At 38.1% G+C, this 122703-nt stretch overlaps 15 protein-coding genes, 3 long non-coding RNA genes and 1 other non-coding gene across 25 annotated transcripts; 5 read left to right on the top strand and 14 right to left on the bottom strand.

The window, feature by feature from the left end:
• Positions 1–4618: 4618 nt before the first annotated feature.
• On the bottom strand, positions 4619–43924 carry LOC145903292 (peripheral myelin protein 22-like). Of its 2 annotated transcripts, XM_082991366.1 has the most exons (5): positions 8376–8594; positions 7766–7912; positions 6674–7573; positions 5544–5690; positions 4619–5201 (listed from the first exon to the last, which is right to left on the bottom strand). In XM_082991366.1, exons 3-5 carry the CDS (start codon positions 6852–6854, stop codon positions 5029–5031), a joined length of 501 nt encoding a protein of 166 aa, XP_082847492.1. In that variant the 5' UTR covers positions 6855–7573; positions 7766–7912; positions 8376–8594; the 3' UTR covers positions 4619–5028. The 2 variants fall into 2 exon arrangements, with proteins under 2 accessions (XP_082847492.1, XP_082847493.1); XM_082991367.1 differs by lacking the exons at positions 4619–5201; positions 5544–5690 and adding an exon at positions 43914–43924 and having other exon boundaries at positions 6868–7573; positions 8376–8590.
• LOC145902399 (uncharacterized) lies at positions 10310–19130 on the bottom strand. Of its 2 annotated transcripts, none has more exons than XM_082990347.1 (15): positions 18613–19130; positions 18222–18324; positions 16042–16212; positions 15722–15834; positions 15428–15558; positions 15211–15321; positions 14892–14988; positions 14744–14823; positions 13975–14067; positions 13813–13913; positions 13605–13750; positions 12906–13042; positions 11646–11728; positions 11335–11483; positions 10310–10847 (listed from the first exon to the last, which is right to left on the bottom strand). In XM_082990347.1, the coding sequence occupies exons 1-15, from the start codon at positions 19005–19007 to the stop codon at positions 10631–10633; spliced, it is 2127 nt and encodes a 708-aa protein (XP_082846473.1). In that variant the 5' UTR covers positions 19008–19130; the 3' UTR covers positions 10310–10630. The 2 variants fall into 2 exon arrangements, with proteins under 2 accessions (XP_082846473.1, XP_082846474.1); XM_082990348.1 differs by having other exon boundaries at positions 13978–14067.
• On the top strand, positions 22065–26074 carry LOC145902492 (uncharacterized). Its single transcript, XM_082990483.1, has 12 exons — positions 22065–22128; positions 22378–22442; positions 22510–22659; positions 22728–22901; positions 23051–23158; positions 23217–23363; positions 23523–23684; positions 23822–24001; positions 24207–24362; positions 24625–24798; positions 25255–25401; positions 25585–26074. The coding sequence occupies exons 1-12, from the start codon at positions 22094–22096 to the stop codon at positions 25662–25664; spliced, it is 1578 nt and encodes a 525-aa protein (XP_082846609.1). The 5' UTR covers positions 22065–22093; the 3' UTR covers positions 25665–26074.
• LOC145902493 (uncharacterized) lies at positions 29433–38629 on the top strand. 2 transcript variants are annotated; one of them, XM_082990485.1, is made up of 11 exons: positions 29433–29522; positions 29591–29740; positions 29809–29982; positions 30345–30452; positions 30511–30657; positions 30924–31085; positions 31251–31430; positions 31577–31732; positions 31882–32055; positions 32301–32447; positions 38533–38629. In XM_082990485.1, exons 1-11 carry the CDS (start codon positions 29471–29473, stop codon positions 38610–38612), a joined length of 1530 nt encoding a protein of 509 aa, XP_082846611.1. In that variant the 5' UTR covers positions 29433–29470; the 3' UTR covers positions 38613–38629. The 2 variants fall into 2 exon arrangements, with proteins under 2 accessions (XP_082846611.1, XP_082846610.1); XM_082990484.1 differs by lacking the exon at positions 38533–38629 and adding an exon at positions 32601–32964.
• Positions 34122–36073, bottom strand: LOC145903477 (uncharacterized). 2 transcript variants are annotated; one of them, XM_082991558.1, is made up of 5 exons: positions 35934–36073; positions 35361–35533; positions 34916–35032; positions 34806–34841; positions 34122–34676 (listed from the first exon to the last, which is right to left on the bottom strand). In XM_082991558.1, the coding sequence occupies exons 2-5, from the start codon at positions 35464–35466 to the stop codon at positions 34540–34542; spliced, it is 396 nt and encodes a 131-aa protein (XP_082847684.1). In that variant the 5' UTR covers positions 35467–35533; positions 35934–36073; the 3' UTR covers positions 34122–34539. The 2 variants fall into 2 exon arrangements, with proteins under 2 accessions (XP_082847684.1, XP_082847683.1); XM_082991557.1 differs by lacking the exon at positions 35934–36073 and having other exon boundaries at positions 35361–35919.
• LOC145903291 (uncharacterized) lies at positions 40057–46717 on the bottom strand. Of its 2 annotated transcripts, none has more exons than XM_082991365.1 (4): positions 45471–46717; positions 40848–40964; positions 40738–40773; positions 40057–40606 (listed from the first exon to the last, which is right to left on the bottom strand). In XM_082991365.1, exons 1-4 carry the CDS (start codon positions 45886–45888, stop codon positions 40470–40472), a joined length of 708 nt encoding a protein of 235 aa, XP_082847491.1. In that variant the 5' UTR covers positions 45889–46717; the 3' UTR covers positions 40057–40469. The 2 variants fall into 2 exon arrangements, with proteins under 2 accessions (XP_082847491.1, XP_082847490.1); XM_082991364.1 differs by lacking the exon at positions 45471–46717 and adding an exon at positions 41290–41741.
• Positions 43922–48265, bottom strand: LOC145901649 (uncharacterized). The gene is made up of 6 exons (XM_082989405.1): positions 47814–48265; positions 47267–47383; positions 47171–47206; positions 44924–45040; positions 44829–44864; positions 43922–44370 (listed from the first exon to the last, which is right to left on the bottom strand). Exons 1-6 carry the CDS (start codon positions 48229–48231, stop codon positions 44351–44353), a joined length of 744 nt encoding a protein of 247 aa, XP_082845531.1. The 5' UTR covers positions 48232–48265; the 3' UTR covers positions 43922–44350.
• A 2599-nt stretch (positions 48266–50864) lies between these two features.
• On the bottom strand, positions 50865–51951 carry LOC145903716 (uncharacterized). The gene is made up of 4 exons (XR_014402685.1): positions 51786–51951; positions 51340–51456; positions 51230–51265; positions 50865–51098 (listed from the first exon to the last, which is right to left on the bottom strand). It is a non-coding gene; the product is annotated as an uncharacterized LOC145903716 (long non-coding RNA).
• Positions 51952–54541: 2590 nt separating this feature from the next.
• LOC145903536 (uncharacterized) lies at positions 54542–56196 on the bottom strand. Of its 2 annotated transcripts, none has more exons than XM_082991622.1 (4): positions 55746–56196; positions 55301–55417; positions 55191–55226; positions 54542–55065 (listed from the first exon to the last, which is right to left on the bottom strand). In XM_082991622.1, the coding sequence occupies exons 1-4, from the start codon at positions 56161–56163 to the stop codon at positions 54923–54925; spliced, it is 714 nt and encodes a 237-aa protein (XP_082847748.1). In that variant the 5' UTR covers positions 56164–56196; the 3' UTR covers positions 54542–54922. The 2 variants fall into 2 exon arrangements, with proteins under 2 accessions (XP_082847748.1, XP_082847749.1); XM_082991623.1 differs by having other exon boundaries at positions 54542–55059.
• Positions 56197–60492: 4296 nt separating this feature from the next.
• On the bottom strand, positions 60493–62123 carry LOC145903596 (uncharacterized). The gene is made up of 4 exons (XM_082991692.1): positions 61669–62123; positions 61219–61335; positions 61109–61144; positions 60493–60979 (listed from the first exon to the last, which is right to left on the bottom strand). Exons 1-4 carry the CDS (start codon positions 62084–62086, stop codon positions 60843–60845), a joined length of 708 nt encoding a protein of 235 aa, XP_082847818.1. The 5' UTR covers positions 62087–62123; the 3' UTR covers positions 60493–60842.
• A 3562-nt stretch (positions 62124–65685) lies between these two features.
• Trnat-ggu (transfer RNA threonine (anticodon GGU)) lies at positions 65686–65759 on the bottom strand. The gene has a single exon. It is a non-coding gene; the product is annotated as a tRNA-Thr (tRNA).
• Positions 65760–71644: 5885 nt separating this feature from the next.
• LOC145903550 (uncharacterized) lies at positions 71645–75143 on the top strand. The gene is made up of 11 exons (XM_082991638.1): positions 71645–71734; positions 71803–71952; positions 72021–72194; positions 72558–72665; positions 72719–72865; positions 73032–73193; positions 73359–73538; positions 73685–73840; positions 74034–74207; positions 74453–74599; positions 74760–75143. Exons 1-11 carry the CDS (start codon positions 71683–71685, stop codon positions 74837–74839), a joined length of 1530 nt encoding a protein of 509 aa, XP_082847764.1. The 5' UTR covers positions 71645–71682; the 3' UTR covers positions 74840–75143.
• A 1140-nt stretch (positions 75144–76283) lies between these two features.
• Positions 76284–77979, bottom strand: LOC145903523 (uncharacterized). The gene is made up of 4 exons (XM_082991607.1): positions 77529–77979; positions 77078–77194; positions 76968–77003; positions 76284–76836 (listed from the first exon to the last, which is right to left on the bottom strand). The coding sequence occupies exons 1-4, from the start codon at positions 77944–77946 to the stop codon at positions 76700–76702; spliced, it is 708 nt and encodes a 235-aa protein (XP_082847733.1). The 5' UTR covers positions 77947–77979; the 3' UTR covers positions 76284–76699.
• Positions 77980–79129: 1150 nt separating this feature from the next.
• On the top strand, positions 79130–80414 carry LOC145903577 (uncharacterized). Its single transcript, XM_082991670.1, has 4 exons — positions 79130–79235; positions 79337–79510; positions 79756–79902; positions 80062–80414. Exons 2-4 carry the CDS (start codon positions 79388–79390, stop codon positions 80098–80100), a joined length of 309 nt encoding a protein of 102 aa, XP_082847796.1. The 5' UTR covers positions 79130–79235; positions 79337–79387; the 3' UTR covers positions 80101–80414.
• A 1178-nt stretch (positions 80415–81592) lies between these two features.
• On the bottom strand, positions 81593–83274 carry LOC145903541 (uncharacterized). The gene is made up of 4 exons (XM_082991626.1): positions 82823–83274; positions 82372–82488; positions 82262–82297; positions 81593–82132 (listed from the first exon to the last, which is right to left on the bottom strand). Exons 1-4 carry the CDS (start codon positions 83238–83240, stop codon positions 81996–81998), a joined length of 708 nt encoding a protein of 235 aa, XP_082847752.1. The 5' UTR covers positions 83241–83274; the 3' UTR covers positions 81593–81995.
• Positions 83275–85547: 2273 nt separating this feature from the next.
• Positions 85548–88391, bottom strand: LOC145903361 (uncharacterized). The gene is made up of 6 exons (XR_014402640.1): positions 88295–88391; positions 87946–88079; positions 87620–87753; positions 87403–87534; positions 87090–87163; positions 85548–85854 (listed from the first exon to the last, which is right to left on the bottom strand). It is a non-coding gene; the product is annotated as an uncharacterized LOC145903361 (long non-coding RNA).
• A 384-nt stretch (positions 88392–88775) lies between these two features.
• On the top strand, positions 88776–92293 carry LOC145902991 (uncharacterized). Its single transcript, XM_082991082.1, has 10 exons — positions 88776–88839; positions 88974–89149; positions 89235–89384; positions 90104–90203; positions 90277–90438; positions 90559–90738; positions 90885–91040; positions 91236–91409; positions 91655–91801; positions 91941–92293. Exons 1-10 carry the CDS (start codon positions 88776–88778, stop codon positions 92018–92020), a joined length of 1389 nt encoding a protein of 462 aa, XP_082847208.1. The 3' UTR covers positions 92021–92293.
• A 1171-nt stretch (positions 92294–93464) lies between these two features.
• LOC145903548 (uncharacterized) lies at positions 93465–95161 on the bottom strand. The gene is made up of 4 exons (XM_082991636.1): positions 94710–95161; positions 94259–94375; positions 94149–94184; positions 93465–94017 (listed from the first exon to the last, which is right to left on the bottom strand). The coding sequence occupies exons 1-4, from the start codon at positions 95125–95127 to the stop codon at positions 93881–93883; spliced, it is 708 nt and encodes a 235-aa protein (XP_082847762.1). The 5' UTR covers positions 95128–95161; the 3' UTR covers positions 93465–93880.
• Positions 95162–103690: 8529 nt separating this feature from the next.
• LOC145903972 (uncharacterized) lies at positions 103691–104349 on the bottom strand. The gene is made up of 3 exons (XR_014402704.1): positions 104301–104349; positions 104157–104206; positions 103691–103824 (listed from the first exon to the last, which is right to left on the bottom strand). It is a non-coding gene; the product is annotated as an uncharacterized LOC145903972 (long non-coding RNA).
• Between the last annotated feature and the right edge of the window lie 18354 nt (positions 104350–122703).

Raw genomic sequence — 122703 nt, 5'->3', positions numbered from 1 at the left:
GTTAAGATTGCAAGGTTAGGATGTCATTATATTTGACAAGCAAATAGTGAGAGTGGCCTAAAATTATAACAAATTGTAGCAATGCAAGAGTCGAGCACCCAACAGACAACACAAACGACAACAACTAGCAATACTAAGACAGAAACGGCTGGAAAGGCATTGAACATTGTGACGCACTTGGACAGTTTCAGGTTTGATTAGTTTGCGATTTTTTTCTTTTTGCAAAATACCTTATTCTGTGTTGAAAAACACGAAATTGCTGTTATTTTCACAGTAAATAAACATAATTTCTTCGAAATTGTGCTGACAGATTCTACTTTTTACTTTTTGCAAGAGACGGTCCAAACAAAACCAAAAAAGTTTAACGACTTCCCGCATTCATTAGTAAAATTTCTTTCAACACAAAAGTTTGGTAAATGTAAATTCAGTTTGGAACCAATACGCGGGTTTGTTAGATATTAGTAATTTCCTCGCAACCTAATCTATGTTCTGAGTATAAAGAGACTGGCCCATATTGTTATTAACACCGTCATGTTATTAACACCGTCGTCATGTTAAAATAAAACGTTTCGACAAAAACTTATGTCATCATCAATTTGACTGACGCGATTGGTGTAGCTCCATCATTCTAAGGAGCTGACCAGACCGACGTCACAGATGGAGCTACACCAATCGCGTCAGTCAAATTGATGATGACATAAGTTTTTGTCGAAACGTCTTATTTTAACATGACAGTGTTAATAACAATATTGGACAGTCTCTTTATACTCAGAATTATGAGAAAACCCGTGAGTTGTGTTCCTAATCTATGTTCATTACATACATTTCAGTCATCCGCTTGTTATCTCCTTTTTCGTTTTGGTCGGCGGACTTCTGGTGTATGTGGCCATGGCAACCGTTTGTTGCGTAACAATGCGCATGAACACGATCTCCCCGCGACCTCTAGTGGCTGAGGATAACCGTGCCGGGGCAGCGTAAAGGCAAAATAAAATGCTTTTTTTATATTTTTATACATTGTGTATTGTGTAAGTGTGTAGCCTAAGTGTTTATTTGTAGATCAAGTGCACATCTTTGTTACCCTTTTTACATACAACACATTCCTGCCACATGTAACACCTTTAAAATACCAATGCATGTAACACCTTTAAAAATACGTCTTCGATTTACATAATTTAAAAAAAAAATATTTTTTACCCCCAAAATAATCGGGATTCTTATGATCCCGAACACCCTTGTCCAAAAAAGTTACATATTCTTTAAGAGAGCTTGTTGTTCAAGCAATTGACCGCTTTTGTGCGATGACCTTTTCTTGGCTTTTCTTACAAGTGCAGTTTTTGCTCATGATACGATACGTTTAATTATTTTGTCTATAAATCATCAGGAAAATATGTTCGGTTTCTCTATGGCTGGGCGTTGTACCGAATGAATAATTCATTTATTGTTAAACAGAAGGAATGCTCCGCAATGCAAAAGTACGTATGGTTCATGTCGCACAAACCAGTCTTTTAAAATATTCTTTGAAAAACAAAATGTAAATTTTCGTTCGTTTAACTGCTAGCCATTTGCAATAGATTTTGTCAATTCATTGAGCATAAGACAAAAGGATTTTTTCTTATATGACTTGCTGGATTCATTATGAAATGTGGTGCATGTTTATTTGTAGCATTATGTTTTTTTTGTTGTTTTGCAAAGTTCTTTATTACGCGCTGAAAATAAATATATGGACGATTTTACCAAATGTGATCTCGCTTAAACCAAAGCGACTCAAACATGGTAAAAAAACACGAAAATATCCAACAACCTGTAGCATAAATTAAACTTATGGCTCTTACCCAGAACTAAGCAATCCTTCACCTTTTTATTGTTGTTGAATACCGTTCAACTGCGCAGCTGTTTGTTTTTGCTCAAAATACACATAATTTGATTTTGATTGATTTTGTAAATTTATTAAATGTAGAACAATCAGGGCCATCGTATATTCATTGAGGGTATGTTACGGTCAACATCGACCCGTTAAGCATTCGGATAAGGTGAAAAACAACAGAGACGAACCACTATAGTCAAACAACTTCAAAATTTTGCAAATAAACTTCCAACTTTCAACAAAGTCTTTTGTATTTTTGAGCAAACAACAAGAAGAAATAAATTCCTTTACTGCTAAGCAATAGTTAAAGCACCTAATCCGCTTGGTGTGAAACAACAATTAACCAGGGAAAATTGCATAGCACTTACTAAAATTCGTTTACGATGAATATTTTCTTGCTGAAACAAATAATTGTACAAACATCGATAAATTTTCGCCACATTGTGTTCAAGGGATGTTTGCCAGGAAAGATTGTTTTTATTTGATCTCGCAAATAGTTAAAACTACCATGTATCATTCACCTGTAACCACTGAAGACAAAATGCGGGGCAAGGGATTTAAAGTGATTTGCCACCACAAGGACTATTCGGTTATGTCAGTTGGGACTTACAGTTAAACATATTACTTACATTGCACCAAGCGATTCCAATCCAAGGTTTTCCCAACAACTCTTTACTCGCAGTTGGCCCTTAGTATTTGTTATTGTAAACAAAAATTTAATCAAAAATATGTGGACATGCAGACCAAACAAAAAAAGACAATTTTACAGCAAAAAAATGTTCCTGCTCACAAAGAAATCGCATGTTCGGTGTGCAGCGATTTATGCAATTACTTGTACAAACAAGTTCGAAGTTAAAAAATTGTTAAAGTTTAACAATATTCAATTCTGCACAACATGTAGTAACGACACTTGCGTGACACCAATCCAAATTACCGAATATTCAGACACATCTTTAAAAGAATTGCGTGTGTCACGATTTGGTAACGTTTTTTTTATGTATATTCGCTTTAAAACTGTTGAAGAGCGATACCTTGCTGCAAGGAGTGATGGGATGCTTTTGTGTTTGTCTTTGAGGCGGCTGTGCAAGACGGCGATAAGTTTGTATTGTTCATATTCAAGGAAATGGCTCTTTGGTGTTCCACTTCCCTCTCCGCGACAATGGGAGAAATGTGTTCCGGATGTTTATCCGTGAACGGAAAGAGTCTCGCCCGAAAATCCGAGAAGGAGGATACAATGCACAGATGGTTGAATGAGAGGTTGGCGGCGAAGAGAGGAGGTACCACGTCGACCGTCGCCCAGTCGTAGAAGTAGCTGAGGATCATTGCAAGGGCTAGGGTGATATCAGTGATGAGATACACAACTGTGACTGCGATAATGCGTCGAATAACGAAGCGTACAAGACTATTAGGGTTGTTCTTGACGTGGTGGCGCAGTGGTATGATTGTAAGCAATATCAGGACCAGGTACAGAATAATGTCCAGGACAACATTGACAACCGAAAGTGTGAGAGATTGTGCGAGTGTGAGAACACACCTCCGTGGACCTTTTGATGAGAAGTTGGTCGCGTTGGACAACTGAACCACAATTTCAGCAATCATAATAGCAGCACTCAGGACACTGGTCGCCCTACTGAAGAGACCCTGCATGTCGACGACACCTCCGCGTATGCGTCGTTGCCGGAGCCAGAGCACAATAAAGTTGATACTTCTCGAAAGACAACCCAAAAAAATTATTATGAAGCGGTTCATAAAACAAACCGTGTCACAGTAGAGCGGGGTATACGCGTCGACCAGAAACCAGGCGGACACGAGTAAGACAGTCAGTGAGTTTGTGGATAACAAAGTGTTGGTGGCACGTAGTACGGACTTGCTGTAACGTAGCTGGTAGCAAATGGTGCAAGACGCCACCATCAAGTTGAGTGCTGTCAAAACCGGGAAGGTGACTTTCTGTGCTCTATCTGTTAAAAGTTCAGCGCCTGTTCTTGCTCCCGGTGTAGTGTAGTTGCACATATTTTTACTAACCATTGCCTCGTAACCTTTACCTGCCTGCAAACAAAAAAACGCTGGTTAATGCAAGCTTTTCGACGACAACAACATCTGCATCTAACTTTTTAACATTAGGTATTGTCGTTCGAGAAAATAGGAAAAATTCCAAAATGCATTCCGTTTGAACATTTCCAAATTATTTATATAGTACGACACAACAAATGCATGAAAAACGTTGGGTCATTAATTATTAAAATGAATTTACGTAAGGTTTGTCGTCTTTGATCATGTTTTGTAATTCATCAACGACAGAAAATCATGTACGCATTCCCTTTCGCACGATTGAACCCAGACATACGTACTTGACTTATACAATATGGACAATTGTTTAATTAAATTACTGCTGACGCAAGATGGGATGACCTGTGGGAAATAAGACTGCTTTGCTACAACAGGTAGCAACAACTAAAATGCTCGACTTCATTAGGAAAAATTAAATGATATTATTATAAAAAATCAACTATAAGCAACATTATAAAAACCTAGAATTGAGCAGCAGGTTTTAAGAAAATTTCTTTAACTCTGAGGGGTGTATGAGTAAGACATGCTCTTTTAAACTAAACGTTATTGCAACGTTTTTGTTTTGCCAGATCCTTTTTCACAAATCGTGGAATCCTGTAAGTCAGGGTCTACAACTGGGGGTTCATGGACCCCTAAAGGTCAACAGCTACGTATCGATTTCCAAAACAATAAAACAATCAGCGGTGTACGTATTTTATTTATTTGTTTATTAGGTTAATTAGTCAGCAAATATATTATAAGTACGGTTGAATCAGTTCAGTAACTTTATCCAATAACATGCAAGGCAGCATAACATAAAATGTAGCGGGCACTAATAAGTAAAATAACACGTACTCCGCATATCGAACGATACATTTTTAACTTGGGAGTGAGGGTGAATTGGTTTCTTTTACTGTACGGAAGTAATTATAAAACAACGGATAAAATATAAAGTGGACATAATTGCTTGAAAATACTGATCGGCAGTTCTGCATAGTGCGTTATTCAGCACAATACCATTGGGAAACCGTGTCACTGCAAAACTCAAAATCGTAGTCAAATGTAAAGTTGAATGGTAGGTAAGGGCATTCACGGAGCATGAAAATGGACATGTTGCTTCAAACGAAAGTCTTTCCTTCCTTGGTCAAGAAACCAACCGGTGTGGAAAGGATGCTTATGATCACAGACGCCCAAGCTAGCCAGAGGGAAAATCCAAACGTCTCGTTGTTTGCTGCCAAGTTTGGACGATTAATGACCGTGTACACGGCAGTTCCAGTCAACAGAAAGAGCCCTGGAAATAGTTTATAGTTTGTTAACATACTGCTGTTGCTGATTTTCCCAGGCGTGTTACGCCTGAAATAATTATTATGTATAATGTTTTTAGATTTGCTTATTTCATCGTTGAATTCTTAAACACGTTTTAACGAATCACCATACAGTTAATCTGACATCACATAAACTATGGCGATTTTTAATCATTATTTCTCTTTTGCAAGAATGAAAGTTAATGATCCACAAAACTCGATAATCTGAAAAGGGTAGAAAAAGGGCGCCTAACTCGTTTATTATGTTTTTTGGGTACTTTTTTCGTCGTTTTCGCATCATCACAAACTCCGGAGTTTAACAAACTGACCTCCAATAAGGAAAAGAGCTCCCGGTGCTTTATCGGCACGTGGCACCCCGTTTTTGAAAATGACCAGCAAGAGAAGAATGAGATTGACGAAAAGTATGAAAATCCCCATGATCATAAAGGCTCTGGTGGCATGAAGCCAAGATGGGTCTGAAGAAGTTAGAAAAAAATCATAATTGTATTTCTGAGTGAAGCCGAAACAACGATCATATACAGACAAGTCAGTTGATATTTGATCAGATATTTCGCCTTACAAGGTATCATCAGTTCTGACGGCCGAATGCATAAAACAGAACCGAAGACGTTTTAAGTACGTAAGGCAAAAGTCTATATAAGTACTTAAAAACAAATAATACACCGTATATTGTACCGAAAAAAAGTAGCATTGCTAGTTTGGGTGCTCAAAGCTGAATGAAACCATTGAAACAAATTTCAACATAATTTCTTGTTCATATTTTGTCCCGCACGAAGAAAGTTGACACTCTTGTATACAAAATATCGCCAGACAAACAGCGATGTAACTTGGCCTCTGTGGACACCACGCCCTGTTATCTTCAGCCTCTCAATGGACCAGTAATGCCTTCTTTGAGTTCAAACCTTATCAGGTTTTTCATACCTCATATCTTGACCCGACTTATCAGGCAAAATAGGTTTTGACTGGGATGCCATTGGTGATCTTATTTAAATAAACTAATAATATAAATCACGTTGGAGATCTGCAGACAGGGTGTACACGCACTGTTTCGACCTGTGAGGTCTCATCAGTGCAGCTGTTGACAGTGGCGCTGTGCTAGCTTTTACACTAGCGGGCACACTAATTTCCACTTTGTGGTACCTTTAAGACCTTACAGGTGGAAGCAGGGCGTGGACACACCCTGTCTGTAGCTTTCCAATATTATGGCTTTTTTGCACATATAAATCACGTTATTGTTGCTTTAATTTCTAGCGTAATGGTTTAATGTTATAGCGTAATTGTTTATTGTTACAGCGTAATTGTTTATTGTTATAGCGTAATTGTTTATTGTTATATCGTAATTGTTTATTGTTATAGCGTAATTGTTTATTGTTATAGCCTAAATGAAAAAAAATCGATGTAATTCGGTGGGTCTATGCATCAAAATCGGTTTCGTTACCGTTGGATGAGATACCGCTGGTGACGCACACGTTAGCATTGCAACTCTCGAACAATCCAAAGTGTGACGAATCCGCAAAGCTCTCACGCCACCTAACGGTTCCCAGGGCAATGGCAGCGAGGGAAACGCAGCATACCCCAAGCAGGAAGGACAACAAAGCATAGAATCGGACTGATTTCATATTGGGTGGTGAAACAGAAAATTTACAGCAAATAGTTCCCTATCTTATTAACAGGTCCTGCGAAGAAAAAAAAAAGAGTGTTAAAAAAGTACAATCAGCATAAAGCGGTAAACGACACTTTTTACTGGACTCGATTTATACCGTTTCTATATTGCTTGAAAAATAAGGGTGCCAATCATAAAATATAAGCGTTAACGGTGCAAACGCAGGTTTTTGATGCACAAACACAGTGACATTCACGTCGTTTAATAAGAGAATGAACTTGGTGAAAAAATGAGCAAAAAAAGTGAAATGAAATCGAATCATCTTTTTCTGTTAACGGACGTAATAGCAAAGAGTTATTTTAAGCATTGTCAAGCTAAGAATAACACTATGTGTAGATATAATAGCGGCATATGTATTTGATACAGCAAGTGGCACTGGAATAAACTATGCTGGTGATGCCTGCAAGCATTGGCGAAATATATGTATATATATATCAACTGCCTTGAAACATACGATTTCGTATTTGCTACAGAAGTTTTCAATACAAGAAAATTTAATTTGGTCGGTGAAAAAGGGGGACGCTCAGGCAAGAAAAGCCAAAGGCGTTGCCAAAATAGCTATGATTGTTGCCGACCAAGCTAACCAGAAAGAGTAACCAAATATCAGATTGGAGTTAAAAAGCGTCGGTCGTGTAGAACCGGTGTAGACTGAGCTCGCTATCAGAAAGAATCCGCCTAAAAAAATACGATAATATATAAAGTGATCTGGCAGATTTAACAATATATATATATACAGGGTTGTCAAAGCCCAGAGCTAAAACATAGTTAATGACACCTGAAATAACCAAACTAGGTGAATATTTTTATGAAAAGGCCTTTTCAGTTTTGCTGTATTTTAAATTGGAGCAATTTGTTTATGGAGCTCACCAGCTACAAGACACAATATGCAAGATAACTTTGAAAAGTCTTCGTCTTCCCTTTTTGCAGCAATAAGACTGAGAACGATGATGTTTGCGACCAGAACAAAACAACCTCCGATCATAAAAGCCCGGGTAGCACCGAGAAAATCTTCATCTGAAACAAATGGTAACAAGTGTATGCACATTGTTTGAAACTGTAAACCTAGTATAATGTTTTTGTTGCTGCCAGGCATATTGTAACTTAATAATCTGTTCTTCTGGCACATATAAAAAAAACGTAACTTTTTTCCGACGTTTATCCCGGAATAAAGTTACGTTTTTTATATGTGCCAGAAGAATAGATTATTAAGTTGTAAACCTAGTATTCTCGATATGATAGCTGTGATTGCTATGCAAAGACCTACGCAGTGTAGCGATTCTATCAATCATGCGATTGCATGAAACACTACTCGTTGTTTCAAACTTGAATGGATTTGGTTTTAAAATAATATTTACTACATAACTATATACCGGTGCAGTGCACGATACTATGTGCTCTATTTAAAGATAAATCCTTTTTTTGCAATTTTTAGCGCGTGTTAGAAACAAACAAATTTATCAAAAAACACACACTGTACCTTCCACAGGAACGCCGTCGACACAAACTCTACTGTCACACACTTTAAACAGACCGTAGCGGTCTGTGTTTTTAGTGTTGACGCGCCACCATGTGGTGGTAGTTGCAATGATTCCGAGTGAAAGGGAAGCCGCACACAGGAGAGCTGAGAATGTTGCGAAATATCTCCTGCGCTGCTCCGACGACATTATTAACACCACTTTACATTCATGCTAACTGTTTTGCTAAAAGCATCATAATCAGCAGGATGTAACAAGACGTAAAAAAAACGTTTCGGTTTTCGCGTAACAACCTACTGTTTTTGTCAAAAACTGCAATGCCACGAGATTTAAGAAACTATTTACGGCGCTGTTTTGTAAAACTGACAGACTCCTGTAATAAACTATACTGGTGACTCGAAGTTCAAAGCTCTTAAGAAACAGCGGGCATTGAGCACAAACATGACATGTATTATGAACATAGAACTGCACGGTAATTTGTTGGATAGATCCACGAAACGTTTGCGCAAATAGATCATCTAAGAGAAACCAGCCGCCAATCAACCGACAAAACTGTTCTTCAACAAATACAAGCACTGGGCTCACGCTCATTATGACGTCAAAGACCTGTCTCGCATGGATGAGCATTAAACGTGCGGGATGCTGCCTTTCTATTGTTAGTCACCGTCAAAGCTTACTTTCAATTGTTACAAGCAGACCCTTCTTCTACCTAAGGTTCTTTCGCCAATTCAACTGGTTACTAGATAAACCACTTATTGTACTTACATATTTCATAAATGTTTCTGCGTCGTTGCGACAAAACAAATAGCCTGTGTTTTAAAGCCATGTTTCATTTTCTGGAAGAAGACCAGTATCACGTATTGTATCAAAACACGAAGTAGCCAATCGATGAAAGTTTATGCCAACATGAAATCCTTTTGGCTTTATAAACTACAAACACTCGGTAACACAAATTGTAACAGCTTTTTGTGAAACATATCACAAATGTCACAAAGTCTTTGTTGTTTACAAATGTTTGCCTTTCTCTATGCATCAACAGTATCGCTTATTTCAAGTTTTATGTAAATGCTGAAGTCGCTACTATACATTTTGCTTGACCTACGTCGTGTCAGAACAGATATGCGATGTACCACAACTGATGTTCCTACAGACCAGCATCACGCCTACGCCCATGCTAAGTTCGCCACGGGCTAAAGAAGGGGCCTGTTACAAGCCCCACAGAAAATTGCTGGAGCGAAACGTTCAGCGATTCTTGTGCAGTTGGGCGCGAACTACGCTCTAACCTGTGATGTAAGGGGATGGCCCGCACCTGCGGAGTGTCTTCCCTTTGAAGTTAAAACAGCTAAATGAGTCATCACACTTGACAGCCCTGTATCAGATAATTGTGTGTTAAAACACCTTTCTTACTGTGTCAAGTATTATTATTTACTTAACTTATTGTTAAACGATTTTATTTGCGAGATCAAGTAGCACAAACGGTTTAACAACAAGAGCAACTACAGGACTTGTCCAAAGATTATCAACCTTCAGCTCGCCAAGTGCCAATCAAACTGAAACAATCTTAGCGTAACAAAACCAAAGTTAAAGGGTTGGGATTCTTTATTCCAGGTGAAAAAAATTAGCTATTATTTCGTCACAGTAAGCTTGTAGAACCTACAGGTACTGTTAAAAATCTTAACATGTGTTTCGTTTAATAGCAACATGGTTATTTTCTGCACTGACTTTGCGCTCTCATGGATATAAGAGGGTAAAAAAGCAACCCGGCTCCAAAGCTATTGGTTGGCGATTTTTGGCCTAGTCTATTGTTTTATTGTGACGGTCTTGATTCAAAGAAGGAATTTCTCGACTTAAGCTTAAACTAGAATTGGGGCAAGTATGTTTTATATCACAGCTTAAAGGTTATACATGTCCTGAAACACGAGATCGTCTTGTAAAGTTCTCTTTTATTCAGATGCCACAAGTCGAAGAGATGTATATACGAAATTCGGAACTTATCCAAACCGCCACCAACAACATTTACTGGAACAACCAAAATATTTTAACCCAGGGAATTTAAAACGTAGACAAATGCAATTAACCTCGCAAATAACCTAGACAACGTTACCAAAAAAATAGTTAGGCTGATGTAAATGAAACATACAAACGAAAAGTAGGGTTAATAAATTATAGTCGCTCAGAATTGCACCAAACACAGTCGCAAACACGCCGAAACGATGCGTTCAGTTCAGTATAAACAAATACACGTATCATGGTGTTGTCAAGTGGCCTGAACCTCGAAATTGTTTATTTCTGTTTTCACAATTTTCCGCAATTCGCTTAACCAGAACGACTGCTCGTTGCGCTTTTCTAGGAATTGATGCAGTTTCCATAAAACCAGCGGATGTCTGTGGTCCCGCGCTACACCTGGTATTCCCTCGACGAAAATGTTGGAACAGGAATGAAGGAGACAAACGCACTGGGACAGGAGGCGGTCTCTGGTAATGAAAGGTCCGGTTAACGAACTGAGGTTTCTTGTAGTTTATGTTAAAAAGTGTTTGAAACAATAATAATATTACTTTAAACATTACAAATTAATCTTGTTTGATGAAAACGCTTTAATCAAAGGAGAGTGTCAATGTAAAAATATCCATTTTTTATAGTGAGCTGTGGAAACAGGGCCACTGTTTCGACCAAATAGGTCTCATCAGTACAGCTATGACGTGTCTTACAGCGACCTTGTCAGCAAAACAGCAGACAAGACTTCCACTTTGTGGTGGCTATGCAGGCACTAACAATTGGGTACCAAACTAGGTATAACCCGCCGGAAACCAATTAAGGTGAAAAAATCTGTGGTCAAACAAAAGCCAAACTGTCTGCAGCTCACAGTAAAAACATTATTGTCTCTATTGCTTATACATAAAAATATCCATTTGGGTATTTGTATATTACAACGCCAATCACGGTCACCCATGAAACACTTACCTGGGCAGGGACTGGGTATTTTCTTCTTGCCATGCGAGCAGTTGGTGATATAAAATCACATTCAAAGTGTGGTAGATCTCAGCGAAACAACCTTGCTTGGTGAGAATGTCTTCATGTTTGCAAGTTAATTCGGACAGGAAAGCTACAACCTGAAAAACGATGACAAGGAAGGTGTAATGTTGTTTATGATTCCATGGTTGTTTGACATCACAAGCAGCATGGAAACGTATGTTTCTGTAGGCTAAAATTATTTAGCTTCCTTTAATTTACTGATATTTGTAACCAAAGTGTGTAACAAAAAATCATCAAACCTTTGTTAAAAATGCGATGGAACAATCGATATTCGAAGATTCTTCCGCTGTCGTTGCGCAGAGTTTTAACAAAAAGCTCTCACCTAAAAAATAAGAGCGTGAATAACAAACATATACTTTTGGAATAGAATTGGCGTAAACGGAAACGTGAAAACAGAAACATTAGGAGCTAAGGAATACAACCTTTCTGAACTGACGACACCCCTGCGGAATTTATGAAGATATTACGGCACACATTGGAGGCAAACCAACAAGCAAACCCCACGAATGATGAAATCGGTTTTCGATCTGACTCTATGAAAGGGGTTTAATGTCTTGACAAATTACCAGGAAACCGTTTGGTGTAAAATTATCAGAAAAATTAGACTCAAGTTGGCAGCACCGCTGAAGGTTGCAATTGGTACCACAGTTGGGAACAACGACAAATGAGCTGGCAACGCCTATGTTCGTGGTAAACAAGTAATGGTTCTGAAGTTAAAAGCCTATATGTTGGCACTGTTGATCTTATGGAGGCTTGTTTTTCTAAAAGCCCATGACCTTATGATAAGACCTATTAATAGGAATACCTACGAAGTTTGTAACAGACATGGAGAAATGGGTGACACACCCAACCTCAACCGTATCTCCCGAAAATTTCACAATGTTGTTCAAGCGTGACCAACAAATGTCAGGGAGAATTTTTTTAAGCTGACTTTAGTGTGAGTGTTGGGGGCGTGGTCATGAGTCACCTGCATTACTTTTTAGCAATACCAGTACTTCGTTTTAATGTAACAGTTAACCTACGTTTAGAAGCATTACTTTACACATACAGCATTCCCAGTCAAATAAAGCAACAACTTGTAACTTCTAAGCAGAAAGTCGTTGTGCTGTATTTTATTAAACTTTGTGCTGTATTTTATTAAACTTTGTGCTGTATTTTATTTTGTGTAACCCCGTATGATGGTTCTTTGATGTGTGGCATTTTTTGTATTGTGTACGTTATGTTAATATAAAAGCCTTAATTTGTAAAGCACTGTGTGCAATGCACATGTATTGATGGAAAAAGTTCTATTTCTAAGGCGGAAAAAAAATTTCAAGCATTTTTGCAGTCAATAACTTTTATGTGTAAATAAAAACAGATAAAAAATATTATAAAAATAAAAAATGTCCAAGGACTTTTAAAACTAACACTGACATAGAATAACAACAAACTGATTCAGTAAATACAAATAAGAACATGTAAAATGGTACTTCAGCACCAAGCATTTTGATTCATGTTACCTTGCCCCTCTGTGGAAGATGCCAGCTTTTCAATTATATCAACAGATCCAATAAAGTTCATAGCGATATTTAGCACCGTATACTTGATATTTGGTTCTTCAATGTATTGAGGGAATATTTCCACCATCTTGAGAAACCTGCAGTTATACAAAGCATGCAATGAAACAATATGGTGTACTTATCTTTTCGATAAAGTAAGATGATAATATAAAAATTCTGTTGAACATATATACATAAAAACAATATAAAAAACAGTTATTTTTGAAATGTCGCTATTTTGGTGCGAAGCTATACAACAGTGGTTCTTAACCAGTGGGAAATTTCTAATCAGTGGGCACCGAAATACACAAAAGTAGTTGGAAAACAAATATTATGTTCTGTATTCACTATGTGTTGTACACAATACGCATAGTGGCAATTGGACATGCTATGCGACCAAAAGAGTTAACAGTATAACAAGTATAGCGCGAATGCAATCATTTAATTTTCAAGTCAAAAAATTTAAATGTCAGTGCAAAATAAGGATTAAATTGAAAGAGGAAATTGAGAGCAAAAATGGTTAAGACGCAATTGGCTTGCACACAAAAAGGGATGATTTGACAGTTGTTTTCACATTACAGGTTTGTTGCATAAGAAAACACCCTTACATAAACACAACTATATATACCACTTGGAGAGCAGTTTGATCAAAAACATTACCTGTTAAGCAACTGTTTTGAAAATGGTTCGATTCCAGGCTTGGAAAGGTGCAACAAAAGTTCAAATAATTTTACAACGGGATTGCTGGAACAAGGATGTGGGTTTGTGGACAAATATGTTGTTGCAGAAATTATAATGTCCATGTCCTAAAAATAGCACAACATATCACCTTTTTGAAATTAGAATGACAATTTGCAACTTATCATACCTGTTCATGTAAATTGCTTTTCAAGTTCTCATGTGTTTTCATTAAACTGACCAAAGCATTCAATGCAACATCGATGTCAATCTTTTTGACAGCTTGTTGTGCTGTAACAACCACATTTACACTCAGTTTTGCATTACGTTTTTCCAAATTAACATCAATTACCACATGTGATGGCATTGACTTTTTCATGTGTCGAAAGATGGTGGTTTATTGTTGATACCAGCAATGGTAAAATCTGGGTGACTTGTTCATTACCTAAATATGCAAACAGGTCAGACAGGCATGCAGATTTTATGTATGTGGTTTCATCTGTCCAATCCCTTAGTAAAAGCATTTTCTTGGTGATCAAGCTGCTGTACCAATAACAAACGTCATGTAGTGCTGTCAAAGCATTTTTTCCTTGCAAGTTATTTGACAAGAAATTAAAATTCATATTACTGGTGTGATTTGAAATTGCGACTTCGGGAAATCCTGGCCACAGTTCCATTGAAGGCATCAGGGCCACATATATAACCTATGTTCACTCAACCAGTGATCTCCTAAATTTCAGTAACAGTTGCTAGGAATGCACACAGTTATGGTTTATATTGCCCTAAATAGTTTGCTTGTTTCAAATTAAAGGGGGTTTGTGTCTGCCTATGGCAATGTTGCTACTAAGTTATGTGGAGCAAGGCATTTTTTGACAATAAAACTTTTAAATTTATTTTGGATTTTACCTCATAACAAATAATCTCAGGAAATATTTAAATATAAAAACAACCAGTTTTGCTGATACAAAAAAGGTGTGATCATATACGTTATCATTAAATAAACGTTTAAATTTCCAAAACTTTTCTCTACTGATTTGAGCTTAACTGTAAATTAACACTATAATTACATTTACATCGAGCAAAAAAACTTTCACAATGTAAAGTAATATGGTGGCACTTACAGGTTTTTTCCTCTATATGTGATATTATGTTCTCTGTTGCTTCAATCGCATCAGTGATCAATTGTTTTTCTTGAAAGCTTCTGCAAAAATGTGAACAAGATTACAAACAAACGAATCACATGGTAAATGATTGGAAAACTCTACTCACTTTACACAAAACATATTGATGCGCTTGCATTCCATCAATAAGTTGTGAAGGGCATCCAAAACTTGTGGGTAATGATTGGCACTGTTGTTAGAAGATTCTACATAAATACATAATGTACATAAATAGTAGACTATTTGCAATTACCAACAATTCAATTCTGAGTGTGTTACGTTCAAAATATGTACATACTTAAAAGTTACATGATGAACAAAAGCTATATAGTATGTAAAAAAAAGTTTCATCAAGTAATTTTATATTTAGACAACAACATACATTGAATACAAATAATTTATATCATTGAAAATCAATAATAGCCCACTTTTTTGGGGTAGCAGTCGACAAAACCTCCTTTTCGTGCTCGAGGACGGTGGCTTTGTTTCTTGAGAGGAACTGGGTGACTTTGATGTTACAACTTTAACACTCTGTTCATCTATAAAGCAGCAAACAAAACAGTTATGCACAATCAACACAAATTCTCTAATCTTTTGAATATTCAAACACCCCAAAACTGGATCAATTCACAAAAATAGTCATACTTTTTATTTTGTGTTTGTGGGATGCAATACGAGGGCTTTCCGGTTTCACAAATTTGATCTTCTTGTGAGAGAACTCATCACTTTGGCTTAGTCGCTGGGTTGAAAACAATCCTTCTTTCTTCCCAGGATTTCTAAAGTATTGTTTTTTGTCAAATATTTTCCTTTTAATTTTTCTCTTGCAAACACCTTAGTTTGCAATTAATACTTTGTACGCGCCAAGTAGGTGTATAAATTTGGCAATCAATTAAGGTATACAATAAGCAAACTGTATACAAGCTATATTTTTTCATTTACGATTGTGTTTCTTCAACCAGCATCTTATTTTTGGCTTCCAAGTTTCTGATCAGTTCTTGGGCTTCATGAAGTTCGGCTTGCTTAAATTCCATCTGATCTTTAAACACTTCCACCTGAAGAAATCAACAAAATTAACAATATTTTGGAAAATTTCTTTCCAGTGACATCTATGTTGACACAAGTATGTTGGATATAATAATTATGAGCAATATATTGCAATAGTGTAGTCTAGTATATGTAGTTAAGCAAAAATACTTTTGAATATCTTTTAAGATCAATATTAATTCATGCCACAAAAGCACATTTCTATTTAGCTGCACCTTTTTTGCCAATTCAATTTCTTTTTTGCTCTTTTCATCCTTCTGTCGACTTGCTTCATCAGATTTTAGCTGTCTTTCCTCAAGCAGCATGTGTTCAGCTTTACGAAGTTTATCTCGAAGCAAACTTGCTTCACCACTGCTCTGCATACTTTGCTCTTCAAGTTTCTGCAACTAATAACAAAAGAATATCAGTCATGACGTCACATGCATTAACCTGAACATTTCGCAAGAAGGGCCTATTGATGACTGGGGCCTTTAAAGTCTCCACGTAAAAGCGATTTAAATTTATTGATTTCAAATTTCAGTGTTAAAGAAGATACAAGAAAAATAATAAAAGTCTCTAGCATGTAATGTGCAGAAAAAAACTGAAAATTATGTGGTAATGCAGTGTGTAAACAAATTTTTTTGTTCAAAGGGATAAGTCTGGGGAGCCATATGAACAGGCCTTATGGGCACAATCTGGCTTACAGTCTGTAGTTTGGTGACCCCTGGCCTTAAACAAAAAACTATCATGAATGCGGTAGATTTTTATTTTGTTTCTGTTATTTTGAAAGCATTAGGATTATGACCTTTTCTACAAAGAATTTATTTTTATATATATACATGGGCGTATCCAGGGGGGGGTCCGAGGGGTCCGGACCCCCCCCTTTTGTAAAATATTTTGGTCTTTTTTGATAACTAAACAAACGCCACTGTATTTTTTTTGTCAAAATCCGCGTGAAAACCAGAAATTTTCTTTGACGTTGACCTAAAAACCGCATCGTGCTTGCATTCGCCATTGTTTCCAAACAGGGAGAATTGTTACCGAACACTTGGCATTGTTACCAAACATGTTGCATTGTTACGAAACAAGTGTCATTTTTCGTCAGTTCATGGACGAAACATCGTTTTTTAGTGGCCACGTTGTAATGACAAGCGGTTTACTTGCGTGAAAGTCAATTAGTTTAGTTGTTAAACTTTCCATAGCGTTACACAATTGCGCAAGCCAGAAAGCCACCGTTTATATGACGATTGGCGCGAACACCGGCGTTCGTATTTTGCGATTCTCGCCCACAATAGTTTATTCCTGAAAATCGGGGAATTCCCTAAAAAAATTTGGACTCCCCCCTTTAGAAATTCCTGGATACGCCCCTGTATATATATATATATGTTTATTTGCCAAAGTAAGATGCTTATAAGAAAAAAAAACTAAGCAATTATTCAAACATAAGAACGAATCTTAGAAAAAGGCATGGTATGACACATAGGCGTATCCAGGATTTTTTAAGGAAGGGGTCCAAATTTTTTTTGGAATTTTCCAATTTTCTGGTGTAAACTAAGGTTAATTGTGGTCGAGCATTGCAAAATATAAACGCCAGTGTTGGTGCAAATCGTCACATAAACGGTGGCTTTCTGGCTTGCGCAATTGCTTAACACTATGGAACACTAGATGCGAGTTTTTGCGGTAGTGCTTGCACCATACTTTTATTACTCCTACTTTGAAAGAAAGGCTTGAATATATTTGTAATCAAAAGGGATCAAATGTGTGCTTACGCTATCATGAAAACATACAAATAAAAACTATTTTCCAAGCAGTGGCCTTATATTCCTCTTTGCACCTATGCCAGCGCTAACAGTTGTTTTCAACATGCGTAATATTAACAACATGTTTAACAACTAAACTAATCGACTTTAAACACAAGACAACCGCTTGCCAAATTGGCATTATAACAATGTGACCACTAAAAAACGACATTTCGTCCATAAACTGATGAAAAATGACACTTGTTTTGTAACAATGCCAAATGTTCAGTAACAATGCTCCCTGTTCAGAAACAATGGCGAATGTAAGCACGATACTGTTTTCTGCTCAACGTTTGAGAAATTTTCTGGTTTTCACGGGTATTTTAACAAAAAAAATTACAGTTGCATTTGTTTAGCTATAAAAACAGACCAAAATATTTTATAAAAGGGGGGGTCCAGACCCCTTGGACCCCCATCCCTGGATATGCCCATGGTATGACAACCTTGGGTATAGCACTTCCAGAAAATTATCTCATAGATTCACATCAAACTAAATATTAGAAGGTGGGAAAACTGGATAGGAAAATACAAAGCTTTTCCTCGTGAAATTTACAGTCCACTGATTGTATGACTGCACAATAAAGCGATTTTCTGAAAAGCATAGTTATGTATCATACCTTGGATTCATACTGTGTGCATTGTTGCTGTAGTTCAAGGAGTTCCTTAGTTAGATCTTTGGAATGGTTCGTATTGGTTTTGATAGATGCCTTTCTTTGTACACTGCAAAAGTTGAAAATAGGTTTTCATTTTGAATATCATGTCAGAAATATGGTAAATTGCCAGGATATCTGACAGTCAGTGGGCTAGCCAACACTATTTATCTTGTATTATAGTGTATTCTGTGTGGATTGCCAATATATGCTCCATTTTTTTTCAATCTGAGTATCTCATGTGCAATTTTAAACATTTTCTTCGATAACACAAAGAAAATTATACCGGATTGTTTAACCATTGATTTTATTTTTATATATTATACAGTTGCAAAAACAGAATCAAATAATAGCATACTTGTTAGGGCGTCTAAATGCATCAGAGTTGGTATGTTTAAATGAGTCATCCTTGATATGTGACAACCCATTTTGCTTTAATTCCAAACTTTTCTGTCTTGCATTATTCTCAGCCTGTGATGCAACCATTTCTAGTTCAGCAAGTGTGTCACCGGTAAAAATGTCATCATCACAAAACAAATCGTCATTATTATTTTGAGACGATGTTGTGTTGACCCCACTGTCGTAACCGGAGCCTAGACGATATCCTTTTGAAGTTCCTTGTTTGTTATTTGCTGGTGAAGATCCTACCCTTGGCCTTTTGTTTGCAGGATAACCGCCAGCAATGCTCGAACCAGAATTTCCGTGTTTGCGAATTTGTTGCTGCCGTGAGTTCATTGTTACGGTAAAAACCATAGCACTGTATACAAGTCGTGTGGCGAATTGCCGTAATGATATTGTTTTTGCCTAAACCTGCATGACCAGTTGTCCACACAAACACTTGCTTACCAGACACTTTTTGATGTAAACAGTGAAAATAGTTGAATGTCGCGGCAATATTTTTAGGTCGCGTGGCGCAGCAATATTTGTCGCGTGTTGTTGGGACGACAAAGTGAAATATGTTAATTAAACCCACTGATCCCCATAGAACAGTGATTCCCAACCTATAGAACATGAAATCAGTGGTTAAACCTGAGAAATATAACATACTTGTGTCAATGCATACACATTTATTCATTTTCTCTGGCTAACCCGTTTTTGTAAAAAAAAACACAACCCAACTACATGACCAAACACATGCGATTTACGGATTTGATTAGCATGTGTCAATTCGTCTCACTTCCGGCCAATTCGATTCGCTTCCGGTCAAACATGTAAACGGGTTTAGTATCAAGTTTACTATATCATACGCAGTATCACCGTGGGACACTGTACAAGGGACAATACATTTATTCAAGGATGAAATACAGGGATCTAATTATATAGCCAGGACATGTATTTCCTGTGCACTCCTGGTATAACCGATTTTTAGTGAAGTTATGTTGTAAAACTTGTTATAACGCGTGAGATTTCAAACAAGAACTTTGCTTCCAGCATTTTTCATTACTTTAGTAAAGCATTTTTGTGTTTTTGCTAACTTTAATCATATACACAGATACTAATGATGCTTTATATGCGACATCGATATTTTCCAATAAATAAACCATAAAACCAAAGCTCGTTGCTGTATTGAAATACAATTTTATCGCTCCTCATAAAAAGACTATAAGTTTCTCATATGTAAAAAGGATATTAAAGGTACAATTACAAAAATGCTCCAAGTTCTCCCCTCCTGCGAGCGCCCATGTAATACAATTGCAACATGAAGCTTGTAACGTAATCTCAACGTTCAATTTCAATTAAAACGTCAATTATGATACCGGACTCGTGCCATATTTCAATACAACCAAAAATTATAAAAAGCAGAACTATAATGTGACACATTTTACTTAAGTCATTAATCATGTTTTGTGTCCAAGCGAGTCTGACCAAAAACGACCCAATTCTATTCCATTCCATTCCATACCAAAAAAGAATATTTACGTTGTTTTTTTTTTGCTGCAAGTCAAATTCATAAAGGTCGGGAGTTATTCACATCCATAGAAAGAGGTTTACACAACATAGAGTCACGTCTTACACATTTACGTTCGAAATGATAGATATAGTCGAAATTGGAGATACTTATAGCGTTTTTGAAAATAAACAGAAAATTTATTGTCATACTATTGGTTTACAAAACATTCATTGTATGAAGCTAAAGTTTTTTTTAATTTCGTATAGTCTACATCGGCGCACAAGCATATAACAGTTCGACGGAAAAAAACTTGTTTCCCTTCTTCTTTCATGCTTGAATAACATTAGAAAACACTGCAGGTGCGCGACACATCGTGTGTGACCATCGTTGCCTTGCAAATATTTGAAGCGATGTGTTACTCGTACTTGCTGATGTACCTGTTGAATTTGGGGAGTTTACGTTGTCAATACGAAAGCTTGAAAATAGGTTTTGTTCATTTCTGTCAGGTTATCCGAAAAGAATGTTTTGTAGCAGTATGTGGCAATGCAAATTATATTTAAATGATGAAGGGAAATTGCGGTTTGCTGCCACTTTTTAACATCACAATCATTTATGGAGAGCTTGTGTGCGAACACGAATATTTTGACGATTATTTTAGTGGAGCTTGTTAATTAGCAAAGGGTTCGAATATGTTTACTTGGGAGATGAATTTTTTGAGGGGGTTCACGTTGCAATTTGCCTTTACAATATATCTACCAATACGGATAAACGACGCCAAGTACCGGAAAATACTACTACACCGGGTCACAAAGGTTTTTCCAAACAACATATAAGCTTATGTAACATAGAAATCTGAACGAATTTTAATGGTTAGGTGTGAACAGGGCAAACCGCCTGTTGTTTTTGGTCATATATTTGAGCTGAAATACTACCGGAATTCGTAACTTTAATATTCGCACAGATTTCTAAGTTACATAGGCTTATATGTGGATCAAGTTTGGAAAAAAACTTTGTGACCCGGTGTTAAAGTACCTTTCCCAAGTACCAGGTGTGCCAATGCCATTTGCCAAAGTGACAAGTTTTATCTTAAATTGATGCTCATCACTGAATGAGGTCATGTTTTTACTCAATTATTGTTATAAAGGCCCATCCAGTGTGCCAAGCCTTCGTTCTCAGCCACTCAAGTTCGTTTTTGATAGTTAACACACGATTCAATAAATAGCAATGTACTATAGAGAGGAATTCTACGCCAATTTTCCCAGTTCGCAATTGTGATCTTGTACGGCGAGAGGATGCGCTTGGTTGCTGGTATGTGACCTTTCCTTATGGTTGATCAAACACGCGTGGAGTACATTCAGTTTAATTTAATTTAATTGGTTGTTACATAGAGTCAGTTTTTAAATTCACAAGATTAACTGACGCAGTACATGGGCATGATGGTTCAATAGAACAGTGTTTCCGCAACTTGTAGGGCGCGGTCCAACGTTGGGTCACCTGAAAGTTTTTTAGGTCGCTTGTTGCAAGTAAAGCGAAAAATCACGCATCAAGATTTCAAATATCTGTCTTGTGTTGTTCTTTTATTGTTGGCTACGTGAAAGTCACTGCATGATATATGCTTGAGTCGCGAGAATTCTGTAAGATATTTTTTTGAAAATTAGAATCGCCTCAAAAAAGTTTGCGGTCAGTTGCCATTGAACAGTGTTTCCCAACCGGTGGTACGCGTACCACTGGTGGTACGCAATGACATTCCAGGTGGTACGCGAGCACCTTTCGGTATTTTGCGGAAATAGTTCGAATTGAAAGAAACGTAAATGATTCCAAAGTGTTCGTTACTTCATCCCCTAGGTTACTTTGTCACACTTAACTAGGTGGTACGCGCCGAAATTGTTTACCTCCAAGTGGTACGCAACCACAAAAGGTTGGGCATCACTGCCATAGAACAAGGAACATGGCTACCAGCAGGTTTCTATATTCGTCTATTTTGTAAGTGGTGGACTTCTTCAGCCGATTGTTTTAACGACAAGAGAATCACAAAATTTGTTGATGGAAGAAAAGAAAGGGAAACAAAGTCATATTAATAACATTCTGAGAATAAAAAGCCTGTTAACCCATGTTGTTATTAGCAATGTAATTTAATGTTAATAACAATATGGGCCAGTCTTTTTATTCTCAGAATTATGAGTAAATCCGTGATTTGTGTTCCTAAATAACATTCTGTTTTACTATTTTAAGACTAAGAACAATAATGCAATTTCTTTATGTTTTGGTGGCCATTGGAGGTCTTGCAATTGCAAATGGTAAGTTCTTTGTCATGAAAGTTTAAACTACTTTTTCACATATATAATGGCATGCCTTCTATTTCAGCTCAAGTGACCTGCTACAGTTGTTCGGGCAACCGATTTCAGGGAAACCCAATAAATTACAATGATTGCTACGACAATGTTACGTTAGTCAGCAGTTTCTCTTCAACTGGGGCTAACAGTTATTGCCTGGTTACAATGGATTTTTCCGATGGTAAACCTACACTACACAAAGTTCACTAAACGAACCGTGGCACATATGATATGGGATTGAATCTGCAGGAATCTCGACATCGGTACGTCGAAGCTTGGTAAGAGGAAGTTCATTAGCTTCCGATTTTGATTCAACCACTTCCGGTATTCCAACCACCTCTGCATGTACTGTCAACATTCCGGGAGGATTTACTACGTGTTACTATCCATGTAATGGGAATAATTGCAATACGATCACAACGAGTAAGTTTGACTTAAGAAATCTGCCCTTTAGCAAACTACAAAAGTAAAACAAAGTGTTTGCTTAAAAAATAAAATGATTGCAGCAAACCAATATGAAATAAAGCTAGAAAACAAGTAGAAACACACATATTTCAATCGGTTTCGTACAGGAACTTTGGTGAACTGTCCCTCTACCTGTGGAAACGGATATTGTAACTACCTGAGAGGTACGTGTACATGCTACACAGGATACAGTGGAGCCACTTGCGCAGCTAAAGGTATAACACTGGATCATGGTTGATTAATTATTGCAAGACTAATAAAAACGTGTCACAGATCCTGTTACTTACCGCTCGTGCGTTCAATGCAATGAGGAAATTGATTCCAGCTGTGCGACCAAAACCACAGGCAGACAGTGTCCATTATCCAACCCAGCAAGTGAAGTGTTTTGCACAACGACCAAAACCAACATGTATGATGCAAGTAAGTATAGTTTTTCTAGCCATCGTAAAAACAACTTTCATATTTTACTTTCACAAACAGCCGTCAACATTCCGTTAATAAAAGAAAACACCTGTTGTATCTAAAAGTTGCAAAACAAGTTGTTTCTTTGATCATTTAAAAAGTATTTTTTTTCACAAGGTGGAACCTTCTTTAGAAGCCGTATTAGCAGAGGATGCACAACTACCAGCATATTTCAGAATCAATGTTCATTTTCTGATCCCGCCGACCCGATTTTTGCCGGTTTTTCCGAGGAGACTTGCATCAGTACCTGCCATGCTGACAACTGCAACACTGGAGAACGTAATCAAACTATTTTGTGTCATAGCAACCGTATTATGTTTATTTTGCATTTAACGTTTTTGTCAATAAAACTTACGTCGAACCGTAATTCTTTTATAATACATTTATTTGAAACTCAGGACATTGACTTTTTATAGCGAATGGAATACTGGCGAATGGTCAAACCAAGTCACTTTACTGCGTTCAATGCAGTGGAACGGGGACATCCAGCACATGTTATACCGCTACAAGCCGCACTCTTTGTCCCAACACAGCTAACCAGTGCTATTCCAAGGTGGTCTACTACCAATCTGATAGGGACGATCTCAGACACAAAGGTAATGAAAGGCTTGGGTTACAAGCATATAAGAGTTCATGCCATATTCTACATTCTTTGATTTATATAATCGAGATAGTATCGCAATGGCAGATCATATCATATGAAGCAAATCACAAAAAATGTTTTTGGTGTGAGTTGGCAAAAAGACTTTTACGCCAAGATATCAAAAAATCAGTTGTCCTGTAACGTCCCATGGTCTTTAGCCGATCCGAACATCAGACTTGCATCAGTCGAGAGAGGTTGTCGCCAATCAAGCACTTCTGTGAAATCCTGCACCAACACAACACTGGGAAGCACCAACGCAAAGAAAGTGACTTGTGAAGAGAGCTGTACCACCGACGGATGCAATGACCACTGGCGTAAGTGGATTTTACTCATAATAAAACTAATTTGCTGGAAAGCAATTTATGAACTCAAGACTTGTGTAATCATACGCAGTGGGAAGAAGATAAATGCTAGCTCCATGGGTTTAATAAAACTTTTAGGCAGAAACTTAAGCTATTATCGTTACAGTAAGTGACCAAGTGGCAGGCCTATATTTGCAGTATGTGGCGTGGGCACGCATAGACATTAGATAAAGGCTCTTGTGTATTGCAAAAAATACCCAAATATTTGTTGCAGCTGTTCGCAGCAAATGTATCCAGTGCAGCACAAACCAAGTAGACAAGAGATATGGTTACGACAGTTGCCTTTTTAACCCGCCTCGTGCAACCAAGTGCGAATCTCCAGCTCATGAATTTTGCTACACATCTGAATATGGCAGGGATGAAGATTTGCTTTCCTCAAACAAATCAGGTATAAGAACATAAACTGAAGTACTGCTCAGTCTTTTAGCACTGGACTGGCGGGAGAAATCACCGGCATATAATTTTGATATTATTGCGCAAGGGAAACCATATGAAAACTATACACGTTATACATCCGACGGCTTCGATTATAAATAGTTAAGTTATTGTTTTGACCAAACATACAAATAAACTGTGCATAAATTCGATGAACTGAAGCACTGCTCTGGCTTTTAAACGGAAAAATTCTTTGGTATTGTACATTTGCCTATTTATTGGGCGCAACAGATAAGCGAATGAGAAGATGAACATTGCTTCTGTATTATTTGTTTATTGTATGGTTTTTAGTTTTGCCTTTATATACCCTAACGATGCACAGTTTTAGAATGTTGGTCTTTCTGAATAATTTTAAGGTTCTTTTTAAATCTTATTAGTGTTGTTCTACAACTGTTGTCATTCTTCCAAGGTTCGCAACTACGAACTGGATATACTCACGAGGTTACACGAGGTTGCTCTTACTATGACCGCGGAAACGGCTGCAGCACAACTACCGTCAACGACGTCAAATACAACCTATGCAACCAAACCTGCAACAGCGATGAATGCAACCAAGGTAGTATAAAAGTAATGAGATGTACAGTGTAAGGACAAAAGATTAGCGTTTTAAAACACCTTGCGACCCACAAAATCAATAAAACTGTATGAAATTATTGTGTAAAAATAAAGTACTTCTAGTTGATATCACAAAACATTTTGAATATTCGCATGCAATAACTTTCCTATTGTTGTAATTCAGGAAGCGGATCGACATCCCCAACTGCTGCCACCACTCTGATTCTCCTGCTTCCGGCTTTGCTGCTCCACCTAATCAGTTAACTTTTAATAGAGAGTCGTGGTCTTCGCATACATTCATGTGTTGTTCCCACCATGTATTTCAGTAGTGATCACTAAACCAAACTATTTTCATTCCACGAAATTTCCTTACACCTGTACAAAACTACTGAATAATTTTTTTCACCTTCAGCATCCAAATGTTGAGCTTACTGCTGCTTTACTGTCGGTGATTGTAAATTGCTTAAAACTGTATGTCACAAACTGTACATAATTGATTCTTATAGTGAATAAACTTGGCATGTTAAAATGACCCAAATCAGGGGAGTTTAACGTATTTGGATAACGGGTAATATGCTTTTTCAAATGACTTCGCGGTAACCTGATTAGGAACTTATGTTCTTATTTTACCACACGTGTTACTCAAAACCTTTTTGCGGGCCACGGATTCGACACCCCTGGCCTATACTACCATTCTATGGCATAAATACGAATTTATACTGTTGCAACTTACACGCACAGTGATTTAGTGTTCATCAAATAACAACTGATTTTTGGTGAATTTCGAAAAGCTTTTTGGTCGAAACCAAGTCAAATTGTCTGCAGCACATGTGCTTCTCTAGAAGTCCAGCTATTGTTTATAGCAGAAAACCAAGACTGTTGTGTTAATATAACAGACCCCAAGACCTGAGTTTCACTGGTATCGCACCAAAAGCATGTAGCCATCAAGCTCGATCAAGGTCACTACTTCCTGACCAGTCGAACGTACGAAAAATAATTTTCCCGATGAACACACAGCCATGGGCCCACTGCACTGTTGTTTGAGCTACGGGAACTAAGCGTTTAGTATGGTATATTATGGTCGAGGTACACTGGTGCCAAATACACAACTCGCAGACGGCCTTCACGTTTATGCAGAAGTGATTTATTCACTTTGATGAGTAGACAAAATCGCCCCCACTGCAGACGTCTTACTTCGGCGATTTCAGCAATCACACATCAAACATGTTTATTGCAATTGTCAAAACATTTCGAAACGCTATGTTATGATGTCACTGACTACGAGATAATTTTCGTTTGGAGGTAGGTAGTGGGAAACGCCGGTTGTGGACGCTGTGCGCGTGTGCACTTTGATGTTTGTGATATCTTACGGCAGTGATTCTCAACCTTTTTGCAGCTGCGTACCACTTGAAGGTAAAGCAATTATGACGCGTATCACCTAGTTGAGTGTTACAAAGTAACCTAGGGAATGAAATAACGAACATTTTGGAATCACTAACGATTTTTAAATGCGAGTCATATCCGCACATTACGGAAACGTGCCACCTGGAATTCCGTCGCGTACCATTAGTGGTATACGCGTAACATCGGTTGGGACACTCTCTCTTACGGCACTACCACATTCTGTTGGTTTGGTCCTCAACACAAATCCTAAACAAGTTTCGATTTCACAGCAACTCTATAATGTGGGATTTCCTTTGTTGTTGATACACATCAGCAAAACAACCAGACAAGCCTATTTACCGGAACAGAAGTAGGAGGTGCTGATCAACACGTACACCATGCTGCATGCAAGTGGGCTACTATCAATGTGCCATAGGACGGAAGATCTATAGCTAATGGCTGACAACGCCGCTATACCAATCACAGGTCCAGGAACATAAAGTCTTGCTTAAGTGTGCGGCGCTATTGACGATAGTTACCAGTTTGCACAAGACTCTGTTTGTTTGTAACCTGATATCGATAGGAAGCGTGACAGCAATCTTAAACGAACAACTGTTACCTACAAAACGGATTTCAGTACTCCACCCATATTTTACAATGGGCAGTCACAATTTAAGATTCGGATCATTCAAGTCCTGATGGCCATAAGAAGATAAAAGTAGGCAATATACAACACTACATGCCACCCACCTACACACAGAGCCTTATACGTCTCTGTAGTTGTGATTGTACGCAATTTTTCCACGGTATACAAACACGTTCGCATGTATTTAATCCAAATAAAGTTTTTACGGAAATGTTGATTGACACCGTCGGGGTCACCATAGCATACGTTGGGCATAGTCTTATAACAGGTTAACCGATTTATAAAACTACAAAGCGGGCAGAAAAAAGGCTAAAAGTTATACCCTTTGAGACCAAGCTTTATAAAGAACATGTATTTCGTCAGTCACCGCTATATGGTATGTGTCAGTGATGCCAGCCGTCGCTAAAATGTCACAAATGTTTTATCATCGTGGAACTGCTGTGCTTTGTTGCGGTATTACTGGGCACGTATCTTTTGATTTTAGCGAAACAGGTATTTGACTCTACCCGGCACAGTAGGTTAATCGTTGCTGCCATGCGTATACGTATTTTTGTACATAGGAGGCCTTACCGACTCTATTGAAGAGCGTGCCGCTATGAAGACCAATTTTTCATAGAATTGTGGCCCAGCCAATTAGTATTGATTAAAGTTATAATCGTCACTTGCAGCTAATTAAATGCCAGAACCTCATGATGGGCGCATCTATAAGCAAATCTTCTGCAATAAAGCGAACCACAATGCTATATTTCCTGTTATTTTAAGCGTAGGTACTGCACACATATTTTACAGTGAGCAGTCACAATTTATGATTCGGATCATTTAAGTCCTGATGGCCATAAAGAAGATTAAAACAGGTACTTGATCCCACCCGGCACAGTAGGTTAATCGTTGCTGCCATGCGTTCATATATTTTTGTACACAGGAGGCCTTACCGATTCTGTTGAAGCGCGTACCGCTATTAAGCCAATTTTTCATAGAATTGCGGCTCAGCCAATTAGTATTGATTAAAGTTATAATCGTCACTTGCAGCTAATTAAATGCCAGAAACCTCATGATGGGCGCATCTATAAGCAAGACTTCTGCAATAAAGCGAACTGCGATAAATCAAGCATCGCCACAGCACTATATTTCCTGTTATTTTAAGCGTGGGTGTTTCCACAGACTACGTGTTTCAGTATATAGGAGATGGCTTGCATTAAGTTTTGGTCTCTTTGATATGTGGCGACAAGTTTGTGAATGTAGGGTATAGTGGAGTAAATACGCAATTCGACAAGAGAGGGTGCCATTATGTGTGTGTTGTGTACGTTCTTGCTTTGGGATTCTGTTCATAGGGCTAAAGTTTTGGTATCCTTTAGTCGTATAAACCATTGCTATCCTTGACACATTCTTAGATGTTTTTGTGAGCTTTGCCTGATCTGACCATTTACCTGTTTCTTTTTCTCCGTTGTTATCTTTCTGCATGAGGACACTTTTCTTCTTTCTGGTGGTTGGCGTCCCGAAAGCCATTCCAGTTTTGATGAATATTTAATCAGGATGATTAATGTGTTTCTTGTTTGGGAAAATATTCAAGAGAGGAGAAAAACAACCAACTGGTTGTCGTGTGCAGTGCACTACACGCATATGGGTTAAAGCTTAGATATATTACAGTTTAGTGCAAAAATAGTGGAACTATAGCTCTGTGCTTGCTAATGGTTAGTCTTTGCCGAGAATGTGCGCCCGTGGTGCCCAGAATTATGTGTTTCAACCAACAAATTGTCTTATGTGCCGTTTTGTTTCCATGTAAGTAAGCGATTCGCGCCGTCGGATGTCAAACGACTGCCTACGTTGGGACTAAATATAGAGTGGCTTACAAAGAAAAAAGAGGTGGTACAGGGCCAATGTTTTTTGTCTGTGAGTAGCAGGCAGTACTTTATTGCTTGCGATGCTGAATTAAATACTAAATTTGTGGATGTTAAGAAAGTACGACATACCAAGTTCAACAACAAAAATATGTTTTATATTTCAGTAACAATTTTAAGCAAAGTTTGTAGTAAACAAAACTATGCAATTTCTTTGGTTCTTGGTGGCCATTGGAGGTCTTGCAATTGTAAATGGTAAGTTCTTTGTCACACAAGTTTAAACTATTTTTTTCGTATATGTAATGGCATGCCTTCTATTTCAGCTCAAGTGACCTGTTACAGTTGTTCGGACAGCCGATTTCAGGGAAACCCAATAAATTCCAATGATTGCTACGACAATGTTACGTTGGTCAGCAGTGTCTTTTTAAATGAGACGAACAGTTATTGCCTGGTTACAATGGATTTTTCCGATGGTAACCCCACACTACACAAAGTTTACTAAACGAACCGTGGCACATATAATGTAGGATTGAATCTGCAGGAATCTCGACATCGGTTGATCGACGCTTGGTAAGAGGAAGTTTATTAGCTTCCGATTTTGATTCAACCACTTCCAGTATTCCAACCACCTCTGCATGTACTGTCGACATTTCGAGAGGAGTTACTACGTGTTACTATCCATGTAATGGAAATAATTGCAATACGATCACTACGAGTAAGTTTGACCTATAAAAAATCTGCCACTTGGAAAACTACACAAGTGAAAGAAATAGGAACACAACTCACGGGTTTTCTCATAATTCTGTGTATAAATAGACTGGCCCATATTGTTATTAACACTGTCATGTTTAAAAGAAGACGTTTCGGCAAAATTTATGCCATCATCATCACGCGATGGTTGTTGCTCCATCATTATAAGGAACTGAACAGACCGACGTTACAGAGAAATACTAAAAGAAATACTTTGCTTAAAAAAAAGATTGCAGTAAATCAATATTTTCCTGCTAGTAGTAAAATAAAGCTAGAAACAAGAAGAAACAAATAAGATACACAACTGTTTTAATCGGTTTCGTACAGGAACTTTGGTGAACTGTCCCTCTACCTGCGTAAACGGATATTGTAACTACTTCAGAGGTACGTGTACATGCCACACAGGATACAGTGGAGCCACTTGCATAGCTAAAGGTATAACTCTGGATCATGGTTGATTAATTTTTGCAAGACTAATAAAAACGTGTCACAGATCCTGTTACTTACCGCTCGTGCATTCAATGCAATGAGGAAGTTGATTCCAGCTGTGCGACCAAAACCACAGGCAGACAGTGTCCATTACCCAACCCAGCAAGTGAAGTGTTTTGCACAACGACCAAAACCAACATGTATGATGCAAGTAAGTGTAGTTTTTCTAGCCACCGTAAAAAAAAACTTTTAAATTTTACTTTCACAAACAGCCGTCAAGTTATTAAAAGAAAACACCTGTTGCATCCAAAATTTACGAAAAAGTTGTTTCATGTTTTAATCGCAAAACTTGCAATTTTCGGTTCATGTAATGCACTTGTTGATTTTCGTTTCAATACAAATGCACAACTTCGCTCTTACGTGCGTGATTACCCAACTAAACAAACATTTATCATTTTAAAAGTAATTTTTTTTTAGGTGGAACCATCGTTAGAAGCCGTATTAGCAAAGGATGCACAACTAACAACGAATTTCAGAATCAATGTTCATTTTCCGATCCTGCCGACCCGATTTTTTCCGGTTTTTCCGAGGAGACTTGCATCAGTACCTGTCATACTGACAACTGCAACACTGGAACACGTAATGATTTTATTTTGTGTCATAGCAACAGTGTTATTACATTTATTGATGAAGTTTTAGTAATATTTATCAACGTATTGATTTGAAATAGATGTTAATATCGTCAAAAAAGTTTCCCAAATGAACTAAGGCTACGTGTTGCGTTAATCATGACATGCTTTATAGCGAATGGAATACTGGCGAGTGCTGAAACCAAGTCGCTTTACTGCGTTCAATGCAGTGGGACGGGGCCATCCAGCACATGCTATACCGCTACGAGCCGCACTCTTTGTCCCAACACAGCTAACCAGTGCTATTCCAAGGTGGTCTACTACCAATCTGATAGGGACGATCTCAGACACAAAGGTAATGAAAGGCTTGGGTTATAAATATCACCTTCAAAGACTTATTCAGTAATAAAGCCATTTGAATCAGAAGGGTTTTGATAAAGTAACCACATTTGTGACATAACATAACTTTGTTGGTATCGCAATGGCAACATTTATCTTCAGCCGATCCGAACGTCAGACGTGCATCAGTCGAGAGAGGTTGTCGCCAATCAAGCACTTCTGTGAAATCCTGCACCAGCACAACACTGGGAAGTACTAACGCAAAGAAAGTGACTTGTGAAGAGAGCTGCAACACCGACGGATGCAATGACCACTGGCGTAAGTGGATGTTATTCACATGATGTAAGTTTAGGAAGAAGCGGTATGTTAGTCTAATACGATTCGTTCACTTATGAAATATGTGAAGTGAAAGCATTTTTGACACATTTTGTGCAACATCACACAAAGATCATAAATATTTGTTTCAGCTGTTCGCAGCAAATGTATCCAGTGCAACACAATCCAAGCAGACAAGAAATATGGTTACGACAGTTGCCTTTTTAACCCGCCTCGTGCAACCAAGTGCGAATCTCCAGCTCATGAGTTTTGTTACACATCTGAATACGGCAGGGAAGGAGATTTGCTTTCTTCAAACAAATCAGGTAAGAACATAAACTGAAGCATTGGTCAGGGTTTTAAACGGAAAAAATCATTGGTATTGTGCATTTGCTTGTTTATTGGGCGCAACAGATAAGTAAATGAGAAGAGGCTCATTGCTTTTGTCTAGTTTTGTCCGTATATACCTTAACTACGCACAGTTTTAGAATGTTGGTCTTTCTGAATAATTTTAATGTTCATTTAAATCTTATTAGGAATTATTTTCTACAACTATTGTCAATATTCTAAGGTTCACAGCAACGAACTGGATACACTCATGAGGTTACAAGAGGTTGTTCCTATTACAACCGCGGAAACAGCTGCAGCACAACTACCGTCAACGACGTCACGTACAACCTATGCAACCAAACGTGCAACAGCGATGGATGCAATCAAGGTACCACGTAATGGGCATTGTCAAGCTGTGGTAAACAATTGCTAGCTTAATGCACACTCAAACGACTCCGAATGTAATATATACCAAAAATTTAGATCACAAAACATTTCGAGCATCTAAGGGTTAAATTATCTTTCTGTTGTTGTTGTTTAGGAAGCGGATCTACATCCCCAACTATTGCTACTACTCTGATACTCCTGCTTCCGGCTTTGCTGCTCCACCTAATCAACTAACTTTAAATGACATTAGTCATGGTCCTTGCAGACACTCTCGCAATTCCGGGTTAAAATATTCAAATATTTCCTTATTCCTCCCTTGTCATATTTTTGTGAAATGCGGGTTTTTTAAAAATTGCACATCACGTACAAGGTTTTTTCTGTAATGTTAAAATGAAATATTGCGCCCAATATTACTCGCTGTTTTCGCTTTCATGTGTTATCATTACTGTACATACAACTGCAGTCTGATTTGTACATACAACACTTTAACTGAGCATGACAACTTAATGGATCGACAAATACATATAACCAAGCTGTATCATTTGTGGTTTTAATAGTTGCCCTGAAACGTGCTTCATTGCCTGTTCTGGTTAGAATATTGGGATAAATGTGTCTAATGGTTCTCCTTATTTTCAACTCCCACAACATCACCCGATTGAGCACCAATGCTTTGGCAGTTGCTAGTGTCACTATTTGGTAAACTTGTCGTGTCATTTCAGGTTATTTGAACCAGTTATTGGTGATAACTTGTGATTTGTCCGATTCTACCCAATATCCGATACGGCCCATACAAACATTGGATATATGTCGCCACCTAGTGATCATTATTATACTATTATACATCCGCTCAAAGTGACACCAGCTTGCGATCGCGATTAAGTGCACGAACATCAGCATAAATCATGATTTTGTACAACGGAATACACTAAGCAGTATTAATTACTGTGAACACCTGTTTATATGTTGACTTGTTGGCAGCAAAAATGCACTAGTTTCAGGAAATATTGTTTGCCTTTTAAGAATATAAAACGAAAATAGTGTCCTGTAATAATATCATTAAATTTTTTAACGTCATATATACTATTTGAGCATAGCTTTTGCATTTCAAGAAATCTCACGGAGGTAGGTTTACATTAACATACCTCTGGGAGACCCAGGATGTGTTCCAACTCGTGATAGTAGGTCATCACATTGATGCTGTCTTGTTGTGTCCACTTCCTTCCTCCAGTAGCCCGCCTTTCACCGTTGCTCCCTGAATTTCCAGAGCAAGGCACAGACCTTGTTGATCGGGGCGAATTGGATGGAATTTTGCTTCTGTTTCAGCATCGTACATTGGGTTGTGTTTTTTCTTCGAATCCGGGATACTTTTCTTCATTTCAATTGCTTTTAACCAAAAAAGGGCTATGTTTGCTATAAATTGTGGTTTCAAGCTATTAAATCGTGTTATTGTTGTCGAGTTGAAGTAATCGTCAACGTTGCTTACTGATTATTCGTTTATTCACGAGCTTTTTGCAACCCACATCATAAATGAGGTACAACAACTTAGTTTTCGAATATCGACTTACTTTGGAGCCTAGAATTATAACATTTTCCATGCATGGATAGTGTTTTTTTTAACTTTTTTTTCACAACATGCTCCGATGGCCCTTTCCTAAATCAGCATTGAATAAAGTGATGCAATATCTTGTTTTATTACCAATCCACAAAAGATCAAATTACACAAACACATTTTTGCAGGCTTAAGTGAGAAGCATTAAAGGTATATTGGAAATTGTGTAGATGTTAAAGATATACTACAGCTATAGTTAACGCCCGAACCCTTTAAAAATACTGTACTCGGTATACTGCGCAGTAATATGCCTTTCTGGGTAAAGTAACATTTTATGTCCATGATATATGTAAAAATATGTAATAATAGCACAATTATACGTTCAAAATCAAGACAACTCTGTAGATTGTTTATGACCACTGTACAAGCTCGATTTCATTTTTTAGACTTATGCATGTTGATATATACAATAATATTAATGAAAATTGCCGGGTTTTCGGTGGTTACACAAGATTGTTATTGTATCGATCGCGAAAAGCACTTTTCAACCAGACTCTTTCTTGGGCTCTTTTTGTTCACTTGTTGCTGTAGGTGCCCGGAAAGTCACTTCTTTCAATTGACCGACGGCGACTACGCCTCCCTTGATTTCTGCACCTCTCAAGTTGATATATCCGGATGTGTCTGATAGTTCACAACAAGAAAAACAGAAAAACTTGCCTTAATTTAGTGCATTTATCGATAATTTAAATTGCAAATGTAGCAGATTGTTTACGCATGTCAGGAAGTGATGATACAAAAGTCTATACTCACTTTTTCCTGACGATGAACCAGCTGCTGCCATAAGTTCTGCAAACAAGAGCACTCATAAGAAAAAGAAGTTAAAGACTAATTTACACTGCCTTCAATAATTGATTGTGTACCTGGGTTTACTTGAGCTCCACTTTCGATTTCAATTTTCGAAAAACTATTGATCGCCACTTTGCCATCGGAAATTTTTGCATTTTCCAAATTGTGCGTCATGCGTGCGTTTTGATCTCCTTCAAAAAAAAGGTTGGTGGTAATCGACTGATTAGAGCAGTCACCAGTTTCAATATTTCTGTGTTTTTCATTCTGAATAAACATCGCACTGACGCTGGTTGTTAGCATTCGTTGTGTGTAAATACGAGCAGATCGTCCATAAATAGCCCTGTCATAGTTGTTTTAACAAAAAAATTGCATTTTAACCTTTTTCTTGACAAAGCATTTGGGTATCAATTAAACAAAATGTGCTGTGTATATTAATTTACTTTTAATAAACCTTTATTTAAATACATGGAGCCAAATATTCTCTACGTCAAGATGGTTTGCGAATATGTGTCTACTTACTTAAGTTTACTGTGTTGAGATGGGGAATATTTAACTCTTTGCACACCTCCACATATTCTTCACAAATACATTTATGATATTCCCCCGATTCAACCTTTTTCACCATTCGTGGTTTTTCGTCCGGGGAAAATTCAAGTGTGAAAGCTAGACTTCCCGGTCTGAAGTTGTAGGCCCTACAACCAAGACGGAAAATTGCATAACAGACTGCAGCCACTGTCCCCCCAACTGTAACAAGCTTCTTGGGGTCAAACTTTGTAAACAAATCGGTAGACAAAGGCCACAGTTGACCCTCAATATACACAGAGTATTGGCCATTTTGGATTTCAAGCTTCGCTTTGGCATCAGGAAATTTCAAAGGAATTTCAATTTTCATAGAATCGTTCGTGGCTGGAACTATTTGCATTGCATTTTCACCCATTTTGTAGCAAGAGATTTTAAACAATTTTAGCTTAAATCTGTTTTCAATAACAAATTCATTTTGTACGAAATGTTTTTCTGCAATGAGCACAATCGTATTGACCCTACTCATTTTTCACTAAACATTTACGCACAAACGATAAGAACTTTTGTCACCTTTCTAGTAAAGGCAATTGTGAATTATTTTATCACTGGCAACCTTGATTTGCAGCTACAGCAACTATACCGGAAGCGTCTGGTTTTTTGAAAACTGAAATTATAATAAATCCTCACTGGTTTTCAAATGACAGTTTCCTCCAACGTGTGAATTTTAATCTGTCTTACAAGTGTAACCGTCCAGCTATAAGTGCTTTCTGCATTGCCCAAGTAAGGCTTGCATGAGGAACTTTGTACGTAATAAGTGGGATTGATATGTTACGTTGGTTTTTCAGTTCGCGCAACCCCCGCTTTGCATCACTTGTTGTAAATGACGCTGTTGTGTGGACGATGACTCAGGATGCTTTATGATGTGATGACTGTGGCAAAAACTAGTACTGTTACTTCTATGTGGAGTTTTGAAATCGCATTATGCACAAAGTAGTCATTTGTTAGTGGTGCTGTTAACAACACAAACATATTAGCATTAAGCCGGGAGAGAAACTTTTTGTTTTAGTCTTACAAGCAAAAACAAAACACAGCGCCAACCCATCAATGCACGTTTCGGGGAAGACAAAATCCATTCCACTAACAAATGTCGATGACAACTTGTGACGACCGAACTGTAGTGTTTCGCCTGTGCAACAAACCGTGCCATTGCCATTTTCTTCGACATTCTTGTTGCAAGTCTGACACATGCAGCTCCCTGGAGCATCTTAAACAGCTTTTTCAACGACTTTCGGACCACGGTTTAATCGTCAACCTGCATAAGTGGGAGTTTGGATACAGTTTGTTTACCATTGTCATACATGTCTTGCACTTTGTGGCGACTTTTCATTTACCGTCAACCCTTGGGTACTTTTACTGGGTGCAACCCGTTTAATTTGTCCTTCAAGTGTACTAGCCGTTTTGCCTAAAATGCTTTCTGCATTTCCCAAGTATAGCTCGTATAAGGAACTTTAGACGTAGTCAGTGGGATTGATGTGTTATGTTGGTTTCTCTGTTCGCACAACCTCCGCTTTACATCACTTGTTGCAAATGACGCTCCTGATGGGTGGGCGATGACTCAGGATATTTTTGATGCGACGACTGTTGCAAAAACTTATACTGTTATCTTTGGTCTCTTAGAAAGAGACGCACAAAGTCAACTGTTATTAGTTGTACAATGATTGTATTATACGATATTTTTCCTAGCAAATTTTTTTATAAAGAGTGGCAGACAATGATTGCCAGTTCAAATGTTTGTTGTGTAATGACGCAGAAATACCAGTTTCGCGTAAATGGCATCCTTCACTGAAATGAATAAATCATGCCACATACATAGTGACTCCATGGTAAAGCAGAAGTAATGCCATGCTTTCGCATAGCAAGGCAAGATCGCCTGTTTACGGTGGTGGAGATCCTCTACGTATGTGAAGGCCCCCTGACAAGTTGTGCGCTTGGTAAAGCAGTCAACCTGGGCCACAATATACCCCGTGAAACCACTGTGCTCGTGTAGCTCAGTTGGTAGAGCGTTGGGCCTGGTTAGCCCAGGGTCGTGAGTTCAAACCTCACCGAGAGCTTGATTTTTCAGATCTCGCTCCGACTTGTCGAGAAAAGTGGCTGATCCAGCTTGGCTGCAGCAATGCCTTGGCTGCAAAGCCTGTGAATCCTTGGTAAAGTTTTCATTGTAGCGCTTACTTTCTCCAAATACCATACAAAGAAGTTAAAAAGGTGAAACAACTCTAACAAGCTCTAAAACCAGCAGCAGACTGAAGCTAATTGATAGGCTACTTCCGACCGTTAGCTCGGTAAACACACGCGATTCGTTCACTTATGAAATATATGAAGTGAAAGCATTTTTGACACATTTTGTGCAACATCACACAAAGATCATAAATATTTGTTTCAGCTGTTCGCAGCAAATGTATCCAGTGCAGCACTAGTCAATCAGACAAGAGATATGGTTACGACAGTTGCCTTTTCAACCCGCCTCGTGCAACCAAGTGCGAATCTCCAGCTCATGAGTTTTGTTACGCATCTGAATATGGCAGGGAAGGAGATTTGCTTTCTTCAAACAAATCAGGTAAGAACATAAACTGAAGCATTGGTCAGGGTTTTAAACGGAAAAAATCATTGGTATTGTGCATTTGCCCGTTTATTAGGCGCAACAGATAAGCAAATGAGAAGAGGCTCATTGCTTTCGTCTAGTTTTGTCCGTATATACCTTAACTACGCACAGTTTTAGAATGTTGGTCTTTCTAAATAATTTTAATGTTCTTTTTAAATCTTATTAGAACTTATTTTCTACAACTGTTGTCAATATTCTAAGGTTCACAGCAACGAACTGGATACACTCATGAGGTTACACGAGGTTGTTCCTATTATAACCGCGGAAACGGCTGCAGCACAACTACCGTCAACGACGTCAAATACAACCTATGCAACCATACCTGCAACAGCGATGGATGCAACCAAGGTACCACGAAATGGGCATTGTCAAGCTGTGGTAAACAATTGCTAGCTTAATGCACACTCAAACGACTCCGAATGTAATATATTCCAAAAATTTAGATCACAAAACAATTTGAGCATCTAACGGTTAAATTACCTTTCTGTTGTTGCTGTTGTTGTTGTTTAGGAAGCGGATCGACATCCCCAACTGCTGCCACTACTCTGATTCTCCTGCTTCCGGCTTTGTTGCTCCACCTAATCAGTTAACTTTAAAGGACATTAGTCTTGGTCCTTGCAGACACTCTCGCAATTCCGGGTTAAAATATTCGAATATTTCCTTATTCCTCCCTTGTCATATTTTTGTAAAATGCGGGTTTTTTAAAAATTGCACATCACGTATAAGGTTTTTCTGTAATGTTAAAATGAGATATTGCGTCCAATATTACTCGCTGTTGTCACTTTCATGTGTTCTCATTACTGTACATACAACTGCAGTCTGATTTGTAAATACACTTTAACTGAGCCTGACCACTTAATGGGTCGACAAATACATCTAACCAAGCTCTATCATTTGTGGTTTTAATAGTTGCCCTGAAACTTGCGTGATTAATTACCTGTTCTGGTTAGAATATTGGGATAAATGCGTCTAATGGTTCTCCTTATTTTCAACTCCCACAACATCACCCGATTGAGCACCAATGCTTTGGCAGTTGCTAGTGTCACTATTTGGTAAACTTGTCGTGTCATTTAAGGTTATTTGAACCAGTTATTGGTGATGACTTGTGATTTGTCCGATTCTACCAAACACCCAATACTGCCCATACAAACATTGGATATATGTCGCCACCTAGTGATCATTATTATTATATTATACATCCGCTCAAAGTGACACCACCTTGCGATCGCGATTAAGTGCACGAACATCAGCATAAATCATGATTTTGTACAACGGAATACACTAAGCAGTATTAATTACTGTGAACACCTGTTTATATGTTGACTTGCTGGCAGCAAAAATGCACTAGTTTCAGGAAATTGTTTGCGTTTTAAGAATATAAAACGAAAATACTGTCCTGTAATAATATCATTAAATTTTTTAACGTCATATATGCTGTTTGAGCATAGCTTTTGCATTTCAAGAAATCTCACGGAGGTAGGTTTACATTAACATACCTCTGGGAGACCCAGGATGTGTTCCGACTCGTGATAGTAGGTCATCACATTGATGCTGTCTTGTTGTGTCCACTTCCTTCCTCCAGTAGCCCGCCTTTCACCGTTGCTCCCTGAACTTCCAGAGCAAGGCACAGACCTTGTTGATCGGGGCGAATTGGATGGAATTTTGCTTCTGTTTCAGCATCGTACATTGGGTTGTGTTTTTTCTTCGAATCCGGGATGCTTTTCTTCATTTCAATTGCTTTTAACTAAAAAAGGGCTATGTTTGCTAAAAATTGTGGTTTCAAGCTATTAAATCGTGTTATTGTTGTCGAGTTGAAGTAATCGTCAACGTTGCTTACTGATTATTCGTTTATTCACGAGCTTTTTGCAACCCACATCATAAATGAGGTACAACAACTTAGTTTTCGAATATCGACTTATTTTGGAGCCTAGAATTATAACATTTTCCATGCTTGGATAGTGTTTTTTTTAACTTTTTTTTCACAACATGCTCCGATGGCCCTTTCCTAAATCAGCATTGAATAAAGTGATGCAATATCTTGTTTTATTACCAATCCACAAAAGATCAAATTACACAAACACATTTTTGCAGGCTTAAGTGAGAAGCATTAAAGGTATATTGGAAATTGTGTAGATGTTAAAGATGTACTACAGCTATAGTTAACGCCCGAACCCTTTAAAAATACTGTACTCGGTATACTGCGCAGTAATATGCCTTTCTGGGTAAAGTAACATTTTATGTCCGTGATATATGTAAAAATATGTAATAATAGCACAATTATACGTTCAAAATCAAGACAACTCTGTAGATTGTTTATGACCACTGTACAAGCTCGATTTCATTTTTTAGACTTATGCATGTTGATATATACAATAATATTAATAAAAATTGCCGGGTTTTCGGTGGTTACACAGGATTGTTATTATATTAATCGCGAAAAGCACTTTTCAACCAGACTCTTTCTTGGGCTCTTTTTGTTCACTTGTTGCTGTAGGTCCCCGGAAAGTCACTTCATTCAATTTACCGACGGCAACTACGCCTCCCTTGATTTCTGCACCTCTCAAGTTGAAAGATGCGGATGTGTCTGGCAGTTAACAACAAGAAAAACAGATAAACCTGCCTTAAATTAGTGCATTTATCGATAATTTAAATTGCAAATGTAGCAGATTGTTCTGCGTAGTATCAGCAAATGAAGGTACAAACGTCTGTACTCACTTTTTCCTGACGATGAACCAGCTGCTGCCATAAGTTCTGCAAACAAGAGCACTTATAAGGAAAGGAAGTTAAAGACTAATTTACATTGCCTTCAATAATTGATTGTGTACCTGGATTTACTTGAGCTCCACTTTCGACTTCAATTTTCGAAAAACTATTGATCGCCACTTTGCCATCGAAAATTTTTGCATTTTCCAAATTGTGCGTCATGCGTGCGTTTTGACCTCCTTCAAAAAAAGGTTGGTGGTAATCGACTGATTAGAGCAGTCACCAGTTTCAATATTTCTGTGTTTTTCATTCTGAATAAACATCGCACTGACGCTGGTTGTTAGCATTTGTTGTGTGTAAATACGAGCAGATCGTCCATAAATAGCCCTGTCTTAGTTATTTTAACAAAAAATTTGCATTTTAACCCTTTTCTTGACAAAGCATGTGGGTATCAATTAAACAAAATGGGCTATGTAAATTAATATTTTTAATAAACCTTTATTTAAATACATGGAGCCAAATATTCTCTACGTCAAGATGGTTTGCGAATATGTGTCTACTTACTTAAGTTTACTGTGTTGAGATGGGGAATATTTAACTCTTTGCACACCTCCACATATTCTTCACAAATCCATTTATAATATTCCCCCGATTCAACCTTTTTTACCATTTGTGGTCGTTCGGCCGGGGAAAATTCAAGAGTAAAAGCTAGACTTCCCGGTCTGAAGTTGTAGGCCCTAGAACCTAGCCGGAAAATTGCATAACAGACTGCAGCCACAGTCCCCCCAACTATAATAAGCTTCTTGGGGTCAAACTTTCCAAACAAATCGGTAGACAAAGGCCACAGTTGACCCTCCATATACACAGAGTATTGGCCATTTTGGATTTCAAGCTTCGCTTTGGCATCAGAAAATTTCGAAGGAATTTCAATTTTCATAGAAACGTTCGTGGCTGGAACTATTTGCATTGCATTTTCACCCATTTTGTAGCAGGAGATTTTTAAACAATTTTAGCTTAAATCTGCTTTCAATAACAAATTCATTTTGTACGAAATGTTTTTCTGCAATGAGCACAATCGTATTGACCCTACTCATTTTTCACTAAACATTTGCGCACAAACGATAAGAACGTTTGTCACCTTTCTAGTAAAGGCGATTGTGAATTATTTTATCACTGGAAACCTTGATTTGCAGCTACAGCAACTATACCGGAAGCGTCTGGTTTTAAAAACTGAAATTATAATAAATCCTCACTGGTTTTCAAATGACAGTTTCCTCCAACGTGTGAATTTTAATCTGTCTTACAAGTGTAACCGTCTAGCTATAAGTGCTTTCTGCATTGCCCAAGTAAAGCTTGCATGAGGAACTTTGTACGTAATAAGTGGGATTGATATGTTACATTGGTTTTTCAATTCGCGCAACCCCCGCTTTGCATCACTTGTTGTAAATGACGCTCTTGTGTGGACGATGACTCAGGATGCTTTATGATGTGATGACTGTGGCAAAAACTAGTACTGTTATTTCTATGTGGAGTTTTGAAATTGCATTATGCACAAAATAGTCATTTGTTAGTGGTGCTGTTAACAACACAAACATATTAGCATTAAGCCGGGATAGAAACTTTTTGTTTTAGTCTTATAAGCAAAAAAAAAACGCAGCGCCTACCCATCAATGTATGTTTCGGGGAACATAAAATCCATTCCACTAACAAATGTCGGTGACAACTTGTGGCGACCGAACTGTAGTGTTTCGCCTGTGCAACAAACCGTGCCATTGCCATTTTCTTCGACATTCTTGTTGCAAGTCTGACACATGCAGCTCCCTGGAGCATCTTAAACAGCTTTTCCAACGACTTTCGGACCACAGTTCAATCGTCAACCTGAATAAGTGGGAGTTTGGATACAGTTTGTTTACCATTGTCATACATGTCTTGTACTTTGTGGCGACTTTTCCTTTACCGTCAACCCTTGGGTACTTTTACTGGGTGCAACCCGTGTAATTTGTCCTTCAAGTGTACTAGCCGTTTTGCCTATAATGCTTTCTGCATCGCCCAAGTATAGCTGGTATGAGGAACTTTAGACGTAGTCAGTGGGATTGATGTGTTATGTTGGTTTTTCTGGTCGCACAACCTCCGCTTTACATCACTTGTTGTAACTGACGCTCCTGATGGGTGGGCGATGACTCAGGATATTTTTGATGCGACGACTGTTGCAAAAACTTATACTGTTATCTTTGGTCTCTTAGAAAGAGACGCACAAAGTCAATTGTTATTAGTTGTACAATGATTGTATTATAAGAACTTTTTCCTAGCAAAATTTTTTATAAAGAGTGGCAGACAATGATTGCCAGTTTAAATGTTTGTTATGTAATGACGCAGAAATACCAGTTTCGCGTAAATGGCATCCTTCACTGAAATGAATAAATCATGCCATCACATACATAGTGAATCCTTGGTAAAGCAGAAGTAATGCCATGCTTTCGCATAGCAAAGCAGGATCGCCTGTTTACGGTGGTGGAGATCCTCTACGTATGTGAAGGTCGCCTGACAAGTTGTGCGCTTGTGCACCAATCTACCTTGGCCACAATATACCCCGTGAAACCACTAAGCTTCTGTAGTTCAGTTGGTAGAGCGTTGGGCCTGGTTAGCCCAGGGTCGTGAGGAAAAGTGGCTGATACAGCTTGGCTGCAATGCCTTGGCTGCGAAGCCTGTGAATCCTTGGTAAAGTTTAAATTGTAGCGCTCACTTTCTCCAAATACCATATAAAGAAGTTAAAAAGGTAAAACAACACTTAACAAGCTCTAAAACCAGCAGCAGACTGAAGCTAATTGATATGCTACTTCCGACCGTTGTGATTTGAAAACTGCGTGCCATATGTAAGGTTTTCTGAACTGTAATGGAAACAGCACACTAACCAAATCCACTACAATCCTTTTGCATGTCAGTCGAAGCATTAACCGGTGCACTATCCACAATTATTTTTATCACATTAATTCTTTTTGTTTGCGAGACGGATAGATAGCTATTAATACGCGAGTCAATGCACGCTGGTGATGAACGAAAACATATCCTCTTTGTCTTTCACTGCAGTTTTGAGCTTTTTTCAATGTTATAACGTATATTAGAGGACTATTTGCTCCAATGGTCCCTTCCTAAATCCGCCCCATCAATGAATAATGTGATGCAATATCATGTTTTACTTCCAATCCATAAAAGATCCAATTACACAAACACACAACGAGCTTAGACAAGAAGCATTGAAAGTATATTGGAAATTGTGTAGATGTTAAAGTAAGACCACAGCTATAGTTACTGGCCGTATATTTTGTGACACAGAACGTCTGACCATACAATAATATGCGTTTCTGGGTAAAATAACAATTTACGTCCAAGATATATATATAAATATGTAATAATAGCACATGTATACGTTCAAAATCAACACAACTCTGTAGATTGTATATGACTACTTTACAAGCTCGATTTAATATTTTGGACTTATGCTATTAATATATACAATAATAATAATAAAAATTGCCGGGTTTTCAGTGGTTACACAGGATTGTTATAATATCGATCGCGTAAAAACACTTTTAAACCAGACTCGTTCTCGGGCTGCTCTTTTTGTTCACTTGCTGCTTTGGGTCCCTGGAAAGTAACTTATTATAATTTACCGACGGCGACTATACTTCCCTTGATATCTGCACCTCTCAAGTTAAAATATCCGGATGTATTTGACAGTTAACAAGAAACAAGTAAAGCAGGTAAGCTTGCCATAAATTAGTGCATTTATCGATGATTTTAATTGCTAATATTGCAAATTGTTCTACGCTGTGTGAGCTCAGTTATGGTACAGAATAGGGACATTAACAACATAACACAGAAATTTATATAATATTTAAATTTTGTATTATGATAAATTAAATTACTTCAGACCTTCACGAACCGCTGGTGCATTGGAGTTAAAAATAAAATATTACATACAAACATTGCCTAAAATTTGTTAATTGAGATTATTTAATACGTTTGTGTTTGATTGTAGTATGATTTTTCCTAAACATTGTTAGCATTGTGAAAGCTGGTAATATACAAAAGTATACACTCACCTTTTCGTGAATGCGAGTCAGCTGCTACCACAAGTTCTACAAACAAGAGAACGTTAAAGCCTTATTTACATTGCCTTCAATAATTGATTGTGTACCTAGATTTACTTGAGCTCCACTTTGGACTACAATTTTCGAATAACTATTGATCACAACTTTGCCATCTACATTTTTTGCATTCTCCAAATCGTACGTCCTGCGTGCGCTTTGATCTCCTTCAAAGAACATTTCAACAAATTTTAAATTATAAAACTGTTTGTTGTTATCAACTTGATCTGAAGCTTTATAAGTAGATGGGGGAAGTATGTGATAAAGAACAATGGAATGATCTTGTTCTGGTATATCTGTGATTTTCATTCAGAATAAACATGGTACTGACGCTGGTTGTTTGCCTTTTTGTAGGCAAAGCATGGGGATGTATATTCTACAAAGTATATTTATTAAACTTAGGATCATAACTGACGGTTTTGTACATCTTTATTATCAACAAGATAGCCAAATGATTGTGGAAAACAATCGAAACGTCTGTATGAAGTTCTCTACCATTGTCTTGTATATTTATTTACTTTTAATAAACCTTTATTTAAATATATTGAGCCAAATATTCTTTACGACAAGATGGTTTGCAAATATGTGTTTTCTTACGTAAGTTTACTGTGTTGAGATGGGGAATATTTAACTCTTTGGTCACCTCCTCATATTCTTCACAAATCAGTTTATAATATTCCCCCGATTCAACCTTTTTCACCATTTGTGGTCCTTCGTCCGGGGAAAATTCAAGAGTAAAAGCTAGACTTCCCGGTCTGAAGTTGTAGGCCCCAGAACCAAGCCGGAAAATTGCATAACAGACTGCAGCCACAGTCCCCCCAACTATAACAAGCTTCTTGGGGTCAAACTTTCTAAACAAATCGGTAGACAAAGGCCACAGTTGACCCTCCATATACACAGAGTATTGGCCATTTTGGATTTCAAGCTTCGTTTTGGCATCAAGAAACTTGACAGGAATTTCAATTTTCATAGAAACGTTCGTGGCTGGAACTATTTGCATTGCATTTTCATCCATTTTGTAGCAAGAGATTTTTAAACAATTTTTGTGGAGATCCTCTACGTATGTGAAGGTCGCCTGACAAGTTGTGCGCTTGGAAAAGCAGTCTACCTTGGCCACAATATGCCCAGTGTAACCAATGAGCTCGTGTAGCGCAGTTGGTAGAGCGTCGGGCCTGGTTAGCCCAGGGTCGTGAGTTCAAACCTCACCGAGAGCTTAATTTTTCAGATCTCGCTCCGACTTGTCGAGAAAAGTGGCTGATCCAGCTTGGCTGCAGCAATGCCTTGGCTGCAAAGCCTGTGAATCCTTGGTAAAGTTTACATTGTAGCGCTCACTTTCTCCAAATACCATATAAAGAATTTAAAAAGGTGAAACAACTCTAACAAGCTCTAAAACCAGCAGCAGACTGAAGCTAATTAATATGCTACTTCCGACCGTTGAGTATTGAAAACTGCGTGCCATATGTAAGGTTTTCTGAATTGTAATGGAAACAGCACAATAACAAAATCCACTTCAATCCTTTTGCATGTCAGTCGGAGCATTAACCGATGCACTATCCACAATTATTTTTATCACATTAATTCTTTTTGTTTGCGAGACGGATAGATAGCTATTAATACGCGAGTCAATGCACGCTGGTGATGAACGAAAACATATCCCCTTTGTCTTTCACTGCAGTTTTGAGCTTTTTTCAATGTTATAACGTATTTTAAAAGACCAATTGCTCCAATAGCCACTTCCTAAATCCGCCCCAGCAATGAATAATGTGATGCAATATCAGGTTTTACTTCCAATCCATAAAAGATCCAAATACACAAACACACACCTTGCAGGCTTAAATAAGAAGCATTGAAAGTATATTGGAAATTGTGTAGATGTTAAAGTAAGACCATATCTGCACCTCTCAAGTTGAAATATCCGGATGTATTTGACAGTTAACAAGAAACAAGTAAAACAGGTAAGCTTGCCATAAATTGGTGCATTTATCGATGATTTTAATTGCTAATATAGCAAATTGTTCTACGCTGTGTGAGCTCAGTTATGGTACAGAATAGGGACATTAACAACATAACACAGAAATTTATATGATATTTAAATTTTGTATTATGATAAATTAAATTACTTCAGACCTTCACGAACCGCTGGTGCATTGGAGTTAAAAATAAAATATTACATACAAACATTGCCTAAAATTTGTTAATTGAGATTATTTAATACGTTTGTGTTTGATTGTAGAATGATTTTTCCTAAACATTGTTAGCATTGTGAAAGCTGGTAATATTCAAAAGTATACACTCACCTTTTCGTGAATACGAGTCAGCTGCTACCACAAGTTCTACAAACAAGAGAACGTTAAAGCCTTATTTACATTGCCCTTCAATATTTGACTGTGTACCTAGATTTACTTCAGCTCCACTTTCGACTACAATTTTCGAATAACTATTGATCACAACTTTGTCATCTACACTTTTTGCATTCTCCAAATCGTACGTCCTGCGTGCGCTTTGATCTCCTTCAAAGAACATTTCAACAAATTTTAAATTATAAAACTGTTTGTTGTTAACAACTTGATCTGAAGCTTTATAAGTAGATGGGGGAAGTATGTGATAAAGAACAATGGAATGATCTTGTTCTGGTATATCTGTGATTTTCATTCAGAATAAACTTGGTACTGACGCTGGTTGTTTGCCTTTTTGTAGGCAAAGCATGGGGATGTATATTCAACAAAGTATATTTATTAAACTTAGGATCATAACTGACGGTTTTGTACATCTTTAATATAAACAAGATAGCCCAATGATTGTGGAAAACAATCGAAACGTCTGTATGAAGTTCTCTACCATTGTCTTGTATATTTATTTACTTTTAATAAACCTTTATTTAAATATATGGAGCCAAATATTCTCTACGTCAAGATGGTTTGCAAATATGTGTCTACTTACTTAAGTTTACTGTGTTGAGATGGGGAATATTTAACTCTTTGCACACCTCCTCATATTCTTCACAAATCAGTTTATGATAATCCCCTGATACAACCCTTTTCACCATTCGTGGTACTTCGTCCGGAGAAAATTCAAGAGTAAAAGCTAGACTTCCCGGTCTGAAGTTGTAGGCCCTAGAACCAAGCCGGAAAATTGCATAACAGACTGCAGCCACAGTCCCCCCAACTATAACAAGCTTCTTGGGGTCAAACTTTGTAAACAAATCGGTGGACAAAGGCCACAGTTGACCCTCCATATACACAGAGTATTGGCCATTTTGGATTTCAAGCTTCGCTTTGGCATCAGGAAATTTCAAAGGAATTTCAATTTTCATAGAAACGTTCGTGGCTGTAACTATTTTCATTGCATTTTCACCCATTTTGTAGCAAGAGATTTTTAAACAATTTTAGCTTAAATCTGTTTTCAATAACAAATTCATTTTGTACGAAATGTTTTTCTGCAATGGGCACAATCGTATTGACCCTACTCATTTTTCACTAAACATTTTCGCACAAACGATTTTTGCACAAACGATAAGAACTTTTGTCACCTTTCTAGTAAAGGCGATTGTGAATTATTTCATCACTGGAAACCTTAATTTGCAGCTACAGCAAATATACCGGAAGCGTCTGGTTTTAAAAACTGAAATTATAATAAATCCTCACTGGTTTTCAAATGACAGTTTCCTCCAACGTGTGAATTTTAATCTGTCTTACAAGTGTAACCGTCTACCTATAAGTGCTTTCTGCATTGCCCAAGTAAGGCTTGCATGAGGAACTTTGTACGTAATAAGTGGGATTGATATGTTACGTTGGTTTTTCAGTTCGCGCAACCCCCGCTTTGCATCACTTGTTGTAAATGACGCTCCTGTGTGGACGATGACTCAGGATGCTTTATGATGTGATGACTGTGGCAAAAACCAGTACTGTTATTTCTATGTGGAGTTTTGAAACCACATTATGCACAAAATAGTCATTTGTTAGTGGTGCTGTTAACAACACCAACATATTAGCATTAAGCCGGGATAGAAACTTTTTGTTTTAATCTGATAAGCAAAAAAAAAACACAGCGCCAACCCATCAATGCACGTTTCGGGGAACATAAAATCCATTCCACTAACAAATGTCGGTGACAACTTGTGGCGACCGAACTGCAGTGTTTCGCCTGTGCAACAAACCGTGCCATTGCCATTTTCTTCGACATTCTTGTTGCAAGTCTGACACATGCAGCTCCCTGGAGCACCATAAACAGCTTTTCCAACGACTTTCGGACCACGGTTTAATCGTCAACCTGCAGAAGTGGGAGTTTGGATACGGTTTGTTTACCATTGTCATACATGTCTTGCACTTTGTGGTGACTATACATTTACCGTCAACCCTTGGGTACTTTTACTGGGTGCAACCCGTGCAATTTGTCCCACAAGTGTATTAGCCGTTTTGCCTAAAATGCTTTCGACATTACCCAAGTATAGCTGGTATGAGGAACTTTAGACGTAGTCAGTGGGATTGATGTGTTATGTTGGTTTCTCTGTTCGCACAACCTCCGCTTTACATCACTTGTTGCAACTGACGCTCCTGATGGGTGGGCGATGACTCAGGATATTTTTGATGCGACGACTGTTGCAAAAACTTATACTGTTATCTTTGGTCTCGTAGAAAGAGACGCACAAAGTCAACTGTTATTAGTTGTACAATGATTGTATTATAAGATATATTTCCTAGCAAAATTTGTTATATAGACAATGATTGCCAGTTTAAATGTTTGTTATGTAATGACGCAGAAATACCAGTTTCGCGTAAACGGCATCCTTCACTGAAATAAATAAATCATGCCACATACATAGTGAATCCTTGGTAAAGCAGAAGTAATTCCATGCTTTCGCATAGCAAAGCAGAATCGCCTGTTTACGGTGGTGGAGATCATCTACGTATGTGAAGGTCGCCTGGCAAGTTGTGCGCTTGCGCACCAGTCTTCCTTGACCACAATATACCCCGTAAAACCACTGAGCTCGTGTAGCTCAGTTGGTGGAGCGTTGGGCCTGGTTAGCCCAGGGTCGTGAGTTCAAACCTCACCGGAAGCTTGATTTTTCAGATCTCGCTCCGACTTGCCGGGACAAGTGGCTGATCCAGCTTGGCTGCAATGCCTTAGCTGCGAAACCTGTGAATCCTTGGTAAAGTTTACATTGTAGCGCTTACTTTCTCCAAATACCATACAAAGAAGTTAAAAAGGTGAAACAACTCTAACAAGCTCTAAAACCAGCAGCAGACTGAAGCTAATTGATAGGCTACTTCCGACCGTTGTGTATTGAAAACTGCGTGCCATATGTAAGGTTTTCTGAATTGTAATGGAAACAGCACAATAACCAAATCCACTACAATCCCCTTGCATGTCAGTCGGAGCATTAACCGATGCACTATCCACAATTATTTTTATCACATTAATTCTTTTTGTTTGCGAGACGGATAGATAGCTATTAATACGCGAGTCAATGCACGCTGGTGATGAACGAAAACATATCTCCTTTGTCTTTCACTGCAGTTTTGAGCTTTTTTCAATGTTATAACGTATTTTCAAAGATCAAGTGCTCCAATAGCCACTTCCTAAATCCGCCCCAGCAATGAATTATGTTATGCAATATCATGTTTTATTACCAATCCATAAAAGATCCAATTACTCAAACACACACCTTGCAGGCTTAAATAAGAAGCATTGAAAGTATATTGGAAATTGTGTAGATGTGAAAGTAATATCACAGCTATAGTTACTGGCCGGACCCTTTAAAAATACTGTACTCGGTAAAATCGGATAGAAAATTGGGCAATCAGGGCGTTTTTCGTATATTTTGTGACACAGAACGTCTAATAACCATACAATAATATGCGTTTCTGGGTAAAATAACAATTTACGTCCAAGATATATATAAAAATATGTAATAATAGCACATGTATACGTTCAAAATCAACACAACTCTGTAGATTGTATATGACTTCTTTACAAGCTCGATTTAATTTTTTGGACTTATGCTATTAATATATACAATAATAATAATAAAAATTGCCGGGTTTTCAGTGGTTACACAGGATTATTATAATATCGATCGCGAAAAGCACTTTTCAACCAGACTCTTTCTTGGGCTCTTTTTGTTCACTTGTTGCTGTAGGTCCCCGGAAAGTCACTTCATTCAATTGACCGACGGCAACTACGCCTCCCCTGATTTCTGCACCAAGTTGAAAGATGCGGATGTATCTGGCAGTTAACAACAAGAAAAACAGATAAACCTGCCTTAAATTAGTGCATTTATCGATAATTTAAATTGCAAATGTAGCAGATTGTTCTGCGTAGTATCAGCAAGTGATGATACAAAAGTCTATACTCACTTTTTCCTGACGATGAACCAGCTGCTGCCATAAGTTCTGCAAACAAGAGCACTTATAAGGAAAGGAAGTTAAAGCCTAATTTACATTGCCTTCAATATTTGATTGTGTACATGGATTTACTTGAGCTCCACTTTCGACTACAATTTTCGAAATACTTTTGATCGCAGCTTTGCCATCGAAAATTTTTGCATTTTCCAAATTGTACGTCATGCGTGCGTTTTGATCTCCTTCAAAAAATAAGGTTGGTGGTAATCGACTGATTAGAGCAGTCACCAGTTTCAATATTTCTGTGTTTTTCATTCTGAATAAACATCGCACTGACGCTGGTTGTTAGCATTCGTTGTGTGTAAATACGAGCAGATCGTCCATAAATAGCCCTGTCATAGTTGTTTTAACAAAAAAATTGCATTTTAACCCTTTTCTTGACAAAGCATGTGGGTATCAATTAAACAAAATGTGCTGTGTATATTAATTTACTTTTAATGCACCTTTATTTAAATACATGGAGCCAAATATTCTCTACGTCAAGATGGTTTGCGAATATGTGTCTACTTACTTAAGTTTACTGTGTTGAGATGGGGAATATTTAACTCTTTGCACACCTCCACATATTCTTCACAAATCCATTTACGATATTCCCCCGATTCAACCTTTTTCACCATTTGTGGTTTTTCGTCTGGGGAAAATTCAAGTGTGAAAGCTATACTTCCCGGTCTGAAGTTGTAGGCCCTAGAACCAAGACGGAAAATTGCATAACAGACTGCAGCCACAGTCCCCCCAACTGTTGGGGTCAAACTTTGTAAACAAATCGGTAGACAAAGGCCACAGTTGACCCTCAATATGCACAGAGTATTGGCCATTTTGGATTTCAAGCTTCGCTTTGGCATCAGGAAATTTCGAAAGAATTTCAATTTTCATAGAATCGTTCGTGGCTGGAACTATTTGCATTGCATTTTCACCCATTTTGTAGCAAGAGATTTTAAACAATTTTAGCTTAAATCTGTTTTCAATAACAAATTTATTTTGTACGAAATGTTTTTCTGCAATGAGCACAATCGTATTGACCCTACTCATTTTTCACTAAACATTTGCGCACAAACGATAAGAACTTTTGTCACCTTTCTAGTAAAGGCAATTGTGAATTATTTTATCACTGGCAACCTTGATTTGCAGCTACAGCAACTATACCGGAAGCGTCTGGTTTTAAAAACTGAAATTATAATAAATCCTCACTGGTTTTCAAATGATAGTTTCCTCCAACGTGTGAATTTTAATCTGTCTTACAAGTGTAACTGTCTAGCTATAAGTGCTTTCTGCATTGCCCAAGTAAGGCTTGCATGAGGAACTTTGTACGTAATAAGTGGGATTGATATGTTACGTTGGTTTTTCAGTTCGCGCAACCCCGAACTTTGCATCACTTGTTGTAAATGACGCTGTTGTGTGGACGATGACTCAGGATGCTTTATGATGTGATGACTGTGGCAAAAACTAGTACTGTTATTTCTATGTGGAGTTTTGAAATTGCATTATGCACAAAATAGTCATTTGTTAGTGGTGCTGTTAACAACACAAACATATTAGCATTAAGCCGGGAGAGAAACTTTTTGTTTTAGTCTTACAAGCAAAAACAAAACACAGCGCCAACCCATCAATGCACGTTTCGGGGAAGACAAAATCCATTCCACTAACAAATGTCGGCGACAACTTGTGGCGACCGAACTGTAGTGTTTCGCCTGTGCAACAAACCGTGCCATTGCCATTTTCTTCGACATTCTTGTTGCAAGTCTGACACATGCAGCTCCCTGGAGCATCTTAAACAGCTTTTCCAATGACTTTCGGACCACGGTTTAATCGTCAACCTGCATAAGTGAGAGTTTGGAAAAAGTTTGTTGACTATTGCTATACATGTCTTGCACTTTGTGGCGACTTTTCATTTACCGTCAACCCTTGGGTACTTTTACTGGGTGCAACCCGTGCAATTTGTCCCACAAGTGTACTAGCCGTTTTGCCTAAAATGCTTTCTGCATTACTCAAGTATAGCTGGTTTGAGGAACTTTAGACGTAGTCAGTGGGATTGATGTGTCATGTTGGTTTCTCTGTTCGCACAACCTCCGCTTTACATCATTTGTTGTAACTGACGCTCCTGGTGGGTGGGCGATGACTCAGGATATTTTTAATGCGACGACTGTTGCAAAAACTTGTACTGTTATCTTTGGTCTCGTAGAAAAAGACGCACAAATTCAACTGTTATCAGTTGTACAATGATTGTATTATTCGATATTTTTCCTAGCAAATTTTTTTATAAAGAGTGGCAGACAATTATTGCCAGTTCAAATGTTTGTTATATAATGACGCAGAAATACCAGTTTCGCGTAAATGGCATCCTTCACTGAAATGAATAAATCATGCCACATACATAGTGAATCCTTGGTAAAGCAGAAGTGATGCCAAGCTTTCGCATAGCAAGGCAGGATCGCCTGTATACGGTGGTGGAGATCCTCTACGTATGTGAAGGTCGCCTGACAAGTTGTGCACTTGCGCACTAGTGTACCTTGGCCACAATATACCCCGTGAAACCACTGTAGCTCAGTTGGTAGAGCGTTGGGCCTGGTTAGCCCAGGGTCGTGAGTTCAAATCTCACCGGGAGCTTGATTTTTCAGATCTCGCTCTGACTTGTCGGGAAAAGTGGCTGATCCGGTGTGGCTGAGCTGGGCTGCAATGCCTTGCCTGCGAAGCCTGTGAATCCTTGGTAAAGTTTACATTGTAGCGCTCTCTTTCTCCAAATACCATATAAAGAAGTTAAAAAGGTGAAGCAACTCTAACAAGCTCTAAAACCAGCAGCAGACTGAAGCTAATTGATATGCTACTTCCGACCGTTGTGTATTGAAAACTGCGTGCCATATGTAAGGTTTTCTGAATTGTAATGGAAACAGCACAATAACCAAATCCACTACAATCCTCGTGCATGTCAGTCAGAGCATTAACCGATGCACTATCCACAATTATTTTTATCACAATAATTCATTTTGTTTGCGAGACGGATAGATAGCTATTAATACGCGAGTAAATGCACGCTGGTGATGAACGAAAACATATCCCCTTTGTCTTTCACTGCGGTTTTGAGCTTTTTTCAATGTTATAACGTATTTTAGAGGAGTAATTGCTCCAATGGCCCCTTCCTAAATCCGCCCCAGCATTAAATTAAGTGATGCAATATCATGGTTTATTACCAATCCGTAAAACATCCAATTACTCAAACACACACCTTGCAGGCTTAAATAAGAAGCATTGAAAGTATATTGGAAATTGTGTAGATGTGAAAGTAATATCACAGCTATAGTTACTGGCCGGACCCTTTAAAAATACTGTACTCGGTAAAATCGGATTGAAAATTGGGCAATCAGGGTGTTTTTCGTATATTTTGTGACACAGAACGTCCAACCATATACAATAATATGCGTTTCTGGGTAAAGTAAGAATTTACGTCCAAGACATATACAAAAATATGTAATAATAGCACATGTATACGTTCAAAATCAACACAACTCTGTAGATTGTATATGACCACTTTACAAGCTCGATTTAATTTTTTTGAACTTATGCATGTTAATATATACAATAATATCAATAAAAATTGCCGGGTTTTCGGTGGTTACACAAGATTGTTATTATATCAATCGCGAAAAGCACTTTTCAACCAGACTCTTTCTTGGGCTCTTTTTGTTCACTTGTTGCTGTAGGTCCCCGGAAAGTCACTTCTTTCAATTGACCGACGGCAACTATGCCTCCCTTGATTTCTGCACCTCTCAAGTTGATATATCCGGATGTGTCTGATACTTCACAACAAGAAAAACAGAAAAACTTGCTTTAATTTAGTGCATTTATATATAATTTAAATTGCAAATGTAGTAGATTGTTCTGCGTAGTGTCAGCAAGTGATGATACAAACGTCTACACTCACTTTTTCCTGACGATGAACCAGCTGCTGCCATAAGTTCTGCAAACAAGAGCACTTATAAGGAAAGGAAGTTAAAGCCTAATTAACATTGCCTTCAATAATTGATTGTGTACCTGGATTTACTTGAGCTCCACTTTCGACTTCAATTTTCGAAAAACTATTGATCGCCACTTTGCCATCAAAAATTTTTGCATTTTCCAAATTGTGCGTCATGCGTGCGTTTTGATCTCCTTCAAAAAAAAGATTGGTGGTAATCGACTGATTAGAGCAGTCACCAGTTTTTATATTTCTGTGTTTTTCATTCTGAATAAACATCGCACTGACGCTGGTTGTTAGCATTCGTTGTGTGTAAATACGAGCAGATCGTCCATAAATAGCCCTGTCATAGTTATTTTAACAAAAAAATTGCATTTTAACCCTTTTCTAGACAAAGCATGTGGGTATCAATTAAACAAAATGGGCTATGTATATTAATTGACTTTTAATAAACCTTTATTTAAATACATGGAGCCGAATATTCTCTACGACAAGATGGTTTGCGAATATGTGTCTACTTACTTAAGTTTACTGTGTTGAGATGGGGAATATTTAACTCTTTGCACACCTCCACATATTCTTCACAAATCCATTTATAATATTCCCCCGATTCAACCTTTTTCACCATTTGTGGTTCTTCGTCCGGGGAAAATTCAAGTGTAAAAGCTAGACTTCCGGGTCTGAAGTTGTAGGCCGTAGAACCAAGCCGGAAAATTGCATAACAGACTGCAGCCACAGTCCCACCAGCCAAAACAAGCTTCTTGTGGTCAAACTTTCTAAACAAATCGGTAGACAAAGGCCACAGTTGACCCTCCATATACACAGAGTATTGGCCATTTTGGATTTCAAGCTTCGCTTTGGCATCAGAAAATTTCAAAGAAATTTCAATTTTCATAGAAACGTTTGTGGCTGGAACTACTTGCATTGCATTTTCACCCATTTTGTAGCAAGAGATTTTAAACAATTTTAGCTTAAATCTGTTTTCAATGACAAATTCATTTGGTACGAAATGTTTTTTCTACAATGAGCACAATCGTATTGACCCTACTCATTTTTCACTAAACATTTGCGCACAAACGATAAGAACTTTTGTCACCTTTCTAGTAAAGGCAATTGTGAATTATTTTATCACTGGCAACCTTAATTTGCAGCTACAGCAACTATACCGGAAGCGTCTGGTTTTAAAAACTGAAATTATAATAAATCCTCACTGGTTTTCAAATGACAGTTTCCTCCAACATGTGAATTTTAATCTGTCTTACAAGTGTAACCGTCTACCTATAAGTGCTTTCTGCATTGCCCAAGTAAGGCTTGTATGAGGAACTTTGTACGTAATAAGTGGGATTGATATGCTACGTTGGTTTTTCAGTTCGCGCAACCCCCCGCTTTGCATCACTTGTTGTAAATGACGCTGTTGTGTGGACGATGACTCAGGATGCTTTATGATGTAATGACTGTGGCAAAAACCAGTACTGTTGCTTCTATGTGGAGTTTTGAAATCGCATTATGCACAAAATAGTCATGTGTTAGTAGTGCTGTTAACAACACAAACATATTAGCATTAAGCCGGGATAGAAACTTTTTGTTTTAGTCTTACAAGCAAAAACAAAACACAGCGCCAACCCATCAATGCACGTTTCGGAGAAGATAAAATCCATTCCACTAACAAATGTCGGTGACAACTTGTGACGACCGAACTGTAGTGTTTCGCCTGTGCAACAAACCGTGCCATTGCCATTTTCTTCGACATTCTTGTTGCAAGTCTGACACATGCAGCTCCCTGGAGCATCTGAAACAGCTTTTTCAACGACTTTCGGACCACGGTTTAATCGTCAACCTGCATAAGTGGGAGTTTGGATACAGTTTGTTTACCATTGTCATACATGTCTTGCACTTTGTGGCGACTTTTCATTTACCGTCAACCCTTGGGTACTTTTACTGGGTGCAACCCGTGTAATTTGTCCTTCAAGTGTACTAGCCGTTTTGCCTAAAATGCTTTCTGCATTTCCCAAGTATAGCTCGTATAAGGAACTTTAGACGTAGTCAGTGGGATTGATGTGTTATGTTGGTTTCTCTGTTCGCACAACCTCCGCTTTACATCACTTGTTGCAACTGACGCTCCTGATGGGTGGGCGATGACTCAGGATATTTTTGATGCGACGACTGTTGCAAAAACTTATACTGTTATCTTTGGTCTCTTAGAAAGAGACGCACAAAGTCAACTGTTATTAGTTGTACAATGATTGTATTATACGATATTTTTCCTAGCAAATTTTTTTATAAAGAGTGGCAGACAATGATTGCCAGTTCAAATGTTTGTTGTGTAATGACGCAGAAATACCAGTTTCGCGTAAATGGCATCCTTCACTGAAATGAATAAATCATGCCACATACATAGTGACTCCATGGTAAAGCAGAAGTAATGCCATGCTTTCGCATAGCAAGGCAAGATCGCCTGTTTACGGTGGTGGAGATCCTCTACGTATGTGAAGGCCCCCTGACAAGTTGTGCGCTTGGTAAAGCAGTCTACCTGGGCCACAATATACCCCGTGAAACCACTGTGCTCGTGTAGCTCAGTTGGTAGAGCGTTGGGCCTGGTTAGCCCAGGGTCGTGAGTTCAAACCTCACCGAGAGCTTGATTTTTCAGATCTCGCTCCGACTTGTCGAGAAAAGTGGCTGATCCAGCTGGCTGCAGCAATGCCTTGGCTGCAAAGCCTGTGAATCCTTGGTAAAGTTTTCATTGTAGCGCTTACTTTCTCCAAATGCCATACAAAGAAGTTAAAAAGGTGAAACAACTCTAACAAGCTCTAAAACCAGCAGCAGACTGAAGCTAATTGATAGGCTACTTCCGACCGTTAGCTCGGTAAACACACGCGATTCGTTCACTTATGAAAGATATGAAGTGAAAGCATTTTTGACACATTTTGTGCAACATCACACAAAGATCATAAATATTTGTTTCAGCTGTTCGCAGCAAATGTATCCAGTGCAGCACAAGTCAATCAGACAAGAGATATGGTTACGACAGTTGCCTTTTCAACCCGCCTCGTGCAACCAAGTGCGAATCTCCAGCTCATGAATTTTGTTACACATCTGAATATGGCAGGGAAGGAGATTTGCTTTCTTCAAACAAATCAGGTAAGAACATAAACTGAAGCATTGGTCAGGGTTTTAAACGGAAAAAATCATTGGTATTGTACATTTGCCCGTTTATTAGGCGCAACAGATAAGCAAATGAGAAGAGGCTCATTGCTTTCGTCTAGTTTTGTCCGTATATACCTTAACTACGCACAGTTTTAGAATGTTGGTCTTTCTAAATAATTTTAATGTTCTTTTTAAATCTTATTAGAACTTATTTTCTACAACTGTTGTCAATATTCTAAGGTTCACAGCAACGAACTGGATACACTCATGAGGTTACACGAGGTTGTTCCTATTATAACCGCGGAAACGGCTGCAGCACAACTACCGTCAACAACGTCACGTACAACCTATGCAACCAAACCTGCAACAGCGATGGATGCAATCAAGGTACCACGAAATGGGCATTGTCAAGCTGTGGTAAACAATTGCTAGCTTAATGCACACTCAAACGACTCCGAAAGTAATATATTCCAAAAATTGAGATCACAAAACATTTTGAGCATCTAAGGGTTAAATTATCTTTCTGTTGTTGTTGTTTAGGAAGCGGATCGACATCCCCAACTGCTGCCACTACTCTGATTCTCCTGCTTCCGGCTTTGCTGCTCCACCTAATCAGTTAACTTTAAAGGACATTAGTCATGGTCCTTGCAGACACTCTCGCAATTCCGGGTTAAAATATTCAAATATTTCCTTATTCCTCCCTTGTCATATTTTTGTAAAATGCGGGTTTTTTAAAATTGCACATCACGTACAAGGTTTTTTCTGTAAAGTTAAAATGAAATATTGCGTCCAATATTACTCGCTGTTTTCGCTTTCATGTGTTATCATTACTGTACATACAACTGCAGTCTGATTTGTAAATACACTTTAACTGAGCATGACAACTTAATGGATCGACAAATACATATAACCAAGCTGTATCATTTGTGGTTTTAATAGTTGCCCTGAAACGTGCTTCATTGCCTGTTCTGGTTAAAATATTGGGATAAATGTGTCTGATGGTTCTCCTTATTTTCAACTCCCACAACATCACCCGATTGAGCACCAATGCTTTGGCAGTTGCTAGTGTCACTATTTGGTAAACTTGTCGTGTCATTTCAGGTTATTTGAACCAGTTATTGGTGATAACTTGTGGTTTGTCCGATTCTACCAAATATCCGATACGGCCCATACAAACATTGGATATATGTCGCCACCTAGTGATCATTATGATACTATTATACATCCGCTCAAAGTGACACCAGCTTGCGATCGCGATTAAGTGCACGAACATCAGCATAAATCATGATTTTGTACAACGGAATACACTAAGCAGTATTAATTACTGTGAACACCTGTTAATATGTTGACTTGTTGACAGCAAAAATGCACTAGTTTCAGGAAATATTGTTTGCCTTTTAAGAATATAAAACGAAAATAGTGTCCTGTAATAATATCATTAAATTTTTTAACGTCATATATACTATTTGAGCATAGCTTTTGCATTTCAAGAAATCTCACGGAGGTAGGTTTACATTAACATACCTCTGGGAGACCCAGGATGTGTTCCAACTCGTGATAGTAGGTCATCACATTGATGCTGTCTTGTTGTGTCCACTTCCTTCCTCCAGTAGCCCGCCTTTCACCGTTGCTCCCTGAACTTCCAGAGCAAGGCACAGACCTTGTTGATCGGGGCGAATTGGATGGAATTTTGCTTCTGTTTCAGCATCGTACATTGGGTTGTGTTTTTTCTTCGAATCCGGGATACTTTTCTTCATTTCAATTGCTTTTAACCAAAAAAGGGCTATGTTTGCTATAAATTGTGGTTTCAAGCTATTAAATCGTGTTATTGTTGTCGAGTTGAAGTAATCGTCAACGTTGCTTACTGATTATTCGTTTATTCACGAGCTTTTTGCAACCCACATCATAAATGAGGTACAACAACTTAGTTTTCGAATATCGACTTATTTTGGAGCCTAGAATTATAACATTTTCCATGCTTGGATAATGTTTTTTTTAACTTTTTTTTCACAACATGCTCCGATGGCCCTTTCCTAAATCAGCATTGAATAAAGTGATGCAATATCTTGTTTTATTACCAATCCACAAAAGATCAAATTACACAAACACATTTTTGTAGGCTTAAGTGAGAAGCATTAAAGGTATATTGGAAATTGTGTAGATGTTAAAGATATACTACAGCTATAGTTAACGCCCGAACCCTTTAAAAATACTGTACTCGGTATACTGCGCAGTAATATGCCTTTCTGGGTAAAGTAACATTTTATGTCCATGATATATGTAAAAATATGTAATAATAGCACAATTATACGTTCAAAATCAAGACAACTCTGTAGATTGTTTATGACCACTGTACAAGCTCGATTTCATTTTTTAGACTTATGCATGTTGATATATACAATAATATTAATAAAAATTGCCGGGTTTTCGGTGGTTACACAAGATTGTTATTGTATCGATCGCGAAAAGCACTTTTCAACCAGACTCTTTCTTGGGCTCTTTTTGTTCACTTGTTGCTGTAGGTCCCCGGAAAGTCACTTCTTTCAATTGACCGACGGCAACTACGCCTCCCTTGATTTCTGCACCTCTCAAGTTGATATATCCGGATGTGTCTGATAGTTAACAACAAGAAAAACAGAAAAACTTGCCTTAATTTAGTGCATTTATCGATAATTTAAATTGCAAATGTAGCAGATTGTTTACGCATGTCAGGAAGTGATGATACAAAAGTCTATACTCACTTTTTCCTGACGATGAACCAGCTGCTGCCATAAGTTCTGCAAACAAGAGCACTCATAAGAAAAAGAAGTTAAAGACTAATTTACACTGCCTTCAACAATTGATTGTGTACCTGGGTTTACTTGAGCTCCACTTTCGATTTCAATTTTCGAAAAACTATTGATCGCCACTTTGCCATCGGAAATTTTTGCATTTTCCAAATTGTGCGTCATGCGTGCGTTTTGATCTCCTTCAAAAAAAAGGTTGGTGGTAATCGACTGATTAGAGCAGTCACCAGTTTCAATATTTCTGTGTTTTTCATTCTGAATAAACATCGCACTGACACTGGTTGTTAGCATTCGTTGTGTGTAATTTTAAATTCGAGCAGATCGTCCATAAATAGCCCTGTCATAGTTATTTTAACAAAAAATTTGCATTTTAACCCTTTTCTTGACAAAGCATTTGGGTATCAATTAAACAAAATGGGCTATGTATATTAATTGACTTTTAATAAACATTATTTAAATACATGGAGCCAAATATTCTTTACGTCAAGATGGTTTGCGAATATGTGTCTACTTACTCAAGTTTACTGTGTTGAGATGGGGAATATTTAACTCTTTGCACACCTCCTCATATTCTTCACCAATTAGTTTATAATATTTCCCTGATTCAACCTTTTTTACCATTTGTGGTTCTTCGTCCGGGGAAAATTCAAGTGTGAAAACTAGACTTCCGGGTCTGAAGTTGTAGGCCTTAGAACCAAGCCGGAAAATTGCATAACAGACTGCAGCCACAGTCCCCCCAACTATAACAAGCTTCTTGGGGTCAAACTTTCTAAACAAATCGGTAGACAAAGGCCACAGTTGACCCTCCATATACACAGAGTATTGGCCATTTTGGATTTCAAGCTTCGCTTTGGCATCAGGAAATTTCAAAGGAAATTCAATTTTCATAGAAACGTTTGTGGCTGGAACTATTTGCATTGCATTTTCATCCATTTTGTAGCAAGAAATCTTACAACAATTGCAGCTCAAATCTGTTTTCAACAAGAATTATGAATTAGTACATTTTTTGTCACACCCGTGTTTTTGTGAGTCACTTGTGCAGTATGAGGAACTTTAGACGTAGTCAGTGGGATTGATGTGTCATGTTGGTTTTTCTGTTCGCACAACCTCCGCTTTACATCACTTGTTGTAACTGATGCTCCTGATGGGTGGGCGATGACTCAGGATATTTTTGATGTGACGACTGTTTTTTTTGATGTGAAGACAATTATTGCCAGTTCAATTCTTTATTATGTAATGACGCAGAAATGCCAGCTTCGCGTAAATAACATCGTCTGTGTCTTCACTGAAATAAATAAATCAAACCACATTGGCCTACATAGTGACTCCTTGAAAAGCCATTGTATGCTTGCACTAGGATACAATTAGGTTTATTGATGTCAATATGGCAAATGCGCGTCATAAGGCTACCGTAGAATGTTCAAAACGATCGCGCTTTCCATGTCGTGTAGAGTCAAACAATTTACTTTGGTCAAACTAAAATTAGCTTTAGTACGACCTGTGATGGTCCACATTTCACATGGCGGGTAGGATATTTATCTGATACCGGAGGTGGCAAGATGTCCCCGGGTGAAGCATTATAAAATCAAAAATCCTTTCCATTTTTAGAGACAAGTCGGACATTTTCGGAGAAATTTTTATTTTCTTCGTATGTAAATTATACACAAGATTTCAAAAATGGGAGCAGAATTTCGGTGATTCGGTTTAGGCAAAAATAATATCTCAGTGATATGTCAATAAAATATCGCATTGACACTGATCGTCTGCGACTCTTATAAGTAATTCGTATTGCTACTTAGTACCGTTAAAAATCAAAATGTTTTTTAGAGCTATTAAAAGCCAAGAACCCCATGGATAATAACCTCAAGCAAAATATGAGAGATCGGTGCCGTTTATAGTTTATTTTTATATACATTTTTTAATTACATACTTTGCGTTTGTGGTTTAGCATCACTTATACAAAATTAAACAAAAAAAAAATAAAAAATACACAAATCAAGCATGTTAAAAACACTAAAACGATCATCTGCAGCATTGATTGTTTGAAAATGCAATTGTTTTTTAAACTAAACAAATTCTTTTATTTTATTTTGCCAAACTTGCAAGGCGAAACAAACATGACAGACGTTGATATAAACACGCCATGTCTAGGTTTTGAAAAATAGTCTCAGACCATCAATCCGCACTGTTTGCTCTTCGTCGACCAGGGGTTGACTTTCGTCGTTACTCTCATTAGTTTTCCAGTTTGGATCTTGAAATTGGTCATCATCGTTTTCTTCAAAATCGGGAGGTTCTTCACTATCGTTAAATGGGAATATTTTGGTCACGATTCCTGAAATACTACCGGCCGCTAAACCTCCTGTAGCACTCATCGCAGCTGATCCACCTGTAACAACCGCCAGTGTCGAAATCTCAACGGCTGTTGCAAAGGCGAGGAATGCAGGTAGTGCGGCCAACGAAGCCCCACCAGCAATCCCAACACATGCTGCTGCAATACAAGCTGCAATGCGTTTATTTTTCTTGCGCCGTTGCCTTTCTGCCACATAGCGTTCTGCTAGGGCCTTTTTAAACTCTTCTAGGATTGTATCTCGCGAAGTTTTGTTGGTAATATTTTCGGTAATTGTTTTCTGTAACGCTTTCCTTCCGTCAAAAATAACTTTTTGACTTCAGCATTTTTGAAATGCCCTATCTTAAAAAATAAGGAAAATTTATTATTTACTAAAATGATTTGATGAAAAGCATATTTTAAGGTTACCGTTTTCATTGTTTCGTTCCAATCTGCTATGCATTGTTTTGTAATCTGACGGCCTTTAATAATCTGCGAATAAACTCCTTTCATCAATTTTGTTCTTGAAAGCAATTATTGTTTATATTTTAATTCCGAAAAGAGTTGTAACATGCTGCCACGAATAAACATCCTTTAATGCAAATAGTATATTTACCTCAAAACATTTTGCAATTTCACATTTTAGCTGATTTTGGAGCGATAAATTTTTTCCAAAATAATCCCTTTCGAGCATTTTTACAGCTTCCATTTGTGCACATTCGTGCCGTAATTGCAGTGACTTGCCTTGCCGATCTTCAAACTAGTGTTAGTTACAAATATGTGTTAATGCAGCATTTAATTAATGCAATCCAAAGCGTTTTTGTTAATATTGTACAATGACTGGATTTTGTGTTTTTAAAGTTTTTGTTACTAGGCCTATATCGTATTTTTTACATACCGGATTTATCTTTTTTTTTTCTTTTTTTTTTTTCTTTTATGTTATCCCAGTCTCTGATCAACAGGAACAGTCTTTGGGTTGGTGGTGCGCACTAAGTACATGTTTTGTTGCAATTCATAGGAATTTGAAACATTTTTATAAGTTGTTGTAATGAAATATGTTTGTAATCCACAAGGTTTTGCAACTTTTAAGAAAACGCCTGGGTATAAAATGGACTCAAGGAAACACCGACGAAAAAAGCGCTTTGTCTCTGAAAATAACTGATCACTAAAGAACGAGGAAACTCTATATATCTGTACATCGCATCTTACAAAATTCTCGCTTTAGCTGGAGTGTATCAATATATTCTTTGACAAAAAATAGTTTAGTTGTTACAAGCCTGCGTGTATTAGCTTGCAAACATGGCTACTTACTTGGTAATGCAAAGATTTCTTCAAAGAGTTTACAAATAAAGTAAGAGCCTGTAATCAAGAAGCATAAACAATCAACAATGAACACACAATCTTAAAAATGGAGCTTACAGCATAATAGTCGCATAGATCATAACCAAGACGATGCTTAACGTTAACTATTTGCATAAAACTTAGAGTAGAACTGATGGCAAAGAATCCGTGCTCTTTGCATTCAACTTTGTCTCCTTCGCCAATTTCCTGTGTATCCATTAAAAAAACTGCAATCTGATAAAAAATGTTTTTTTAGTTAGTTGATTGTTCATTTCTGGTTCGCGTATGCATTTGTTACCACTAATTACAATTCTTAGAATCACTTTTATGACATAGTCAACATATAGACCCACATGATTAGCATTTCCCGAAAAATAATTTGAAATTATTACATGATATCATAAAATTGCATGTATGTTTTGATACCTGTTTTCCAAATTCTGTCTCAATGATTATACTGGTTTTGAGGTTATAGAAATTCCCACTGTTTCGGATGCAGATTGGCATGAAGATTTAAACATTTCCTGTATTTCAAATTGGTCATCCTCAAGCTGTAAAGAAATACTATTTCAAGTGTGATGAATAGTCTTAATTTACCATTTGACCTTTAGATTAACAATAAAAAAGTCTTCCAACACAAAAACACCATAAAAATTTAAACAAGTAGCAATGGTTTTGTTAAGACGCAGTAATATTTCATGCAATGGCAGGATAGGCAGGATCGCCCCACTGCGCAGGTCCTTGCTTGGCGATCACAGCTAACGTATCGCGATCATGAGGTTTTCAGGCTTGGCAGCCCAGGCAATGCAGCCCAGATGGATCAGCCACTTTTTCCTGACAAGTCGGAACAAGATTTGAAAAATCAAGCTCCCGGTGAGGTTTGAACTCACGACCCTGGGCTAACCAGGCCCAACGCTCTACCAACTGAGCTACAGGAGCTCAGTGGTTTCACGGGGTATATTGTGGCCAAGGTACACTGGTGCGCAAGCGCACAACTTGCCAGGCAACCTTCACATATACGTAGGGGATCTCACGTGAGTTCAAACCTCACCGGGAGCTTGATTATTCAAATCTTGTTCCGACTTGTCAGGAAAAAGTGGCTGATCCAGCTGGGCTGCATCGCCTGGGCTGCCAAGCCTGAAAACCTCATGATGGTTTTGTTAAGTTTACAAAAATTTCAAATTAAAACAAAAAGTTTGTGGTCACAAAATTATCCGATTTGGGTGTTTTATATCTTACCAAGTCTTCTGTGGTGTGCCGATTATCCAACAAGTAATACAGAATGTTAAGAAGAAACGACTTTCCCGATCTGGTTGGTCCAGCAATTGACAATATGACAATCGGTGTGTCCAGTAAATTCGATTTGGTAATTATCTCTTCGAGTACACAATGCTCATATTCTAGACTTGCACTTACTAATGATTGCATTATTGTGGTTTATCTTTGACAAAATAAAACATTCGGAAGTACAATTAAATGAACTATACGTTTTTCGTAACAAACATCAAATAACAGCCGTGTTTCCAACGGTTCATAACAATCAACAACGCATACAATTCTCACCATCCCAATCCCTAACTAGGTGGTTTTAATCGGCAGACATCACGATAGCGCCGATATTTCCAACAACATTGCCTTATTCCCTGACCTTTGCAAGCAAACTCTAGCTCTAATGATTTGTGCGAGCTTTTAAACATTTTGCGTGTGCCAAACTGAAAATCATCAGTACTACATTAAACTGTATGCGCAAAAGAGCCATAATAATCAATGAGAGCTGCAGACAGGGTGTATACACGCACTGTTTCGACCTGTAAGGTCTCATCACATTAAATTGGTTGCAGAAAAAATTAAGCTGATCAGTTCGCGGTGGTCGATAACACCATTTTAGTTCGTGTAATGCAAGTTTCTCACGAGGTTATATAAAGCTTATAATTTATGTTAATACTTCATTAATACCACAACTGCAATACCAAAGCGCGAGGAAGTATTACTACGTACAACGCACTATGTCCATCCTACAAACACGCATATTATATTCTGCCTACGCAATAAAATGACGTATACGTTGTGCCCGAACGAATGGATTTTGATCTGCTGACGAACACGAAACTAATTATACCGTACTTTAATGTATCACTGTATTCATGCCATACACACAAGTACAACTTTCGTTTTTACAATGCAACTCCGTGTAACATCAATGAAGGTAGATAATATTAAAAGTTGTTTTTCACAAAGCTGTTCACATGCTGACTAGAGCCTGATAATAACTTGCTCTTTTACTCCAGGGTTAGGGCTTTCAATCGAAAATTCATGATTTGGTTTTCATTATGGTTTGCAGTTTAAACTTCTTTTAAAACACAGACACCAAAATTTACTTCTATTATAGACACATAAGCTATGCTTTAAACCATTGTCAGTTTAACTGTAACTTAATTTGCAAGGGAGAAGAGGCTGGCTTGGGATATTACAGCAACGACAAATTGATAACTCACGACGGACAGGTTGTTTTTCCAATATTTTCGCTTCACTGGCACATTACAATGTGTCATGTGTTTTCGCCAACAGATATACGTCAGTTATACCGTTGGTGGCAGAAATGGGCGTCGCACTACTTTGTAAAAATCAACGTATAACATCATCTCACTCAAGCTCTTCCATTGCCCAAAAAATAGATTCATTAGTGCAATTCACAATGCATATAAAGAAGCTATCTTAAAGTCTTATTACGTTAATTCAATGAGCAATTGTTTTTCGTGATTTTTGTTTCCCGCGGTTACTTCGATGCCACCGCGGTAACAAATAGGTTGTGACAGAGTATAAAATTTGCACTGCATGTAGTTGCATTGTTGTTAAATTGTTTAGGTAAATAATACAAAAAAAAGCTAAAATCCAGTAACATACTGCTGCTGCCGCTTTTAGTTCCTTTGCACTACCGACTAGAAGGTTTGCCACTATTCATGTTACCTATTTATTTACTTTTTTATTCCTATTTATTTACGTGCATCGATCGGTTTACTCGATGGCTGAAGTTATCCCTATGACATATGCAACCGCGCAGTCTTGCGCAAGAACCTTGCTTTTATGGGTTTCGCGCTTCGGAAGCCAACCTTAACAAGTTACTAGGTGCCGGCAACGAGCAGGGTTGTTTTAGTCAAAACTAAGAGATTCCATACGGGACTTGCGACCGACTCCGACAACCTGGCACCGACATTCTCATGACAGGCGGACGGTTTATTGCGCAACTGTACGTTTGTTATTGTTCAAAACGACCATCACCGTACACCTTTGCAATGTCCATATGACGTGTTACATGGTTAAAAAAGGTTGGCAATAAATACACCACTTGCCCGCCTTATGCTTTAGTTGAAGACAATAACCTCTGATACTACATTCGCTAGCACCTGGTTTGCCTCCTTTTCGAAATTTAATTACAAAGCGCACATTTAATCATTTCTTCACTGACAACCTGAATTTGCAGCGATACAAACTGCCAATGGGTTTTAAGGATGGAAAAAACATTGTGTTGTCTTGTAACAGTAGAAAATCACAGCACCAACGTCTGCGTATAAACAGAAAATCTAATCCACTGACAAATACCAGTAACAACTATGTATTGTATTGGCATAAATACGAATTTATACTATTGCAACTTACACGCACAGTGATTTAGTGTTCATCAAATAACAACTGATTTTTGGTGAACTTTGAAAAGCTTTTTGGTCGAAACCATGTCAAATTATCTGTGCTTCTCTAGAAGTCCAGCTATTGTTTATAGCAGAAAACAAAGACTGTTGTGTTAATATAACAGACCCCAAGACCTGAGTTTCACTGGTATCGCACCAAAAGCATGTAGCCATCAAGCTTGATCAAGATCACTACTTCCTGACCAGTCGAACGTACGATGAACACACGGCCATGGGCCCACTGCACTGTTGTTTGAGCTACGGGAACTAAGCGTTTAATACGGTACATTATGGTCGAGGTACACTGGTGCCAAATACACAACTCGCAGACGGCCTTCACGTTTATGCAGAAGTGTTTTATTCACTTTGATGAGTAGACAAAATCGCCCCCACTGCAGACGTCTTACTTCGGCGATTTCAGCAATCACACATCGAACATGTTTATTGCAATTGTCAAATCATTTCGAAACGCTATGTTATGATGTTGCTCACTGCGAGATAATTTTCGTTTGGAGGTAGGTAGTGGGAAACGCCGGTTGTGGACACCGTGTGTGTGCGTGCACTCTGCTAATTGTTATATCTTACGGCAGTAATTCCTAACCTTTTTGTGGTTGGATGTTCAATTTCGACGCGTAAAACCACCTAGTTGAGTGTTATCAGTAAGCTAGGAAATAAAATAACGAACATTTTGAGATCATTCCTAGAGCTCCAAAAGGAATAAAAGACGATCACACCAGTATACGATCTTTGTTAAAGAAATATTAATTTCGCCTATTGGCATCTTCAGTTTCTGTCTGAAAACGGAATAGCAATAAAAAATTAAATTAATTAAATAAAAAAAAACACAACAAAAACAAAATAACTCAACAGTAGGTCCACTTTCGGGACTGCCACTACAAAAAACGATTAAAACGACATTTTGAGATCACTTACAATTGTTTAAATGCGAACTACATCCGCAAATTACGGAAACGTCCTCGCGTACCACCTGGAATGCCGCTATACCAATCACAGGTCCACGACCATGAAGTGTTGCTTAAGTGTACGACGCTATTGACGATGGTAAAAGACTAAAATCACACCCTTTTAAACCAAGCTTTATAAAATACAAACATTTGGTCAGTCATCGCTATGGTTTGTGTCAGTGATGCCAGCCGTCGCCAAATGTCACACTTGTTTTATCATCTTGGAACTGCTGTACTTTGTTGCTGCTCTATAGATCCCAGTGAGCTTTTTACAAATAGGTATTACTGCGCACGTATCTTTTGATTTTAGCGAAACAGGTATTTGACTCTACCCGGCACAGTAGGTTAATCGTTGCTGCCATGCGTTCATATATTTTTGTACATATGAGGCCTTACCGATTCTGTTGAAGCGCGTACCGCTATTAAGACCAATTTTTCATAGAATTGCGGCTCAGCCAATTAGTATTGATTAAAGTTATAATCGTCACTTGCAGCTAATTAAATGCCAGAACCTCATGATGGGCGCATCTATAAGCAAGTCTTCTACAATAAAGCGAACCACAATGCTATATTTCCTGTTATTTTAAGCGTAGGTACTGCACACATATTTTACAATGAGCAGTCACAATTTATGATTCGGATCCTTTAAGTCCTGATGGTCATAAAGAAGATTAAAACAGGTACTTGACCCCACCCGGCACAGTAGGTTAATCGTTGCTGCCATGCGTATGTGTATTTTTGTACATAGGAGGCCTTACCGATTCTATTGAAGCGCGTACCGCTATTGAGACCAATTTTTCATAGAATTGCGGCTCAGCCAATTAGTATTGATTAAAGTTAGTTAGAATCGTCACTTGCAGTCAAATAAATGCCTCGTGATGGGCGCATCCATAAGCAAGACTTCTGCAATAAAGCGAACCACGATAAATCAAGCATCGCCACAGCACTATATTTCCTGTTATTTTAAGCGTGGGTGTTGCCACAGACTACGTGTTTCAGTATATAGGAGATGGCTTGCATTAAGTTTTGGTCTCTTTGTTATGTGGCGACAAGTTTGTCAATGTAGGGTATAGTGGAGTAAATACGCAGTTCGACAATGTTACTTTTGTCAGCAGTACCTTTTTAAATGAGACGAACAGTTATTGCCTGGTTACAATGGATTTTTCCGATGGTAAGCCCACACTATACAAAGTTTACTAAACGAGCCGTGGCACATACAATGTATAGGATTGAATCTGCAGGAATCTCGACATCGGTTGATCGAAGCTTGATAATAGGAAGTTTTTTAGCTTCCGATTTTGATTCAACCACTTCCAGTATTCCAACCACCTCTGCATGTACTGTCTACATTCCGGGAGTTTGTCAATGTAGGGTATAGTGGAGTAAATACGCAGTTCGACAAGAGAGCTTTCCATTATGTGTGTGTTGTGTACGTTCTTGCTTTGGGATTCTGTTACTAGGGCAAAAGTTTTGGTATCCTTTAGTCGAATAAACCATTTGCCATACTTAACACTTCCTCTTTCAGATGTTTTTGTGAGCTTTGCCTGATCCGACACTCAACCACTTACCCCTTTCTTTTTCTCCGATGTTTATCTTTCTGCATGGGAACACTTTTCTTCTTCTTTACGGTAGTTTGGCGTCCCGAAAACCATTTAATTTTTGATGTATCAGGATTATCAATGTGTTTCTTGTTTGGGAAAATACTCATAAAATACAAAAGCAGTACAAAAACAACCAACTGGTTGTCCTGTGCAGTGCACTACGAGCATATGGGATAGAGCTTAGGTATATTTCTGTTTAGTGCAAAAAGGGTGAAACTTTTGCTCTGTGCATACTAAAGGTTGCCGACCTTTGAGATAGTCTTTGACGAGAATGTGCGCCCGTGGTGCACAGAATTATGTGTTTCCAACAACAATTTATTTGCCTTATGTGTCGTTTTGTTTCCATGTAAGTGAGCGATTCGCGACGTCGGATGTCAAACGACTGCCTACGTTGGGACTAAATATAGAGTGGCTTCTACAGAAAAGAGAGGTGGTTGTGTGCCTATGTTATTTTGCCCGTGAGTAGCAGGCAGTACTTTATTGCTTGCGATGCTGAATTAAATACTAAATTTGTGGATGTTAAGAAAAGTACGACATACCAAGTTCAACAAAAAGAATATTTTGTGTGTTTCAGTAACAATTTTAAGCAAAGTTTGTAGTAAACAAAACTATGCAATTTCTTTGGTTCTTGGTGGCCATTGGAGGTCTTGCAATTGTAAATGGTAAGTTCTTTGTCACACAAGTTTAAACTATTTTTTTCGTATATGTAATGGCATGTCTTCTATTTCAGCTCAAGTGACCTGTTACAGTTGTTCGGACAGCCGATTTCAGGGAAACCCAATAAATTCCAATGATTGCTACGACAATGTTACGTTAGTCAGCAGTGTCTTTTTAAATGAGACGAACAGTTATTGCCTGGTTACAATGGATTTTTCCGATGGTAACCCCACACTACACAAAGTTTACTAAACGAACCGTGGCACATATAATGTAGGATTGAATCTGCAGGAATCTCGACATCGGTTGATCGACGCTTGGTAAGAGGAAGTTTATTAGGTTCCGATTTTGATTCAACCACTTCCAGTATTCCAACCACCTCTGCATGTACTGTCGACATTTCGAGAGGAGTTACTACGTGTTACTATCCATGTAATGGAAAAAATTGCAATACGATCACTACGAGTAAGTTTGACCTATAAAAAATCTGCCACTTGGAAAACTACACAAGTGAAAGAAATAGGAACACAACTCACGGGTTTTCTCATAATTCTGTGTATAAATAGACTGGCCCATATTGTTATTAACACTGTCATGTTTAAAAGAAGACGTTTCGGCAAAATTTATGCCATCATCATCACGCGATTGTTGTTGCTCCATCATTATAAGGAACTGAACAGACCGAAGTCACAGAGAAATACTAAAAGAAATACTTTGCTTAAAAAAAAAGATTGCAGTAAATCAATATTTTCCTGCTAGTAGTAAAATAAAGCTAGAAACAAGAAGAAACAAATAAGATACACAACTGTTTTAATCGGTTTCGTACAGGAACTTTGGTGAACTGTCCCTCTACCTGCGTAAACGGATATTGTAACTACTTCAGAGGTACGTGTACATGCCACACAGGATACAGTGGAGCCACTTGCGCAACTAAAGGTATAACACTGGATCATGGTTGATTAATTATTGCTAATAAAAACATGTTACAGATCCAGTTACTTACCGCTCGTGCATTCAATGCAATGAGGAAGTTGATTCCAGCTGTGCGACCAAAACCACAGGCAGACAGTGCCCATTATCCAACCCAGCAAGTGAAGTGTTTTGCACAACGACCAAAACCAACATGTATGATGCAAGTAAGTATAGTTTTTCTAGCCACCTTTAAAAATCTTTTAAATTTTACTTTCACAAACAGCACTTGTTGATTTGTTTCGTTTCAATAGATATGCTCATCTTCGCTCTTACGTGCGTGATTACCCAACTAAACAAACATTTATCATTTTAAAAGTAATTTTTTTTTAGGTGGAACCATCGTTAGAAGCCGTATTAGCAAAGGATGCACATCTAACAACAAATTCCAGAATCAATGTTCATTTTCCGATCCTGCCGACCCGATTTTTTCCGGTTTTTCCGAGGAGACTTGCATCAGTACTTGTCATACCGACAACTGCAACACTGGAACACGTAATGATTTTATTTTGTGTCATAGCAACAGTGTTATTACATTTATTGATGAACTTTTAGTAATATTTATCAACGTGTTGATTTGAAATAGATGTTAATATCGTCAAAAAAGTTTCCAAACTGAACTAAGGCAACGTGTTGCTTTAATCATGACATGTTTTATAGCGAATGGAATACTGGCGAGTGGTGAAACCAAGTCGCTTTACTGCGTTCAATGCAGTGGGACGGGGCCATCAAGCACATGCTATACCGCTACGAGCCGCACTCTTTGTCCCAACACAGCGAACCAGTGTTATTCCAAGGTGGTCTACTACCAATCTGATAAGGACGATCTCAGATGCAAAGGTAATGAAAGCCTTGGGTTATAAATATCACCTTCAAAGACTTATTCAGTAATAAAGCCATTTGAATCAGAAGGGTTTTGATAAAGTAACCATATTTGTGACAAAACATAACTTTGTTGGTATCGCAATGGCAAAATTTATCTTCAGCCGATCCGAACATCAGACGTGCATCTGTCGAGAGAGGTTGTCGCCAATCAATCACTTCTGTGAAATCCTGCACCAGCACAACACTGGGAAGCACCAACGCAAAGAAAGTGACTTGTGAAGAGAGCTGCACCACCGACGGATGCAATGACCACTGGCGTAAGTGGATTTTAATCACATGATGAAAGTTTAGGAGGAAGCGATATGTTAGTCTAATACGTTCGTAAACAAACTCATACACATTTAGCTCGGTAAACACACGCGATTCGTTCACTTATGAAATAAATGAAGTGAAAGCATTTTTGACACATTTTGTGCAACATCACACAAAGATCATAAATATTTGTTTCAGCTGTTCGCAGCAAATGTATCCAGTGCAGCACAAGTCAATCAGACAAGAGATATGGTTACGACAGTTGCCTTTTCAACCCGCCTCGTGCAACCAAGTGCGAATCTCCAGCTCATGAGTTTTGTTACACATCTGAATATGGCAGGGAAGGAGATTTGCTTTCTTCAAACAAATCAGGTAAGAACATAAACTGAAGCATTGGTCAGGGTTTTAAACGGAAAAAATCATTGGTAATGTACATTTGCCTGTTTATTGGACGCAACAGATAAGCAAATGAGAAGAGGCTCATTGCTTTCGTCTAGTTTTGTCCGTATATACTTTAACTACGCACAGTTTTAAAATGTTGGTCTTTCTGAATAATTTTAATGTTCATTTAAATCTTATTAGGAATTATTTTCTACAACTATTGTCAATATTCTAAGGTTCACAGCAACGAACTGGATACACTCATGAGGTTACAAGAGGTTGTTCCTATTACAACCGCGGAAACGGCTGCAGCACAACTACCGTCAACGACGTCACGTACAACCTATGCAACCAAACGTGCAACAGCGATGGATGCAATCAAGGTACCACGAAATGGGCATTGTCAAGCTGTGGTAAACAATTGCTAGCTTAATGCACACTCAAAACGACTCCGAATGTAATATATACCAAAAATTTAGATCACAAAACATTTCGAGCATCTAAGGGTTAAATTATCTTTCTGTTGTTGTTGTTGTTGTTTAGGAAGCGGATCGACATCCCCAACTATTGCTACTACTCTGATTCTCCTGCTTCCGGCTTTGCTGCTCCACCTAATCAACTAACTTTAAATGACATTAGTCATGGTCCTTGCAGACACTCTCGCAATTCCGGGTTAAAATATTCAAATATTTCCTTATTCCTCCATTGTCATATTTTTGTACAATGCGGGTTGTTTAAGAATTGCACATCACGTATAAGGTTTTTTCTGTAATGTTAAAATGAAATATTGCGTCCAATATTACTCGCTGTTTTCGCTTTCATGTGTTATCATTACTGTACATACAACTGCAGTCTGAATTGTAAATACACTTTAACTGAGCATGACAACTTAATGGATCGACAAATACATATAACCAAGCTGTATCATTTGTGGTTTTAATAGTTGCCCTGAAACGTGCTTCATTGCCTGTTCTGGTTAGAATATTGGGATAAATGTGTCTAATGGTTCTCCTTATTTTCAACTCCCACAACATCACCCAATTGAGCACCAATGCTTTGGCAGTTGCTAGTGTCACTATTTGGTAAACTTGTCGTGTCATTTCAGGTTATTTGAACCAGTTATTGGTGATAACTTGTGGTTTGTCCGATTCTACCCAATACCCGATACGGCCCATACAAACATTGGATATATGTCGCCACCTAGTGATCATTATTATACTATTATACATCCGCTCAAAGTGACACCAGCTTGCGATCGCGATTAAGTGCACGAACATCAGCATAAATCATGATTTTGTACAACGGAATACACTAAGCAGTATTAATTACTGTGAACACCTGTTTATATGTTGACTTGTTGGCAGCAAAAATGCACTAGTTTCAGGAAATATTGTTTGCCTTTTAAGAATATAAAACGAAAATAGTGTCCTGTAATAATATCATTAAATTTTTTAACGTCATATATACTATTTGAGCATAGCTTTTGCATTTCAAGAAATCTCACGGAGGTAGGTTTACATTAACATACCTCTGGGAGACCCAGGATGTGTTCCAACTCGTGATAGTAGGTCATCACATTGATGCTGTCTTGTTGTGTCCACTTCCTTCCTCCAGTAGCCCGCCTTTCACCGTTGCTCCCTGAACTTCCAGAGCAAGGCACAGACCTTGTTGATCGGGGCGAATTGGATGGAATTTTGCTTTTGTTTCAGCATCGTACATTGGGTTGTGTTTTTTCTTCGAATCCGGGATACTTTTCTTCATTTCAATTGCTTTTAACCAAAAAAGGGCTATGTTTGCTATAAATTGTGGTTTCAAGCTATTAAATCGTGTTATTGTTGTCGAGTTGAAGTAATCGTCAACGTTGCTTTCTGATTATTCGTTTATTCACGAGCTTTTTGCAACCCACATCATAAATGAGGTACAACAACTTAGTTTTCGAATATCGACTTATTTTGGAGCCTAGAATTATAACATTTTCCATGCTTGGATAGTGTTTTTTTTAACTTTTTTTTCACAACATGCTCCGATGGCCCTTTCCTAAATCAGCATTGAATAAAGTGATGCAATATCTTGTTTTATTACCAATCCACAAAAGATCAAATTACACAAACACATTTTTGCAGGTTTAAGTGAGAAGCATTAAAGGTATATTGGAAATTGTGTAGATGTTAAATATATACTACAGCTATAGTTAACGCCCGAACCCTTTAAAAATACTGTACTCGGTATACTGCGCAGTAATATGCCTTTCTGGGTAAAGTAACATTTTATGTTCATGATATATGTAAAAATATGTAATAATAGCACAATTATACGTTCAAAATCAAGACAACTCTGTAGATTGTTTATGACCACTGTACAAGCTCGATTTCATTTTTTAGACTTATGCATGTTAATATGTACAATAATATTAATAAAAATTGCCGGGTTTTCAGTGGTTACACAAGATTGTTATTAGGTATATCGATCGCGAAAAGCACTTTTCAACCAGACTCTTTCTCGGGCTCTCTTTGTTCACTTGTTGCTGTAGGTCCCCGGAAAGTCAATTCTTTCAATTGACCGACGGCAACTATGCCTCCCTTGATTTCTGCACTTCTCAAGTTGATATATCCGAATGTGTCTGATAGTTCACAACAAGAAAAACAGAAAAACTTGCCTTAATTTAGTGCATTTATCGATAATTTAAATTGCAAATGTAGCAGATTGTCCTGCGTAGTGTCAGCAAGTGAAGGTACAAAAGTATATACTCACTTATTCCTGACGATGAACCAACTGCTGCCAGAAGTTCTGCAAACAAGAGCACTTATAAGAAAAGGAAGTTAAAGACTAATTTACATTGCCTTCAATAATTCATTGTGTACCTGGATTTACTTGAGCTCCACTTTCGACTTCAATATTCGAAATACTATTGATCGCCGCTTTGTCACCGGAAATTTTTGCATTTTCCAAACTGCACGTCATGCGTGCGTTTTGATCTCCTTCAAAAAAAAGATTGGTGGTGATCGACTGATTAGAGCAGTCACCAGCTTTAATATTTCTGTGTTTTTCATTCTGAATAAACATCGCAATGACGCTGGTTGTTAGCATTCGTTGTGTGTAATTTTGAATACGAGCAGATCGACCATAAATAGCCCTGTCATAGTTATTTTAACAAAAAATTTGCATTTTAACCCTTTTCTTGACAAAGCATGTGGGTATCAATCAAACAAAATGGGCTATGTATATTAATATACTTTTAATAAACCTTTATTTAAATACATGGAGCCAAATATTCTCTACGTCAAGATCGTTTGCAAATATGTGTCTACTTACTTAAGTTTACTGTGTTGAGATGGGGAATATTTAACTCTTTGCACACCTCCACAAATTCTTCACAAATCAGTTTATAATATTCCCCTGATTCAACCTTTTTCACCATTCGTGGTTTTTCGTCCGGGGAAAATTCAAGTGTGAAAGCTAGACTTCCCGGTCTGAAGTTGTAGGCCCTACAACCAAGACGGAAAATTGCATAACAGACTGCAGCCATAGTCCCCCCAACTGTAACAAGCTTCTTGGGGTCAAACTTTGTAAACAAATCGGTAGACAAAGGCCACAGTTGACCCTCAATATACACAGAGTATTGGCCATTTTGGATTTCAAGCTTCGCTTTGGCATCAGGAAATTTCAAAGGAATTTCAATTTTCATAGAATCGTTCGTGGCTGGAACTATTTGCATTGCATTTTCACCCATTTTGTAGCAAGAGATTTTAAACAATTTTAGCTTAAATCTGTTTTCAATAACAAATTTATTTTGTACGAAATGTTTTTCTGCAATGAGCACAATCGTATTGACCCTACTCATTTTTCACTAAACATTTGCGCACAAACGATAAGAACTTTTGTCACCTTTCTAGTAAAGGCAATTGTGAATTATTGTATCACTGGCAACCTTGATTTGCAGCTACAGCAACTATACCGGAAGCGTCTGGTTTTAAAAACTGAAATTATAATAAATCCTCACTGGTTTTCAAATGACAGTTTCCTCCAACGTGTGAATTTTAATCTGTCTTACAAGTGTAACCGTCTAGCTATAAGTGCTTTCTGCATTGCCCAAGTAAGGCTTGCATGAGGAACTTTGTACGTAATAAGTGGGATTGATATGTTACGTTGGTTTTTCAGTTCGCGCAACCCCCGCTTTGCATCACTTGTTGTAAATGACGCTGTTGTGTGGACGATGACTCAGGATGCTTTATGATGTGATGACTGTGGCAAAAACTAGTACTGTTACTTCTATGTGGAGTTTTGAAATCGCATTGTGCACAAAGTAGTCATTTGTTAGTGGTGCTGTTAACAACACGAACATATTAGCATTAAGCCGGGAGAGAAACTTTTTGTTTTAGTCTTACAAGCAAAAACAAAACACAGCGCCAACCCATCAATGCACGTTTCGGGGAAGACAAAATCCATTCCACTAACAAATGTCGGTGACAACTTGTGGCGACCGAACTGCAGTGTTTCGCCTGTGCAACAAACCGTGCCATTGCCATTTTCTTCGACATTCTTGTTGCAAGTCTGACACATGCAGCTCCCTGGAGCATCTGAAACAGCTTTTTCAACGACTTTCGGACCACGGTTTAATCGTCAACCTGCATAAGTGGGAATTTGGATACAGTTTGTTTACCATTGTCATACATGTCTTGCACTTTGTGGCGACTTTTCATTTATCGTCAAGTGTACTATATTACAGTATAAGTTTTTGCAACAGTCGTCGCATCAAAAATATCCTGAGTCATCGCCCACCCATCAGGAGCGTCAGTTGCAACAAGTGATGTAAAGCGGAGGTTGTGCGAACAGAGAAACCAACATAACACATCAATCCCACTGACTACGTCTAAAGTTCCTTATACGAGCTATACTTGGGAAATGCAGAAAGCATTTTAGGCAAAACGGCTAGTACACTTGAAGGAAACAACTCTAACAAGCTCTAAAACCAGCAGCAGACTGAAGCTAATTGATAGGCTACTTCCGACCGTTAGCTCGGTAAACACACGCGATTCGTTCACTTATGAAATATATGAAGTGAAAGCATTTTTGACACATTTTGTGCAACATCACACAAAGATCATAAATATTTGTTTCAGCTGTTCGCAGCAAATGTATCCAGTGCAGCACAAGTCAATCAGACAAGAGATATGGTTACGACAGTTGCCTTTTCAACCCGCCTCGTGCAACCAAGTGCGAATCTCCAGCTCATGAGTTTTGTTACACATCTGAATATGGCAGGGAAGGAGATTTGCTTTCTTCAAACAAATCAGGTAAGAACATAAACTGAAGCATTGGTCAGGGTTTTAAACGGAAAAAATCATTGGTATTGTGCATTTGCCCGTTTATTAGGCGCAACAGATAAGCAAATGGATGAGGCTCATTGCTTTCGTCTAGTTTTGTCCGTATATACCTTAACTACGCACAGTTTTAGAATGTTGGTCTTTCTGAATAATTTTAATGTTCTTTTTAAATCTTATTAGAACTTATTTTCTACAACTGTTGTCAATATTCTAAGGTTCACAGCAACGAACTGGATACACTCATGAGGTTACACGAGGTTGTTCCTATTATAACCGCGGAAACGGCTGCAGCACAACTACCGTCAACGACGTCAAATACAACCTATGCAGCCATACCTGCAACAGCGATGGATGCAATCAAGGTACCACGAAATGGGCATTGTCAAGCTGTGGTAAACAATTGCTAGCCTAATGCACACTCAAACGACTCCGAAAGTAATATATTCCAAAAATTGAGATCACAAAACATTTTGAGCATCTAAGGGTTAAATTATCTTTCTGTTGTTGTTGTTGTTGTTTAGGAAGCGGATCGACATCCCCAACTGCTGCCACTACTCTGATTCTCCTGCTTCCGGCTTTGCTGCTCCACCTAATCAGTTAACTTTAAATGACATTAGTCATGGTCCTTGCAGACACTCTCGTAATTCCGGGTTAAAATATTCAAATATTTCCTTATTCCACCCTTGTCATATTTTTGTAAAATGCGGGTTTTTTAAAAATTGCACATCACGTACAAGGTTTTTTCTGTAATGTAAAAATGAAATATTGCGTCCAATATTACTCGCTGTTTTCGCTTTCATGTGTTATCATTACTGTACATACAACTGCAGTCTGATTTGTAAATACACTTTAACTGAGCATGACAACTTAATGGATCGACAAATAAATATAACCAAGCTGTATCATTTGTGGTTTTAATAGTTGCCCTGAAACGTGCTTCATTGCCTGTTCTGGTTAGAATATTGGGATAAATGTGTCTGATGGTTCTCCTTATTTTCAACTCCCACAACATCACCCGATTGAGCACCAATGCTTTGGCAGTTGCTAGTGTCACTATTTGGTAAACTTGTCGTGTCATTTCAGGTTATTTGAACCAGTTATTGGTGATGTCTTGTGATTTGTCCGATTCTACCAAATACCCGATACGGCCCATACAAACATTGGATATATGTCGCCATCTAGTGATGATTATTATACTATTATACATCCGCTCAAAGTGACACCAGCTTGCGATCGCGATTAAGTGCACGAACATCAGCATAAATCATGATTTTGTACAACGGAATACACTAAGCAGTATTAATTACTGTGAACACCTGTTTATATGTTGACTTGTTGGCAGCAAAAATGCACTAGTTTCAGGAAATATAGTTTGCCTTTTAAGAATATAAAACGAAAATAGTGTCCTGTAATAATATCATCAAATTTTTTAACGTCATATGCTGTTTACGCATAGCTTTTGCATTTCAAGAAATCTCACGGAGGTAGGTTTACATTAACATACCTCTGGGAGACCCAGGATGTGTTCCGACTCGTGATAGTAGGTCATCACATTGATGCTGTCTTGTTGTGTCCACTTCCTTCCTCCAGTAGCCCGCCTTTCACCGTTGCTCCCTGAACTTCCAGAGCAAGGCACAGACCTTGTTGATCGGGGCGAATTGGATGGAATTTTGCTTCTGTTTCAGCATCGTACATTGGGTTGTGTTTTTTCTTCGAATCCGGGATGCTTTTCTTCATTTCAATTGCTTTCAACCAAAAAAGGGCTATGTTTGCTATAAATTGTGGTTTCAAGCTATTAAATCGTGTTATTGTTGTCGAGTTGAAGTAATCGTCAACGTTGCTTACTGATTATTTGTTTATTCACGACCTTTTTGCAACCCACGTCATAAATGAGGTACAACAACTTAGTTTTCGAATATCGACTTATTTTGGAGCCTAGAATTATAAGATTTTCTATGCTTGGATAGTGTTTTTTTTTACTTTTTTTTCACAACATGCTCCGATGGCCCTTTCCTAAATCAGCATTGAATAAAGTGATGCAATATCTTGTTTTATTACCAATCTACAAAAGATCAAATTACACAAACACATTTTTGCAGGCTTAAGTGAGAAGCATTAAAGGTAGATTGGAAATTGTGTAGATGTTAAATATACATTACAGCTATAGTTAACGCCCGAACCCTTTAAAAATACTGTACTCGGTATACTGCGCAGTAATATGCCTTTCTGGGTAAAGTAACATTTTATGTCCATGATATATGTAAAAATATGTAATAATAGCACAATTATACGTTCAAAATCAAGACAACTCTGTAGATTGTTTATGACCACTGTACAAGCTCGATTTCATTTTTTAGACTTATGCATGTTGATATATACAATAATATTAATAAAAATTGCCGGGTTTTCGGTGGTTACACAAGATTGTTATTGTATCGATCGCGAAAAGCACTTTTCAACCAGACTCTTTCTTGGGCTCTTTTTGTTCACTTGTTGCTGTAGGTGCCCGGAAAGTCACTTCTTGCAATTTACCGACGGCAACTACGCCTCCCTTGATTTCTGCACCTCTCAAGTTGATATATCCGGATGTGTCTGATAGTTCACAACAAGACAAACAGAAAAACTTGCCTTAATTTAGTGCATTTATCGATAATTTAAATTGCAAATGTAGCAGATTGTTTACGCATGTCAGGAAGTGATGATACAAAAGTCTATACTCACTTTTTCCTGACGATGAACCAGCTGCTGCCATAAGTTCTGCAAACAAGAGCACTCATAAGAAAAAGAAGTTAAAGACTAATTTACACTGCCTTCAATAATTGATTGTGTACCTGGATTTACTTGAGCTCCACTTTCGATTTCAATTTTCGAAAAACTATTGATCGCCACTTTGCCATCGGAAATTTTTGCATTTTCCAAATTGTGCGTCATGCGTGCGTTTTGATCTCCTTCAAAAAAAAGGTTGGTGGTAATCGACTGATTAGAGCAGTCACCAGTTTCAATATTTCTGTGTTTTTCATTCTGAATAAACATCGCACTGACGCTGGTTGTTAGCATTCGTTGTGTGTCATTTTAAATACGAGCAGATCGTCCATAAATAGCCCTGTCATAGTTATTTTTCCAAAAAATTTGCATTTTAAACCTTTTCTTGACAAAGCATGTGGGTATCAATTAAACAAAATGGGCTATGTATATTAATTTACTTTTGATAAACCTTTATTTAAATACATGGAGCCAAATATTCTCTACGTCAAGATGGTTTGCAAATATGTGTCTACTTACTTAAGTTTACTGTGTTGAGATGGTGAATATTTAACTCTTTGCACACCTCCTCATATTCTTCACAAATCCATTTGCAATATTCCCCCGATTCAACCTTTTTCACCATTTGTGGTTCTTCGTCCGGGGAAAATTCAAGTGTAAAAGCTAGACTTCCCGGTCTGAAGTTGTAGGCCCTAGAACCAAGCCGGAAAATTGCATAACAGACTGCAGCCACAGTCCCACCAGCCAAAACAAGCTTCTTGGGGTCAAACTTTGCAAACAAATCGGTGGACAAAGGCCACAGTTGACCCTCCATATACACAGAGTATTGGCCATTTTGGATTTCAAGCTTCGCTTTGGCATCAGAAAATTTTAAAGGAATTTCAATTTTCACAGAAACGTTTGTGGCTGGAACTATTTCCATTGCATTTTCATCCATTTTGTAGCAAGAACTTTTAAAACAATTGCACCTTAAATCTGTTATGATTCAGAAATTAGTAAAATTTGTACTTTTTTTCGGTACAGGTTTAATAACTTCGTTACAGGTTTAATATTCTCAAAATTTAAAAGGCTAATCATGACAAAAAGTAAATAAAAGAATTCGCTCTTGTTTTTGTGAGTCATTTGTGTCATTAAAAGTAGACTTAATTTGTGTCTGAAACTGACGAAGTCGTTTTTTACATGATGTTTATCTGATGAGCACAATCGTATTGACCCCTAATAATTTACTAAACAGTTATGCACAAACGACAATAACGTTTGCCACTTTTCGAAATTTATTTACCAAGCGCACAGAAGTGAATCATTTCATTACTGACAACCTGAATTTGCAGCGATACAAACTGGGGTTTTAAGGATGGAAAAACATTGTGTTGTCTTGTAACAGGAAAAAATCACTGCACCAGCGTCTGCGTATAAACAGCAAATCTAATCCTGACAAATATCGGTAACAACCTTGTATTGTTTGCTAATAAACCTGCTTAGCTCAATTCAATGCTCAGCCTTCTCGATTAAATAATATTCTGTATAGTGTTTTATTACCTCACTTATACGCATTTCCTGTCAAGTCTCTTCTATTTCTGCTTAACGTATAATGTCAATGCAGGATAAATTGCTCTCGGTCCATAAATTACGGTTTATCACCTTGCGTATTGACGTATTTCCGATCAAGGCTGTTTTATTTTGGCTTTACAAGTCAATATAGCAGAGCTTGCTATGGGTCTATCTCAGACAAAATTGAATTGTTTGCCCAATCACGTTTCAGTTTGGTTATTATGTTAAAAGTAAAGTTTTCTTGTATAACACAAATTTTGTAAGAACCTTTCGCCTGACTATACTAGCAGCTAGACCAGACTCAGTAACCAACTACACCCTCTGCAGCTCAATAATCATTATGGTTCCTTTGCTTCATGTGTTGTATAACTGTAGTGAAAATACCTGCGATCACAGTTTCCACAGCACAATGTTATATTTTATTAACAGTTCCACTATTTTATTATTCATTTTTTCACGTTTCTTCTTTCCGCCTTCTTATCGCGTGACACTGATGTGCCAATGACCGTCGCCAAAACAACGCCTTTCCTGGTTGGTTTTCGAGTGGCAATTGGGATATAAGCCACACTAAACAGGGATTCTAAAGACGCCCCTCGGCTGTTTGTTTACCAATTGTATGTCGATATTTTAAGTTTTTGGATGTCGATGTTAGAAGTTTCATCGGTAGGAGCGAACTCATGGCGAATGTGCACTGAGAAACCAGTTGGTGAGGTAATAAGGTAAAACTTCTCATCCTGTTACTTTCACGTACCATTTTATCCCGAGCTATTCGAACCTAAAAACACACTTTTAGCCGAGCCTAGTTCGAATTTGCAGTGAAGCTAGCTGCGATTTCGACGGTTTTTAGTTGTCCGGCCTGCCGAGGTTTCGCCCAAACCAACAAGTCAACAACTCACAACGCAGATGGTGAACACCTTCCATTAAAAGCCGACACCAAGCAAGTCACGGGCATCCGTGCAGGAAATTATTCGGGTGAACACTTAAAATCGGCCTTGACTTTATCAAGAGCACCGGTGGCCAATTCTGTTACAAGAAAATGTTGTTGTTCATTGGTGCGGGTTCCGCGCCTCCACGTTCTCCCCCATTCCACTGTTTACCAAAACAAATGTACAAAAGTGGACGTAAAACGATATCACCATTTTCGGAGTGGAGCCCTTGTCATCGCCAGGTTGTGATCGCGAAAAGCGGGGAATGTATCAAGAGTGAAACGCATTTCGCGTGTGCCAAACTGAAGACCACATTTTCCATTCAGTGAAGTGTCATGCTGTTTTTGACCATATATGGGTGTGAAGCTGGACATAACACTCAATCGTTACGTGATTTCATGTTCCCACTTTATATCCCACGTTGTAAATCAAAAACGTGGAGTTTACCAACCCGAGGGGTGGTCCCATAATTCCAAGCTACGATGGATAATTCCACCGTAGCTTGGATTTATGGAATAAATAGGGTTGGGGTGGAAAACTCCACGCTTGAGGATTAACACCTTCAGCGGTGGTAATTTCCACCACTAATCTGCGTTTACCCACCCACTGCAACCTACATATTTTACTGTTACACCCTTGCGTGGTCTTTTTCACTCCTACAAAACTGCACAAATGTAGCAATGCAAATGTATTACAGAACAAGAAATGAAAGAAACAATCACTGTAAATGAAATATTTATTCAAAATTAGACTCTTTATTGGTCAAGTTTTATAAAAATGTTGATAGCCAGCATATTTATCAGAAGCAATGTTTCTTGCACAAAACAGAAATGTTATAATAGTGGTTACAAATCTCAAAAAAGAAAAAAGTGGTAATTAGATTGCATCATACTGTGGCAGCAAGAAGGTAAAGTTTTAGGAAAACAAAGATCAGTGATCAGCACATTCAAAGCATAAGAGAGTTCACAATACATATATTGTCACCTTTACAAAATATTTCTATTTTGAAGGAGGTGTTTGCATTACATGATGACTTTACAACAGTCTGATAAGGTGTTGTTATTTCGCTTCAACCTGCAAAATTAAATAGGATTTATATATAAACTAACAATATTTGGAAACGAAAAATCACAACTATACAGGCCGCATCTCACAATTAAATCCTAAAAATTGAGTTTTACAAGTCATTTGTCATTGTGCACCTGGTTACAGTTTCTCTTGTTTGCCAAAAACAATTGCCGGGTCTGATGACTCATAGAGGGGGACTACTATTGCTAAACAGAAAAAAAATTGATTGCAGCTGCATTAAGACAGCACATTGGGGCGTTTTGCAAAGGCTAACTGCTAAATTGTCAGTCCTAGGGGGTGCACAAACAGCCCCGGTGGGGCCCCAAGACAATTACAAGACATCTAATTCTTAATGAATTGTGTAGAGGAGGGTTGGTGGCTTCACTTAATCGCAAATGGAGGGCACTTTCTGTGATTCATTTTTTCACAAAACAAACCTACACTTTTTTCTGCTTTTTTGGCCAAAATAATGGCCAACAGAGGGTCAAAATGCCCCCGGGGGAGCAGTTAAAGTAGTTATTTCAATTATAAGTTACCAGAATTCATAGGCAAGGGTCGGCACTAACAGAAAATCACAAATTGAACATACTTTCTGTGATTCATTTTTTCACAAAATCAACCTCAATATTTGGGTAGTTTTTCAGCTACATGTTCAACAGCACCCTAGCTACCAATTTACTGCCTGACTAATAACCCTGAAAACCATAGTAAAACTGCCCCAAACACGCTGAAAATCGCCCTGGCAACAGCCTGTTCATCTGCGCTCATTCAACCAAAACACTGGCGCCCATGCATGACCCATTGCATTGTTACACATAATTTTACTCTGTTACGCAGGAGTTCGAGAAGGGCATTTCCCAACCGGGAAAGTCTTTTCCATAGAAATACAGAGATGCGGCCTACAGTTAAAAGTTGGGTGCAGTGCATTATTTTAGGAAATTAGTAGGAGTTACAAATATTTTTTATAAGCAGGCACTTTATGTCTATTTCACCAACATTAACAAAAACTATGTCAAGCAAGTGCATGACAATATTTTCTAAGGGAGCAGATTATAACAAAGCTGGGAAACAACAAAATCAAAATGGCTCACAAATGACTACACTCTAGTTTGATGGTAGTAATTTTTGCTGTTTTTTGTAAAAGCTTTCCGGACCAATTTGGGTTGCTTAAGGAAAGAATAAGAAACATAATTTTAATGTACAACAGATCAAAATAACACAAAAAATATGCTTTAACTAACCTCACTGTTAATATGCATGAAGGAAGTTTATCATCCAACAAAACTGACAATTGCTTTATTATTCCATACAGCTCCTACAAAATACAGACAAATAAGTTAAACAAACCTTACGTAGAGTATCAAAATTGGCATGAAGAAGAAGCAAACTTTTTGGTTGAGCAACTTTTTCAGCCTGTCATAAACCATTTATCGATATTTTTAATAAAATTGACAATAACAAACCCAATAACATTTTTGCTCCTGAAGTGCAAAGATTTAAGAACTAGGTACAATTTAGTATATAAACACAACAAAGAATAATAAAATGACTTACAACAAAAGAAAACTAAAGGACTGAAGATGTTTATCTTATCTGTGTCATCAACTGTTAATCGGGCATATACGACATTTTTATGAATGCTATGATCATCCATGGACCCAAAGTAAAAGGATTAGGATCTGAAACCTGAAGAAAATCAAACAACCATGGCATTAATATGAAATAAAATCAGACTAAAAAATGTTGTCAAATCAAAGGCATGTGTCTTCACCTGTTAAGAGGTTGTCTGGTTTTTTCAAAAGAGTGCACAATTTTTTTTCATTGCCATGACTTTAATTGTTTGCATGTCCGTCACAGGTCACACCAGACTGTGGCCTGGTGAGGTATGTTTGTGCACAGAATAAGCTGAAGACAAGAGATGAAGGTTAACTTAAAAACAAAATTATAGGTCAGCACAGTATGTCAGTCGCTGGACGCTGGTTACAGTTCGAAAATATTTCAATATTTTCAAATATTTATACATATATGATTCGACATTGAATTGACTAAGCTTCTTTGAGCACTGTCAACCAATTTAACATTTGTGCTTGCTGCTACCTTTTATTTTATTTTTATTGGCAGTGCATAGAAGTAAAGCTGGTGATTGACATCACAGTTGGTAACTTAATTGCTTGCTGGTCTGAATCTAGGTTGTTTTGTCCGACATGGTCATTTATCTTCATGTTCTGAAACTGTTCAGTTATCACACTTTTAACTCTTTCTTAAGAATGTTTTTTATACCAGTATTTAAAGAATTGTTAGTACATTAAAGAAGCATAAGGATTAACACTTCAATGTCTGAATCTGTGGAAGTTGTTGTTTAATACACAAACTGGGGTATAACACACAACCGCATAAAAATGGTATCATTTGACGTGGGTTGCAAAACTAATACATAATTACCTACCTTAAATTTTAACAAGCAGCTTTCCTTCCAAAACGCATCGTTCACTAAATAAACTCTAACAGCAAGTCAACTTTAGCCAAGTATTTTTCTTCCAAATTGACGGGAAATCACTAGAACCCAGTCTCTGTGTTAAAACCAACTCCAGATTTACGTCACAATTGTGCGTCACTATCGTGCGTGTTGCCTCACAAACGACATTGTTTGCATTCTTACAGCAGGCTTTACCAGGACTGATGAAAACCATGTGATGTCGCATAGATCTTAGTATTATTAAGTTTTGTACGATATCCGAGACGTTTAAGTGTATCTAACGGCATTGTTCCAACGAGGTATAAAACTGTAAAAACTTCTTGTTAATTATAATTGTGTGTAAAAACTTGCTTTAGTAGCCATCAAGAAGAATTACATTGCTAGTTCATCCATTTCATTTATACCACCGTTTTTTTTTCAGTGGTACGACTCCAAGCAAAAGGCTGAAAATATGCTAAACCAGTTCAAAAAATCATTTGCATTAACTTTTAAGACCTCCTCTGTTAAATCATATGGTGAGTTAAGTTCCAAATTCTTTTCTTTCTGTCCAACTATTTTTATTCAACTAATGCTGGTAAATTTGAATAGACAACTAATTTTCAACATGATGCTTTTTGTTATTTTGTATCAAAAAAATAACCGTTTTTAGACTTGCATAAAAGCTCAGTGCACTGGAATGATGCAGGCATTCCTTACATTATTGCCCATTCGGATTGCTATGAGTCACTTTGGGACATTGACAGAAGTCAACTGGATGCTAACAAAATGTGTCAGTTTAAAGTCACACTGTCTGAAGTTCTGGTATTTTCTAAGTTTGAAAACATGGTAAGTTGTTGTTTGTCATGACACAAAAAGTACACATTATGTTTACTAGATAAGTTTGGGTATGTAATTTTTACAAATAACTTAGACCAAGAGAGCCAAGTACCATGTTGAGAAGACAAGTAAAGCAATTCGAGAAAGTCTTAAAATGCAGGGCACTGGTTTAATACAGAAAACGAGATATTTAGTTAAGTTTGTGAAGACTGAATTCAATCCAAAAAATGAATTGAATGAAGTGGTTAGTAAAGTTGTTTGTTCTTGAAAAGTGTATATATATCTATTTACGTCAAGCAGAGTGACATGCAAGCCACACAGGCAGATACTGAGGAAAACATACAGGTAGTTCAGTATTGAGTGGTATAGTTGTTGGTTATAAAATGAAAACAATTTTACAGTGGGCCTGTTCAATGGATCAAGCAAATATGTTAGTCAAGAAATTTGAAGTTTCAACATTAACAAAATACATTTCCTTGTCAAACAAATCATTTGTTATATATAAATTTTACTTTGTTGCTTTTCAGAGTGTTTCAATTGTTGTGTCCTTTAATTTAAAATATTTGACATTTTATTGTTTTCAAAGACAATTCCAAAAGTCACATACATTGGGACAGCTCATTTACCCCCTACATTATTGAACAAAGGAAAATTTTGGAATGTCAACATGCAAAAGATCGCAACAAGTTGAAAAATCAAAGGCGTCAGACCTCTATTCCTAAGCAGGTATAAGATTGCTATGAACACAGAACAATATAATATTTTAAATGATTCTAAATTTAAAAGTTGCAAGATCACCCGAATCCTTGCAAAAGGCGCTTGTATATTCAAGGAACAAAGAAAAAGAACTGTGGTGCATTAATTTTTATCAGAAAAATTGCGAAGTTTCCACAGTTTAAGGTAACTCTTTGATTATTTAAAAGTATAAATATAATATTGGTAAACAAAGCAATTACATTTTAGATACCGTCAAAGTGTGTGAGTAAAATGAACACTGCAAGTACCATTATTAAAGAATTGCTAGAAAATAACGATGGGCATTTAGTGAAGGAACAAGCTTACAGTATTCGCTTTCCCACAAATAAGGATCATGCAGGCCATACAAACATTTATCATTTTAAAAGTAATTTTTTTAGGTGGAACCATCGTTAGAAGCCATATTAGCAAAGGATGCACAACTACCAACAAATTCCAGAATCAATGTTCATTTTCCGATCCTGCCGACCCGATTTTTTCCGGTTTTTCCGAGGAGACTTGCATCAGTACCTGTCATACTGACAACTGCAACACTGGAACACGTAATGATTTTATTTTGTGTCATAGCAACAGTGTTATTACATTTATTAATCAACGTTTTCTTTAAAAAAATAGATGTTAATATCGTCAAAAAAGTGCTTAAATTATGACATGTTTCATAGCGAATGGAATACTGACAAGTGGTCAAACCAAGTCGCTTTACTGCGTTCAATGCAGTGGGACGGGGCCATCCAGCACATGCTATACCGCTACGAGCCGCACTCTTTGTCCCAACACAGCTAACCAGTGCTATTCCAAGGTGGTCTACTACCAATCTGATAGGGACGATCTCAGATACAAAGGTAATGAAATGCTTGGGTTATAAATATCACCTTCAAAGACTTATTCAGTAATAAAGCCATTTGAATCAGAAGGGATTTGATAAAGTAACCATATTTGTGACATAACATAACTTTGTTGGTATCGCAATGGCAACATTTATCTTCAGCCGATCCGAACATCAGACGTGCATCAGTCGAGAGAGGTTGTCGCCAATCAAGCACTTCTGTGAAATCCTGCACCAGTACAACACTGGGAAGCACCAACGCAAAGAAAGTGACTTGTGAAGAAAGCTGTACCACCGACGGATGCAATGACCACTGGCGTAAGTGAATTTTATTCACATGATGTAAGTTTAGGAAGAAGCGATATGTTAGTCTAATACGTTCGTAAACTAACTCATACACATTTAGCTCGGTAAACACACGCGATTCGTTCACTTATATGAAATATATGAAGTGAAAGCATTTTTGACACATTTTGTGCAACATCACACAAAGATCATAAATATTTGTTTCAGCTGTTCGCAGCAAATGTATCCAGTGCAGCACAAGTCAATCAGACAAGAGATATGGTTACGACAGTTGCCTTTTCAACCCGCCTCGTGCAACCAAGTGCGAATCTCCAGCTCATGAGTTTTGTTACACATCTGAATATGGCAGGGAAGGAGATTTGCTTTCTTCAAACAAATCAGGTAAGAACATAAACTGAAGCATTGGTCAGGGTTTTAAACGGAAAAAATCATTGGTATTGTACATTTGCCTGTTTATTGGACGCAACAGATAAGCAAATGAGAAGAGGCTCATTGCTTTCGTCTAGTTTTGTCCGTATATACTTTAACTACGCACAGTTTTAGAATGTTGGTCTTTCTGAATAATTTTAATGTTCATTTAAATCTTATTAGGAATTATTTTCTACAACTATTGTCAATATTCTAAGGTTCACAGCAACGAACTGGATACACTCATGAGGTTACACGAGGTTGTTCCTATTATAACCGCGGAAACGGCTGCAGCACAACTACCGTCAACGACGTCACGTACAACCTATGCAACCATACCTGCAACAGCGATGGATGCAATCAAGGTATTGTCAAGCTGTGGTAAACAATTGCTAACTTAATGCACACTCAAACGACTCCGAATGTAATATATTCCAAAAATTGAGATCACAAAACATTTTGAGCATCTAAGGGTTAAATTATCTTTCTGTTGTTGTTGTTTAGGAAGCGGATCGACATCCCCAACTATTGCTACTACTCTGATTCTCCTGCTTCCGGCTTTGCTGCTCCACCTAATCAACTAACTTTAAATGACATTAGTCATGGTCCTTGCAGACACTCTCGCAATTCCGGGTTAAAATATTCAAATATTTCCTTATTCCTCCATTGTCATATTTTTGTACAATGCGGGTTGTTTAAGAATTGCACATCACGTATAAGGTTTTTTCTGTAATGTTAAAATGAAATATTGCGTCCAATATTACTCGCTGTTTTCGCTTTCATGTGTTATCATTACTGTACATACAACTGCAGTCTGAATTGTAAATACACTTTAACTGAGCATGACAACTTAATGGATCGACAAATACATATAACCAAGCTGTATCATTTGTGGTTTTAATAGTTGCCCTGAAACGTGCTTCATTGCCTGTTCTGGTTAGAATATTGGGATAAATGTGTCTAATGGTTCTCCTTATTTTCAACTCCCACAACATCACCCAATTGAGCACCAATGCTTTGGCAGTTGCTAGTGTCACTATTTGGTAAACTTGTCGTGTCATTTCAGGTTATTTGAACCAGTTATTGGTGATAACTTGTGGTTTGTCCGATTCTACCCAATACCCGATACGGCCCATACAAACATTGGATATATGTCGCCACCTAGTGATCATTATTATACTATTATACATCCGCTCAAAGTGACACCAGCTTGCGATCGCGATTAAGTGCACGAACATCAGCATAAATCATGATTTTGTACAACGGAATACACTAAGCAGTATTAATTACTGTGAACACCTGTTTATATGTTGACTTGTTGGCAGCAAAAATGCACTAGTTTCAGGAAATATTGTTTGCCTTTTAAGAATATAAAACGAAAATAGTGTCCTGTAATAATATCATTAAATTTTTTAACGTCATATATACTATTTGAGCATAGCTTTTGCATTTCAAGAAATCTCACGGAGGTAGGTTTACATTAACATACCTCTGGGAGACCCAGGATGTGTTCCAACTCGTGATAGTAGGTCATCACATTGATGCTGTCTTGTTGTGTCCACTTCCTTCCTCCAGTAGCCCGCCTTTCACCGTTGCTCCCTGAACTTCCAGAGCAAGGCACAGACCTTGTTGATCGGGGCGAATTGGATGGAATTTTGCTTCTGTTTCAGCATCGTACATTGGGTTGTGTTTTTTCTTCGAATCCGGGATACTTTTCTTCATTTCAATTGCTTTTAACCAAAAAAGGGCTATGTTTGCTATAAATTGTGGTTTCAAGCTATTAAATCGTGTTATTGTTGTCGAGTTGAAGTAATCGTCAACGTTGCTTTCTGATTATTCGTTTATTCACGAGCTTTTTGCAACCCACATCATAAATGAGGTACAACAACTTAGTTTTCGAATATCGACTTATTTTGGAGCCTAGAATTATAACATTTTCCATGCTTGGATAGTGTTTTTTTTAACTTTTTTTTCACAACATGCTCCGATGGCCCTTTCCTAAATCAGCATTGAATAAAGTGATGCAATATCTTGTTTTATTACCAATCCACAAAAGATCAAATTACACAAACACATTTTTGCAGGTTTAAGTGAGAAGCATTAAAGGTATATTGGAAATTGTGTAGATGTTAAATATATACTACAGCTATAGTTAACGCCCGAACCCTTTAAAAATACTGTACTCGGTATACTGCGCAGTAATATGCCTTTCTGGGTAAAGTAACATTTTATGTTCATGATATATGTAAAAATATGTAATAATAGCACAATTATACGTTCAAAATCAAGACAACTCTGTAGATTGTTTATGACCACTGTACAAGCTCGATTTCATTTTTTAGACTTATGCATGTTAATATGTACAATAATATTAATAAAAATTGCCGGGTTTTCAGTGGTTACACAAGATTGTTATTAGGTATATCGATCGCGAAAAGCACTTTTCAACCAGACTCTTTCTCGGGCTCTCTTTGTTCACTTGTTGCTGTAGGTCCCCGGAAAGTCAATTCTTTCAATTGACCGACGGCAACTATGCCTCCCTTGATTTCTGCACTTCTCAAGTTGATATATCCGAATGTGTCTGATAGTTCACAACAAGAAAAACAGAAAAACTTGCCTTAATTTAGTGCATTTATCGATAATTTAAATTGCAAATGTAGCAGATTGTCCTGCGTAGTGTCAGCAAGTGAAGGTACAAAAGTATATACTCACTTATTCCTGACGATGAACCAACTGCTGCCAGAAGTTCTGCAAACAAGAGCACTTATAAGAAAAGGAAGTTAAAGACTAATTTACATTGCCTTCAATAATTCATTGTGTACCTGGATTTACTTGAGCTCCACTTTCGACTTCAATATTCGAAATACTATTGATCGCCGCTTTGTCACCGGAAATTTTTGCATTTTCCAAACTGCACGTCATGCGTGCGTTTTGATCTCCTTCAAAAAAAAGATTGGTGGTGATCGACTGATTAGAGCAGTCACCAGCTTTAATATTTCTGTGTTTTTCATTCTGAATAAACATCGCAATGACGCTGGTTGTTAGCATTCGTTGTGTGTAATTTTAAATACGAGCAGATCGACCATAAATAGCCCTGTCATAGTTATTTTAACAAAAAATTTGCATTTTAACCCTTTTCTTGACAAAGCATGTGGGTATCAATCAAACAAAATGGGCTATGTATATTAATATACTTTTAATAAACCTTTATTTAAATACATGGAGCCAAATATTCTCTACGTCAAGATGGTTTGCGAATATGTGTCTACTTACTTAAGTTTACTGTGTTGAGATGGGGAATATTTAACTCTTTGCACACCTCCACAAATTCTTCACAAATCAGTTTATAATATTCCCCCGATTCAACCTTTTTCACCATTTGTGGTCGTTCTTCCGGGGAAAATTCAAGTGTGAAAACTAGACTTCCCGGTCTAAAGTTGTAGGCCCTAGAACCAAGCCGGAAAATTGCATAACAGACTGCAGCCACAGTCCCACCAGCCAAAACAAGCTTCTTGGGGTCAAACTTTGTAAACAAATCGGTAGACAAAGGCCACAGTTGACCCTCCATATTCACAAAGTATTGGCCATATTGGATTTCAAGCTTCGCTTTGGCATCAGAAAATGTCAAAGGAATTTCAATTTTCACAGAAACGTTTGTGGCTGGAACTACTTGCATTGCATTTTCATCCATTTTGTAGCAAGAACTTTTAAAACAATTGCACCTTAAATCTGTTATGAATCAGAAATTAGTATAATTTGTACTTTTTTTCGTTACAGGTTTAATATTCTCAAAATTTAAAAAGCTAATCATGACAAAAAGTAAATAAAAGAATTCGCTCTTTTTTTTGTGAGTCATTTGTGTCATTAAAAGTAGACTTAATTTGTGTCTGAAACTGACGAAGTCGTTTTTTACATGATGTTTATCTGATGAGCACAATCGTATTGACCCCTAATAATTTACTATACAGTTATGCACAAACGACAATAACGTATGCCACTTTTCGAAATTTATTTACCAAACGCACAGTGAATCATTTCATTACTGACAACCTGAATTTGCAGCGATACAAACTGCCAATGTTTTTTTTGAAGAAGCATTGTTTTGTCTTGTAACAGGAAAAAATCACTGCACCAGCGTCTGCGTATAAACAGCAAATCTAATCCACTCACAAATATCCGTAACAACTATGTATTGTTTGCTAATAAACCTGCTTAGCTCAATTCAATGCTCAGCCTTCTCGATTAAATAATATTTTGTATAGTGTTTTATTACCTCACTTATACGCATTTCCTGTCAAGTCTCTTCTATTTCTGCTTAACGTATGATGTCAATGCAGGATAATTTCCTCTCGGTCCATACATCACGGTTTATCACCTTGCGTATTGACGCATTTCCGATCAAGGCTGTTTTATTTTGGCTTTACAAGTCAATATAGCAGAGCTTGCTATGGGTGTATCTCAGACAAAATTGAATTGTTTGCCCAATCACGTTTCAGTTTGGTTATTATGTTAAAAGTAAAGTTTTGTTGTATAACACAAATTTTGTAATAACCTTTCGCCTGATTAACAGCTATAGACCAGACTCCGTCACAACTGCACTCTCTGCAGCTCAATAATCATTATGGTTCATTTACTTCATGTGCTGTATAACTGTAGCGAAAATACCTGAGATCACAATTTGCACATCACAATGTTGTATTTTATCAACAGTTCGACAATTTTGTTGTTCATTTTCACGTTTCTCTTTTTCGCCTCCCTATCACGTGACACTGATAAGCCAATGACCGGCGCCAAAACATCGCCTTTCTTGGTTGGCTTTCCAGTGGCAATGGGGATATAAACCGCACTAAAGCGGTATTCTAGGAAACACCCCGGCTGTTCGTTTCCTAATTGTATGTCGATATTTTAAGTTTGTGAGAAGTTTCATCGGTAGGAGCAAACTCCACTGGCGAATGCGCACTGAGAAGCCAGTGGTGAGGGAATGAGGTGAGACTTCTCATCCTGTTACGATTTGGATGGGTGTTCGAACACATGACAGAACTAACTACACTTTGTGCGGTTTTTCAAATGATAAAATAAAGGGTTAAACTATGTGGGTTTAACGTACCCTTGAAAATATTGCCTTAATTAAAAACTAATTAGTTCGAGGTTGTGGATAACACCATATTTTAGTTCGTATAATACAAGTTTCTCGCGAGGTTATACGACTTTAATATAAGTTACTATACTTAAATATACCACAACTGCCATATCAAGGCAAGGAAAAGTACTTTTATAGTAGTACTACTACGTATACGTACAACCACTATGTGAATCCTACAACCACGCATATTACATTTTGCCTTATACGCAATAAATGACGCATATGTTGAGCACGAACGAATGTTTTTTGATCTAATGACGAACACGAAACTAATCGTGCCACACCATATTATTCTTCTATAAACACATACACACAAGTTCGGCTTTCGTTTGTACAACACAACTCTGCTTAATAACAATGAAGATAGATGATATTAAAATAATACACAAACATTTTTGTTGGTCAAAAAGTTGTTTGGTTCCGCTAAACCACAGCGAGCGCGAGGCTGTTCACATTCTGACTTGTGCCTGATAATGGTTTGTTGTTTTGATTTAGGATTCGGGCTTTCAATCCAAAACACATGGTTTGGTTTCCTTCATGGTTTTTAGTCTAAACTTCAGAGTTAAAACACATACACCAAAAAAGTGCTCACATCTGAAAAACTATTTTAGATACATATGCTTTAAGCTAGTGTCAGTCTAATTATATCTTAATTCACAAATAAAGCTTACACTAAATAAGTCCTTGAAAATAGGCACAATAGCAGCATTATAAGAGTTATACATAAACCAGAGTATTGATACTTTGTATGCGAAAGAATATCGCCGAGAATATTTAGAGCTAAACACATTGCAACTGGAGTGGCCGCGGTGGCGGTCTTGTTTTCCGGGAAAATAATCACTTGGTTTTTATAGGTCTACTATGGTTGTAATTTATCGATAACATGAAAAACACCACGTTTAGCAGTATTTTTTTGGAATCATGTGAATTGGAGATCTGCTATTTATAGGGTTATTTGGATACTATCGTCAAATTTGTGATAAGTTGGAGACAGTTTTAAAAGCAAACAATTACATCAGAGCATTGAGATTATGCACCATACAAGCGTTGGAGAAACGTTGGAGACTATCTCAACCACGCAAAAATCATAACTCACGACCGAACAAGTTGTTATTTGAATATTTTTTAGTCACTGGCACTGTACAATGTGTCATGTGTTTTCTCCAACTGATATTTGTCATTTATACCTTGGGTTGGTATTAATGTTATTAATACCATGTATACTCGACTGTTTTCACATATAAACACGACATTTGCCAACAAATATTTGGCACCCGCATGGGCTCTCCTATTTCACCGGTTCTGGCCAACATTACAATGGAACAGATTGAGCAAACCGCTCTTGCTTCCTTTAAAACACCCCCGCGACTTTGGCTCCGTTATATCGATGACACGTACGTCATCATATAGCGAAAGACGAGGTCGCAGGATTTCATAATCACATAAACAGTATTGAATATTCTATCAAAATTACCCGAGAAACACAATACAACCATAGTTTATCATTCTTGGACGTAAACGTCACTGCAAAACCGGATGGGAAACTTACCATCTCCATTGTTTACAGCCTACACACACTAACCGCTACTTACAATACACCTCACACCATCCGAAACATCAAAAACTCACTGTGACCAGAACCCTATATAACAGAACGATTACACATATTGACGATTCACACACATTTGGAGGGTTGAACGCAAACAAATTCGGAACGTCCTAAAACTTAACAAATTTTCCACTAACCTAAATCTCACACCCCAAACACACAACAAACCACACAAAAATACACAGCATTCACTTCAATACCATATGTACAGGGAGTTTTTGAGCGAATATCTAGAATACTCAACGTCACTGGAGTGAAAGTTGCCATGAAACCGGTGTGCACTTTAGAAAACATGTTTCCCTAACCTAAAGACCCTATTTCCAAGCTTCAAATGACCGGTGTAGTGTACCTAATACCTTGCTTTGATTGTAACACGGTGTATATTGGCCAGACTAGGCGCAATTTAACGTCCCGTATTAAAGAACACAAGGCAGCCATAGGCAATATGGAAACCAACAAATCTGCTCTATGTGCCCACGGTTGTTTGTGGAAAATTATGATATTAATTCGCTACCTAATGTGTTAAATCACAATGATGGAAAAGTACTCTCGCCCGCAACCATCCTTGACTTCTGTTCCCCATGTTTGGCCTTTTGGTGTCCATTGATTTATGCCCCGCTGTGTTTTAACAGTTTCGCCCTTTTGTATATTTTCGTCGCTTAATTTCTTTGTCTGAGGGTTCGCTACTGTGTTTGTTTTTTTCTCTGAAGAAGCCTAGTCGTACGTACAGGCGAAATTTCAGAAAATACAATATTTTTTAAACAAAAGGTGTAATTTTGTTGTTTTTCACTATTTTTTTTTACTATAAGATTTGTGGACAACGCTGCAATAAAATTTCTTATAACACTCATAGTTCTAATAACATGCATTCACAACGATAATGTTTCAAAGGCTAAATTGCGTAACACAAGTTTGAGGCAACAATTTGAATGCTACAGGATATGAATCGATGTGTGCGAGTTCTATCTTGGGAATGCAAACACACCTTCACACTTGAAAAATGATGTAAACAGGAATTACTTGATTTCGTTTATTTGGATGACACAAGACGTTGTATGGGGGGAATAATTCCCATCTTCCACGTCCAGATACGAATGTAAAGGAACCGTCACTTTTTGTGCTTGTTGGACCATGCTCACCAGTGTACCGATATCCAACCGATCACGGAAGTACAGCACCACAAGATATTGGTATCACTGATCCGCAACCTTACATGATAGTTTGTATTTCCTGATATGACAAAGCAACGTAGAGGTACATGGATAAACAACTAACTTACTTAAGCAACTAGAAGCACAAACAAGGAGACAACAACAATACACAACACGACGTCACAACCAACATGTTGTCTTCTTTTAAGCGCTTAATTAACACACAGAAGTATGCAGAGGAATACAAACGTTTGTATGTAAAGATTTCATCCAATTTATATATTTGCAAACCCGGTATCAACACGCCTTGCGTTCTTAACCCGCGCATTTGAAGCCAAAAAGTTTTAGAAGTTTTATAATTCTGTAAATTTATTTATAAATGTACAGGGCGCCCACAGTTTTGCTATAATTTAGCTCAGTCACGATTGATCAAAAGAATTGCAACAAATTAACTGATTTTTATGTACGAACTTTCACCCCCAGTCATGGAAGTGTTTTCCACATTCTTGTTTACGTATTCATTTTGCTTTATGACGTCATAGTCGTGGTTGGTGTTTCTGGATGATTTATGCTGGTTGTTTATGGGTTGGTGTAAGTTGGTTGATGGAATGGTTTGTGGAACTATGTACGTTTCATCTCCATCCTCTATAACATTAACTTTAAAGATCACGATATAATGTGGAATTTTTATTTTAGTTTCCCAACAAAATATCCTCACTTACCAATACGCCTGGTCCCTAACCCATGGTTGGTTTGGTGACCAGCTCTACAAATGTGAATAACAAGTTTTAACCTTTTTATGATAAAATTAAGGTTGTGTTCATCACTGAAAACTAGCAATTACAAGTTAGGAACGGCGTGTTTGACTTTTTTATTTCAGATACTTTCTTGAAATTTTTATGCAACAAATTTTTGTTGAACTCTTTAAATTAAAACAATGGTTCCGATATAAGCGGATGCTTACTGGTGTTTTGTCCAGTAGCAAATCATCATGGCGATAATCAATATGATGACGATGACCACAAGTACGACTAATACAGTAACTATCCTTAAAATGTTGCTGATGATTTCGTCCAATGAACGATTGTAGATTGCTGTTGAAACAAGGGACCATGTTTCAATGTGATGCAAATATTTGACATAAAAATTACTCACGTATGGAAGTGGTGGTAAAAGTGGTTGGATCAGATTCGATGGTGGTTGGTTCCATTGTGGTGGTGGTTTGTGCGGAACTGGTTGTATTGGTTGTGTTTGGAAAATGAGTGGTTGTTGTGGTGGTCGTGGTTGAAGTCGATGTAGAAATTGACCATGCTTAAACATAAGGAAAAGACCGATTATTACTATTGTTGTTACATTTTCATACAAAATGAAATACATCTTTGAAAATGAAAGCCAAAGCTAAAATGCTGTTAATCATTAGTAAACGTTTCGAACACTAACTGCCTTCATCATCAGTACTACAATGAGTGCATGCAAGAAAAGCGTCGGGGTAATAAAGGACTGAGCAGGCAGAAGGTAAACAGCAGCAGCAACAACTAACGATTAACAGCATTTTAGCTTTGGCTTTCATTTTCAAAGTTATCAACTCCAAATATTTTGCACCCATGAAATATATCTTTATCCCAACAGTCGTTCGATGATTCCGTTTTACAGCAGCCTCGACACCGAACTTACCTTTTACGAAACGTTGACAAATATATCTCGAGGCAACATCACATTCCGTACTTCTCCACTTGTATGTTGGATCAAGTGTAGTTGATGAACCCATTATCACACAATACTTTTCTCCTATTGTGATCGGTTCTAAGTTACCCCACTGTCCATTGACAACATCTTTTCCATCCCACCAATTATAGTTGTTTGTTCCTGCAGCTCGTTTTGCTCCGATGTAGAACGAGTATGGGGAGGCTGTAAAACGTACACACACAAAAAAACACTTTATTCAATTTTTGCTTCAATATTGTAATCAGTGGTTATGTTTTTCGTGGTTAAAATCTTCCACTGTACCACTTTCCACATTCAGTCCAAATTTTAATTATCTCGACTTCATTACTGGATTTTAATATACGTCAGTGGGAGGTGGAAGCTGATTAAAAGTTGTGTACGCTTGAATAAAATTTACCAAAAAACAAAAGTGTTAGATTTACTTACATGTGATTGTTTCCAAGTCTCACTTCACTCACCTGTTACTGTTCCAATCTTTCCCACCAGATAATTAAATATAGTTGTTGTTTTTACTTCGGCGACACCTCCTCCCTTTCCATTGCATGCTGTTTCAGCTTCTGTGTACGAGTTAACGCGGGGTCCGATCAAATAATGCTTTACGTCGTCCAATTCGTGCCAAGTTTGTGCGAAACCATAAGGAAACAGCAGTAAGCCTAAAACGATTTTGAACTTCGTGATCTCGGGCTGAATAGGTGTGAAAACAAACGTTAAATGAATAAGATTTGTTTTAGAGAAAACTTCTGGTTTGTTTTGCACCCAGACAACGTAGGTTTAGACCCTCATTACTTCTCTGTCTGTCTCTTCATAACTTCATAACTATGTCCGTGTTTATCATCGTGTTACCAACCCTCCCATGAGACACAACCACACAATACACGGATGTGGATCAATGGTTGTTAAACGTGGGAGTTTATTTTCATATCGACTCATGCAGAGTTCCCACACATCTGCTTAGTGATGATCTCTATGGAATTACACTCCTGTTTTCTGGCTTTGTTGTATGTAGTTGTATACGACTGGTCACTTGTTGTCATATGTTCAAATAGCGTCAAAATTGCGCATTACAATATATTTTGACAAGATTTAATTTGCTAAATTGCTTGTGAAACTTGTCAGCATTAATCAGGGTTTTAAAAAAATAATACTTGACCATAAGGTTATAAATAGTGATGTTCCCAGTTCCAAATTATCCGACCCGGCCGGATCCGGATAGTTTCAATCAAATCCGGCTGGATAATTTGGATCCGGCAGTTTGTTAACATCGATTCGTATGTTTTATCGGTGTGGCAATAATGTTTGATTGCCAAACAGAATGCTATGCTAAGGTTAGCTTATCATGAGTGGAACAAATAAACGTGGGCATTTATTAATATGGTTATAACAAGTCACGAAAAACCTTGATAACAAACAACAGAAAAATCAGAAGTCGGCGAGTATCACAGACTGGGTCCCAAAAACGAAGAGTTTGCGAAATGTTTGTCCGTTTTTAGGACAAAAATGCTTTCCCAACTATCCGGTAAAATTAAGTGTATTATTCGGCCGGGTCTGGGTATTGAAAATTGGTCAATATCCGGCCGGGTCCTGGTACCCGGATCCGGCGCAAGACATCACTAGTTATAAACATAATAGTTGCCACACTATCAGGAGTATCAGAAAATTTAATCACAACAACCTTGTTTTAACAGAAAATGTAAACACAAGTAAAAACCACGTGGCTTTAGCGGGGGTCAGAAACCTATGGCATTTTTACAAATTGCACCAAGTATTTGACTCGCCAAGTGATAATCTGAATAAAATGACCCCAATCAAATGCTTAACAACAGCATACACAGTAAAAGAAACGGATTAGTGAAAAAAGGCTCGAAGAACGTACGTAAGTTGTTACTGTTTATATTGGGCTTGTTTAACAAGGTATAATTATCACTAAAATATATATTTCACATCATTGTCATCGTCAGTATCAAAAAAGTCTGTGTGTTTTTCTTATTTTTGTTTAAACTGTGTTGATTTGTTTGCAATGATGGACGATGCCTAGAAGCAGGCGAAATATGTATCAGCAAACAAACACATTGTTATTCAAATCAACTGTGGGAAAATGACTGAAAAAATAAACGTTCTGACACTTTTGCGAAAACAGCGCTGATATAAAAGGAAAAGTAACAAAACCAATTAAAAAAATCTGTATACGCAACTTTCTTGTTTTTTAAAACTCTCTCTCAATCAAATGGGAAATTCACAGATCGTTCTCATGCCAACCAAGATATTTAGGGCACAACACGCACATACCACAATGCAGAAGGCTTATATTGCTTAATATACGTAAGTGTGTTGGTTTATTGTAAAACATTTATATGCAACGTAATACAATCAGAGGATGAGCAATAAACAATGCGTTAAAAACGATCTCAGAAGTAAAGTGTTAAAATAAAGTTGTGACGTCAATATATATTGTCACTTATTTGTTTTCTTTCCTAACAATTGCAAAAGTTTCTTCTGCACCATTGCAGTCACGTGATGAATCTACGTCATCGTTGTACCCATGTGCTTCCGTGTTATACGTTTGTGCATGTAAGCTTGCGTGGTGGAGGTGGTCGTACGTGTCACAGTCCTCATTATTATTAACTTGGTCGTAAACCGCTTCCCTAGGATCATCCCTGGATGAGGTTCCTGCTTTTGGTTGCTTTTTCTTCTTTCGTGGTTTTGCGGTTGCGTAGATCGGTTCTGCTGGGAATGGGGTAGGGGTTGGGGTGGTTTCTTGTGCTTGGGAAAGAAAAGATAGCAGTGTTGAGTCTAGAATTATGTAATAAAGTTTGCACGTAAGATCACGGGTAAAGTGCGCACGGGGTGGTAAAGATTGATTGCGTTTTTTGGGGAAATGCATTCGTTTATATGTTGAATCAAGAAGGTTTATTGGCATTGCACCCAAGCTGTTATCGAAAGTCGAGGCGAGCTCCTAGTGAGGTTCGAACTCACACTGTCAAGCGGTTGCACGAAACGTTTCTATATTAGATGTATTTACCAAATTTATCGTAACGAAGAATTGACAAATACACGAAATCATTTAATGACAATCTACAATATCCTCAGCTTACCGGCGACTTCTCCGTCCATTGTGTTGTTTTCTATCTGTTGGTTCCCAGCTCTGGTAAAAGAAAAACAAATGAGGTTTTGTCCATCGCACCATAACAAATGTCTCAAAACTTTAACCCATTGTTACGACATATTGATAACTCTACCTGCGTTTCTTCCATAAAACCAATCCAGTGCCTAGGATCAATAAGATGATGACGATCACAACCCCAACAACTGCACCTACGATAGATGAAGAATCCGTGACGATTGATGGTGAATTTACATCAACTGTTGCTAGGGAAGTGACTAAAAAATATCGCGCCACAGCCCGCATCATCTGGTCAAAACTGAGCCTCGTCAAATTGTCTTATATACCAGGACTAAGAAATTTTAATCCGGAAATTATTGCTTCCGTAATTGTGGTATAATCATGATTTCCATATTCATTTATGTTATTTTAAACCAGGTTAATATTCACTGTTAAAGCTTCGAAAGAAACAAAATTGTTTATCCAATAGAGTCATGTTTAAGACGGTTTTAATCGCATTTTAGTCCAACTGGACAATGCTATCCATTAAACATAGCATACATTGTATAGTGATTGCGGTTTATGCATGAGGAGTTGTGTTAACCAATATGGGAAATCTCCCCATGATGATACTTGGTTGTCCGCTAATTAAATCTCATAGATGACTTTCAATTGTAAGTTTTGAAAACAACCACCAAATATCATACCTGGTATGGTTGAAGTGTTGACTTTGACATTATGAGTGGAAACTTTTATGTTTGTTTCGTCGTTTCCTTGTATATTGGTTTTAGTTACACTTGTAGTTGGAGGAAGTACTGTTGTTATTGTTATTGTTGTTTTTTTTGTAGTGGTTGTTGTAATGATTGTGCTCGGGGCTGCAATTCGCAAAACACCTTATCGTTACTCTCCAGTATTAATTAAATGCACACTCTATGCCAATTAATAAGCAAATTAAACTATGCGCACCTTCCGGTTTTCGTTGACAAATATATCCTGAAGTAACATCACATTCCGTACTTCTCCACTTGTATGTTGGATCAAGTGAAGTTGACGAACCCATTATCACACAATACTTCTCTTCTGATGCGATCGGTTCATTTGCTGCCCACTGTCCATTGACAACATTTGATCCATCCGTCCACTTATAATTGTTTGATCCTGCAGCTCGTGTTGCTCCGATGTAGAACGAATATGGAGGCTCTTCAAGTAGGAAATAAATTTGTGACACAATCTAACAATTTTTTTCCAGCAATAATAGAGTGAATTGTCGTTTTTATGGATTATAACAAGCAGTTTGCTTTCTAAAAATTGCTAAAGTGAATATTTAGATTATCACAAACATACTAAACGTGGTCTACTAATGTCGAATACCTGTGAACGCCTTTATCTCTTCTGACAAGAAATCGAAAAGAGCTGATTTTGCTATTTTTGTGTTTGAAGGTAGTTTGACATGAGCAACCTTTGCTCCATAACTAACACATGCGTTTTCGGCATCTTGATACGATTTCACTGATTGACCGAATAAATATTCGAAGTCAATGAAAGTTGGTGAGTGCCAGGTCTGGGACAAAGTAACAGGAAAGCAAACTAAAAACGACACCGTGAACAGTCTCATGTTGCAAAGTTCCTGTTGATGGAAGGAAGCAGTACAACTATGGTTGAACGTACGTGGTTTTGCAAACTACGTATTTAAATCCAAACAAAACTAAAAACAGCAAGAAGTACTATTCTTGAATGCTACATGCGAAAGATTTTCAACCGTCTTTTAACAATCTGCCTTTCTCGTAATGTGATAACTCAGCAAACCTTTGCGTGAACAATTTATCTCCTGTGTGTGTCGGCACCTCTGTCCTTTATTTGTCCCAACTGTCTGTTTCAAATCTTTGATTTCTTTGTCGATTTTGATTCGCCATACACAATATCAGGGTATGTTTACAAAGTGATGTAAACCCAATTATTGTGAAATCTATGCACTAAACCTTTATGATTTACATGAGTCGGCTCAAAAACCACATAGATTCGGAGTTATTTGCTGATTTGTTCCCAAATAACCTAATTTGCTTTTAGCCAACTTGAGACTGTTGTAATAAATAGCTGACTGAACAATCATAACTTCGCTCAACAAAAACACAATTTGGACAATCGTTGTTGTCTGCACCCGATTGTAAGCAGCAGAAACTCTTTTCAAAACTGAATGATGCAGCACAACTGGTGTAACGCATTATCTGCCACAAACACACCCACAAGTCATCTTTGTACGGATATGACCAACATGTGGGAGTTCTTACCAAGCAGTGTTGCCGTCACAAGACTGTTTGCAATGTGCTTGGGTTTCGTGCCTGAAATCAACTCAAATTCCTTTTACTTTTAAATTATTAAATAAGATACTTTTATATATTGTATTTATTTAGGATGTTATTTATATAGGTGCCTATGCCATTGTAAAACATAACTATCGTTTTCGTCGAACAGCTCCTAGTCCATTTATTGGATATATGTGAAGACAAATGGTTTCACAAAATCAAGGCAAAAATTAACATCAACCGCCTTATATTTCCTCATACAATGTAAGTGTCGGTTTTGTTTTTGCGACCGCTTACTGTTGAAGTGTCCACCAACTGTGTTGTCATTGTGACAAGCTTATCAATGACGTAGAGCCAGATCACCGCCGGCATTTTTACCGCTATCGTTTGCAGCTTGTTGTGTTCTCCCCTTTTTTCTTTGATTTTATGTTTTATAGAGGGTCCCCACAAACAAGCCAAAGCCGACAGTTCAGTCGCACCTTACCTAATCGTGAAATCTGATTGTCAGTTTGTAAGGTATATTTACATTTGCATTACTGTTGGTTAACTCTGTTGTTGTGTTGTTTTTTTAGCGATACCGATGATGCCTGCACAGACAGGCGAAATATATATGTCGTAAAAACTTGAAACAGACAGACGACTTAGGAATATTTATCATATTTTGTAGTAATCCGTTAATGAGTCTCTGTCAGCCATAGAGACTATACAGACAATTCATAGAAATCAAACTCTCATTTCTCAATTTAGTGTTTTAACATGTGGTCATCATTTCTTTCTATGACGCCATGACCTAAGTGATTGACGTAACACCTTTTTTCAACAACTTTTAGTGGGTCGATCGTTTTAACCGCTGCGCGCAGTTAAAATTTCAGAAATTCTCCGAATGACATAAACTTTCGTATAGGGGTTTGACCCAAACGCGCATATGACTTATATTAGTTACAACAGTTTTCTTGCAGTTACGTTCGTCAAGACCAGTGTTTCCAAACTTTTTTGTCTGCGGAACACAGCAACGTTATTTAAGTTGACAGGAAACAAGTTGAGAAACACCCATACGTCAGAACCGTCAAGCACTTCAAGTTTGGTTTTACAAGTTCAACAAAAAATAAATGATAGAAAAACAGTTACGAGAAATCTGAAGATATTCGAGAAGTCAGATTTCAGACACCACATCTTCATGTTTGGTCGCTACACCTGTGCGAATAAGTGAATGACAGCCCTAAGCCATTAGAATTGCCACACGTTTTCAATTTACTCATTTCCGTGCAGAGAAAGACGGTTTGTTTCAGCGCTAGAAGCGAGTCAGCCTTTACCAGTTTAGGAAGTATTGCGGTTTCTTCAGTGTTCACCTCAGCGGAAAAACAGCCACCTTTTGCTGCCAAGTTATGTTTTACAAAGTCGTTTTCGTCGAAGCATTTTGTCATGTCGGCATGTCGGTGGAGCATGTGTTGTGCTTAGTAGTGGTGCAGCAACGCAGTTTGGTCAGTGTTTCCGCTATCTTTTACCATTTTTCAAACAACTCGATGTTCGTTCCATTAAGTGGAAAACTTGTTTTTCGTTTAGCCAACGTATTGGTCACCACATAAAAGGCAGGTAGCTATATAAATGCCATAGTTTCGACATGTCAATGTCTGACGGAGTGGAATGGCCCATTGGGTGTTAATAATTGGTTAGTACTTACAACCAATGATGTGTGGTTGCCGAAATTCCCACAGAGGGCGCAATGGCCGTAAGGTTGTGACAGTCCTGTTTTGTGCGGGCTTTGACCTTCACAATGAGCGATGCCTTTATACATGGAGAGCATACAAGCGAGAGTGTGTGGGCGCTTGTAAACTACCATGGTATGTGGATTGAGGATCTTCTCATTAGGACTTGGTCGGAGTAGGTTTACAAAACTTGTAGCCCATATGTCAAGTGCGGATGTGCAGCGGGTGATACTGGGGCCTAACCTTTCCTTCCAGTCTTTCGCCAGGTTTAGGACGTCGTTAACACTGTTTTTTGTTTTTTGTCCTCATCGGATTCTTTCAAGCAGCGCAATCTTTTAGCCTCTCCATGAAAAAAACCTTAGAAAACCGTCGGAGGGTGGTGAGAATACCCGTCAAGAAAGCAACGGTGCAAAGCAGTAGCCTTGGTGTGATCGATGGTTCTGAATGCGAACGGAGATCGGGTGGAATAGACATGTTCTACGTCAAGGAATGGTATACGCCCGGTATGTCTTGTTGTACGTGTGTTTTATTAAACGTGAGTTCCAAATTATTTTTGCGGAACACGTTATCAACCTCATTGCTGACGCGGTTGACTGTTTCTTCAGCAAAACAAATAAAAATTATATCATCAATAAAACGTTTGAAAACCTCGGTTTCTTTGATGAATTGGGCAGCTTGAATGACGACATGAGACCGAGTGGTTGTCACCGGTTACGATGCCAGTTTGTTGCGAGTAAAACTTTTGTTCGTTAAGTAAGACTATCGCCTTCAGGACACACAAATATTAAATTGATGAGATCTTGTGTAGTCTTGTGACTGCGCCGTTGCAGAGTATCCTGCAGGGCAGAGTGGAGCAGCGTGCGTGGGATGTTACTGTACAGAAATTTTACATCTGCTGTCACAATGTACAAGTCGGAAGTAACTGCCTTCTCACCCATTTCGTTAGCCATGTGAATCTGCCAGTCAGTTACAGTCCTTAAATAGTGAGTGCTTTCACGGCAATATTCTGACACAATGGCTATGAAGCACTGATGGGAGTAGTATGCTGTCTAAGAAAGCTGTGAACCGCGACATCGGAGTGTTAACTAGGGATTGCAACAGTCTCACTGGGATGTCCTGTATGTTCGTAATTTCCAGATGAGCGGCGGCAATTTTGTGCGTCTTAAACAAGGGATATGCGTATGCTAGGGTGTTGGAACTAAAGTATTTTGTTGCAGGACCGGGTACGTGATGATACATATTGCCTTTGTTCTTAATTCCAGCTGTATGTTCTTAATTCTATTCATTATTATCGCGTAAAAAAGGAATTTTTCGAGTTGCATAGCACGGATGGGCGGACGCCGTGTCTTTATGGTCTTCCACAGATTCATAAACCTGGGGTTCCACTTAGGCCAATTGTGTCGTTCGTAGGATTTCCCACGTATAATCTTGCTAAACATGTGGCCCGTATTTTGGCCCCCCTTTTGGGTGCGACGGATGAGACCGTCCGGAATTCTGTTGATTTTGCAGCACAGATTAAAGAATTGCACGTGGCCAGGAGGAGGTAATGGTATCATTTGATGTCGTCTCTCTCTTCACAAAACGTACCGGTGAAGTTGGCGGTGGAAGTGGCGGCAGAAAGACTGCAGAGAAATGAGACATTGGAGGCACGTTGTTCGTGGCCACTACCGGAGATCGTGGAATGTATTCAACGCTGTCTGGACGCCACCTATCTGTCGTTCAAAGGTGAATTTTATAAGCCAATTTTTGGTACAGCTATGAGGTCTCCGCTTTCAGTTGTGGTCGCCAACATAGTCATGGAATCCGTGGAGCAAAGAGCGTTGTCAACGTTTTCGAGTCCCCCACGCTTTTGGCGACGTTACGTGGATGATACCTTTGTGGTTGTGTATCGCGACTACGTGGAATCGCTGCTTAAGCACCTCAACACGATCGAAGCTAGCATAAAGTTCACCATGGAGGTTGAGCATGGTGGGATTTTATCGTTTTTATATGTTGCTGTTCAAAGGGAAAACAGTGGGTCGCTTTAGAATTGCCACACGTTTTCAATTTACTCATTTCCGTGCAGAGAAAGACGGTTTGTTTCAGCGCTAGAAGCGAGTCAGCCTTTACCAGTTTAGGAAGTATTGCGGTTTCTTCAGTGTTCACCTCAGCGGAAAAACAGCCACCTTTTGCTGCCAAGTTATGTTTTACAAAGTCGTTTTCGTCGAAGCATTTTGTCATGTCGGCATGTCGGTGGAGCATGTGTTGTGCTTAGTAGTGGTGCAGCAACGCAGTTTGGTCAGTGTTTCCGCTATCTTTTACCATTTTTCAAACAACTCGATGTTCGTTCCATTAAGTGGAAAACTTGTTTTTCGTTTAGCCAACGTATTGGTCACCACATAAAAGGCAGGTAGCTATATAAATGCCATAGTTTCGACATGTCAATGTCTGACGGAGTGGAATGGCCCATTGGGTGTTAATAATTGGTTAGTACTTACAACCAATGATGTGTGGTTGCCGAAATTCCCACAGAGGGCGCAATGGCCGTAAGGTTGTGACAGTCCTGTTTTGTGCGGGCTTTGACCTTCACAATGAGCGATGCCTTTATACATGGAGAGCATACAAGCGAGAGTGTGTGGGCGCTTGTAAACTACCATGGTATGTGGATTGAGGATCTTCTCATTAGGACTTGGTCGGAGTAGGTTTACAAAACTTGTAGCCCATATGTCCAGTGCGGATGTGCAGCGGGTGATACTGGGGCCTAACCTTTCCTTCCAGTCTTTCGCCAGGTTTAGGACGTCGTTAACACTGTTTTTTGTTTTTTGTCCTCATCGGATTCTTTCAAGCAGCGCAATCTTTTAGCCTCTCCATGAAAAAAACCTTAGAAAACCGTCGGAGGGTGGTGAGAATACCCGTCAAGAAAGCAACGGTGCAAAGCAGTAGCCTTGGTGTGATCGATGGTTCTGAATGCGAACGGAGATCGGGTGGAATAGACATGTTCTACGTCAAGGAATGGTATACGCCCGGTATGTCTTGTTGTACGTGTGTTTTATTAAACGTGAGTTCCAAATTATTTTTGCGGAACACGTTATCAACCTCATTGCTGACGCGGTTGACTGTTTCTTCAGCAAAACAAATAAAAATTATATCATCAATAAAACGTTTGAAAACCTCGGTTTCTTTGATGAATTGGGCAGCTTGAATGACGACATGAGACCGAGTGGTTGTCACCGGTTACGATGCCAGTTTGTTGCGAGTAAAACTTTTGTTCGTTAAGTAAGACTATCGCCTTCAGGACACACAAATATTAAATTGATGAGATCTTGTGTAGTCTTGTGACTGCGCCGTTGCAGAGTATCCTGCAGGGCAGAGTGGAGCAGCGTGCGTGGGATGTTACTGTACAGAAATTTTACATCTGCTGTCACAATGTACAAGTCGGAAGTAACTGCCTTCTCACCCATTTCGTTAGCCATGTGAATCTGCCAGTCAGTTACAGTCCTTAAATAGTGAGTGCTTTCACGGCAATATTCTGACACAATGGCTATGAAGCACTGATGGGAGTAGTATGCTGTCTAAGAAAGCTGTGAACCGCGACATCGGAGTGTTAACTAGGGATTGCAACAGTCTCACTGGGATGTCCTGTATGTTCGTAATTTCCAGATGAGCGGCGGCAATTTTGTGCGTCTTAAACAAGGGATATGCGTATGCTGGGGTGTTGGAACTAAAGTATTTTGTTGCAGGACCGGGTACGTGATGATACATATTGCCTTTGTTCTTAATTCCAGCTGTATGTTCTTAATTCTATTCCCTCTTCCCCTCTCCCCCACAAGCTACATATCACTAAGTATTCAAGACCTGACAGAGAACTCTTGGATGATAAAACTAAGGCTTATTCCGAAATGGTCTCAACAAAACTGCGAAACTTCGGCAATATAACTTGTTTGTACGACGTTTCGGTCGTCTTCAACAGACCTTCATCAGGATAATCGAAGTTAAACGCCAACACGGTGATAAATAGTCACGCAAAATTAACCGTGTGTCCTGTTGCTGCAACATGTTACGACAATGCCGTCCCTGCTACCTTATTGGGTTTGCCAACATCCCTTCGATGTTCCTTTAGGCGTGTTCGTAGGGCGCGACCCGTCTCACCAATGTACACCTTTCCACACCCTCCACAGGGAATGCGGTATATTACCCCTCTAGCATCTAGCGCACCACCAGCGCGATCTTTAGGATGGGATACCAATGAGCGTAGTGTAACAGCAGGACGCTCGTACCTGTTAGAATGTGTCGGTTTTCGGTAAACACTCGTGTGGAGCGACCAATTGTTTTCCCTTTGAACAGCAACATATAAAAACGATAAAATCCCACCATGCTCAACCTCCATGGTGAACTTTATGCTAGCTTCGATCGTGTTGAGGTGCTTAAGCAGCGATTCCACGTAGTCGCGATACACAACCACAAAGGTATCATCCACGTAACGTCGCCAAAAGCGTGGGGGACTCGAAAACGTTGAAAACGCTCTTTGCTCCACGGATTCCATGACTATGTTGACGACCACAACTGAAAGCGGAGACCCCATGGCTGTACCAAAAATTTGCTTGAAAAATTCACCTTCACCGGTACGTTTTGTGAAGAGAGAGACGACATAAAATGATACCATTACCTCCTCCTGGTCCACGTGCAATTCTTTAATCTGTGCTGCAAAATCAATAGAATTCCGGACGGTCTCATCCGTCGCACCCACAAGGGGGGCCAAAATACGGGCCACATGTTTAGCAAGATTATACGTTGGAGATCCTACGAACGACACAATAGGCCTAAGTGGAACCCCAGGTTTATGAATCTTTGGAAGACCATAAAGACACGGCGTCCGCCCATCCGTGCTATGTAACTCGAAAAATTCCCTTACTGATAACACTTGCTTGTCCCGACCATCGTTGCCATCAACGGGCGCAGCCTAATTTGTCAAGGGAAGAATTCGCAGCTATCAAGCAGCTACGCGATAATAATGACATTGTAATACTCCCTGCGGCAAGTGTTATCAGTAAGGGAATTTTTCGAGTTGCATAGCACGGATGGGCGGACGCCGTGTCTTTATGGTCTTCCACAGATTCATAAACCTGGGGTTCCACTTAGGCCAATTGTGTCGTTCGTAGGATTTCCCACGTATAATCTTGCTAAACATGTGGCCCGTATTTTGGCCCCCCTTTTGGGTGCGACGGATGAGACCGTCCGGAATTCTGTTGATTTTGCAGCACAGATTAAAGAATTGCACGTGGCCAGGAGGAGGTAATGGTATCATTTGATGTCGTCTCTCTCTTCACAAAACGTACCGGTGAAGTTGGCGGTGGAAGTGGCGGCAGAAAGACTGCAGAGAAATGAGACATTGGAGGCACGTTGTTCGTGGCCACTACCGGAGATCGTGGAATGTATTCAACGCTGTCTGGACGCCACCTATCTGTCGTTCAAAGGTGAATTTTATAAGCCAATTTTTGGTACAGCTATGAGGTCTCCGCTTTCAGTTGTGGTCGCCAACATAGTCATGGAATCCGTGGAGCAAAGAGCGTTGTCAACGTTTTCGAGTCCCCCACGCTTTTGGCGACGTTACGTGGATGATACCTTTGTGGTTGTGTATCGCGACTACGTGGAATCGCTGCTTAAGCACCTCAACACGATCGAAGCTAGCATAAAGTTCACCATGGAGGTTGAGCATGGTGGGATTTTATCGTTTTTATATGTTGCTGTTCAAAGGGAAAACAGTGGGTCGCTTCGCACGAGTGTTTACCGAAAACCGACACATTCCGACAGGTATCTATCCTTTCAGTCAGCGCACCCTATGTCCCACAAGCGGGCTGTAGTGCGTGCTCTATACACTAGAGCGGAGAATCTTGTTGCAGAGAAAAAGGCCCGAGAACAAGAGGTGGGACGTGATGGCCTTTCGCACCTCAGGGCGTTATGCTTTAGAACCTGCCCATGTTTTTTTAGCGATACTGATGATGCCTGCACAGACAGGCGAAATATATATGTCGTAAAAACTTGAAACAGACAGACGACTTAGGATTATTTATCATTTTCTGAATTGAGAAGGTTGTGCTTTCTTCTTGAACCGCATATTAGACATACCAGCTTGCATCGTTATGTGTACGGATATGAATAGATGTGTGCGAATTCTATCTTGTGAATAAAAACACGCCTTCACACTTGAAAAATGATGTAAACAGGAATTACTTGATTTCGTTTATTTGGATGACACAAGACGTTGTATGGGGGGAATAATTCCCATCTTCCACGTCCAGATACGAATGTAAAGGAACCGTCACTCAACTGGTTGCCAATATTTCCTGGGTTGCCTATTTTGTACATGTTGAATCAAGCTCATCAGTGTAGTTATTACAACATTAACTGACTTCCACCGAATCTCGCAATCACAATACCTCAAAATAATAATCTCTCACACACACAACATTATAAAGCGACCTAGTGGAACGTGGATAATTTGTCCACGTACCTCTATGACGCTTTGAAACATCAGAAAATATAAGAATATACAAATAGGGCACAACCAACATGCTGAAAGTTGTCGTCGTTTTTTCAATGCTCAATCAAAACCCAGAAATATGCAAAGGACTACAAACGTTTGTATGTAAACCTTACGTTCTTCACCCGTGCATTTCTATCCCCATTTACGTGCTATGGACATAAAAAAATTCGAAGATTTTGTACATGGGCACCATGATCATTTATAATTAAACGTACAAAATTATTAATTTGTTTTACTGTCATATGGCTCAACCACCATTGATTCAAACAATGGCAACAAATTACTCGACTTTCATTTACGAACTTTCACCCCCAGTCATGGCAGTGTTTCCCACATTCTTGTTTACGTATTCATTTTGCTTTATGACGTCATAGTCGTGGTTGGTGTTTCTGGGTGGTTTGTGCTGGTTGTTTATGGATTGGTGTAAGTGGTTGATGGAATGGTTTGTGGAAATGTAGTTTTCATCTCCATCTTCTGTAACATTCACTTTAAAGAACACGATATAATATGGAGATTTTATGTTATTTCCCAACAAAATATCATCATTTTCCAATAGGTCTGGTCCCCATTCCATTGCTGGTTTTGCGACCAGCTCTGGGAATATGAACAAAAAGTTTAAACCTTTCTATGATTAATCTTTATAAGCTTTACTACATGAAATTGAAAACCAGCAATCACAAGTTACAGGAACGAAGTTTTTGCCTTTTTAACGTTGAGACTTCGTCGAAATATTTGTGGTATTTTTATACTAGAGCAATTTTGTTCGATATAAGCAGTTTTTGTGTGGCTGCTCACTGGTGTTTTGTCCAGCAGTAGAGGAAAATCATCATGACGATATTTAATACGATGACGATGACCACAAGTACGACTAACACAGTAACTATCCATGTTGTTGATAATTCGTCCAATGAACGATTGTAGATTGCTATTGAAACAAAGGAAAAACATTGCATTCCGTGCTTCTCCACTTGTATGTTGAATCAAGTGATGTTAATGAACCCAGTCGTGGTCGGTTCCTCTCCTCCTGCCCACTGTCCATTGCTTATATTTGATCCATCCGTCCACTTGTAGTTGTTTGTTCCTGCAGCTCGTTTTGCTCCGATGTAAGAACGAGTATGGGGAGGCTGTAAAAAGTACACAAAAAACATTACCAGAAAAACATCATTCAATTTCTGCTCTAACTCTGTTATCGGCAGTCATGTTTTTTTGTGGTTGAAGACTTCCACTCTGCCTTCAATTAAAATTTTAATTATCTCCAATTCGTTACTGGTTTTTAATTTACGTCAGTGAGAGGTGGAAGCTGATTCCAAACTAGGTACACTTAAATAAAATTACCAAAAAATCGACAGTGTTAGATTTACTCACATGTGGTTCTTGTCCAGTCTCACTTCTCTCATCTGTTATTGTTCCAATCTTTCCAATATAGTGGAAGGAGATGGACATAAAGAAAAAATGGCGATCGTGGTCCCCAACATATTGTCAGCATTGCTAACCCGTATTTTTATGATACAGTTTTTCGTGCAATTTCATGCGTAGATGTTTTTTAACGCGTGTATAGATTTAATATAAAGATGGCTTTTGTGCGACAGTTTTTTTTTATTTTTTGTTCCATTCTATTTCATGTTAACCCGTGTTGGTTTTATAGTCGAAAAGGATGAAAGAAAAAAAAATCGAACGTCTATCCGAACAGTGGTCTGGTGATAGAAATTATTTTTGAGAAACAGCAATGTAAGAATATCGATTTTTTATTGTTACCTCCTCAAGCGTGCTGCAACTTATTATTCGATTGTCATTAAATCGTACTTTATTCCAACTTTAACATTCAACAAACGTCATACAAGCAAACTCAACAGTTCCGCCAGGATCGCAAAGGTGAAAGAAAATTAAAATAATAGGTTGTACTATATTATGGCTTCTGTATTTTCATGAGGAATGCTACGGTCCAATTAGTCCCAAATTTGTCGCAACAAAGATTTGCGCTAGAGGTTTTACTAATACTCTAAGCGATTAACAACGATTAATTAAAGTCGCATCGTGCGTTCAAGCAACATATTTTATCTGCGCGTATATTTTTTTGCATAGTTGTTGTTTACAACCAAAAAACAACTTGTAAATACGCTGAGTAGTCGACTTTGAAAATAACGCTTTAAATTAAAGCGATTTTTCTTTTGCAACACTTACACCCTATGCAAGCAGGTGTGGTTTTAACGGGTTCTTTGTTTTTTTTCCAATTTATCGGGTTACATTTCGCTTTTTTGTAACATTTCGCTAACCAACAGAATATGTCTATACATGACTGTTTGCGAAGACTGTTTAAAATATAACTCTACTTTTATTTTGAATTGTCTATGAGTGTTCATCTCTTGTTGTAATTTAACCTCGCAGAAAAACCTCCACTTTACTTACTTCATCATTTAAAAAAAAGTCTGAAAGTTACAGGCCAATATTGTCAGTTTTAGTAAGATTGCTACACACGCCACATACACATCGCTATTGCAAGTGATATATTTTACACACACTGTAGATTGCTGAACGTTTGCCTAAGTGGCTTTCAAAAAAATGTTACTTTCCGCAAAGAACAGGCCACTTGCTCACTGTCAATCTATTCTAAGCCCTATCCCCTGCCACCCGCCATGATATTTGTCATTCGCACAAGTCTGCGTTAATTTTGATAAACAAATCGAATGTCAGTACCTTACTCTAACCCTGTTGACTTTCGCTACTAACGCAAGAATAAAATCGTTTACCACTCAAATTGCCGTTCTGCAATCTTTACCTTTTGTCCCCCTTTTCTCTCTTTCTGTCTGGTGTTTGCTGGAACCAGCGTTTCTGCGAATTCAGATTAATGTGGAATAGAATCTAACTAGAAAAATGCACGAGTGTGAAATTATCAATTTCGGCGAAATCGACGCCAACATTTACCATGACTACGGATTCACACATCTCATTGGATAGATCAAAATCCCCCAATGCACAACTTTGGATGTATAAACCTTGCGGGGATAGGAATTATGCTAATATTTAATCGTGACAAGTAGAAAGTTTGCTACTGAGTCAGCAATTTCAGGGGGCTGTTTGCCTAATTCTTCTCATTAACCCCTCCGCTTGGTTGCGCTGCTCTGTAAATGTGGTTTACAGCGGAAACGTCCTTTTTCTAGTAAGACTTGCAAGCACACTCTACTTCAATGTATTTATTTAACCATCACTAAAATCTTGACAAGCTTGATTCCATCAATTTTCTTACTGAACCAAAACAATCGTAAATTTTTCAGGAAGTGTTGTAAATCTGTAAAAAATATTTGCAACGATAGATGGTGATAAAGAGTAAATTATTTTAAAATTACTCTCCTTAACGAAAATATCTGTTCATTCGCTGTAGACGTTACCACAATTGGTCGAGTTGATGATTCAGTTAATTAAGATTAATTTGTTTCAAAACCTATTATTTAAAACAAGCTTAATTCCAAAGTGTTCCGAAATGCATTTTTGCATTCTCTCGTTCGTTGCGGAAACGTATTTTTTCATTCTCTCGCTCGTTGCAACGCTCGTTCGTTGCGCCCACGCTGCAACATTACAACACTCAATGTTCTCATAGGCAGGTGGTTGAACCGGTTGACGGATAACTCTTTTAGCGCCCGTCGAACGTCAGCAACGGCAAGGACGGCGGCCTTCTGATCAGCAACGGCAAGGACGGCGGCCTTCTGATCTCTTCCTTGTGCCGCCGTAGGCAAGTCACAAAACCATCGTCCATTCCAGGCGGATTCTGACTTAGAGGTGTTCAGTCAAAAAAGGCGGATATAAATGAAACAGAAAACCACCTTTTTGAAGTTTTAGATTGTCGGCAACGAATTGCCAGTCATGACCACATCCTATATGTTTCACACGTTTAAGATGCGATGTCTTTGTTAAACATATTTGCACATTGCTTTTACTAGGGAATATTGTTGGCATAGAAGATCTTCTGCTATGATCAAACACACGGGATTGACGAAAAATTACCCAAAGTCCATCACGACATAACTTTCCACTTAATCGTGTAAACCATGACACCTCCAGAAAAATTAAATCTAAATAACAAAATAATTTAGAACGTTGTCGTGTAAGGCGGAGGTAATGCCAAATTTTAATTTTACAACATTATCGAAAAAATAATGCTCTGATTGATGTTACTGGAAACATTGATGTATCCCGCTTTCTGCGATGTAAAACTAATCACAACAATCCTTGTGTCAGACAGATACAAGCAAAGTTCAATGTAGAAACATTTCAAGAACAAAATTGAAGTAGTTGTAAATAATGAAGTCGCAAATCTGAGTTGGTCCCACAATTGCAACGTGATGTTCTCGCTTAAAAGAGAAAGCATCACCCACCCTATATCTATCTCTATGTCAAAAGGTCTTGCATGGTTGATTTCTGGTCATCCAAGTTCAACGGTTTCTTGCTGAGCTAAGCGAGTTAAACCACGCTTGATTGAAGTTGAAAGAGGGATGTGTCAAAGCACATGTTTACGTACTTAAGATTTAAATGGCCTATTTAATAAATATCAACAAAATTTTGCAATACACTAAACGCAAATACATTGATCAAAGCTGTGCACTTGCAATGTGACAATCTGGCATATGAGACAAATCTGCAGTTACTGCAGGCAATGTTGCTGTCAGGACGCCTTGCATGGTTGATTTTTCGGCATTTCGCAAGTTCAACGTTATCTGGCTGGGTTCGTACAACGTGGGGTTAATCTTGCACGGCTGAAGATGAGCTTGTAACAAACTTTTGATTCCGCTTCTTAATATTTTTTTGACCCGGCTATCACCAGTTTTAGATAGCGAACGCATTATTCTTCAACATTGTATCTTCTCGTCATAGGTTTTATTCGATCGAGATGCCAAGACTTAGGGGAATACATTTTCACATTTATGCTTGCTGCCGAGGGGTGTAAGTTAAATAAAAAAACGTGTGCTCAACAAATGTTGTAGAAAAACTGCATGGTTGAGACATTACGCGAACGCAGTGTCATTATCATTTAGGTTACAGATATTTTTGATGCTTGATCCAAAACAAAAACCTTCTGTCATTATTTACTACTGTCTATGCGTTAGCGGTTGCTTTTTGAGCTTCTCGCAACTTCAAAGGCATCTGACAAGGCTCGAACAATGTGGGGGTAAATCTCGTGTTTTAGAATGCGTTCAGTGAAACTTTAGTGAATTAGCAATGTCTCCTATTGATCAGTTATTGCACTTTTTTCAGTAAATTCATGTACAGTATCCAACCAACTTTTGTTTGCTTTATGACCACATAATGCAACAAATTTTTCGATTATATTAGTAAAGTATGCTATATGAGGTTAAATTCGAATGTATTAGTTTAGACGTATTAGGAAATACGGCATTAGTTGAAAGCACACCCTTGGTTTACAATTTTGTTGACGTATTGGTAGTTGAAAAGAAACTCGCTGGAAACTTTGAAATCACGTCGGTAGTATTGATGCATGAAATCTGGTTCTGTGGAAATGTATCAAATGTTAAAAAGAGTCGACTTTGATGTTAAAATGTTAAAAAGAGTCGACAAAAGAGTCGACTTTGATCACTTACTTTTATATTCTTGGTCATCACACCAACAGAAGAGACAGGTTGCCGAATCTCTGATACAGTTTCTGTAACTTGGAGAGTAGCACAAGTCGTGGGGTACGGTAAGACATGAGGGAGTTTGCTGAGGAAATTCGATCTCGTTCTGAGCCACCCATCGAAAGTAAGCAGGAATTTGAGGTTGTACAATTTCCCATCTCCACTTTACGTAGTCACAGAACCAGGCTTTCCTCTGCTCGCATGGATGTGGTGACGTATGATAGTGGCTACAGTTGATCAGCGGACCTAAAGCGAGAGGAATTGCAATCTTTAGCTTCCTTCTTCGGTAAACACATCACAAATCACAACTATCTTCACACACCACGACATTTTATTTACTCATAAACACTTGGTTGATTAGAAAATATCACCTGATTCCCCGCATTCCGGCAGTTGTATGTTAGCAAAGTTTTTCCTAACTATTGAGAAGGCTTTCTCTATGATAGGTTGCAGATATATGTAAGGTCCAGTTAACAGTCTTTTGACGAATCCGGGAAACACATCAAGATCGCATCTTGTGCCAATCATGTATTTCACGTGGCTCGCGGAGTTGTTAAACGATCTGAAATTTACAAAAACGTCGGAACTATTGTGCTGTCCTGTGGCCCTTTTGATGCTCATCAACAAATTTATTAATGTGTGAGTGTAACGCCAATGCAGACATTTTGCTTACACGCATAGTTGTTGTTTTGTGGTCGCGAGATTGAAGTTTTTCCATAGATCAAGACTTGCTGATGTCAAGTTCCGAATAAAACCTTCTTCACACACGGGGTTGGATAAATTACCGAACATAAGATCTTCAACAGGTGGTAATGGTGGAGAGTAACCGTGTATTGGACATATGGAGTATTTAATGATGTCTTTTATGTTAGTTAATGATCCAGGCAATTCCAACAGCTTCATAATTAATGCGAAAAGATCGTCAAATGTTTTTGTAGTGGTGGAATCTTGTCCAACAGCCTATCAGAAGATATGAAAGAGAAAAATTATACAAAACCCAGGACAGGTACAAATTTACATGGAAAGTATTTGTTACGTTTGTGGCCTAGAGATCGGGATTGTTTGAAACTAAAAATGGAAAAGTTGCAGATACCCTGTAAACTTCACGAACTTCCGGATAAATGTCAAAAACCGGGAAACATGATCCATCGAAACATTTCACTCCAACACCAGCCATGCATGACGCCATGTGGTCGAGGTTATTTCTATGAACGAAAATGTTTCGTAGATTAGCAACGCAACAAACTGATGGCGAGCCATTCATTATATCATGATTTTGTCGTTTTCAAATCGTACTTACAAACATGTATTTTGTTTAAGATAAGGAAAACCATCGAACAGAGGTTTTGCACATTTTTGCACTTCGTGTAAAGTTTCTCGGAAAGAACAGTTGGGAAGGAACTTTATATCTGTTGATTTAACAACGTACGTGGTTAAAACTTTACGCACTTGATACAAAAAAATATTGAGTTACTCTTCTTAACGTATTTTGAGAATGTCCTACCATCTTCTGTGTCTTGTGGGCAACCATTCGGTTCTTTGAATTCATTACACCAAGTGCTGTTGCAGACTTGATACGTGCAATTGAGATATTGAAGTCCGTGATGATCAGAGGCTAACTTACAAAGATCCAAGGTTGTCAAAGTTTTGTTCAAACAGATTCCAGCTTGTGTTGTTACTATCAACAAGAACAAGCTCAATCGATATTCATATAACCGACATTTACATTCCTGGATTTTTTCAAACAAACTTACTGTTAACTCCATATTGATTTGTTAGTAGTTCGTACTTGACACATATTTGATCCAAGTTTTCACATTCTATAAATGTCATGTTATCAAACACAACTCTTCCGCCTGGAGCTTGGGACAGAGCGCCAACATAACATCCCAGTGGATGATCTTCTCCGAGAACTTAGAACATAAAGCACGTGATCGTTAAAATTATGTCATGATCGCCTTCACTTTCGTGCCGCGTTTGATTACATGACCATCACACTAAGCATAAATACAACTTTCCTATCCTTATTTTCAATTAGGAATTGCAGTTGTTCAATCAATCTGTAAAAATGCGACAACACCACATCAGACAAATATGTGACCACCCGTAGCTTTCAAGTAAACATTTTACAACAGATCTAAAGTAAAATCAATTTGTGAATCATTTCATGCTGGTCATTCTATTGTTTAGACTTTATGACGTATTATTGTCAGCAATATATCCCAGATCCTTCTCAATTCCCAGGAAATGCTTCGAAGCACCTTCGATTTATGTTGAACAAACCTGGTAATTCGCGGCGGAAATACCATAATTTTTTAATAGCTTAATATAGCTCAATATCGTCAAGTGTGCTACATCTTATTGTTAGATTGTCATTAAATCG

This window comes from Ascidia mentula, chromosome 5, assembly GCF_947561715.1.
Source record: "Ascidia mentula chromosome 5, kaAscMent1.1, whole genome shotgun sequence".
Taxonomy (NCBI): domain Eukaryota; kingdom Metazoa; phylum Chordata; class Ascidiacea; order Phlebobranchia; family Ascidiidae; genus Ascidia; species Ascidia mentula.
This window is presented reverse-complemented; position numbering and strand designations above follow the sequence as displayed.

Excerpts from the sequence above, each read along its gene's own strand:
- LOC145903523 (XM_082991607.1), bottom strand. The coding sequence starts at position 77,946 with ATGGGTGAAAATGCAATGCAAATAGTTCCAGCCACGAACGATTCTATG. Across the intron at positions 77,004-77,077 it reads TGGAGCTCAAGTAAATCCAG|AACTTCTGGCAGCAGTTGGT; the intron begins GTACACAATGAA and ends TCTTGTTTGCAG. Across the intron at positions 76,837-76,967 it reads TGGTTCATCGTCAGGAATAA|ACACATTCGGATATATCAAC; the intron begins GTGAGTATATAC and ends GTGAACTATCAG.
- LOC145903548 (XM_082991636.1), bottom strand. The coding sequence starts at position 95,127 with ATGGATGAAAATGCAATGCAAGTAGTTCCAGCCACAAACGTTTCTGTG. Across the intron at positions 94,376-94,709 it reads TCTCAACACAGTAAACTTAA|GAGATCAAAACGCACGCATG; the intron begins GTAAGTAGACAC and ends TTTTTTTTGAAG. Across the intron at positions 94,185-94,258 it reads TGGAGCTCAAGTAAATCCAG|AACTTCTGGCAGCAGTTGGT; the intron begins GTACACAATGAA and ends TCTTGTTTGCAG.
- LOC145903550 (XM_082991638.1), top strand. The coding sequence starts at position 71,683 with ATGCAATTTCTTTGGTTCTTGGTGGCCATTGGAGGTCTTGCAATTGTA. Across the intron at positions 72,195-72,557 it reads TTGCAATACGATCACTACGA|GAACTTTGGTGAACTGTCCC; the intron begins GTAAGTTTGACC and ends GGTTTCGTACAG. Across the intron at positions 73,194-73,358 it reads CAACTGCAACACTGGAACAC|CGAATGGAATACTGGCGAGT; the intron begins GTAATGATTTTA and ends CATGTTTTATAG.
- LOC145903292 (XM_082991366.1), bottom strand. The coding sequence starts at position 6,854 with ATGAAATCAGTCCGATTCTATGCTTTGTTGTCCTTCCTGCTTGGGGTA. Across the intron at positions 5,691-6,673 it reads CAGCGGTATCTCATCCAACG|ACCCATCTTGGCTTCATGCC; the intron begins GTAACGAAACCG and ends TAACTTCTTCAG. Across the intron at positions 5,202-5,543 it reads AGCTCTTTTCCTTATTGGAG|GGCTCTTTCTGTTGACTGGA; the intron begins GTCAGTTTGTTA and ends AACTATTTCCAG.
- LOC145901649 (XM_082989405.1), bottom strand. The coding sequence starts at position 48,231 with ATGGGTGAAAATGCAATGAAAATAGTTACAGCCACGAACGTTTCTATG. Across the intron at positions 45,041-47,170 it reads TGACTCGTATTCACGAAAAG|GAGATCAAAGCGCACGCAGG; the intron begins GTGAGTGTATAC and ends TGTTCTTTGAAG. Across the intron at positions 44,371-44,828 it reads TGACTCGCATTCACGAAAAG|GGACCCAAAGCAGCAAGTGA; the intron begins GTGAGTGTATAC and ends GTTACTTTCCAG.
- LOC145902399 (XM_082990347.1), bottom strand. The coding sequence starts at position 19,007 with ATGGTTTTTACCGTAACAATGAACTCACGGCAGCAACAAATTCGCAAA. Across the intron at positions 13,751-13,812 it reads AAAGCAATTTACATGAACAG|GACATGGACATTATAATTTC; the intron begins GTATGATAAGTT and ends TGCTATTTTTAG. Across the intron at positions 13,043-13,604 it reads TCAAAACAGTTGCTTAACAG|GTTTCTCAAGATGGTGGAAA; the intron begins GTAATGTTTTTG and ends GTATAACTGCAG.
- LOC145902492 (XM_082990483.1), top strand. The coding sequence starts at position 22,094 with ATGGCTACCAGCAGGTTTCTATATTCGTCTATTTT. Across the intron at positions 23,685-23,821 it reads CAACTGCAACACTGGAGAAC|CGAATGGAATACTGGCGAAT; the intron begins GTAATCAAACTA and ends GACTTTTTATAG. Across the intron at positions 24,002-24,206 it reads GGACGATCTCAGACACAAAG|CCGATCCGAACATCAGACTT; the intron begins GTAATGAAAGGC and ends CATGGTCTTTAG.
- LOC145903291 (XM_082991365.1), bottom strand. The coding sequence starts at position 45,888 with ATGGATGAAAATGCAATGCAAATAGTTCCAGCCACGAACGTTTCTATG. Across the intron at positions 40,965-45,470 it reads TCTCAACACAGTAAACTTAC|GAGGTCAAAACGCACGCATG; the intron begins GTAAGAAAACAC and ends CTTTTTTTGAAG. Across the intron at positions 40,607-40,737 it reads TGGTTCATCGTCAGGAAAAA|ACACATCCGCATCTTTCAAC; the intron begins GTGAGTACAGAC and ends GTTAACTGCCAG.
- LOC145902991 (XM_082991082.1), top strand. The coding sequence starts at position 88,776 with ATGCTAAACCAGTTCAAAAAATCATTTGCATTAACTTTTAAGACCTCC. Across the intron at positions 90,739-90,884 it reads GGACGATCTCAGATACAAAG|CCGATCCGAACATCAGACGT; the intron begins GTAATGAAATGC and ends ATTTATCTTCAG. Across the intron at positions 91,802-91,940 it reads CAGCGATGGATGCAATCAAG|GAAGCGGATCGACATCCCCA; the intron begins GTATTGTCAAGC and ends GTTGTTGTTTAG.
- LOC145903541 (XM_082991626.1), bottom strand. The coding sequence starts at position 83,240 with ATGGATGAAAATGCAATGGAAATAGTTCCAGCCACAAACGTTTCTGTG. Across the intron at positions 82,489-82,822 it reads TCTCAACACAGTAAACTTAA|GAGATCAAAACGCACGCATG; the intron begins GTAAGTAGACAC and ends TTTTTTTTGAAG. Across the intron at positions 82,133-82,261 it reads TGGTTCATCGTCAGGAAAAA|ACACATCCGGATATATCAAC; the intron begins GTGAGTATAGAC and ends GTGAACTATCAG.
- LOC145903477 (XM_082991557.1), bottom strand. The coding sequence starts at position 35,889 with ATGAGTAGGGTCAATACGATTGTGCTCATTGCAGAAAAACATTTCGTA. Across the intron at positions 35,033-35,360 it reads TCTCAACACAGTAAACTTAA|GAGATCAAAACGCACGCATG; the intron begins GTAAGTAGACAC and ends TTTTTTTTGAAG. Across the intron at positions 34,842-34,915 it reads TGGAGCTCAAGTAAACCCAG|AACTTATGGCAGCAGCTGGT; the intron begins GTACACAATCAA and ends TCTTGTTTGCAG.
- LOC145903577 (XM_082991670.1), top strand. The coding sequence starts at position 79,388 with ATGGTTACGACAGTTGCCTTTTCAACCCGCCTCGTGCAACCAAGTGCG. Across the intron at positions 79,511-79,755 it reads GCTTTCTTCAAACAAATCAG|GTTCACAGCAACGAACTGGA; the intron begins GTAAGAACATAA and ends CAATATTCTAAG. Across the intron at positions 79,903-80,061 it reads CAGCGATGGATGCAATCAAG|GAAGCGGATCGACATCCCCA; the intron begins GTACCACGAAAT and ends GTTGTTGTTTAG.
- LOC145903536 (XM_082991622.1), bottom strand. The coding sequence starts at position 56,163 with ATGGGTGAAAATGCAATGCAAGTAGTTCCAGCCACAAACGTTTCTATG. Across the intron at positions 55,418-55,745 it reads TCTCAACACAGTAAACTTAA|GAGATCAAAACGCACGCATG; the intron begins GTAAGTAGACAC and ends TTTTTTTTGAAG. Across the intron at positions 55,066-55,190 it reads TGGTTCATCGTCAGGAAAAA|TATCAGACACATCCGGATAT; the intron begins GTGAGTGTAGAC and ends CTTGTTGTGAAG.
- LOC145903596 (XM_082991692.1), bottom strand. The coding sequence starts at position 62,086 with ATGGATGAAAATGCAATGCAAATAGTTCCAGCCACAAACGTTTCTATG. Across the intron at positions 61,336-61,668 it reads TCTCAACACAGTAAACTTGA|GAGATCAAAACGCACGCATG; the intron begins GTAAGTAGACAC and ends TTTTTTTTGAAG. Across the intron at positions 60,980-61,108 it reads TGGTTCATCGTCAGGAAAAA|ACACATCCGGATATATCAAC; the intron begins GTGAGTATAGAC and ends GTTAACTATCAG.
- LOC145902493 (XM_082990485.1), top strand. The coding sequence starts at position 29,471 with ATGCAATTTCTTTGGTTCTTGGTGGCCATTGGAGGTCTTGCAATTGTA. Across the intron at positions 30,453-30,510 it reads AGCCACTTGCATAGCTAAAG|ATCCTGTTACTTACCGCTCG; the intron begins GTATAACTCTGG and ends AACGTGTCACAG. Across the intron at positions 32,056-32,300 it reads GCTTTCTTCAAACAAATCAG|GTTCACAGCAACGAACTGGA; the intron begins GTAAGAACATAA and ends CAATATTCTAAG.